Consider the following 143088-nt stretch of genomic DNA (forward strand, 5'->3'; position numbering starts at 1 on the left):
CCCCCTTACCTCCCCTGAGCCCACTCCCAGTCCACTCCTTGATGGTAGGGCTCCCACGAGGAGTCAACAAAGTCTGACACAATAGATTGGGGCAGGGCCAAGCCCCTCTCCCATGCATTAAGGCTGAGCATGGCATGGGCTCCAATAAGCTAGCTCATGTACTAGGTTTGTATTGTGGTCCTGCTGCCAGGGGTCCCTTTGATAGTTCAAGCTTCAGAACTGTCTCCCACATACGGAGGGCTTAGTTTGGTCCCCTGGAATCTCCACAGTTGTAGGTCTAGAGTTCATAGTTCCCACGAGCTTGGTTCATCTGTCTCTTTAGATTTCTCCATCATGATCTTGACCTCCCTTGCTCATATGTTCCCTCCTCCCTCTCATCTCCTGGATTCCCAGAGCTCGGCCTGGTTCTTGGTTGTGGATCTCTGCGTCTGGTTCCATCAGTTACTGGATGAAGGCTCTCAGTCCTCTCTGTGCAGTAGATGTCTGTGTCTCAGGGAGCCCCTCGACAGCAACAGCTCTCATAAAGAAAACATTTCACTGGGGCTGGCTTACAGATCCAGAGATTTAGTCCATTACCAACGTGGTGGGAAGCATGGTGGTGACAGGCAGACATGATGCTGGAGAAGGAGCTCTATATCTGGATTGGCAGGCTTCTGAAACCTCAAAGCCCACCCCCAGTGACATACCTCCTCCAACAAGGCCACTCCCTGTGAGCCTGTGGGGGCCATTTTCATGCAAACCATCACAGTGTTATCTGCTTGAGAGCTGTACAGTACATTTAAAAATTTTATCTTGGTCTAGAGCAATCTTCTCATCTATCTGAGGGCACCTTCACTTATGGATGCATACCCACACACAGATGCATACATATACATGCAATTAAAAATAAGAGCTGGGGGCTGGAGTGGTGGATCAGTGGTTGAGATCACTGTCTGCTCTTCCAGAGAACCTGAGTTCAATTCCCAGCACCCATATGGCATCTCATAACTATAATTCCAGGTCCAGGGGATCCAACACTCTCACACAAACATACATGCAGGCAAAACACTAATGTACATAAAATGAAAATAAAAAAAAATATAAGTACTATGCCTGGAGAAGACTCAGGTTAAGATCCAGAAGCTCCAAGTTTAGCTCCCAGTACCCATGTGGGACTCACCAACCATCTGTTAACTCCAGTTCCAGGCGATCTGATACCCTTTTTGGCCTCTGTGCATTGCATGCACATGGTACACAAACATACATGCAGGCAAAGTACTCATACACATAAAATAAATACTTTTTCAAACAAAAGTTAGGGGCTGATCTTGCAAAGGACCCATGTTCAGTTCCTGGCACACACATGGTTGCTCACAACTTTCTAAAACTTGAGTTCCAGGGGATCCAATGCCCTCTTCTGGCCTCCATGGGTACTGCACATGTCAACTTAAAGCTTTTTTTTTTGAGACAGAGTCTCTACATAGCCATGGCTTGCCTTGTTGCCTTGAACTCACTGCATAGACCAGGGTATCCTCAAAGTCACAGAGATTTATTTGCCTCCTGAGTGCTGGGATTAAAGCTGTGTACTATCATGCCCAGCTAATAAAAGCAGATATAGGCCGGGCTGTGGTGGCACACGCCTTTAATCCCAGCGTTCAGGAGGCAGAGATGAGCAGATCTCTGAATTTGAGGCCAGCCTGGTCTACAGAGTTAGTTCCAGGACAACCAAGGCTACACAGAGGAAAAACAAAACAAAAATTAAAAAAAAAATAAAATCTTTTTTTTTTGAGACAGGGTCTCATGTATCCCAGGCTGCCTCAAATTTGATGATTGGCTGAGGAAAACCTTGATGAACTATTGATCCTCCCTTGTCTGCCCACTCAGTGCTGGAACTAGAGACATGCACCACCAGACCTGGTTCGGGCAGAGCAGGAGACTGAACCTAGTCTTTTGTGCATGCTAGGCAAGTCAACTGAGCCACCATACATATCTCCAGGGAAAGCCTCACACTTTTATGTTTACAGTTGGATGTGCTGGGAAGGGGGAAGTACTGTAACCCTGGAGTTAACTGCAGGCTCCAGGGACCCCAGCGGCCGGTGGGGGCGGCATCCTAGATAGATAGGTGAGGAGTTTGGGGTTTGTTTTTAGTTTGGAGCCTGAGAATCATGGGGTGAGCTAAGTGGGTAGACAGCTTGCTTGGGAGGCTGGAGCTGTATTTGGCACAAGGATGGGGACTGGTGGGAAGTAGCCCAATCAGGTGTCGATGTGACTGATGACATGATGTCTCAGAGGAAGGAAGATGGGAGAGGGAAAGCAAGCTTGCAGGAAGACTCCCAGTTCTTGGCTAGCATATTTTGACTGCTTCTGGTGGGGAAGCGAAGAGGGGAGTGCTACTGGGTACCATAGACCTTCTAAAGAGTGGGAGGAGGGATTGTGCTCCTGGTCTGGCACTGGCTGAGGTGGTCAGGGAGCAGTTGGTATAGAGATAGGATATAGTCAGCAGACTCTTGCCTGAGGAGAGGAAGGGCAGGAAACCCTGGTTGTGGAGCTCTGGCCTTCCCCTTTACTTCCCTGCAATGAATTACTGGGGGTGGGTGCATGGGGAATGGAAACAGAGGTAAGAGGGGCCCTGGACATAATCTCACAACTCAGAGGTCTTCCTCTATCAGGTGAGTCTCTAGCTCACCCTCCTCAGGAAGGAGGGATATACAGTGGGGCAGTGTGTATTCCATTCCACTCTGAACCCCACAGCCTGCCGTTCTTTAGGACAGAAGAGCCTTGGAGCAGGTGAGATTGTAGGTCCTGGGGAGGTTTTGGAAGGTGGGCCATGCTGCTCTCTGCATGCTAAAAAGGGCGTAGGAGGTAGTACATAGGTGATGGAGAACAGAGTAGAGCTGGAGGAGTCAACCCTTGAGGCCAAAAGCAGCCTTCCCCAGACAGCCAGAGGGTACTTGTCCTGCCCTACAAGAGGGTGCCAACTGGTGGAGTGTACCAGGATTATCTGAGCAAGGAATGGTGAGGCAGGATCATATGTTGCCCTAGGGCTGAAGGTGGGAGGGGAAGGGTTCTTGGGAGCAGTAGGAGCATTGAGAACAGGAGCAGATGGGAGGCAAAGTCTTGGGGGTGGGTGAGAGAATTCACACTGCCAGCCCATGCTTGGATTTTGTTTGTTTGTTTTTCAAGACAGGGTCTCTCTCTGGCTTTGGAGGCTGTCCTGAAACTCTTGTAGACCAGGCTGGTCTTGAACTCACAGAGATCCTCCTGCCTCTGCCTCTGCCTCCCGAGTGCTGGCCGGCCCATGTTTTATCCATGAAGGATGACTGTGCTATACTGTGTCTAAGGAAGCTCTCAATGGATGGGCATGTCTCTGCCCACCATCCTGAACCAAATGGACCTTGAAAACAAACTGAACTTAGCAGCTTGTGTTTGAAAGTCTGTGTGTCGGCCTGGTTGCTTCATAAGGTAGGAGAAAAGAGCCCTTTCCTAGGAGAGGGCTCTGCAGGGTAACAAAGCTGATGACTTGGGGCCCCTAACATAGGTTGTGTGTTAGGACTTCTCTGTGTAACCTTAACTCTCCTGGAACTAGCTTTGTAGACCAGGTTGGCCTCAAAACTCCCAGAGATCCTCTTGCTTCTACCTCCCAAGTGCTGGGATTAAAAGTGTGACCAATGTGTTTTTCTTGAATCCACCTAACATCAAGCACTTTCATAAAGATATTCCAGGGGTATGGAGATGAGACTGTTTCCTGCTTTCAGGAAACTTACAAGTGGGGGAAACCCATGGTGCACCAGCCATGGAAGAAGGCGGTTAGTTGTACAGGCAGCTGGGCTTCAGTTGTACAGGCTGTCTCAGAAGGCTGATGAGCAGCCAGGGAGCTGAGTCCTGAACAAGGAGCACAGACCATGGGCATCAGGTGGAGCCCATGACAGCAGAGGTATGTGGGTGGCAGGAGACACCTGTGAGGGTGAGTGGTGATGGCTTGGGAACACCCATAGCACTGTGCCACTTTGACTCAACACAAGAACATTTAGTTGTCTCCACAATGCGTGCACTTACTGTTTCTGGTAGGCAATCTACAGGAGAGCAGGGCATTGACCACAGAGCCTAGTACACAGCAGTCCCTGCTCAGTATAAACCAGTGGTTCACAGGGGAGCTGCTGGCCACCTCTCAGGGTATGGAAGACCATATGAGGGATCTGTGTAGGGAGTAGGGAAGCTCCTGGCATCTGGATGGGTGCTGGCCTGGAAGCTGTTGTCAGTTAGTGCCTTGGCACAAATACACTGAGCAGGCCAGGGAGGCCTGGGCTGCTGAGAAATGAGAGAAGATTAGGTAGTAAAGAAGAGGGAAGGGTTCCCGGAACCTGGGCCCCATCACTCTTGTCTTCAAGGAAAAACAATAGACGGTGAGGAAAGACACTTGAACTCAGCCAGGGTGTTGAGTTTGAGAAGCTGCCTGCAGCTTGTTGGACCTGGCCTGTGAGAGGTCCTCAGCAGGGAAGGGGGAGCCAGGCTGCAGGGTCCCAGGCCCCTTGCCCTCTCCTCTCCTCTGAGTTCTAGCCACACTGGCAGCTCTGTTCCTCACATTCTCACCTACTGATTGATTTGACCTTTTACCTCATTGGGGACCCCTCACTTGATTGGAAGGCCTCATGTGGCCTTCTAAACCAGGCTGCCTCTCTAAGCACCAGGCACACTGAGCTGTGGAGGCTGTGCTTAACTGTCCCAGCAGAAGCTCTACCAGCTTTCTGAGCAAGGCCATCTGCTCGACTTGGGCTGGAGGGCGCTTGGCTCTACATATGCAGCTTTCCTTTGGGGCTGATGGACAACGTCCTTCACTGCTCCTGGGAGCAGGGGCCTCTTGTTGTTTCCTCCTGTCCCTAGAAGTAGGCCTTACCCTGTAGGCGTGTGGGTTAGATTTAGGAATGACCAGATTAGAGTCAGACAGGACCCTTGCTTTGCAGGAAGGATGGAAGGTACAGGGAAGGGAGGTTGAGTCAGTGGCTAGAGCTGGAGAGTCCTGAAGTAGACTATAGGCCTGAGTTCCTTCCCTCACTCAGTGTGGGTGGAGCCCTCTGCTCCCAGCTCTTTGCAGAAGCTGGGATGCTGCAGTGAAGCAACCAGACAAGGCCTGCCCTCTACTCTCATGACTTATCCTCAGAAAACCCTGGAAATACCTCAATGTTCAACTGTTGGGGACTGTTAGGGGCTGACGAGCAGTCACAGCGACTGCCAGGTGACATGCTTCTATGTTCCTTTTGGTAAGAGGCTTATGACTTGTTAAGAAGGGCAAGCAGCAAAGGAGACCCAAGAAAAGCACATCCCTTTTTGGAAGTGAAGCAGGTCTGTGTCCTTTGCCTCTCTGTCCCTGTCCACCTTTGTGGAGAGGTAGGTGGTATTCCACTAGTGGGACTGAGAGCGTTGGGAAAACTATTGCTTTTCCTGCTGTCAAGTCTGTGAAGAGGTGAAACACCACTGACCCAGCAAAGAAAAGGGGATTGCAGATGTTCTAGTTGGCTTTCCCTTTTATTTGAAACAAAATCTCACTACCCTAGCTGGCCCAGAACTTTATATGTGGGCTAGGCTGGCTTCAAACTCACAGTAATTCACCTGCCTCTGCCTTCGGAATGCTGGGACTAAAGGTGTGCTGCTTTTCATTTTGTATTTTGAATTTTTAAGTCTGTTTACACTGCTTACATACTACTTTGGTACTCAGACAGATGGATTGGAAACCTAAAGAATCTGAGGTTGGGCGGTGGTGGTGCACACCTATAATCCCAGCACTTAGGAGGCAGAGACAGGTAGATCTCTGTGAGTTCTAGGCCAGCCTAGTCTACAAAGTGAGTTCCACGATAGTCAGGGCTACACAGAGAAACCCCTGTCTGAAGAACCAAAAAAGAAGAGAAAATCACCCAAGCCAAAAGGCAGAGTATGTGTGTCTTGCTGTCTAGACCCAGGTGGGATGTCCCAGGATGCAGACCCTAACAGGCCCCCTGGTTGTCTCTTCTGGCTGGGCTTACAAGATGTGTCAACCCTTCTAGAGCCAGCCTTAATATAAACAAGGGAGCTTTGGACCCTGACTTGGCTTGTATACTTACCAGTGTGTGACCTGGAGCCAACATTAACCCCTCAGAGCCTTGGTTTCCTCATATATAAGTGGGTAAGTATGGTGTTAACCAGTGTCTGAACCATGAAGGTACAGGGCTTGGTTTGGCTTCATGCCCCCAGACCTGAGGTGAACATGTGGGGACCCGTGCAGAGGGTAAGACCTGAGTGCTTGTCCTTCCTTGTCCTTGTGAAGCTTTAAGGGAGTGCTTAGATCAAGGGAAGGGGCCTTCTGGGGACATGTAAGGGGTTTGAGAGCTGTGGACACTACAGGACTGGATGGAAGGCCTCTCTTGACAGGGTCTCCAGAGAGGATCCTATGAAAGGCTCTTGCTGAGTGGATTACAGGCCTGCCATCCAGGCTGGGCTAGGCTGTCTGGTGGCCCTTCCCTGAGGAGCCAGCTGTCTGAAGCAGCAAATGCCCTGGCCCAGGAAGCTGTCCTCTTCTGTCTCTGGGAGCTTCTTTTGGTTGTCTGGGGTTTTGGAGACAGGTTCTCTGTAGTCCAGTCCTACCTAGAACTCGGGAAGTCTTCCTACCTCAGCCTTGATAATGCTGGGATTGTAATAATGAGCCCAGTACCTCTGGGTACTTCTGCAGAAACTGGTGGCTCCTGAGCTGAGCTGTGCCTGTATATCAAACGTGGAGCTAAGTGCTCAAAAGTGTGTCACCTCATCCTCTGGCCAGAATGTCCTCGTGTCTCAGAAGAAAACCAAGACAGCTGGCTCAGGGCACTGACTGATGCGGGGCTTCTGACTCCTTCATACCAAGACATGAGACCTCAGGGTGGCCACAGCTGCTGAGTGCTGGCCTGCCCTGGTGGCCAACAGCCCCTCTCCTCTGCTTCAGAAGCCATCTTTTCAGGACTGGTCCTGGCCAAGAGGCACCAGGGAGAGATGAGCCTCTCCAGGAGGTGGGTGCTGAGCTACACAGACAACAGAGACAAGATAGTGGACATGGTTGTAGAATATCTTCCTGACAGTGAGATGTGCTTTGTCTTCTCATGGGACCCCACAATAAGCAATGAAAGTGTCACCACATCTGTTTTAGAGGTGGTGAAGGTGACATTGGGAGGATTTCTGTGGCTGTCCAGGGCCTCCAGCTGCTCCTGGTGTGTTAGATTACACTGCCTGCTAGTAGGAGAGACTTCTCTGCAGTAAGGGGGCTGTTAGCAAGACTGAATCCAGGTAATTACCCACCCCCATTCCTTTTACCCCAGGAATCCAGCCCTTGAACAGGTCTGACTCTCTTTCCCTCCAAATTATAAACCAGATCTGTTTGCCTCTCTTTTACTTGCACCATGGCCCGCTCAGCCCCCACTGTCAGCTATCACTTGCCATTCTAAGTTCTGACTTCCATTCCCTGAACCTTAAGTTTCATTCCAGACCCCTTAAGTCTCCATTGCATCATGTGAGGGAGTCAAGCATAGACTGTGGGTTTGTGGCTCTGCAGTTCCTCCTTTCTGGGCACAGACACCTCTTTCCTAGAGAGCCCATTAGTAGGGGCTAAGATAGGCTCATCAGCCTCCTAGCCTTAGGCTGGTCATACGCTCAGACCTGCCAGCCAGGGACCTTGCCTCCCTACCTACTGTATGGTTGGTGCAGTATCTAAGCTGTACCAGTAAGTGCCATTGGGGATGCTAGGGCCAGGGCCAGGGGAATATTGTGTGGAGCCCAATGTAAAGGAAAATGAAAAGCCTGTTGCTCTGAAAGCAGGAAAATGTCACATGATTTCCTTTAAAGCTTGTCATGGTGTTTTTTTGTTAAGGGTGTTTATTGGGGGTGAGGAAACACATGCAGCAGACACACACAAAAAAGCGTCTGCAAAGCAGAGGGGAGACTCTGGAAGCCAAAAAATTCTTGTCTTTGGTGTTTTAAATGTTCTAATGTCATTTTTAAGTAAGGAAAAAATGTCTCAGGTGAGTACTATGAAGTTTACCACCTTATCTGTTTGTGCAACATCAGCTTCATATGTGTATCAGGGCACCCAGTTCTTCACACAAGTGTTCAAATTGAATCACAGAAACAACTCGATTCTTATTTTGTGGCCTTCCCTAAAGGGTACCTTTAGCCTGTCAAAAACACCAGCCAAGTTACAGAAAGAGGAGAGCACTCCCGGGCTGATGCCCTAAGCCCTGGCATATATATATATACACACACATACATACTACCAGCTTACCACAGGGAAGTGCTGCTGAGGACTGAGGGGGAGGGGAGGGGATTGGGGAGGCTCATCTCACATTTAGACACAGGCCTGGCTGACTACCAGATGGGCTCTGTGTAGCTGCATCAGGGCAGTGACCAGTGCCAAAGACACACACACATACGGATATGAGTTAGGGCCTTTTTGTTGGTTTTGAGACTTCTCTGTGTAGCTCTAGCTGTCCTGGGACTTGCTCTGTAGACCAGGCTGGTCTCAAACTCACAGAGATCCTCCTGCCTCTGCTGGCTTGAGGTAGTCTTATGTAGCCCAAGCTGGACCTCAAACTTACAATGTAGTTTGAACTCCACACCTTCCTGTCTTAACCTCCTGAGTGCTGGGATCACAGGTATGCCCACCAAACCTATTTTTATGTGGTATTGGGGAACAGACCTAGGGCTTCATGCTCTCTAGGTAAGCACTATACTGGCTAAGCAACCTCTCCAACCCATTCTAGACTTCATTAACAAAATACAAGTTCAGAACTTGGATTAATGGTTTGTAGACAGTAACCACAGAGCTTGACCTTTGAAGTGGTTTTGCAAATGTCTTGTTTCTGGCAGAAAAACCAAGAAAAGGCTGAAGAGAGGTGCCAAGAGAGCCATGAGCCTGGTGACCTCATGTGCCCAAGGTACGCTCAGCTGAAACACCTGTGGACCTTCTTATTTCCCTACCAAGAGGCTGGCTTTCCATGCCTGGCCAGCACCAGACCAAAATGGGTCACAGAGGAAGTGCCCAGCCTGACTCAGCCACCCCATACATTTCTTTTTTCTTTTTTTCTTAGAGACTTGTCTGCACATCCAGCCTAAGCTAGCCAGAAACTCATGATCCTCCTGCCTCAGCCTCCTGATTGCTGGGGTTTATATGCCTGACTGTGGGTTCTTTCTTGACTTGAGGAATTTTAGAGCTGTCCATCACCTCTGTCAGATGTCACTGAGAGTCCACTTGCACAGCTCTGCTTGTCCTCAGGTCATGTGCATCACATCTTAGGCCAGGTTTATTTCTAGAACAAAGGAAAGTTCGTTCCCTTCTCATTCAGGTTCTACCCAGGCTGACTGATGTGTTAGTTGAAGGGAAATGTGTGTATCTGTGTGTATCTCTGTGTAACCCTGAAGGGTACTTGGAACTTAAGGGCAAGAGCAGGGCAGTGAGTATTCAAGAAACATCAGCTAGTGATCTTGCAGCACGGAACTGTGATCCTTGCTACCTGAGAGGCAGAGGCAGGCAGAGTACTGGGAATCAAGGTCAGCCTGGGATATGTAACAAAGCCTCATGTCAATTTTACTAGCCGGGCGTTGGTGGCGCAAGCCTTTAATCCCAGCACTTGGGAGGCAGAGGCAGGCGGAGTTTGAGGCCAGCCTGGTCTCCAGAGCAAGTTCCAGGACAGCCTCCAGAGCCACAGAGAAATCCTATCCCGAAAAAAACCAAATAATTTTATAGGCTGGGAAGACAGCTGAGTGGTATGCAGACTGTTCTTCCAGAGGACCAGGTTCAATTAGCATAACAGTTCAAAACTACAATTCCAGAGGGTCTGATATCCTCTTCTGACTGAAGCCCACACTGTATACACATTGCATGAACATATGCTGGCAAAACACACATACACATAAAATAAAAAATTTAAAGTATTAAAAAAAAAATCGTGGCTATGGAGAAGTCCAGAAAATGCTTGCCTATCATGCTCAAGCTCTGAGCTCCTCCTTCAGCTCGAGCACTCATCAGGAAATGCAGGGTTGGGATGGGAAGCTAGACCCATGGGAAAGGGAGTGGGAGGGTCTGCACAGGGAGCACAATGAGAGCGAGCCCTTGCCGTCCTGGAACTCACTATGTAGACCAGGCTGGCCTCAAACTCACAGAAATCCTCCTGCTTCTGACACTTGAGTGCTGGGCTACACAGAGAACCTCTGTCTCAAAAAACCAAAGGAGAGAGGGAGGAGACCAAGAAAATCTCTAAAAACAGAAACCAGTGTCAGGCATTGATGGCACACGCCTTTAATCCCAGCATTTGGGTGGCAGAGGCTGGCGGATCTCTGAGTTTGAGGCCAGCCTCGTCTACAGAATGAGTTCCAGGACAGACTCCAAAGCTATACAGAGAAACCCTGTCGTGGGTGGGTGGGTGGTGGGGAGCAAACAAAACAATTTAAGACAAAAAGGTCTACAAAAATACAATTGAGGTCATTTTGTATTGGCCACCTATACCCGGGCATGGGGCATTCCCTGAAGTATGGCTGATACACTCAGTGAGCCTCATCATCCACAAGTGTTCTTTCTTTTACAAGCTGGTGTCCATTGCAACTGTTTTTTTGCTTAGGGATGGGGCCCCATCTGGCTTGAACTTGTGGGCCTGTGAATTCACATATACATCAGTCCTGTACTGTCTGGAGGACACTATTTGTGTCATCCACTCCCTCTGGCTCTTAGAATCTTTCTGCCTCCTCTTCTACGTACCTCCCTAACCCGCCAGAGGGCAGGGAGGGTTTGATGAAGACAGCCCATTTAGGACCAGGACCCCCAAAATCTTTGCATGTTGACCATTTGTGGGTCTCTGTTCCTATCTACTTCGAGAAGATTCTCTGGTGATGACTGAGAGAGATACTGATCTATGGATATAGCAGAATGTCATTAGGAGTCATTTTATTGCTTTGTTCTTTTGTTTTATTGCTTTGTTCTTCTCTTAGTATTTGGTTTTCCCCTAAACCCATGGCCTATCCAGTCTCAGGTTCTTGGCCACCCAAGCCAATAGCTTCCTCTCTAAGACACACTCTGGAATGGACAAATATTTTGTCAGTCAAGCCACAAATATCTTTTTTTGTTCTTGTTTTTTGAAACAGTTTCTTTGTAGCTTTGGAGGTTGTCCTGTAACTCACTCAGTAGACCAGGCTGGCCTCGGACTTAGAGATCCGCCTGCTTCTGCTTCCCTTGCTAGGATTAAAGGCATGCACATTTTTTTTTTTTAAATTTTATTATGTATACAACATTCTGCTTCCATGTATATCTGCACACCAGAAGAGGGCACCAGATCTCATAACAGATGGTTGTTAGCCACCATGTGGTTGCTGGGAATTAACTCAGGACCTCTGGAAGAGCAGTCTTAGCCTCTGAGCCATCTCGCCAGCCCATAAAGGCATGCACATCTTGACTGAAATTTCTTTTAAAGATTTATTTGTGTGTGTTTGTGTGCACTTACATGCCTGCACATGTATGTGCCTGAGGTAGCCAAAGGCATTGAATTTCCTTAGATCTGAAGGAAATAGCCCTTAGCCTATGCCTGGCACTGGTGCTGGGAACTAAACTCAGGCTCTCTGCAAGAACTGTACATGCTTTTACCCTCTGAGTCATCTTCTTAGCTCCCTTTAAAATTTTTTTATACATTAGGAATTTTTTACTTGGTGTGTGTTTGTGAGCAAGTGCCTTCCAAGGCCTGCATGGAAGTCAGAGAAAATTTGCAGAGTCTTTAGGACCTGTAAATTGAACTCAGGTTATCATGTTGGTGGCAAAGCACCTTTGAGCCTTCTTCCTGCTGGCCTGGAACTCACTTTGTAGACCTGACTGGCCTGAGACTCATAGATACCCACCTACCTCTGCCTCCCAAGTGCTGGGATTAAAGGTGTGTGCCATCATCACATGGCTGAGATTCCTTTTTAAACGAGAATAACCAGAGAGTTGCTGTGTTGCTTCAGAGTCTGTGCTGCTCTTCCGGAGGACCCAGATTCAGTTCCCAAGCATCCGCATTGGGGCCTCACAACTGCCAGCTCCAGGGGCTCTGATGCACTCTCTTCTGGCCTCTGTGGGCACTGCACTTATGTGCAGGATCCATCCCCCCACAAACATACACACAGATAAAACAACAAAAACAGCTTCTCAAGTAAAACTTGCTATGCAGCTGGTGATAACCTTGAACTTCTGACCCTCCTGTCTCCAGCTCCCAAATTCTGGGATTACAGGTGTGCATCACCACACCCAGTTTGTGCAGTACTAGGGATCCAAACCCAGGGCCTTGTGCATGCTAGGCAAGCACCCTAACTAACCACTGAGCTACATCTCCATTCCCTGAGACAATGCTGTTAGCACAGACATGCCCAAGAGATCCCTAGATGTCTTGCTGGGTGTTAGCCTTTTCGTCTTTATATTCTGAAAATGAGTTTATTTGTGGTTTTGGGGTTACAGGGCTTTTTACTTGAATACCCCAGTTAACTTATTTTAAACACGAGTGCCAGGCCAGGTGTGGTGGTGCATTTCTGCAGTCCTAGGACTTGGAAGCAGAGGCAGAAAGATCATGGGTTTGAGGCTAGCCTGGGTTACTTGGTGACTGCCCCCACAGCAAAAGAACAAAACCCCAAAAACAGCCAGGCAAACTGACAGTAAAAAGATGACTGGCAGCCTAGGAAAGACAATCCACTGTGTCTCCAGGTCGAGAGGGCAGGGTTGGGCCCTCGAGAAAAGATCCCTGCTTCTTAGGCTGGGTTTTTAACAGGGCAGCCTTAGGGGGAAAGTCTTGGCTTTTCAGGAGAGTTACAAACTGGGAAGAGCTAGCCATCCAAATGGTAGTCTCCCTGACTGGTCACCCAGTTGTGCAAGGCACTGCCTCGGGGCTCACTGCACATGTGCAACCCAATTTTGTGGATGAAGAACTGGAGTTTGGGAAGGTGAATCACTTATGTGCAGCAGAACTTGGCGGGTACCCAGTGTGGCTCTGGGCTGACCTGGAACTACCAGCCTAGATTCGCCATCCCGCCCCACACCCTGCACTCCAGAGGGCGTGGCTGGTAATCCACAGTCAACTATACGGCTTGGTTGGCTTTCTGTAGCAGGAGGAACCTAGTGCACAGCCAGACTCCCCCCCCCCCCCCACACACACACAGGAAAGGCAACAGACAAGATTGCTGGAGCCACAGCCTGCCAGGTACAACCAGGAAAACTGGTTGGGTCAGCTGCCCAGACTGCTGGCTCCTCACCCAACCCCAGCCCCTCCCTTCCACTGGCCTAGGGGAAGGAAAGAGGCTCCTGCAACACCAAGAACTGTGGATATTTCTGAGTGCTAGCTAGATGCCAGGCTTTGCTGAGTCCCTACAGTCAGTTGGTTCTCTCTAAGGAGACCAAACTCAGAAGTGTCAGACCACTGGTTCTTGGCTCCCTCCCCCAGGGTAGAGGCAGAGCTGAGACATGAGTCTAAGCATGTTGAGTGTCGTCCCCCTCCCCTGCAAACTGAGCTTCCATGGTTTGATAGTTGACACCTCCATCTAGACCCATCATTGACATCCAGGCTCCATCTGCCACTATCTCCTGCCCTCTGTCTTGGCCAGCCCTGCCCACAGCCAGTGCAGCTCTCGGGTCATCTTTCCACTTGCTGTTAGTCCTTCATCCTTGCATGCCCTTCCTCTTGGGGTTAGACAGAGACCTAAGACTAATTCTGACCAATGACCGGGAGTATAGATGAGGTATACAGAGGTGTACAGAGCAGAGCCTTCACAGGATGGTAGCTTTTGATGTCTGTCACTGTGGCAGCATAGGGTTGAGACAAAAGCAGTTGAAACAGTCACTAAGAGAGATGCAGCCACGGAATGTCTGATGTGGCAGGACTTTTGCAGTAAACAAATAAACCTTGGGCCCATCCAGATGACTCAAAAGTAGAGGCTTCTGTCGCCTGCCTGCCTGCCCAGTCTGACTGACTGATCTCCAGGATGCATGTGGTGGAAGGAGAGTCTCTACTCCCCCAAGTTGTCCTCTGACCTCTGCATGTGTGCCACGGCGTGTGCACCCATGTGTATACAGACACAACACGGAAGTAAATAAAGACAACGATTAAAACAACCCTCTTGTCAGATCTTTCAGGTTGGGGCTTAATTTGTTATGGCAGCATAGCCTATCCAATTCTGACTAGTATGCTGGCCTGCTCAGGTTTCGAACATCATCCCAGACCACCAGACCTCAAGTGGTTCACCCCCTCCAAACAGCCAAAAGCTCAGATTTCACTTTCCTGTAATACTTGCTTAACGGTTTCTTTGTTTGTTCTTGTCCAGTCTCCCCCACTAGACTTCAGGTTCTCTGAGGCAGAGCCCACCACTGTCTGCCTTGTGCCTGCTTCCTAGCAGTGTCTGGCAGATTTAGGTGCCCAAGCAGCTCTTGAATGAATGAGTGTTCATTGATTGTGTGAGTGCAACAGTCAGGGGGCATATACCCCCCCCCTTGCATCTTTGTGATTTACATTGCTGCCTATGCATCTCTAAACTCCGAGTGGGCAGTAGCCTGAAGTTATCAGTAGATTGGAAGCTGTGGTTATTTTTTTTTGACATCTGGAGTATTCAAGTCAAAGCTGGCTGGGACCTTTCTCCTCTCCCCATAGCTTTAGAGATGAGGCGACATGGACCTGTTAGGAGAAGGAAGTGCCTCCTCAGGGCCAAGGTGGATAGATGCTCAGCTTTGCCAGAAACTGCACCAAGCTCTCCAGACCAAGGTCCATTGCTCTTCCTACTCAGCTTAGTGGCTTCCTCTGTAGCTTCTGACATCATCCTAAAAAATGCCCCTCCCCAACATCTGCCTCATTGCACCAGGATAGGTCTCAGAGATAGGGAGTGAACTTGGGGCTGGGAGATGGTTCCATTAGGGAAGCACCTGCTGTGAACACAAGAACCTGACTTTGGATCCCAGCACCCGTATAAACTTTGGGCACTGAGCCTGTCACCCCACCACTGGGGGTGGGGTGGGTTAAACAGGTGAATTTCTTTTTTTCTGAGACAGGATTTCCCTGTGGCTTTGGAGGCTGTCCTGGAACTCACTCTTGTAGACCAGGCTGGTCTCAAACTCCCAGAGATCCACCTGCCTCTGCCTCCTGAGTGCTGGGATTAAAGGCGTGCGCAACCACGACCCAGCTGACAGGTAGATTTCTATAACTCACTAGCAATTCAACCTAATCTGTGGGTGAGGCTCCCTCCAGTGATGAATACTCTGTCTCTAAAAATAACTTGGAGAATAATGACACTTAGTGTCAACCTTAGACTGCCACATGCACAGGTACACACATATGTCACCCAGAGACACACAAGAGGCCCTCTTCAAAGGGTGCCATAATGCCTACAAGATGAGCATGTAGGTTTGTTTTGTTTATTTAAAAAACTTTTTGGGGCGGGGGCTGTACAATACCTTCTTCTGGCCTCCATGGGTACCAGGCACATATTTGGTACACAGACATAATGCAGACAAAATACTTACGAATAAAAGCATGTTTTATGTGTTTGTGTGTGTATGTGTATCTGCTTGAGTGTATGTATGTATACCATGTGTGTGCAGTGCCAGTGGAGGTCAGGAGAACATCAGATTCTCTGGAACTGGAGTTAGAGTTGTGAGTCACCAAGTGGGTGCTCTTAACTGTGGAGCCATTTCTCCAGCCCCAAGAAATATATTTTTTAAACTTTTTCTTTTTCCTTTCTCTCTCTCTCTCTCTCTCTCTCTCTCTCTCTCTCTCTCTCTCTCTCTCTCTTTCTTTCTTTTTTGAGAAAGGGTCTCACTGTGTAGCCCTGACTGGCCTGAGAACTTTCTAGGTAGACCATGGTGGCCTCAAGCACACAAAGATACTATGCCTCCCTGCCTCTGCCTCCCAAGTCCAAGTCCAGGGATTAAAGGTTTCTATGCCTGGCTAGAAATAAGTACCTTTTAAAAGTCGGGTTATTTTTTTGTTTGTTTTTTTCTTTTCTCCTGGGATGGGGTCTCAGATGGTCTGGCCTGGAGCTTGCTATGTAGACCAAGCTGGTCTAAAAGCTGTCTTAGCCTCCTGAGTGCTCAATTTGTTTATTTTTATTTTATTTGTGTGATTGTGTGAAAGCATGTATGTGTGTGCACTATGTACATGCCTCGTACCCACAGAAGCCAGGAGTAGACATCAGATCTCCTGGAACTGGAGTTAAAAGACAGTTTTGAGTCATTGTGATCGGAACGAAACCCAGGTCCTCTGCAAGAGTAGCAAATAAATACTCTTAACTGAGTGGCCACCTCCAGCCATTTATTATTTATTTATTTGTTTGTTTGTTTATTTATTTTCAGAGCTGGGGATCAAACCCAGGGCCTGTTCTGTCACCAACTACACCCCTGACCTAAACGTGTGTTCTTCTCTCATATTTCATTTAACAACAGAGGGCTGGGCAGGGATGGAGAGGAGAGCTTGGTGCTGGAGTCTGGCCTAGCACCTGGGAGGCCCTGGGTTCCATCCCCAGGACCAGAAGACCGAAAGAGAAAGCACCGCTCAGAGTTGGAGCTCTGCTTGGTCAGGTGTTTCTGGGTGGTGCTTGCCCCAGAGGGGCTGGGTGGGCTGCTGCCTCCTCTTTGCTGGGCAGCTCATTTACATTAACGGCAGTGCTTGCCACCCCACAGGGTTCACTTTTTTCCTTCTAAATATAAAACATGCTCATTGTAGAAATTCGGGAATTACAGAGTTGTGTTCAGGAAGATGCAAAGAGCCAAGGTCATCTGTGACTTCCCTGCCTACTGTGACCTGTAACCAGCTCAACTCTTTCCTTAAGAGCCTATTCAACCTTGTTTATCTGAACAGGTGACTAGACTAGATCACACTGTCTGGATTTCAGCTGTCCCCAGGTCCCTCAGGTGGCATGCTGACCTCACAGCGTTCCTCTTCCTTTTGGTTTGCTGGCTGACATCCTTGGCTACCTGTTGAAGCCCTTTTCAGTTCTCCCCTGGACTTTGGTCCAGGAGGACCCACCCAAGTTCCCACTATGGTCTCCTTGCAAGCTATGTCCTTGCAGCTTCCCTGCCTTTGGTCATTCCTGAATGGCAAATCAGGGAAGTACCAGATGGTCCCATACTGAGAGAAGACACCTTCTCTGGAGCTATGCTGAGTGTTGCTTAGGTCCCCAAGTGGCCCTGCCAGGCCCCATCAGAAAATTTCTCCTCAGTCCAGAGTACAGCCCCTCTGGAGGCACTCTGTACTTCACTCACCAGGCAACACCCTTTTCTGAGAAAAGATTTCTCTGCTCATGAGCTTCCAGTGACAGCCACCAACTCCTCCCGGGATTGGCCATAGCTTTGGGAACCCAACAGTTTTTCCCTGGAATTTTTTAAGTTAGCAAAAGAGGTGGTTCCTTTCTGGTGGCAAAGCTATGAGCTGGGAGGCCATAGCTCTGTAGTAAGAGAGAGTGAGGAGCTCCAGACACTGAGATTATTTGGGAAATCTCCAACTGTATCCAGCTGTGCCTGAAGCCAGTGGTACCCCTGCCTGATGAACAGTTTAATGCCTCCATTCCAGAGGTCCCACCTTTTGCTCAAGTCACTCCATTGTCCTTTACCAAAAGTCTTAAAGGACACAGGAATAGGATAGTCCTAGATGGGTGGAATACAGACCCTCTTCTGTGTCTTCTCTGCCTTTGTCCTGGACCCTGCATAACGATGCACTGAAGGATGAATGTTGCTTCCAGCCTGCCAGCTCCCACCAGACCGTAAGCTCTAACAGGTGCCTGCTACCAAGTGGGGTGACCTTGGATGTGAGTTCTTATTTCCAAAAGGCTGGATCCACCTTTGAGGATGGCTGGGAGACTGAAATCAGTAATCCACAGAGACACTTGCTGTTCGGGCTATTTATTGCTTTGGTGGTGTTGAGTGAAGAGAGCTTTCCAGGGTCTAAGCACACAGTGCAGACAGAGACCTTAAGAGGAAGCTCTTGATGTGCATTCTCTTTCTTAGCTCAGTGGTCCTCACGGATTTTGCAGCATCCCCAGCCCCAGTCTTCTCTGGACGGTAGCTCAAAGCTCCGGGAGGCTCCATAGCTGTCATTCTGGCATCTAGCTCCAAACACAGTTAGAGCCTGGCTCAGCCCTTCCCCAGCATCACAGGCAGCCTTGGGATGTGTGTTTTATGTTGGGGGAGAGTCGATTAGCTGCGGAGGACCAAGGGCCGAGCTTCGGTTCTCTGGATACTGCCTTTTGCCACCACAAGGAGCCCTCAGTCTTCCTATTTCCCTTCAACCTTGCTCTTGCTGGAGGGAGAGGGTCTATGAACCTGACTGCTCCCCCACCCCCATTCCCCGTGCGGAGAACTCCTTCCCCAGTGTTTCTGTGGTGCTATGCCCGTGAGGGGCATCGGTCTCAGAGAGTTCTGGGCTGCCACGTTGTGGGCTGCGCAGGAGGCTCCAGGGGCTGTGAATGGACTGAGAGGATGCTTGGAGATTCACGTGTTGGAGGCAGTAGTAGGGTGGCTGTGGCCCTCAGCAGGGTGCTCTGTGACCGCTGTTTCTAGGGGAGTATCTGTGTAGAGCAGGGCATTAACTCTTTATTTTATTGCTCGAGGTGCTTGGGCCCTGCAAAGATAAGTGGGGCTGAGGGTCCTCTCTGTTGCAGCTCGCTCCTTGAGCTCTTCCCCCAACCGCCAATTTCACTAGATGCCAATGTGTCCAATATGTCCTGAGTTTAAGCTCAGAAAACCTGCTCGGGTGGGGAGAGGAGACCCTTAGTCTGTGGTCTTGCTGATCCCAGGGCCTTAATTTCGCACCCAAACACCCACACGTCTTCACCACACGGGTCCTGGGATGAATGCAAAGCTCCCAAGCCCCTCAGAGGGAGTCTTGCTGTGCCCAGCTCCACAATCCCAACAAAGGCGCCCGACCACGTGCCCTCCTCCACGCGGACTCGGAGTGGGGAAGCTCCACGCTCACCGTCCCTGCTCAGGCCAGGGCTGGGTGGGGATGCAATGCTGGGCCGCGGGTGCGTGCGGAGCCTCCCCCAGCAGCCCGGCCGCCCCCCGCTGCGCCTCGCCCACTCCCATCCCTACACGCTGCAGCGCCCTCCAATTGGCGCTAGGTGGAGCCGTGGCAACTGGCTTGAACTGACAAAATTGTGCCTCCAACAGCTATTTCCTTGGACTTGCAGGGGGAAATGGAAGAGGGGTTTTAAGATGTGCTCCCCCTCCTCAGGCAGCTCTAGGCTCTTCCCTTGGGAGGCCGAGAACACAGGGGTGGTGAGGGGTGAAGGTGTCTTTCCTTTTGGTAACTCACACCTCCAGAGCATTCCTCTTCCCCAACTCGGATCGCGGACCTTCGCAGCCCCCCCCCCCATTTTGGAGTGTCCCCAAGAACTTCGCCACGCGCGACAGCGAGATCCAGAGCCGTGCAGCGCCCCCTGAGAATGGATAGCATCCGCCTCTCGGAGTCTGGGCTGGGGACCCCGGGCGACAGCGCCTCCTGTCGCCCAGTGAGGCGTGTGGGGTGGGGCAGAGTGAGTCGTCCAGCTAGTGACTGGGAGATTTTACGCAGGGAAGGGGAATGCGGGGGCGAGCCAGTGAAAGCGAAAGATCTTTGGGGAGACAGCCTGAGACAGAGACATCGCCAGAGATGCTACCCCCAAACAGCAAGAGGCTGCCGTTTTATCTCTCACACATACACCCCCTTCCCCACGCCACCCCGGCTCGTTCTTTCCTATCCCCCTAGCAAGACTGGAACCACCCGCGTGCCCTGGGGCCGGAGTCCCGGGCTCCAGATGTGAATTTGGTTCCAGTGGGAAGAACGCGAGCTTCCTCCGGGCCTTGGCACATTCTCCCACTCTGAGGTCATTCCGTAGGTGGTCAGAGGGGAGCGCGCGCCTGGAGCCTTCCTGCCTCCATCCATTGGAGAGGGAGGAGAGGCGGGCGGGAGGGAGCAGAAAGGGAGAGGGGAGGAGCGCGAGGGAGGGAGACGCCGCCAGCACACCACCAAGTGGCACCGAGCAGTGATAACAAACTCAACTTAAAAAAAAAAAAAAGAAAGAAAGAAAAGAAAAAGAAAAGGAAAAAACTTCCCCAAGTTGCTGCCTGAGATGTGCGGACGTGCGGTCTGAGGCGCGGGGTAGGGAGTGTGGGTGGCCCAGAAGTCTTCAGGCTGCGGAGAGCTCAGACCAGGAGCCAAGTAGGCCCTTGCAACCTTGGTTGCATAGGGAGATGTGTTGGAGGCTGGCTCAGCTTCCTGCTGGAGACCCCGGGGTAGCCGGTTCCCATGGGGGCAGGACCCGCTGGTGAGGGCGGTGGGGGGAGGGGAACTGGAAGACGAGTAGTACCGCGTTCTATCCCTGGAACCCGCATCACACACACACCCGGGACTCCCAACCTCCCTGCGACTTGGGCAGATCCGGCCCGCAGGTCTGGAGAGCTGGTGTGTGTGTGTCTGTGTGTGTGTGTGTGTGTGTGTGTGTGTGTGTGTGTGTGTATTTAGGTTCTCCCACCTCTAGGCCCATGTGAAAGCAAAGCACTACCATAGGCTCTACAGTCGACTTTTTATTAAGATTATAAATTTAAACAATCTGAACAGTTTTACCCGGTGAGATTCAATTCAGTATGCACAAAAATACAGGAGGAAGAAGGGCCAGGAAGGTAAGGTTGGCAACTTGTTTTGGAGTCCCTGGGGTGGTGACAGTAGAGACTCAGAGGGGGTCTAGGCGAACCTCACCTTCTCACAACAAAAGGCTTTTAAATTAAACAAAATCTATTGAGCTGAGGACGCAGACAGGGTTCTCACAGGCTGGAACAATGCTGGTTTCATGAGATGGAACCGAAGACTGAAGCAAGACAAGGTAACTTAGAAGCGCGCACACAAACACCACAACTGACCAGGAGCTAAGTGAAGCTAAGCGAAAAGTCTCCAGAGCAGTCCGCGGTCCGGGCCCCTCCCTCCCCCGGGGCCGCCGGGGATCCAGGTGAAGGAATCGACTTCCTTTTTTGTTTAGTGAGGACCGCAGTACTGGGCATGATGGGAAATGTAGTTCGCCCTGCTCGCCCCCCACCCCTTCCCCAACAGAGCTGAGTGTCGGGGTGTCGGGCGCCACCTTCCCCCTGGTCCGGGAGGCGGTGGAGGAGGGGAGGAGGACCGAGCCAGAGGGGCGGAGAGAGGAGGGGTTCTAGACGCCCGCCCCGGCAAGAAAAGAAAAAAAAAAGTTGAAGTGTTTTCATTTCTGCCTTCTCATTTTGAGAACTTTGGAGGCCGCCCCCAGAGAGGAAATGTGACCGAAACGTCCCTTTTGGAGATAGAGTTTGCCTTTGTTTTTTTGCTCAGAATTTCACAAGACCCATTCCTCACCCCAGAGAGGAACTCAGGAGAGCGGAACGTCGGGCTTCCAGGCTCTGACAACTGATTGGAGTCGGCGTCCCGAGCCCCGCGCCCTCCTGCGTTGGCCCCCTGCGCGCCCCGGCACCCAGCCTCGCCCCCGGCTACCCCGCACCTCCTCCGGGCAGCAGCCCTGCCTCACGTGGCAGGCTCCTCGCTAAACACCACTGCAATCAGTACAATAAAAAGAAAAAAAGAGTAAGAGAAACACAAAGCATACTTAAATAGGCGCTTTTTCTCTCTGCAAAAATAAAGTCCAAGATTTTTTAGATTTTTTTTTATTTTACAATTTATAAAACAGCCTCTGCTCGCCCCCAGCTTGCCCCGAGTGGCCAGGACCCGCTCGCTCCCTACCGTCCCTTGGCCGAGTCTTTGTCTGGCCCCAGCCCCGCGGGGCCCAGGGTCCCCATGCCCTCGGGGGTCCCTAGAAGGCGACAATGGCTCGAGTCCAGGCGCCGAGGCTGGCGAGCGCCTGCTTGGCGCACAGCTGCCCGTTGAGCGGCGGCGGCTGCTCCGAGGAGTCCGGCTGTCGGCTCACCAGCCCCGAGAAGCCCGAGCCAAAGATGGAGATCAAGTTTGAGATGTTGGACGCGTCCGGGGACGAGTCCGGGCAGAAGTCCTCAAAGCGGGCGCGTTTACAGGGGGCGAACGGGGCGCCCCCGGGGGGCTCGGCTCCCAGGTCACCCGCGTCCTCCTCGTCGTCGTCCTCTTCCTCCTGGTCAGGGTAATACTTGCGCTTGCAACCAGCGGCGGACGCCAGGCCAGGTCCCGGAGCGCCCTGGCCACAGCAGGGGCAGTGGGCGGAGGCGCAGCAGTCCTGGTGCAAGTAGCCGTTTTCCACCGTGGTCACCACGTGAGTGTCCAAGTCCAGCACGGTGGTCTGGCTGCTGCAGTGCACACCGAAGTCCGAGGGGGCCGGGTACGCGCCCCGGTAGAAGCCAGGGGACGAGGAAGGGGCTGGAGAGGCGGGCGGAGAGGAAGCGGCGACGGTCGGTGGGGCAGCCCCCGGGGGCGCCGAGGGCACAGAGCAGGCAGCCGGAACGCGAGGGTCCCGCGGGCAGAGCGCGGCGGCGCGGGCGGCGGCAGCGGCAGCGGCGCAGGACCCGGCTGCAGCGGCTCCAAGTGCTGCCCGCGGTGGGGCGCGCCGTGCGGCGGCTGGAGCGCGGCGCACCCGGCAGCTCGAGAGCGCCCCCGCAGCCCGCGGGCGCTCCGGCCACCACCGCCGCCGCCGCCGCGCAGCTCCTGGCGCCGGGTGCTGGTGCTGGTGCAGCTGCTGCTGGAGGTGCAGCTGGTGGAGCTGGTGAAGCTGGTGCAGCTGGTGCCGGGCGACCGGCTCGCGCGCCTCCGCGTCCCCGCCGCCAAGTTGGAGCGGGCCGAAGTCGGCCGCGTTGGCCGGCATTCCCGGTGCCGCGTACGCGAGGTGCTGGTGCTGGTGCTGGTGCTGGTGGTGGGGCGGCTGCTGTTGCTGCTGCTGCTGCTGCTGCTGGCGCCGGTAGAGCTCGGCGTAGCGCTCGCTCAGGTAGAGCTGGCGCGCGTTGCGGAGCACGTAGGACACTAGGAGGTTCTTGTGCAGCTTGATGCCACCGCGCTGGGTCCGGGAGCTGTGGATCTTGCGCAGGGAGATGCTGATCAGGCTCTGGGCGTCCAGGGCGCACTCCATGCTCCCGTGGAGAGGCGAGCGGCGGAGCAGCCGCCTTTGCTGCTGCTAATGTTGCTGCTGCGTGTACCTCCAGCTGGTCTCCGGAGCGCACTGTGCACAGGGAACCAAGCCCGGGTCAGCGGGTCGGCGGCGCTCTGAGAGAAGCCGCCACCATGCGCTGCACCGCACCCGCAGGCTCACGCTCCCCAGACGGCGCCAAAGCAATGAGCCTCGGCCGGCCCCGGCCCCAGCTATTTAGCTGAGCAGCAGCGCCCCGCCCCACTGCAAATTAGCCAATAGAAGCTTTCTGAGCTTCCCGAATGACAGCCGCTTCCCGCCCCGGGGCCACTTAGCTGACCAATCAGACCAAGGCGGTTCCTTTGTGCTATTCAAATACCGAACGGACCCCGGGCCTCCAACGCCGCTGCTGCCTCGAATGTTCTCCTGGGGCCGCGGCACCGCGTGGGACTCGGAGCTTCCTAGGTAGCCGCCCACAGCGTCGGTCGTCTCTCGGGAACCACGTTGAGGACTGCGGCTACCCTGGACCTGGCTCCCGCGAGCTGGGGGTCGGCTCACCTGAGCGCCGCGGAGATGGCTCCGCCCCCTTCCGCACCGTTGGGCCTCACCTGCAGCAGGTGCGCGCGGTTCCCCGCTCCGGGCCACGCGGCGCCTCCTCTTTCTCACCTGCTAAGGCCAGGGGAATCTGGGAGAGGTGAGCCTTCTCCCGAGAAAGCTGGTGTGTGTTTGGGGGGCTGGGAAGCGCAGCTGGGCACTAGTGAACCCGCATGGAAGAGTTTGGGACCAGATTCCCTGATGTTTTAGACCAGGGGCCTCTGGGAATGGTCGGGGAAGGTTCCTCTGACTGCAAACCCCAGTGAATTTGGATCTCTAGAAGAGAAGCTTCGTCGTCCTAAGCCAGCCGGGGTGGGGGTGGGGTGGAGGTAGGGGAACGCACCCCAGCTTCCTCCTCACCTTTGGGTAACCACTTCTTTCCTGCCTCACTAATATCAATGACAATAGAAGCACTTACTGTGTGCCTAGCTAGGGCCCCTTATCAGAAAGGTTTGAATCTCTCTCTCTAAGGTTCTCTGGGCCCGGTCCTGAGACCCACTTGAGTGGGACAACCTGTAAAGATTTGGTCAGAGTCCTGAGCCCCAGGAGTACCCAGGTCAAAAACTCTTCGTCATATATGTCCTTGTTCTGAGTTATCCACCGACCAGTGGGGACAGGATAAGGATTCCTGGTAGTCTCTGCCGAGAAGCTTACTGAGGAAGAGGGTTGCTGCGGCGGGGGTTGGGAGGTGGGTGAGGGGTTGGGGCTGGGGCTGGGGCTGGGGCTGGATTCACAATGCTCAAGGCTTCTTGAAGTGCTTCAGTCAGGAAACTGGCCCAGGAAGGGTCCAGGGCTGGATCCCTGAAGGACAAGCAGTGTCCACAGAGACAACCGATGACCGATGGGATGGATCTTGTAGGGCTGGTGTGGAGGCTCTTCTGACACTCGCTGTCTTTGGACCCTCTCAGTACCTCTGTCTCTTGGCTGGAGTCAAAGACACCCCACCCTGCTGTCCTGGTTGCTCTTTATAGGCGAGGACACAGTGATAGTTGTCTTTAAGGTTGTTTTTAAGGTTTTGCATCTTCTTAAAGGTAAATTGTCAAAAAGTAGGGGACAGTTTGCTCAGGTTTTCCGATGAGGAAGTTGAGGCACTAGCGATGACGAGGCTTGGCCCAAGACCACAGGGCTCCCCAGGCACAGGCTCTGCTTCTTCCACCAGAAGGTGCCCCTGGGCAGTCACCTCTCCCACCCCTGCTTCAAAGGGTCAGGATTACATTTGGGGAGTGGGGTGGTGCACTCTTGACTGGCATCCTACTGGCCATGTGGCGATCCACACACACCCCCCCCCCCACCTCCTGAACACCTGTCTCAAAGGTGTACAGGCTACAGTGGCAGAGTGGAATGCTTTATCCCACTCCATAGCTGGGGATGGGGGAGGATAAGCTGGAATCATGGGACTTTGGCCCACAGTGTGTGCTGTCCTTTCCCAGTATTTACTGAAGAAACTTGAGACTTGAGGTCACAGAGTCAGAAAGGGATGGTGGCAGGATTTGAACCCTGTTCTGTAGGTGCTTGAAAATATGCCAGTAGAGCCAGGTCCAGTTCTTTGGGTCTAACTCCTGATGAATGATTTGATGCCCTCAAAGTGTGTGTGTGTGTGTTTGCCAAGCTCCAGGACCAGTACTCTTCACAGCCCCTGGGCTGCAAACCTCTGCTTGGGCACAAAATGGTTCCGCAGAGTGCGATAGAGACCATTCAGGACTCTGTGTGTGTGTGTGTGTGTGCGCGTGCGCACGCGCATACACACACACACACACACACACACACACACACACACACACACACACACACGCTTGCAGGACCCTAAGCAGTCACCTTGTGGAGATCACCTGAGCGAGGTTGGGGCGATCGCTTTTCCTCCCTGAGTTGGAGTGATTACATCTGGTCTGAGTCACCATTCCCTAGAGGAAGTTAATTAATACCTCAATATTTACCAAGTGTCTGCTGGGATGGAGGCTCTGAGCAGGGCATGGATCACTGGGGACCTGGTAATACCAGCCTCACATTGGAGCCCTTAGGCCTTGTAAGCACAGAAAGCTGCATACTCAGACTTAGGGGCATCTAGAGAAGCACCTGGCCAGTGATGAGATTCACCCTTGGGGGCTCTTGGGGTGGTTGGGTGGGAGAAGAGTGCCCAGGCAAAAAGCACCTTGGAGGCATTGTGCTAGGAGTAGAGGGAAGAAGATTTGGACCTCTTAAGTTTGTTTATATGCTCAATCTCCTGGGAGAAGTTTTCGGAGGCATTATCTGGAGGCTGTGGAAGTGTATGAAAGAACAAGACATAGTTTTGCCCTGCAGGTAAGGTAGATGGTATCTCACAGAGCAGACATGGGGGAGGCCCAGGATGCTTCCTATGACAAAACCAAGACCTTAAGGCCAAAGAGGAAGAAGGACTTCCAGTATAGAATAAGAAGGAGGTCCAGGGAAGACCTGGTAAACAGTTGGTGCTCAATAAACATCTGTAGGAAAAGCAAATCAGTGAATGTAATGTGCAGAAGGTATCATAATGATGAAGGGAAAGCACCCATTTCCACGTGGGTAAACTGAGGTCCAGCGAGGGGGGTGGGGTATGCTCTGGGAATTGGCTCAGATGCCCCTTCAATGCCTGCCTCTTTCCCTGTGCTCCAGCCTCTAGGGAGCAGGGAAGGGGAGGAAGATCTTATCCTCAGCAGCCTCCTGTAGTTTGATATGTGGCTTGCTCCATGGGGTCAGAGACCCCAGGCCTCATATGGCAGCAGGGCACGGCAGTGTAGGAGTCATTGCTGAGGCCTGTCTGAATCCAAGAAGCAGGTGAATCTTAGATGCAGGAATCATAGCTGTGCCCAGGAAGGTTACTGTGTAGCCCCTGTGCTGGGGAGTAAGGCTGGGGTTCTGAAACCATGACAGCAGCCATTCCCAGCCCTAAATGACCATACATTGCCAGTAACCCTGGTGGAGTTAAGAACTCAACAGTGTCTCTTTGCCTCACATGGTCCTATCAAGAGGCACAGTACCTACGAAGACATTGGGTCCTCAAGGCCCTTCTGTGTGGTAAGGAAGACTGGCATTGCCTCGGCTGTGAAGAACTTGTGCTCTCATTAGCCAGGTCAGGGCTGAACCCAGCACTGTCTTTAAGGCAGGGGCCTCTTATAATCCACATCCACTGAGGAAGCAGAGGCACAGAGAGTAGGTGCCCTTCCTGATGTCACACAGTGAGGAGGAGAGGTGACAGGGATCTGGAGGAGATGGACACCATTCCAGGGTGGGTGAAGGGGACATAGTCCCCACCACTGTCATTCACAGGTCCTCCAAGTAACTGTACTTGTGGGGAGAATGTGCTGGGTGCTGCTGTTAGCTCTTGTATCTTAGGTTTCAGAGCACTTGGGCTGGCTGGGTGTGCATTTGTTCATTCATTCACTCATTCACTCAGGTTGTAGGGTGGGTAAAGTGCAGGCACTGAGCTAGGTTGTAGGAAGAACACACAGCAGGTCAGTCTTGCTTCCTGAAGTCGGATTTGAAATATCCTTTTCATCCCCTGGGCCATCTGATTGATTAGTAATGTCTGCCTGGAGCTCTGGGTGAAAAGAGATTTGGTATGTGCCCCAGTTGATTAGTGATGTCTGCCAAGGACTCAGCTGGAGCCTTCAAGACCAGTGCGCTAGGTAATTTGGATACCTGGTGTCCCAACAGATTGAGTGTGGGTTGTGGGTCCAGCATCAAATGACAGGAAAGTGCTTTGGGAAGCTGGGGGAAGGGGGAACAGACTTTGGGAGGAGTTACATACGGTTTTCTTCTCTTCTTTCCCACAGTCCTACTGGACACTACCCTGGGTAGCCAGGGTTAATCTTTGTTGGCCTGGGCTGGGAGAGTGGATGGGTGAGTGGCGACAGCTACACCTTCCTGACTGGGAGTTATTTTTAGAATTCAGTACAGACCTTGGGAGTTTCTAAGGCTCTTAGAACAGAATCTGGGACTTTATTTTTATTTGGGTGGTGGAGGCTGCCCCTGCCCAACATACAAGTAACAACCCCAGACCCCATTGTGTCAGGGCTGTGCTACTTTTCAGTAATTCTCAAAACATCTGAATGATGTGGGCAGTGCTGCAAGGCCCATTTGAGAGCCAAGTGGACCGAGGCCCGGGAAGTAGAGCTGCAAGCCTGGTGGTGGTGGCACAAACCTGTCATCCTAGCACTTGAGAGGTAAAGACAAGAGGATCCTGAGTTCAACAACAGCCTGAGCTACAGGGTGACTTCAAGGCCAGCAGCAGTAAACAAAAACCAAATCAAACAAACAGACACAGAGTGACACTGGATATGATGGCTCCTGCCTGTAATCCTGGTACCTTGGGAGGCTGAGAGGAAGGATCTTGAGCCTGAGGCCAGCCTGTGCTACATAATGAGTAGCAGGACCTTGGTTTAAAAATCAGGAATGGGCTGGGAGGTGGTGGCGCACGCCTTGAATCCCAGCATTCAGGAGGCAGAGGCAGGTGGATCTCTCTGAGTTCGAGGCCAGTCTGGTCTACATAGCAAGTTCCAGGACAGCAGACAGCAGAAACCCTGTCTCAAAAAACAAAAACCAAACCAACCAAACAAAAACAAACCAGCAGGAATGGGGTTGTGGAAACCGATGGGTGGACAGACCCTACCCTGATGTAGCTTTTTGAGTAAAGGGCTTGACAACCCAAGTTCAATTCAGAGCTCACATAGAGTGGAAGGAGAGGAGTCCACAAAGCTGTCCTCTGACCTCCACATGAGCACTGTGGCTTATGTACCCAACCAACTTCTGCCTGAGCTGGGGAGAGGTGGCCTTCTCCCACCCCTAACCTGCCTGCCACCCTTCTGCCTTAGTCTTGCTCATACCTTGTTGGTTCTTTCCTATACATTAAGTGCCTACTGTTTACTTGGCTCTTGCTCAGCTCCCAGGACCATAGGATTCCTGCTGTCGGGAACCTTCCTTACATTTCAGATGAGACAAACAAGGAGTCAGTGAACAGAGAAAGAAGTGGGAAGCCCTGAGTGTGGTGGCCAATGCCCATGAATTGGGCTTGGGGAGGTGGGGATGGGCAAGAGGCTAGGGAGTTAGAGGCCAGCCTGGGTTATACAGGCTGTCACAGCAAGCAAGATAGCCTTGAACAATACAGGAAGCAAGGGCGGGGGGGCTGGAGGGAAGGGACAGTGCGAATCCTCCCAGGCCATTGGGCAGAGGGTCAGGTCTCCTTCATTGATGGGTATACCCTCCCGCTCACTTTTCAGGGCCTGAAGCTGAGGCTGCTGCTCTGTCCCTCCTGCTCCCCCAAACTAGCGAATTTTTAATGCTGGCTCCATGGAATAAAGAAGAGTTTTCATTTTGAGAGCATTTCTTAAGAACCTATTTCTTGTGTGTGTTCACACTTAAGTGTGTATGAGGAAAGTGAGTGCAAGGGAGCACAATGACACCCGGCTACTCTAGAGGCTGAGGCAGGAGGATAGTAAATTCAAGGCCAGCCTCAGCTGCAGAAAGAGTTTAAGGCAAGTGTGGGCAACTTGGTAAGACCCTGTTTTAAAATAAGTTTAAAAAAATAAGGTGGGGGGGGGACATAGCTCTGTAATAATGTTTACCTAGCCAAGCCCTGAGTTCAATCCACACTACCACAAAAACAACAAAGCAAAACCAGAACGGAACCGGAGATGTGGCTCCATTGATAGAATGCTTGCTTGACACCTCAGACCGGTGGCACACGCATGTAATCCCAGCACTTTGGAGACAGAGACAAGAAGATCAGGAGTTCAAGGTCATCCTTGGCTACATAACAATTTTGAGTTCCAAGTCAGCATGGGCTACTTGATCTTCTGTCTCAAAATAAATTAAAACAGAAAATCCAAACAAAACCAAGAAACCAAAACGGAGCAGGACCCTCTGTTTAGAGTTCTGGTCCTGGTTCTGGGAGAGGTATGAAGAGCCCCCAAACTCATGACCTCATCATCGAGCCTACCTGGCTCTGTGGGATTCAGGTACTATTGCCGTGCAGATGGGCAACAGAGGCACCGAGACAGGAATTGGTTTGGGCTGTTCACCCTCCCTCTAGCCAGTGCAGGAGTAGGGGTGAGAACTCAGGCTCTGCTGCCTCAAGCTGCACCTGCTGCCTCTTTGTTTCTGTCCCTGATCCCTCCTCTCAGGTGTGTTTTTCAAAGCTGCAGCTTTGCTCAAGAAGAATGTAAGAGGGACCTCACCTGTGGCCCCAGAGGGCCTGAGAAGTGGGGAAGAGAAAGGGGGATGCAGAGTCCAGGGCTCCTTTCCCCAGACCTTGTGCCTCTGTGGTGGCTCTGTGTCTTTGTCTTAGCTTATTTGCTGAGGGTTCACTGTGTGTCACCAAGTTCTACATGTGAGTAGTTCATGGAACCCTTCAGGGACCTGGCTGAGTGTTTTTGCTGTCATACCCATTTCACAGGCAGGTCAGGTTGGTTTGACTCCAGAAGAGACCCTTCTTAGTCCGGATCCCTAGGGAGGCACTTGTCGAGTGTAGGTGACCTTTGGGACCCCGAGAGCTGGGGCTTATGAGTGTGGTGTGAACTGGTTCTGTTTCATCTTCTCAGCCTGATCTAAGGCCCTGCCTTGTGACAGTGCCTGGAGCCTCGGCCCCTCCCGTGCTTCTGTGCTAGGTGGGGGTCTGCCTTCAGCTCCCCGTTTTCCAGTCCCCTCTCCTTCATAATAAGATGGGGGTGATTTTAAAAAGGGCACTTGTGAGCCGGGTTATGCTCTGCAGCAGCAACGATAACCTGGATGGCAGAGGCTTCTGAAACATGTATTTTCATCTCAGCCGTATCTAATGTAGGCCAGACCAATGTCCTCCAGGCCCTGAGTTCTTCAGGCCTGGCAATCCTGTACAGCAGTGTGCACGCGTGCATGCATGTGTACGTGTGTGTGTGTGTGTGTGTGTGTGTGTGTGTGTGTGTGTGTGGTGTGTATAGTAGAGTCAGGATGGTTTTCTGTTTTCTGTTAAGATTTATTTTATTATTTATTTATGTGTCTGTGTGAGTAGCTGCCACATGCGTTTAGGTTCCTGTAGAAGCCAGAAGAGGGTGTTGGATCCCCTGGAGTTATAGGTAATTGTGAATGCTGAAAACTGAACATGAGTGCTGAGAACTGAACTTGGGTCTTCTGCCAGAGCAGCAAGTGCCCTTTCCCTGAGTCATCTCTGCAGCTGTTTTTTTTTTTGTTTGTTTGTTTAAATACACTTTTTAAAAAAAGGCTCTATTTTATTTTATTTTATTTTATTTTTTTTAAGATTTTATTTATTATGTATACAACATTCTGCTTCCATGTATATCTGCACACCAGAAGAGGGCACCAGATCTCATAATGGATGGTTGTGAGCCACCATGTGGTTGCTGGGAATTGAACTCAGGACCTCTGGAAGAGCAGAACTCAGGACCTCTGGAAGAGCAGTCGGTGCTCTTAACCTCTGAGCCATCTTTCCAGCCCTAAATACACTTTTTATTAATTGTTTGAGAATTTCGTACATGTACACATGTATTTTTTGTCATATTCACCCTCACCCAACTATATGTCTGCTTCTAAAAAATAATGAATATAGCCCACTGAGTCCAATATGGGCTGTCCATATACTCATTGATACTGGACAATTCACCAGGATATGACTGAACTATCAGAAGCCACACCCTTAAAGAAACCTCTCACCAGGGCAGTGGTAGCACATGTGTGTAATCCCAGCACTCGGGAGACAGAGGCAGGCGGATCTCTGTGAGTTCGAGACCTGCCTGGTCTCCAGAGCAAGTGCCAGGACAGCCTCTAAAGCTACACAAAGAAACCCTGTCTTGAAAAACCAAAAAAAAAAAAAAAAAAAAAGAAGAAGAAGAAGAAGTATGGTCTGTCCGTCCGTCTGTCCGTCCATCTGTCCGTGTGTGTGTGTGCGTGTGTGTGTGTGTGTGTGTGTGTGTGTGTGTGTTTGTGTGCACCCTCATGTGTGTGCCCAAGTGTGTATGTAGGGTGTAGAGGTCAGAGGGCAGCTTCAGATATCATCCTCAGGACCATTGTCTACCCCCCTTTAAGACAGAGTTCTCATTGGCCTAGAGATCATTAATTGGGCTAGACTGGCTGGCCAGTGAGCCCCCGGGATCTTCCTCCCTAGTGCTTGGATTATAAGCAGTCTACCATAACTGGCGTTTTAACATGAGTTCTGGGAATTAAACTCAGGGCTTTGTGTTTGTAAGGCAAGCACATTATCGATCGTCTCCCTAGTTCTTTGAGACAGTTCTCTCAGGCTGGCTTCAAACTCACTATGTAGTTGATGTAGCTCAGGATGACCTTGAACTCCTGATCCTCCTTCCTCCACCTTCCAAGTGCTGGATATTATAGGCATGGGTCACCATGGTTGGCTTTTGTGGGGGTGGAGCCAGCATTTTACTGAGTGAGCTATATCTCTAGCCCATATATAAATATCACGGTCTGACTATGTAGTCTTAACTGGTCTAGAACTCACTGCGTACACCTGGTTGGTTTCTCTGTCTCCCAAGTTCTAGGATTTCAGCTATGCACCATGTCTGGATACTTTTGATTGTTCAAAGCAGGGTCTCCATGTGTAGCTCAGGCTGGATTCTAACATGCGGCAATCCTCTTGCCTTCCAAGTGTTGGGATTATAGGCATGTGCTACCCTACTTGACTTGCAGTTTCTCTCTGTTTTGGTTTTTTGAGACAGGGTTTCTCTGTATGGCCTTGTCTATCCTAGGACTTCCTCTGCAGACCAGGCTGTACTTGAACTCAGAGATCTACCTGCCTCTGCCTCAGAGTTCTGGGATTAAAGGTGTGCATTGTCTGGCCTAGAACATAGTTTTTAATCAACAGGGACCATTATGGGTGATTTATTTATTGATTCTTCATTGAATGGAGGGTTGGGTGAGCCACTGGTTTACAGATATTTGTTGAGTAATCTTCTCTATTCCAAACTCCCCAAGACACATGTCCCTTCTTGGACAGTTAGCATTAACAAAGCAGGTACATCCTTTAGAAGTAAGCTCTGTTCCAGGCTCTTAAGGAAGCCCACTCAAATTAGGGATGGGGTAGATCTCTGCTGAGATCTGAATAGACACTGGACAGGGCACCCATGCTCACTCTCAAACCAAGAATCGATGTCATCATTCATACCCATTTTAAAGACAAGGAGATAAGTCTCAATAAGTCCCTCATGGGAGGGGCTTGCATTCCAATTCAGGGTTACCCTGCCCCATAACTCATACCCTACCTGCCTCTCCCTACATATGTGGCCATCGTCTCATTTCCCAGATGAGTCTGAAGTGCATGAAGCACCCCTGATCTGTTAGATTGACAACATCACAAAGTGCCAGGGCTGGGGTTAGAACCCAATGCCAAGGACTCCACTCTCTTGTGGAGTCTGGCTGCCTCACAGATGGCTGGCAGGCCCAGCCTCCTTGGGTTCTTGTTGAGCACACTCCCCTGTAAGTTTTGGGCCAGATAGGTTCTGATGCTCATAGAGCTAAGTGACAAATTAACATCAAACTCACTGTACCAGCCTTGCATGCAGTACCAGTGGGCGGGGCTAGCAAGGGGGTATGATCTTTGTTGCAAATATTTTGGTAGCTAAATAGATGGATTATCCAATAAAGTGCTTGCTGCACCAGCATCAGGGCCCTGGCACAAGTTCAGAACCCCGGCACTCATGTGAAGGGCAGGTGTGGTCACATGTGTAACCCCAGTGCAGGAAGGGCACAGACAGGGCTCCCTAGGGCTCCCGGCCAGTCAAGCTTAATTGATGAGCTCCAGATTCAAGGAGAGACTCTGTCTTGATATATAAGGTAGACAGTGACTGAGAAAGATTCCTTACACTGTTTTTGCCTTCAGCACTCATGTGCACACACACAGTCACAGACTTGCACACATATATGCACAGGGCACCTTGTGCAGCTCCTGTTAGGTAACCATAGCTATGAGTTCATGAGGGCAGCAGCCATGCCATGTCCAGACAACAGCAACTCACAGCTCACAGCTGTCCCCATACTCCGGCTCTTATGATCTGCTGTTCTTTCTTCTGCAATGTTCCCTGAGTCTTGGAAGGGATGAAATAGATGTCCCATTTCTTAAATCTTGGAGAGGGTAATTTAGCCATCCTGTTTAGAGCTGAGTACTTGAAATCACTTTATGCTCAGCACTTTGACCAGTTCTGAGCCTCTGCATTAATCACTACCCTCTGCAAACACGATGTATGCATGCAAACATTAATATTCAGAAGGTGGCTTGATACTGTGTCCATTTAGCAAAACAACAGTCATAGGTTTCCCCTGGGGCATCTGAGTGCCCCCGTCATGGGCTTTTGACCACATTTATAGTACAGTACCAGGCGTGGAGTCCCTCCTATGTATAAGTGTCAAATCCTTATCAGAAAGCAGTTGGTTACCCCCACAACACTCAGGCCACTATTTTCCCACTATTTTCATCTTGCTGGCAGGTTGGTGTTGTGGTTCTCAGGGTTCAAGGCCATGCTAAAACTGCTGATTTTTCTCCCCCAGAAGCATACATGAACACCTTTGGGTGTTGACCTTGAGCCTCTGCCTCAACAGGCTGAGTAGTTGGGATTAGAAGCTAATGCTACCCGGCTGGGCAAGATGTTGATAACTTCAAGTAGCTGCAAGCACATTCATTCAAAGTCAGTGTAACTACTTCAGTTTGGTTCCTCTTACTGTTTCTGTATCACATACTGTGATGGTCTGAATAAAAACGGCCCCCATAGGCCCATAGAGAATGGCAGCATTAGGAGGTGTGACCTTGTTGGAGGACTTCACTGAGGGTGGGCTTTGATGTCTCAGAGGCTCATGCCTGGCCAATGTGTCTCAGTCTCTTCCTGCTGCCTGCTGATCCAGACGCAGAGCTCTCAGCTCCTTCTCCAGCTCCGTGTCTGTCTGCACACTGCCATGCTTCCTACCATGATGGTAATGGACTACACCTCTAAACTGTAAGTCAGCCCTAATAAAATGTTTTCCTTTATAAGAGTTGCTATGGTCAAGGTATCTTCACAACAATAAAACCCTAAGACACATACAGTACAAAGGACTGAAAATTGGGGTGCATTTATTTGAAGAGAAACACCCCAAGGTCTAACTCTTCCTGGGTCTGTTTCCACTGGTGACTTTGAGCTCTTGTGAAGAGCTAGCCCCCTCTTTTTGTTTGTTTGTTTGTTTTTCGAGACAGGGTTTCTCTTTGTAGCTTTGGAGCCTGTCCTGTCACTCACTCTGGAGACCAGGCAGGCCTTGAACTCACAGAGATCCACCCGCCTCTGCCTCCCGAGTGCTGGGATTAAAGACGTGCGCCATCAACACCTGGCTAGCCCCCTTTATAACAAACATACATGGGCTCCAAAAGGAGAAAGCGGTTCATTGACTCCAGCTGAACCTTTTTGGGGGGTGGGTGAGTGAGTGAATGAGTGAGTGAGGATGAATTTGGGGTTTATTTACTTTTTGCCCTCTCTTCTTTGTGGAGAAGATGTGCATTTATTTCTCATTTTTATGTTTATAGGTGTTTTGTCTACATGTCTGTCTGTCTGTCTGTGCATCATTTGCATGCCTGTGGAAACCAGAAAAGGGTATCGGATCCCTTGGGACTGGAGTTCAGATAGTTGTGGGTGCTGGGAATAAAACCCAGGTATCTGGGTTCTTAACCACTGAGCCGTCTTCCCAGCCTGAAATTTTTCATTTTAGAATTAATTCAGGGAATACCGAGCCTTTTTGGTCAAAAGGAATGAAGCCATTCCCTGACTCCTGTGCATCGAGACCTTTCCACAGTGGAGATCAAATCCACAGTCACAGTTTGGTGGTTAGGGACTCCTGACTGAATCCCAGTCCTGCCAGCATTGGTGGGATAAATAGTCCACACCTAAACGAACACAAAAGTTCCCCTTCCCTCTCCATAGCCACAGCTAGGAGTGAAGCTTACACTCTCCCATTTCCCACAAAATGAAACAGATTGCAGAGGTGTGTGTGTGTGTATGTGTGTGTGTGTGTGTGTGTGTGTGTGTGTGCTGGAGGAATCTAGGAAGGGACCTAACAGGAGAAGAGACACACAGGCTAGAGAAAGAGGGAGGAAGAAATAGGGTGAGGGAGGGAATGCTCTGCCCTCAGCTGCTTCTAGCCCTTACCTCCTCCTGTTTCTTGGCTTCTCAGCATCTCTGTCACATCCAGAGTCACAGCTAGTGTATCCTGGGCACCCCAGCCCCCTCTCTTCTTGGCATGTGCCAAGCACAGAAGACTCCAGAGGAGTGCAGCATCTGATGGGGGAGGCAGTTAAGGGCACGCTGCCTTGTTATCCCCCATCCAGGAGGATACAGCCTTCCTGTGGGCGTCAGGAAGTCAGCCCTTCTCTTCCCACTACTTCATAATGTCTCCTGCCAATGCCAACTCCTCCAAGAAGCCTTCCCAATGTCCCAACTAGAACCATTTCCTGCTGTGTTCCAGTGGCTCTGCACAGCACCATCTTCCCAAATGTCCTCCAGGGCTGGCCCCACCCTGGGACTGCCTTTGTGTTTTCTTTAGGACTTGGAGGCAATGGCTCCACCTCCATGGGTCTCTCTATAACTGGAAAGACAGCAAAGCCTGTTCTTAGTATTCCAGATCTATAGTTCTGCATGGGCACAGCCTATACATTAGGCTAAGCTGTTTCACTCTCCAAACCCCTTGTTGATTACACAATGACATGCTATTTCATTTCATCTTTTATTCTGTGTGCATGTGAGTTTGGGTGACATGCCATGGCATACATGTGAAGGGCTGAGAGCAATGTTCAGAATTTGGCCTTCTTCCACCACTGGGACTTGAACTCAGATTGTTAGGCTAGCTCATGTGACAGGTCTTTATCTACTATACCATCTTGCTGGCCCTTCCTACTGTGTGTGTGTGTGTGTGTGTGTGTGTGTGTGTGTGTGTGTGTGTGATGGGTATGCATCACGTTGGAATGTGTGTGGGTGCACACATGTGTGCATATGTGAGCATGTGGAGGCCCAAGGTTGACATCAGACATTTTCCTTGATCACTGTCTACCGTATTCATTGCAGAAGGGTCTCATGCACACCCACTGCTCAAGGACTGGCTCATCTAGCTGGCCAGCTTGCTCTAGGGATCCTTGTCTCTATCACACCCACCTGGCATTTACATGGGCAGGAAGGATCTGAACGCCAGGCTTCAGGCTTGCCCTTGCTGAAATTTCTTTTGGCATGTAAGCTGAACCAATGCCAGCCCTTCCTAGACCCTCCCTGTCAAACAGATACTTCCTCACTGAAAACAAAGGTAAAAGGAATACCCATTTTCCCGCCAGACTCTCCCCAAAGCCACCAAGTCTCACACTGTAAAGGAAACAGGCCAAGAGAGGGAAAGGAACTTGCTTGGAACCACACAGTGTGGCTCTGCAGGGACCCCAGGCACCCTAAGTCTCAAAGAAACACCCAGCATGTTCCTCTCAGACTCAGACTTCTGCTCAGGTCCCAGAGCTCAGGACTGACTCATGCAGCTGTCCCTCCCTTGCCCAGTGTTTAGAAGACAGCTGCCCTGCTGATGTGTGCTAAGCACTCTGAAGGTCCCCAAGCTGGCTTGGTGATGAGTCAGGATTTGCAGTTAGCTGCAAGCCATAGAAACCCAACCATGATGGCTTAAACAGGAAGTACAGAGCCTTGCAGGAGGCAGGCAGAGCTAGGCAGCCTCTCCAGATGCCCTTCTGGCGTCTCCAGCATGTGGTTCTCGTTCTTAAGGCACAAAGTGGCTGCTTCACCTCCACTAGACAGAAAAACCGGGGGATGTGGGCGACCTTCCAGGCAAATTGGGTTTTGTTGTTGTTTTGTTTTTGGTGGTTTTTGTTGTTGTTGTTTGGTTGGTTTGTTTTTGTTTTTGAAGACATGGTTTCACTGTCTAGCCCTGACTGTCTTGGTACTCCCTTTGTAGACCAGGCTGGCCTCAAACTTACAGAATTCCTGAGTGCAGGGATTAAAGGCATGTGCCACCACCATCCAGTGAAGCAAGTCTTTTTTTTTTTTTTTTTTTTCCCCCCGAGACAGGGTTTCTCTGTGGCTTTGGAGGCTGTCCTGGAACTAGCTCTTGTAGACCAGGCTGGTCTTGATCTCACAGAGATCCACCTGCCTCTGCCTCCCAAGTGCTGAGATTAAAGGCGTGCACCATCACGGCCTGGCGCAAGTCTCTCTCTCTCTCTCTCTCTCTCTCTCTCTCTCTCTCTCTCTCTCTCTTTCAAATTAGGAAAACATTTGATGTCTGAACATTCACAACAGTGATTTCATCTCATGGTCAGAATTTCACCAAGAGGTCTGGCTAGCTGCAAAGGAGTCTGGGAGGTGAATGTTTTATCTGGGCACATTATCTGGGGAAGGAAGTTGGGGATGGAATGAAAGCTCAGTGACAGACAGAGCAGTGTTTTTACCCCTGTGTCATTGGTCTTAGTTACTTGCCTTGGGGTCTTCTAGCTGGGATATAAAATGGGAAGTCCCTGGTCAGTGCCTGGCTGGTTTGCAATGGCTTAGAGTCAGCAGTGTCTGTACACTGAACAGGGTCTGGGATACATAGGATGCTTAGTATCTGTGGAGACTTGGGTACTTACCAGAAACCCCTGGGGCTTCTGGTGGCTTACACAGGACTCTCAGCAGTAGCTGGGTTTGGGTGGCTGTGCTTACTAGTTTCTCCTTAGGGGTTACAAGCCTCTTTCTGTCTTGTAGAGGTTCATAGAAGCACATAGCTCAGTCCCTTCTTGCATTTCCAGTCCCTTGCCGCCCCTCTGCAGAGATGTTGATGCTGCCTTGCTGAGGACCTGGCTGCTCTCCAGTGCCCTGTGCATGCTGTCCATGTCCTGGCTGCTAATAGACTGCCTGGCAGCCCCAGGGATAGTTAGTTGGTCCAACCCATAGTCGACAAACAGTCTGCATCATTTGCTTAAGGACCCAGAGATTTCAAGTGGCAAATCCGGGACTTGAACTCTTGCTTGCCCATTTCCATAATAATGACCACTTCACACAGGCCAGTGGATACCACTTGTCTTTTATAGGTTAGTGGTTGATCAGTTACTGGGCTTCTGGCTGTGCTGAAATCCAGAGAACTCAGTGGCACAGAAGCAGAGTGGCTGGGGAGAGGACAGGAATTGGTAGCAGGTGTCAGGTGGCACCCAGTATCTTCATCAGGCAGAAGACGCAGCCTAGCTCAGACCTGGGGACACTGGTGAGTCTGCCTGGACCCCGCAGGGACCCTGACTCCTCTGGTGCTTTAAGCCTGCCTGGCCCAGTATAGGGCCTGTAGAGCAGGCTTGTTCTCCTCCTCCTCCTCCTCCTCCTCCTCCTCCTTTTTGTGAAACAGAGAGCTCAGCCAACACTCTCTGTGTGTCAGCTCTGTTACAGTGACTCAAGACACCTTGGGGAGTGACTCCTGGGGTCAGTTGCCTGCCCTGGCAAGGAGCCCATGTTTGTGAAGTGCTATGAAGAAAAGAACCTCCATGGGCTGGGGGCTGCAGTAGATGCAGGGAGAGGGTGAGAGGATAGGGTTGGGGGAGGAGGCAAGTGACTGACAGGTGGGCAATGGGGACATCCGAGCTGGGGGAAGATTCCACTGAGGGGACACTCTTCTCCGACTGATAGGATTTTGTAGCAAGGGGCTGGGGACAGGATGGGAGTGGGAATGTTCTTCCCTTTTAGATTGAATTTATTTTTTGTTTTGTTTTGAGACATAGTTTCACGAAATAATTTTTCCTGGCCTAGAAGTCACTGTGTAGACCAGGCTGTTCTCAAACTTGCAAAGACCTGCCTTCCTTTACCTCCAGAGTTCTGGGAATTAAGAGTGCACCACATGCGTGTGTGTGTGTGTGTGTGTGTGTGTGTGTGTGTGTGTGTGTGTGTGTGTGCTGCATGTGCATATGTGTTCATGTATGTCCATATATGTATTGTAGAGGCACTTACACACTTGTGCATGTGAGGGCCAGATATCCGTGTCAGGGGTATTTATTCCTCAGTTGCTCACCACCTTATTCTTTAATTTGTTTTTGGTTTTTTGAGACAAAGCTTCTTTGTGTAATGCCTCTGGGTGTCCTAGAACTCACCCTGTAGATCAAGCTGGCCTCGAACTCATAGAGATCTGCCTGCTTCTGCCTCTCAAGTGCTGGGATTAAAGGCATGTGCCACCACCACCCAGCTTACTTTTTAATTTAAAAAGCCTGTATTCTTATTTCTATTAGTATGTATAAATGATGTATGTGTGAGCATGGACACACATGTGCCATGGTACATGCACTGTGGTCAGCAGACAACTTTCAGGGGACTGTTCTCACCTTCCACCGTAGGTTCTGGAAATCAAAGCCATTTTTCCTGCTGAGCTATCTTTCTGCCCAAGCTTATGCTTTGAGACAATAACTCACTAAACTCAGAGTTCATCCATTTACTTTGGCAGGCTGTCCAAGGAGCCCCAGGGAGCCACCTATTTCCACACTGCCAGTGCTGGGGTTTACAGATTCACGCCAGCATGCTCAGCTTGTTATGTGGGTGCTGCAAATCCATCTCAGGCCCTCATGCTTGCAGGGCATGTGCTTTCCCAAATCCAAACCAAGATCTTCTAGGTTGGTGAAGTAGACCGATCATTGTAGTAACTCCATCATACATACATTCCTCAGGCATATGGATGGAGCCAGGTGCTGTCTGTGGAACAAGGAACAGGAAGACAGTGCTTGCTCTCAAAGTCTGTCCTGTAGGAAACCCTCAGCCACCCAGCAAGTAGGAGTGGCACGTGAAGGACAGGCTCCTAGAATCCAGGGTGCTGCCCATAGCTGTCCCTGCCTGGGCATCAGAGTGTAGAATGTGAGGGCCATTCTCTTGAAAGGGCCTCCAGCTCCCAAGCAGGGGGAGGGTGACAGCATGATCCCAAGAGAATGATATTGACCAGTCCACAAACTAACAAACTCAGCAAACCTCTATTGGGTACCTACTATGTGCCCTGGGCCAGGGCTACAGAGATGGAATCCAGGTGAAGGTTTTCAACCTCCATGCAGCCCACATCTGGTGCAACTAAAAAAAAAATGAAGGGAGCATGGAGGAGGTGTCAGGGAGTCATCAGGGGGGCAATGAAAAACAGGAGTGTGGGGTACTGGGAGGGCTCTCTACACTGTACACCAGGACAGCAGGTCTTTCTGAAGCTGTGGTATTTGAGATCCCCCAAAAGAAGGGTCTACAGACAGTGCAGAGACCCCGGGGCAGGAATGAGTTCAGAGAGTGACCCGCAGGACAGCAATAGGATCTGAGTTAGTAGCAACCACTCAGGAAGGGCTGTGGATTGCTAGCATTGTTCGTTGCTACTATAGAATAAACTCCTACAGTGCCTTAAAGAAATGGAGGTCTTGATTAGTCAACGGTGGGCCTGGAGTGGGTGGCTGCTCAGGCTCTGGATGGTTTGTTGGTGTTGCCAGGAATCTTGGCTCTGTCTTCGTTTCTCAGGATCTTCAAGTGTGGAGGCCTCACCCCTTCACATCGGCTGTCTCCTGGTCTCAACATAGCTGGTGCTCCTTCGGGTCTCACATTCAGGCAAAATCAAAAGGTGAGAGAAATCAAAGGTTTCATGGCCTTTTCTTTGCCAGATAACATATCTTTATTCAAAACTGCTTCCCAGAGGCTGTTGGCTTATCTCACTGGCTGGAAGTGGGTTCCAGGGCTACCACAGTCTACAGAAGATCCTGAAGAGCCAGCCTCTAGAGAATAGGAAGGAAGGAAAGAAAGGCTTGGGATAGCTTTGTTGTCCATAGTGTCATGGGCTGCTTGCAAGGCCTCTTGGAGAGAAGGCTTTGGTGAAGTCAAGGGTCAGAAAGATAAGGAGTTGGAAGGCTTTGCCTATAAAAGTGGGCTTCCTTGACAAGGGGGAGCATAGGAACATGTGGATGGCTTTTACAGGAATGTGACAGGGTCAGGTACAGATCTGTCAATTCCTTTTCTGTTTTATAATGCTAAAGATTCAACCAACCCAGAGCTTCATACGTTCTGAGTAGTCATTTACCACTGAGATGTGTGTTCGTGTGTGTGTGTGTGTGTGTGTGTGTGTGTGTGTGTGTGTGTGTGTGTGTGTGTGATCTTCTTGTAAGTCTGTAACGTGTTCAGGAGCAGACCATAGGAAGGTGTCCTTTCCTCAGCCACTCTCTACTTTTGCTTATTATTTTTAAAGTATTTGTTAATTTTTTAAAAATGTGGAGTCTATAAATTTATGTGCATCAGGTGACTGCAGGAGTTGATGGAGTTGAGATGAGGGTGTTAGATCCCCTGGAGCTGGAGTTATAGGCTGCGATGAACCACTATGTGGGAACCAAACCTCCATACCCTGGGGAGCCGTGTGTGCTTGTAACTGCTGAGCCATCTCTCTGGCCCCTTTCTGCCTTTAAGTTTTGAGGCAGAGTCTCTCACAGGATCTGAAGCTCATCTATTCAGAGAGACTGTTGGCTAATGAGCTTCGGGGATCCTGTCTCCACCTTTCCCCACCGGAGTGACAAACATCAATGTGATAGCACTTTTATAATTATGTTTTTACATGTGCATGCCATGGAACATGTGTGGAGGTCAGAGGACACGTATGGGAATCAGTTCATTCCTTCTACTATGTGGATCCCAGGGGTTAAACTCAGGTCTTGGCGACAGGTGCTTTTACTTGCTGCATCGTCTTGCTTTGAGATCCACACAAGGAAGTACATGGCTTTTTACATGAATTCTGGGGATCTAAACTTAGATCCTCATGGTTGCTTGGCAGGTACTTTACTGACTCATAATCTTCTCAGCCCTGGTTGGGATTCTGTGTAGCAGGCTTTTTTGAACCATCAGCCCCCAAACCACAACACAGAGACTTATTATTAATCATGAATGCTCGGCCTTAGCTTAGGCTTGTTTTTAGCTAGCTTTTTAAAATTAATTTTTATTTAAATTAAAAACAATCTTACTTTACATAATAATCCCAGTTCCCTCTCCCTTCTGTCTTCCTATTCCCCTCACCAATACCCCATCCAACCCCTCATCCACTCCTCAGGGAGGGTGAGGCCTCCCATGGGGGACCATCAAGGTTTTTCACATCATTTGGGGCAGGACCTAGGTCCTCCCCATGTATCTGGGCTGAGAGAGTATCCCTCCATAGGGAATGGGCTCCCAAAGCCCATTCTTGCACTAGGGATAAAGACTGGTTCCACTGCCAGAGGCCCCATAGACTGACCAGGCCCCCCCACCTGACACTCACATTCAGGGGGCCTGGATCTATCTTATGCTGGTTCCCCAGCTGTCAGACTGGGGTCCGTGAGCTCCCACTTGCTCAGGTCAGCTGCTTCCGTGGGGTTTTTGCTCATCTTTTTAAACTTAAATTAACCCATTCTTATTAATTTGTGCATTGTCCCAAGGCTTGTTCACCTCACCTGTATACTGTCCATCCTGTTTTGCTGCTTTCTTCATGTCTGTCTGTCTGGCCCCTGTTGGCTGGCTGGTTCCCTTATCTCTGCCTATCCCTCCCCTGCCTAGCTATTGGTTGTTCAGCTTTTTATTAGACTAATCAGGTGCCTTCAGCAGGCAAGGTGAAACAGCAACACATCTTTACAGTTAAACTAATATTCTGCAAAATAAACAAATGTAATACATCTTTACATAGTTAAACTAATATTCTGCAACAATTCCCAGTGTCTCAAAGTTCCACATGTCCCTGGCACTATTGGGAGGTTCTGGGACCTTTAGGAGGTAGACTTAATGGAAGGGAGTCAAGGTCCCTGGGGGGTGTGTCTGTGATGGGGATTATGGGGGCTCTTCTTCTTCCTTTTTCTTTGCTTCCTACCTGGTACAAGGTGTATAGTATGACCTTCATGTAGAGCCAAAGAACCTTGGACCAAAACCTCTAAAACTTTGTGGGAAGGCCAACAAAATTTATTAAGGGCCAGAGTTCCATCTCTGGAGCCCACAGAAAGGCAGAAGGAGAGAACCAATTCTGGAAAGTGTCTTCCAACCTTCACATATAGTAGTACCATGGCATGTGTGCCCACACACCATACATACACACCACACAATATACTGTATATTACACCATACACACGCATCCTACACCCCCACACTATACATTACAACACACACACACACACACACACACACACACACACACACACACACACACACACACTCTTAGGGCTGGCAAGATGGCCCAACAGGTAAAGTCAATTGCTTTGCTGTGGAGCCTGACTCCCTGGGTTCCATCTCAGGAACCCACATGGTGGAAGAAGAGAACTCCAGTGAGTTGTCTTCTGACCTTCCTGAGTTCCAGGCCTTCTGCCTAAGCCAGGTCTGTCTCGGCTAGCAGAAAAGACCACCTTTACCTTCTGTGTAACCTCGCTAATTCCCATTGCATCCATACAGTAAGGAAGTGTGGCAGGATAGCTGTCCCTGGTAGCTGTGGGTAGCAAAGACAGGGTGGTGGCTTTCCTCCTCTTTCCAGAGAGCAGGTCCTGGCCTGACACAGCAGGTGCTCGGTAAACCTGAGTGCTGCTTTTCTTTTCACTGTCCCTGGGGAGTGATGCTGGGAGAGCCTGCCCAGTGAAACAGCCCCAGAGCCTGGGCTGCCCTGCCCCGTCCCGTCCCTGGAACTACAGTCCCCAGAAGTCCCTGAGGGTGCAGAGCACAGCGACTTGGGAATTGTAGTTCTACTGGGGATGGGCGTGGTGGGGGACGCGCTAGGCCGTGAGCACAAGTGGGGCTGGGATGGGGGCAGAGCAGCCGGGTCCCAAGGAGTCGGTCTTCTGGGGATGCTCACCGCTGCGGTCCCTATGAATTAACCTTGGTGACTTGGGGATCCTGGGCAACTCCACTAGCACTCCGGGTTTGGGGCTGCGGTCCCTTTAAGGGGCGAGGCCCGGAATGTCCCAACCTTTCACTGTTCCACCTCAGGGCGTGTCCCACGTGGCGTTTTGAATCCCCTGTCACTCTGAGACCTTTCTTGTTTAGGACCCACTCCTCCCCCAGTACTGGTTGTCCCCTGTGCATCTGGTCCTTTGGGGCACAGGGTTTGAAATGGGGCTGGCAGGAGGGGACCACAGGGTCTAGCTGACCCCAATAGAACAGAGTGGTGGTGGCCGGGCCCTCCTGAGGCTGAGTGTATATCAGGCTACCAGAGGATTGGCATCCAGACTGGGCTGGGTAGGCGAGGTCAGGAGCAGGAGAAGGAAGTGTGGGAGGCTCACATGGATGGGTGCTCGGGGCTTTGAGGGAAACAGAAGAATCTTGCCAGGTTGGAGATGACTGGGAAGGGCCACTGAGCTGTGACATGGGGGGGGGGGGGGCTCTTTGACAAGGAATCATAGGCATCAGAATCTAGCCTGGCATCGTGCTTCAGTCTGGCTTGTCACTGGGGCAGGCACTTCCCAGGGCAAGGCTGCTTGGAGGGCTGCCCCCTGCCACCGTGGGGTTGTCTACGGAACCAGGCAGCAAGAAGTAGGGGATGAGGAGTGGGATCAGCATTCCTACCCCTTGCCAGGGAAACTGAGACCCTTATGAATTTCTCTCATGAAAGACTCTCCCAGACAAGACCCCAGCTGTCAGGAACTTGACATGAAAAGAAAGTGGGGGAGGATCGTTCTCCATCCTGCCTCACCCCAGATGTGGGAGCTGTTAGGTTGAAAGTTGGGCTCTGGTGGGTTGGCTGTGTTGGGTGTTCCTACTCTGGCCCTGCAGGCTGCATATCCACAAAGACATGCTGCCTGGTTCTGGTCACCCCCAGAGAGGCAAGAAGCTGGGGCCTGAAGGCTATAGCCTTGGCAAATCTTCCACATGTCTCCTGACTCTGCCTGGGACCTAAGGTCTCTGTCTTCTCATGTCTCGGGTTTTCATGTTCTGGCTTCTTGGTTTTTGTTTAAGACAGATTTTTTTTCTATGTAGTCCTGGCTGTCCTGGAACTCACTCTGTATTCCAGGCTGGTCTCAAACTCACAGAGATCCACCTGCCTCTGCCTCCGAAGTGCCATTTTTTAAAAGATTTATTTTTATTGAGAGAGAGAGAGAGAGAGAGAGAGAGAGAGAGAGAGAGAGAGAGAGAGTCGGTCAGAGAGTCAGAGTTTGTGTACATGTGAGTTCAGGTTCCTACAGAGTCCAGAAATGGGAGTCAGATCCTCTGGAGCTAGAGTTACAGGCAGTTATGAGCTGCCCAATGTGGGTGCTGGGAACCAAACTGGGGTGCCCTGCAAGAACTGCAAATGCTCTTAACCCCCGAGCCATCTTTTTGGCTCCCACTTTCCAGACTCTTTGGGAAAGCCCAGCAGAAAGGAAGTTCTTCCACATTGGTGTGATGTCATTCCCTGGATGGTAGACCTGGCCCCCATGATGATTTGTCTTTGAAGCAATGAACATATCAAAGAAATCAAATGCGCTTTCATTAAAGTTCAGGTCACACTGTGGCAAGCCGGGGTGTCACTTCTGCATGGAAATGATGAATCATATAGAAGGTGGATGCTGGAGATGCCCCTGTCCCATGGGTGGCTATGGCACACTTGACAGGGACAGGGACAGGGACAGAAGAGAGGGGTGGGTGGCCCAGGGGAAGGTGGGAACAATGCTGGTGTTTGTTGAAATTTCTTCCCCACAGGTGCCAGCTCCTGAGGACGTGGCACCACCTCTACTGTCTCCCACTTGGCTTGGGTTTCAGAACCAACGTTCTAGAAACCAAATTGCCCAGGTGCTGGCTGCTCAGTTGTGGAAGGCTGGTGAGATGCAGGCTCCTGTCCCAGGTCCCAGCCCAACCCTAAGTGGGACATTGGCAGAGTCCTTTCTCTGATCCCAGACCCTTGTTGGTTAAGTAGGGCTGAAGCACCCTCTGCTATTATGGGCTGTGTGGCATGCACAGGGCACACATGTATAGGGACAGCTGCTATGACTGGCTGTAATGGTCATGAGCTGTACTGCCCTTCCATGCAGAGCCAGGGTCTGTGGTGTGGCTTGGGTTGCAGAACAAATGGTAGGCTTTCTCCTCAGGTCAGGGGTGTATGGCCTTGGTACTGCCCAGGCCCTACTTCTCCTGGAACTCTCCACCCTGGGGCTGCCAGAGGCTGAGTGCCCTGCAGGCCTGGCTCAATAGGGATGTGTGCCTGCCCGTTTCCTCTCAGAATGGATTCCTAGAAGAGGTCTATGTCTAGTTTTCCCCTCTGGCCAAAGCAGTGGGAGTGCTGTCCTCCAGACCTGCCAGGCCAGCACCCTCCTGTGCCCCCAGGCTCTGGTTCTTGAGATTCTGTCTTCCTTTAGGAATGAACAGGACATCCTGGTCTGGCCACTGTGACCAAAGAGGCTTAGGAGCCAGTGCTCTACCCCCAGGCAGGCCAATTACATGGACCCTCTTTCATGTATCTCCTCCTGGGTCCAGCCTTGCCTAAGGCAGTCTGACCCTTTTGGCTTGGGACAGTTTAGATTTGGGTTTCTATATTTCTGACTAACATAGAAATAATATTTCTGCCAGGTGGTGGTGGTGAACGCCTTTAATCCCAGCACTCGGGAGGCAGAGGCAGACGGATCTCTGTGAGTTTGAGACCAGCCTGGTCTACAAGAGCTAATTTCAGGACAGCCTCCAAAGCCACATAGAAACCCTGTCTCTAACCACCACCCCCCAAAAAAAGAAATCATATTTCCCCTCTTTGTCCATCTGTCCTCACTAACCATGGCTCTGTGGCAGCTGCCATATGCAGATTGGCCCCAGTCCTTACTCAAATGTTTTAGAGCGGGGATGGGAGCAGCTGAGGTGAGCCTGGTGACTGGGACTTAGCTGGCTGTTTGGAGACAAAGAATACAGGTAGCCTTTTCAGAGAAGGTGACCTTTGAGGGGGTCGGTTGAGGCATAGATAGGATTTTTGGATTTGATAATCAGGGAAAGGACCCTTGAGAGCAAAGAGAGTAAGCAAGATAGGTGGGAAACTGGGAGCATTTGTGTCTTGGGGCCAGTGGAGCCGGAACTGGGCTTGGTGGACTTTTGAGTAAATGGTAATCATAGTCCTTAGTGTGAATAAGTCACACACACTGGAAGCCTGCATTGTTTGCCTGAGATTATTATTTTGTCACAATTGTCCTCTCTTTGCAGGACAAGCGTGGGTATCACCTCCCTTTGTAGAAGATGAAAACTGAGGCCCAGAGAGGAGATGTCTTTGTTGAGGCTTTATTGATTTACACATTTATGTTTGTCTACGTGTATGTGTATGGGCAGGCACAGTGTGTGGACAACAGAGGACAACTGTGCGAGTTGCTCTCTTTTTACTGTGTGGATTTTAGGAACTAAACTCAGGTTGTCATGCTTGACAGCAAGTACCTTTATCTTGCTGGCGCACCTGTCAAGGTTTTGCTGATGCTGAGTAGCCCAACTTGTCCTTCTGACCACCACTCAGATGTCAGCCTCTTAGGCACATGTAGGTTCCAGGGCAACCCTGTATCTTCACCTTGGGAGTAGTAGGGGGTTGCTAAAGGAGCCCTGGATGTGTCTGGCATGCCAAGGCTGGGAGTGTACAGAAGAGGTTGCAGGCAGGCTGTCTGGATCTGGAGTGACACAGCCCCTAAGGCAGCTTCTATCTTTCTGCTCTTCTCCTATCTGCTGTCTCCTACCTTCTGCCTTTGCTACAGCTTCCAGAACCATGGGATTTTGGAGGGTTATGTCGGCCTAGGTGCCTCTGTGGCTGAACAGTCTTCAGTGGCTCCATCTTGCTCTTAGTCTGAACACTTCCTGTGGGCCCGCACCTTCCTGTTCTCTGGGTCTCTGGAAGCAGAGCCTGCTTTCATGGGTGCTTCTTTATTGTCCAGCAGTCTGTCTAGCCATGCTCCCTTGAAGGCCCATCCTGCACCTGGCCATCTCACAACACTTTCCCCACTGCACTTTCTTGGGGATATGCCTAGATGTCTTCCTGACCTTGAGCCCCTTGGAGTCCCTTCAGGCCAGCTTGGACTTCGTTTGAAGGGCTCCCATGGTGTGGGTGGGACACCCTCCCTAGTTTGTCTGGTTTCTGAGGAGGTATCCTCCCCACTGCAGACACAGCCTCCTTCTTTTCCTGGGCACTGGTTAGAAAAAAAAAAAACAAAAAACAAAAAAAACAAAAACAAAAACAAAGAGAAAGAGACATCCCAGGAATTTGCCTGTGGCTCCCATTCTTATCAAGACAGAGATGACTCTCCAGGTCCTGGTGGGCTACCTAGGGCTGTCAGGGAAGGTTGCAGGACTCAGAGGAAACTGCAGGGAAGGAGGAAGAGGGGGCAGATGCTGGCTTCCTGGTGGGGGCTGGGCTGACATTGAGGGATTGCCTGGAAAACTTGGTATTATTGGGCAAATACCTTTGCCTTCTACCAGGCCAGAGCACCTGATACCCAGCATCCTGCCCCCAGGTGGTCTGGGGGGTCATCGGGTGTTATTTCAGATGCCGGGTGAATAAGCACAGGGATTCCCAGCTCAGGTTCTCACTTGGAAAAAATGGCCGCTGCAGCAGCTTGTAGAGATTGCTCACCCACCGGTTCTGGCAGCCTGTTCATCCACTGGCCCTGGCAGGTTGTTCATTGGAGTACAGACATGAAAGTATTCAGGCACCCACTGTCACAAAACTGTCCATGTGTCACATTGGGATTGGAAGCGTCCCCCCCAAAGAACAGCTCCTGTGTTGGAGGCTTAGTTCCCAATGCAGCAGTGCACAGAGATGGAGGCCTTGAGTGGTGATTGGATCATGGGGGCTGTGACCTCAATAAAGGGTTAATCCATCCATGTGATCCTTAGCTCTGTGGGTTACTGGAAATGGGGAAACATGAGGAAGGGGGTCATTGGGGGTATGCTGGTTAATTTATGTTAGCTTAGCACACACAAGTCATTTGGGAAAGGGGCTCTCAATTGAGAAAATGCCTCCATAAGCCGTACCTGTAGGCAAGTCTGCTGACCATTTTCATGACTAATGACTGATGTGGGATTGATGTGGCTCAGTCCACTGTGGGCCGTGCCATTTCTGAACTAGTGGTTCTGGGTTCTATAAGAAAGCAGGCTGAACAAGTCAGGAGCAAACCTGCAAGCAGCTCCCCTCCCTGGCCTCTGCTTCAGTCTCTGCCTCCAGGTTCCTGCCCTGACTTCCTTCAGTGATGGACTGTAATGTAGAACTGTAAGCCAAAATAAACCCTTTCCTCCTCAAGTTGCTTTTGGTCATGGTGTTTTATCATAGCAATAGACACCTAAGACAATTGGGGTGGTCCATGGGTGTGTCTGTGGGGAATTTTTTTCCTTTAGGGTTTTTTTTTTTTCTTTGTTCTTTTCTTGAGACAGCATCTCTCTACACAGCCCTATCTGTTTTGGAACTCTACATAGACCAGACTGATCTTGAACTCACAGAGATCTGCCTGATTCTACCTTCCAAGTACTGGAGTTAAAGGCATGTGCCACTACTCCCAGCCTGGACTGTCCACTGTGGGTGGCATCATTCCCTAGACAGAGGGTCCTGAACTATATGAAAGTAGAGAAATCCAGCTGAACAGAGCAAGTAGCGTCTATGCATTTTTCTCTGCTCTCCACTGTGAATGTGATGTAACCACAGTTGGAAGCTGGCTTTTCATCAGGGTAACAGAAATGAAGCTACAACACCCTACTGTGGGCTTCTCTTTTCAGGGAGTCCAGGGGTCGAGTGACTCCTCACCTGGACCCACTGATACCTGAGTGGCTGCAGCATGGAGATACTCCAGTGCTATTGCCCCTCCATCTACTGCTGGAACACTCCAGAAAGGAGTCACCTGTCCAGGCCACATGGCTGGGAGATCTTTCCTGATCATCTTGCTGCTTTTCCAGCAGGGGAGGAAGTGAGTTCTCAGGTAATGTGTGACTTGAGTTCTGGGTTACAAAGCTGAGGCTCAGAAAGGTCCTTGCTGGAAGGAGCTACAATCATGATGCTTACAGGGTGCCTCCTGCAGTCTGGGGGGCAAAGGACAGGTAACAGACTGGAGCTGATACTGAGTGGCAGACTTGACCTTCTCTTCTTCATCCTGCAGACTGCCTTACCCTGGGCACAAGTTTGCTTTTGTCTCTATCTTGGCTCAGGTGGGGACTTCATGCAGGACTCAGGCACAGACACATCATCCCACAAAGGGCATTCTCTCCTCATTCCAGCTGTTTCTTTCCCAGACTGGCTTGTTGGGAAAGTCAGATTCTTCCTTGGCTTTGCCTCCAGTGGCAGCATCCTTGGAGGACCAGGCACCTTCTCCAGGCCAGCCCTGTGTTCTTGGTTGTGGACTCGGCTGAAGTCCTCTGCTGCTCCGCTTGTGTCCTTCAGAAGCAAGGTCTTGGGGTGGTGACATGGCTCAGTGGGTAAAGGACTGATGGAAGGAGAGAACCAACCCTGGCAACTTGACTTTCACCTCCACAAGTGCACTATGGCTGGTGTGTGCCCACCAAGACAAATTAACTAACTAACTGCACTGTTATGATAAGTCTTTCCACCAGTAAGGCGTCCGATAAGATAAGTCTTATAAAATATATAGATTTTTGATAATTAAGACTAAGCTAACAGATGAGAAATCCTAGTCATTGGCCAAGCAGCTTTGAACCTAATACAAGTTTCTATGTATTTATTTGGGCCTAACACAGGTAGGCGGCTGGTGTAAAGATCACACTTGGCGGTGGGGCTCAGGCGGCTTTTGGCAGAAAGATTTATTGTAACACTGCACCCTGCTTTTTTTTTTAAGATTTTATTTATTTATTATATATACAACATTCTGCTTCCATGTATATCTGCACACCAGAAGAGGGCATCAGCTCTCATAACGGATGGTTGTGAACCACCATGTGGTTGCTGGGAATTGAACTCAGGACCTCTGGAAGAAGAGTCGGTGCTCTTAACCTCTGAGCCATCTCTGCAGCCCTTTTTTTTTTTTTTTTTTTGCACCCTGCTTTTTATGTGTGTGCTGGGAACCCAAACTCTGGTCCTCATGCTTTTGTGACAGGCTGTTTACTGACAGTGCAGTCCCCCAGCCCAGGTGTTACTTATTTCTTCAACACATTGGTTTTTTATTTGCTTGTTTTGTTTTTTGTTTTTGTTTTTTTTCTCTCTGAAGTTCTTTTCTGGACATAAGTTTCCTTGTGGTATAGTTGACAAACAGCGGATTCCAACGTGCATTTAATGAACTTTTTTTTTTTTTTTTTTTTCTTTTTTCCAGGCTGGTCTGGAACTCACAGAGATCCTCCTGCTTCTGCCTCCGGAGTGCTGGGATTAAACGCGTGCGCCACCAAGGCCCAGTAATGAACTGATTACTTATGGGGTACCTATGACATGTCTGCTGTCACCTGGTGACTCTGGGAAAAGCTGCTTTGTGTCAAGTGACTGGGTGAGAACCTCAATAACAGTCACCCTGAGCAACTATTTGACTTTGAGTCACCTGTGTCCCTGTGCGGGGCCCCAGATTCTCAACTGTGACTGCTTGTGGATGTTATTAATGAGCCCTCCCTTCCCCTCCCTCATACTTAAACAGTCTTGCTATGGCCCACCAGCTGGTTTTGACTCTACATACCCTCTCTTCAGCCTCATTCCTGAGTGTGGGAATGACAGATGTGAGCCAGTGTCCTGTTGGAGCAGGTAGACCCTGTCCTTGCTTCACTGCATTGTGGGTAGGTGTCATCACAATTCAGAACACTCCTGGCTGGGATAAAGAATAGGCTGTTTGAGCTTCTGTCACATGCTCCCAGATAGCTGATGGGCCCCAAAGGAGAGGCTCCTGGGGCTGGCCTCCACCCTCTCAAGGGATCTGAAGTTAGTAGAGCCCCTCACAGAATAGAGCAGTGTCATGCCAGGTAGCTGCAGACTTCTGGGAAGAGGAGAGTTCAGTGAGCCCCTGGATTGGTGGGGCTGTTTCTTCCACAGCATTGGCATAGCAGCTTAGACCTGACTAAGCCACATAGAGACAAGCAGTGCTCATCACACAAGCTTATCTGTGTAAAGGAGATCACATGTTTTTGTTTTGTTTTGTTTTTGAGACAGGGTTTCTCTGTGGCTTTGGAGGCTGTCCTGGGTCTCCGCTCTGTAGACCAGGCTGGTCTAGAACTCACAGAGATCCCCCTGCCTCTGCCTCCCAAGTGCTGGGATTAAAGGCGTGCGCCACCAACACCTGGCGAGCTCACATGTTTTACACAGCCCAGCCTGGAGTATGAATTACAGGATCCTGGGGATTGCCATCCTGGGCTTCCTCTGATCCTGGGGGCTCTTTGCTGCACATGCCAGCTTGTTTAGCTCTACTGTCTTCCCCATGGTGAGGAAGGTTCTCTTTGGCCCAGTGCAGGATGGGTCTCTTAAGTGGGGCTATAGTTTCTTTTTTAAATTTTCATTTTAACGTGTTTGCATGTGTGAGGCCGAAGGTTGATGTTAGGAATCTTTTGTGATGGCTTTCGTAGTTTATTTATTGAGGGAGGGTCTCTCAATCAAACCCAGAGCTCTGGGAATCCTGTTTCCATCTTTGGACATTGGAATAACAGGCAGGCAGCTAGGCCTACCCAGCATCTACATGGATTTTGGGAATCCGAACTTTGATCTTGCATGGTAAGTGCTTTAAGCACTGAGTCATTTGCCTAGGGCCTAGGAGTTCTTAACAACAGGGTACAGACTGGAGTCAGATTTGGGTCAGAATTCTGGATCCTACACTCACTCACTCACTGCTGTGTAGCCTTGGACACGTGTATTTACCTCTCTGAGCCTCCGTATCATCTATGCTGAGATGGGGAGATAGTTTAAAAAAAATCCTGCTCCTAGGATGTTCCAAAGATTAGAGACACGCAGGGGGTCCTGCAGGGGAGGCACATAGAGGTGAATGCTAGTACCAGGGTAATCCAGGGTGGCGAAAGTCTTGCTATGTGTCTACTTCCTGGTGGGCTTCCTACTGCTTTTCTCTAGATGGAAGATCATGCTCAGCTGAGGGTGAGTTCCCTGATTCCACACCCATGATGCACCACATGGGGGAGATGGACACTGGGGGTACTTGTGCTTAAATCACGGGGGTGTGGGGTGGGGTGGTGGTGGTGGTGGTAGGAGGTGTGGGAGGAGTGTGGCAACCTGTAGTGACACTAGAACAAGGAACACCCCCCATCTCTCCTACCCCCACTTCCCATGTCCCACCCCTCCTAACTGGTTCCCACGTCTTTGTGTTGGTCCTCTTAAGGAGTGACACAGGCAAAGGGACTCAGGTCCAGAGATGTAGCCTGGCTGGGGCAGGGGCGCCCCCTCCACCCCTGCTGCTTTTGCTGGAGCAAGAGCAAGGTGGCTCCAGTGCTGAGCATGTGCCTCCTGCAGCCCCGCCCACCCATCTTGGATTCCTGCTCTACAGAGCCGTGGTGGAGGCTCTGAGGTGGAAGAGGCAGGACTTGAACCCGGGTCTGAGAAGCTCCGCTAGAAGCTGGTGTATACCTCTGTTGCCGAGGAACGAGGACGTTGTGGTGTTACCCTCTGCGAGGGGAGCACACACGGATAACCGAGTTGTCACCACTCCCAGCATCAAAGGGGACTAAAGTGACAGGACCTGAGTCTGTGGGAGGGGGAGGGCAGCCACGAGGGCGAGGGCGGGCCGGCCAGAATGTCTGGCACCTGGGGTCCAGGCCCGTCCTGCAAAGGACCACAGTGCAGCCCCGCCTTGGGGACCCTGCATCAGTCTGCTGTGCGAGCGGGCCAGCTCGGCTGGAAGGTGGCCCAAGGGGATCTGCCCACGCCTGGTTAGAGTCCCAGCCCTGCCACTCACAAGCTGTGGCCGGGCAGGGTCGTCTGCCCCCTCGATCCCGACCTCGGTTTCCCCTCCACGGAGGAGCTCAGGCTCGCGCCTTCCCACCTCGCCTTTCCTCCCAGTGCAGCTATTTAAAGTGGCCGTGGTTTGCCTCGTTCTTTAAAAAAAAAAAAAAAAAAATCATTCCCGTACTCAGCCGAGTTCCACAAGGCCAGCTGTCACCACTAAAAATGTCTGTCGTGAGACAGCCACCAGTGAGGAGGTGGGAGGAGGCAGGAGGCCCGGATGGGAATGCTGGGCTCTGTGGATGGAATTAAAAAAATAAACACACAAACACACGCACATACGTGCACACAGACACACACAGGGACACTCAATGACATACACATGGACAAAGACACAGATACACACACATGAATGCACAAAGACATATACACACAGAAACACAGATACACATAGGAATGCAGAAAGACACACACACACACACACACACACACACACACACACAGATATACATGCACAGACATGCATACAGACACAGAGACACATAGAGATGAACAGACAGACACACACACACACACACACACACACACACACATGTGCACGCGCACATGACAGGACTACAAAGAAGAAGAACCTGGAGAAGGAGGGAGCTGCTTTCTTCCATTAACTGATGGCCTGCTGGGTGGACCCTGTGGTGACAGGTGGGCAGAACAACACCCAGTAACCCAGCTCACCTCTGACTCCCAACTCTATGTCCTTTTCCTGGGGGAACAGAGAAAGGGATTTGCCTAATCTCAGAACTAGGCTGCTTTCCCAACCAGGGTCTCCTGGGGAGGGAGGGATGATCACCTCACCTTACAGACAGGGAAACTGAGGCTGACAGTGGGGGCAGGGTGTCTAAACAGAAGGGGTGCCAAGCCTGATGGCACACACTCATTGACTGGTGGGCGCAGGTGATTTCAGCCTCCCCTTCCTTGGTTGGGAAATGGTCAGTCACAGGATGCCCTGATGAGCCAGCATGACTCAGCCTCGGGCACAGGAAGCGGAGGGCAAGGGAACTGGGAAAATGTGCTAGGGACAATTCAGCTTTCCAGGCTCCCAGGCTTCTCAGGGTGGCAGGGAGCAGGCTCTGGAGAACTCCGGGGAAGGGAGAGGAGGGGCCAGCTCTCCCTGCCCCCACCCCAGTCAAGCTGTTGATCAGTGGGACCTGGGGTGGGGGTAGGGCTGTGGGCTTCTCTGGCCCTGAACTATATGGAGGGCAGGCAAGAACACACACACATGGACAGTCTTCTGGAAATGAAGAAGGAAGTTACATAATCAATGCAGGAGTCACAAGGAGGAATTCAGTGTCTCTAGAATCATGTCCAGCCAGGTGTGGTGGCTCATGCCTGTCATCTAAGCATTTAAGAGGCAGAGGCAGGAGGATTGCTGCAAGGCAGAGGCTGATCTGGTCTATATAGTGAGCTCCAGATCAGACAGGGCTACAGAGTAAGAACAAAAACAAAACAAACAAAATAAAACAAAAAAACCCACAAAATTTGCTTCTCTTCTTGGGTCCCATTTCTTTGCATTTATAGAGAGAGGCCCAGAAAAGTCATCTACACTTAAGTAATAATATCCAGCACTTCCCACCTTACCTGGTTAGATTTGGTCTGAAAATACTAGGTGAAAAGTCCAGGAAACAATTTGTGAATTTGAACTTGCCAAGCCCTCTGCGGGATTTGATCTCCTCCTCCTATCTCCCAGGGCTTTAGTCACCCAGTGCCTAGTCTACCCAGGCTTTGTGTGGCACCTCTCTGTTGGCCCCTGGGTCTCTCCAAGAGTAGCTCCTCTGGTTCGGCACCCCAATACTTGAATTCAAGTGTCCCTCATTTGACTTCCTGATGCCCCACAGTACCGGGGCAGTGTTGTTGGCTGCTCAGACATGCCAGTGACTGCTGTAGGGTGCAAAGGTGGATTTCATCATATGTGTGGGTGTCTGATACAGTAAGCATGTAGCCTGGGGACACGGCTCAGTCCATAAACTGCTAGGACCTGTGGTCCGTCCCCAGCACCAGGTAAAAGCTGGGCACAGGAGGGCTGGAGAGGGCTCAGCGGTTACGAGTACCTGATGTTCTGGTGGAGGACACTGATTCAGTTTCCGGCACCCACACGGTGGCTAACAACTGTCTGTAACTCCAGTCCCAGGAGATCAGATTCCCTCTTTTGGCTTCTGAGGGCACCTGCCATATTTGTATGTGTGCTCATACATGTAAAGCAAAAACTAAATCTTTAAAACAAAGGCCAGGCATGGTGGCCCGTACCTGAAATTCTAGCACTGGTAAGGTTGAGGTAGGTACATCCCATGGGCTTGCTGAACCATGAGTCTTGAATTAAAAATGAGCTTCAGGTTTAGTGAGAGACCCTGTCTCAAACAGAAAAAAATGTGGAGAGAGACTGAGGAAGACACCTCTAGCCTTCACATGCATGCATGTGCGCGTGCGCGCGCGCGCGCGCGCGCACACACACACACACACACACACACACACACACACACACACACACACACACACACACACACACAGGTCCATGGGGTCTGCTTGACTGGCTACTGAGCATCTACTGTCTGCTGGTTGCTCCTGGCTGGGGGCTTTGGCTCCTCAGAGGAGCTCATCCATCTGGTCAAAGGTCTTGTTAACTTCTTTGTTCACCCGACAGACACTTACTGAGCCCCTGGGGCCTTCAGGTACTGCCCTGGTACAGCACTGGAGAGGCCAGGTGAGCAGAAGGCGCTGGGTTTCTCTCTTCCCTCAGGGTCCAGGCTCTCTGACTCAGTGGCAGGATTCAGTGCTCAGCACTGTCTTGTGGTGATGGTGGGAGCACACTCCACTCGGTTAAACTCACTTCCTGCGAGAGCAGTCGGGTGGGACTAGATGTAAAAACACTACACTTGGCACAGAGGGCTCCCCTTGGAGGTCGCTTCAAAAATGACACTGTTCCCCCTCCTTTTCCCTCCCCTCCCCTCTTCCTCTTCCTCTCCTTTCCTTTATTTTTCTTTTCTGTGTGTTCTCGTGTACACATGTGTTTGTGTGTGTACATGTATACATGTGTATGTGGAGGTCAGAGGTTGACCATGGGTGTCTTCAGTCACTCTTCACCATGTCACTTCAGACAGGGTGTCTCGATAAACCTGAAACTCATCTGGTTCCATTCATTTAGGTCCTCTGCTCAGTAACCTCCAGGGATCTTCCTGTCTCTGCCACCGCAGCCGTGGGGGGGGGGTGTGTGACACCACACCAGGCATTTTATTTGGTGCTGGGATTTGAACTCACATCCCCAGGCCTATGCAGCAGGTGGTTTATGAACTGAGCCATCTCTCCAGTTCCCCCTTTCCTTTGTTTTTGGAAGTAAGATCTCCACAGGTGGCCCAGGCTCCCCTGAAACTGAGAGCTGGGATTCCAGGTGTGCACTCCCATGTCCAGCTAGATTTAGTAATTGATGCATTTTTGGTGCAGTCATGTGATGCCACGCAGTGCCTCCTCTGCAGTCTCTCATGCAAGCCCTCCAACACTGTCATCACTGCGCTAGAAGCTTCTGGAACCTTTCTTGGTATGGACACACCAACTGTCAATGTTCCATTTATAAGAGGGTGGCCAGCACTAGCTGCCATCCTGTGCACCGAGGCCTGACAGGGGAGAGGGAAGCACACCAGGCAGTGAGAGCATGGGTGGGCCCAGCATGCAGGATGAGAGGGGCTGAGAGCTAGGCCAGCAGAGCAGGGGTCAGATGGACTGATGAGAGGAGACCAGACTGCCACAGGATCCCCTTGGTTGCTGAAGTGGGGCAGGATCAGGTGGCCACTGTGTCCTTGTAACATCATTGGGTGGCACCGTGTGCTGCAGGAACCAGCACATACGTTAAGCATGAAAATTCACACAGGCAGCAGCTGCAGAGGTGGGAGAGAATTTCAGAGGTCTGCCTGGGGGCTTTAGTTTGGGGCCTGTGCTGGCAAGTTTAATGTCAACTTGACATACGCTAGAGTCATTTGGGAAGAGGGAATCTCAACTGAGAAGATACCCTCACCAGACTGGTCTGGGGGCAGTCTTCAGTGCATTTTCTTGATTGAGGATAGATCGGGAGGGCCTGGCTCACTGTGGGCGGTGCCACCTGGGGCTGGTGGTCCTGGGTACTGTAAGAAAGCAGGCTGAAACTGGGCAGTGGTGGCGCACGCCTTTAATTTCAGCACTGGAGAGGCAGAGGAAGGCGGATCTCTATGAATTTGAGGCCAGCCTGGTCTACAGAGTGAGTTCAAGGACAGCCAGAGCTACACAGAGAGACTCCATTTCGAAAAACAAAAAACAAAACAAAAAAACAAAAGAAAAGGAAGGAAGGAAGGAAGGAAGGAAGGAAGGAAGGAAGGAAGGAAAGCATTTCCTAGGCCACACAGCAAGGAAGGTGTGGAGCAGAACCTGTCACTACAGCTGTATACTCCGAGATGGAGTCACCCACCCAGAAGCACCTCTCACACCAGTTGTGGGGTCATTTGAACAAATGCAGATTCCTGGATCCAGGCAGAGACTCTTTAGAAGGGGTCTGGGGACCCATATTTAAACCAAAATACCCACATACTAACCCTATTGCCTCTCACCCTGGGACATGAGATTTCAAGACGACAGGAATGAGAGGCCACCCACTCATGGTGTAATCTCCCTTGGTGCCTAGGCCCAGCTCTGCCTTAAGGTGTGAATTGTTTGGATGGGCTTTCTCTTCCCAGCACAGGGCCCTGGAGGGTGGGCCACTGTCCCCTGCAGGAGCCCAGCCTCCCTGGCCTCTGAGGAAGTACACTGCACAGCATGTCACCAGCAGCTATCTCTGCCACTGTCACCCACCACACCTCTTTCCTTTCAAGGAAAGTGTGTCCAGTAGGCACAGCAGGTGCCACAGGACACCCTGTCACCTCAGCCTAGCTTCTTGTTCCAGCTGTAAAAAGCACACACTCTTGGCACATTCTGGGGTCTCTGTCCTCTTTAGCTCTCCAAATCCACTCCTGTCTGCTGTCAGAGGCTGCTCTCCTGAGCCCTCCTCCTCCCAGCTCTGCAGGAATGTCACATATGGGGTGTGACTGGTCTCAGGCAGTCCTTGGAGCTGGAGTATCCCCAAGATTGGATCTTCCTGGTAGTTCAGGACACTCACACCCCAATGTTCCCTTCTTGAATTCACTAATTGAACGTGTCTCCTCTCTGCCCCTTTGTGTCAGGGGTGTAGGAAATAGAGGGAGGTCTCCTCTCCAGCCAACGGTTGCCCAGGCCCAGGTGGGGGTGGGGTCAGGGCGAGGTGGAGCCTTTGTCTTTTCAGGGATCTCCAAGTGAACCTGTGATTGTCTCAAGTGTCATTTACCACTCCTGCTGTTGTGTTTATGATGACAATTTTCCATCCAAATGTCTCCTGGCAGGGCCCTCACTGAGCATGAAAACACACGCTCTGGAGACAGCCCTGGTCTCAAAGCTAGTTAGGCAAAGCAGTGGCCAGTCAGGACAGGGTCACTGCCGGGTCGGGGACCCCTGTGTCCCTCACCTTTCTTTGTAGAGGAGGTGACATTGGACTCAAGCCTGGCAGGAAGGATGGGGTGGCTGGTGCCTGGCATTAGCTTCGTAAAGGTGCCTGGGCCTGGGTTGTGTTGGTCTGGGCGAGTGGAGTAAACTGAGGTTCAGGGATGTGTCTGAGAGCCCTAGGGAGTCATGGAAGCTGTGTGAGGAAGGAGGGATCAGGTAGGGCTGGAGGCTGATCAGATTGGCAGAGGCCAGGCATTGGTGAGGGCTATGGCCTACCTGGTGCTGGCTATGTCTCTGGTAGGGGACAGCGGGATAAGAGGGAATCAGGGGAGCCTTCTGCCTTAGGGCCAAGCACGCCTCTGTCTGCCTGGGACCTAGTCCCCCCGACCCCCCCAGCCTTGGAACTTGGGTAGAGGATGCAACACAGGAAAAGGTCAGGGGTACCTGGGGGCCAACAGCCCCTCTCCTGGTGCTCCCCTAAATCCCCCCAAAATGAGGCAAAATCCAAATCAGGTTCTCTTCATCAGGAGAAAGGGCTCATTCCAAATATTTGTAGCTGCTTAAACCAGAATGGATTGAGATGAGGACTTACAAGGTAATCGGGCTTTTTCTGAGCAGGGTTGGCTCAGCAATTCTGCCCCCAGCCTCTGCTTCCTTTGCAGTGGGCACCCCCCCCACCCCGTAAAGGCCACTTTACGTCCTTTACCTCAGCTTCCTTCTGAATTCCATTCATTAAATCTTCACATATTTGCTGGGAGCTTCATCCTGCCAGAATTCATGAGCTTGGTTTGGGGACACAGCAGTGAGATGTCCCAGTCAGGACCCCACCTATGCATTGGTCTGCCCCTGCTCCCTTGTTTACTCAGGTTTTGTATGTGTGTATGTAGAGTTGTGCATGTGTGAGTATATGTGTGTGCATGTGTGCGGCGTGTGTGTGCACATGTCTGCACTTGCAAAGAGGAAGCATGAGGTTGACATCAGGAATCAGTCCAGATAACTCTTCCACCTTAGTCACCTAGGCAGAGTCTCTCCTAGCCACTAACCAGGCCTGACCCTGTTTAGATCTGGCAGTTCAGGGTGCTATGGCCATACACCTGCAGGCTCTCTCAATCAAACCAGAGCTCACTGATATGGCTTGTCTGGCTAGCCAGCTTGCTCCTAGGAGACAGGGTGCCCCATGCCATCTTCTGAAGCTGGAATTAAGAGGTGGGCTGTTATGCTCACCTGACGTTTTCAGGGCCTTTGAGTATCCAACTCAGAACTTGGTCCTCATGTTCGAGTGGCAAGTATTTCACCCCAGAGAGATCTCCCCAACCCCTCTGGGTACACCTTCTTTGATTTATTTATATTTTGTATTTTTTTAGGTTTGGTATTTCACTATGTAGCCCTGGCTAGCCTGGAACTTGCTATGCAGACTAGGCTGGCCTTTAACTCACAGAGATTTGTATCTCAAGTGGGGGATTAAAGGTATGCACCACCAAACCCTTCTGGGTGTGACTTCTTAATATTTCATATTTGCAAAAAACCTTTCTACACTTTTTTCTTTCTTCCCCTTCCTTCCTTCCTTCCTTCCTTCCTTCCTTCCTTCCTTCCTTCCTTCCTTCCTTCCTTCCTTCCTTCCTTCTCTTCCTTTCTTCCTTCCTTCCTCTTGTGAGGCAGGTCTCACATAGCCCAGGTTGGTCTCAAATGCCCCTTCCTTCTGGTGCCGACCACTACTCCTGGACTCTTTCTCTGTTAAAAAGGGGGGTGGGGAGTCTTATGTAACATCTCCAGAGGACTTTCCATGGGGCAGGGGAGAACATCTGGAGAATTCCATCCTTCTGGCATCTTTTCCTCCTCCTCCTCCTCCTCCTCCTCCTCCTCCTCCTCCTCCTCCACAGCTTGTGGTCTCAGGCTGGGCAGTGTTTGATGAAAGCCAGGCTTGTCCACTCTCCTCATAGCCCTAGACCACTGCAGGAAGTCGCAGGCCTCTGGGATGTTCTCGGAAGAGGGATGTGGTGGTGGTTGGGACTCTGAGAAGGAAGCTTCTAGGCTGCTGTCTCTGCCAGTCGCAGGCTCTGCTCTGCCAGCCAGTGTGTGTGTGTGTGTGTGTGTGTGTGTGTGTGTGTGTGTGTGTGTGTGTCTGTGGTGTAGGTATATGTATGTGTGATGTGGTGTGTGTTTGTGTGGGGGTATGTGTGTGTACATGTGTATGGTGTGGTGTGTGTGTGAGGTGTGTGCATGTGTGTGTATATACGTGTGTGGGGGTATGGTGTATGTGTGTGTGTGTGCACACATGAGCACAGAACTCTGCTGGCCTCCTCTGGTGAGGAGTTTGTGTGACAGAGGAGAGATAAGAGGAAAGACCAAGGAGATGGAGCTCTGTCCAGAGTAGAAAGTGGGGCAAAGAGGTGTCAGCCAGCCTCCTGTGAGATGCTTACACAAGTGAGGAGTCTAGGGCTTGATGTCCCCACAGAAGCACCAGCTTTCGTGCCCCTGTGCCCCTGTGCCCCTGTGGATCTTATCTGAGAGTTTCACTTGCCTATCTTCCCCTCTCTACCTCAAGGGATTACATCCAGCCTCTGTAATAGATCAGGCTTATGATTGTCCCAGGGCCATTGCATATGCCATTCCTGTCTTGGAATAATCTTCCTTGGCTTGCTGCTTGTGGCCATGGGGTCTCAGGTAGGCTGTCATGGTGACCGAGGGGTTTGTGACATTTGACAGGCAGCTAGACCTATCCTGGTGGCAGGATGGGAGCTGGGGGTGGCTGTCTTGACTAGAGATAGGGTGTCTGCTTTGGATGGAGTGGCACTGTGTGTCATAGCCATAGCAGCCACCCCTGGACCCTGCTGAGTCAGTCAGGGAGGATCACATGGCTCCAGCTTGCAAGGCCTTGCTGGTTAGGCTATGATGGAGGTTGACTGGAGCCTCACTTAGGCTTCATGCTGGTAATTTCTCTTCTTCAGACCTGTTGAAAAGCAGACAGAACCTGGTGGTGATGGCACATGCCTTAAATCCCAGCACTCAGGAGGCAGAGGTGAGCAGATCTCTGTGAGTTCTAGGCCAGCCTGGTCTACAGAACTAGTTCCAGGATAACCAGGGCTATTACACAGAGAAACCCTGTCTTTAAAAAAACCAAACCAAAAGAGAAAGAGGGAGAGAGAGAGAGAGAGAGAGAGAGAGAAGAAAAAAGAAAGAAAAGCAGACAGAATATCACTCCCACAATGTGTACTGGTTGGGGTGGGGTGTCATTCCAGTAGGGCATGGGTGTAACAATAAGTCTTTCCGCCAAGCTGCCCAAGCCCTGTGGCCCTGGGCGCTTACTGCCAGGCCGCCTGAGTTCCTCCCACCACCACGTTAAGGTCTCAAGTAACACACAGAGTCTTATATTAGTTTACAATGCTGCTTGGCCAATGGACTAGGATTTCTCATATGCTAGCTAAGTCTTAATTATCATAAATCTATATATTTTATAAGACTTATCAAGGTCGCCTTCCGCTGGCATCCTCTTCCCGGGAGGCTCTGTAGAGAAGAAAAGCAGGAGGAAGAGCAAGAGAGTGATTTCCTGCTTATATTCTGAATCTGCCTGCTATGTCACTTCCTGCCTGGATCACAGACTTCTTTACTACATTTCCCAGAATCCTTCTCGACTCCTAGTCCCACCTATCTTGCTTTCCTATTGGCCAACAGTACTTTACCAACCAATAAGATAAACATATACAAAAGACATTCTCCATCACATGGGGGTCAGTGTGGGTTTTATAGGGAGAGTGGCTCTGGGGCACAGACAGATATTGTTGAAGTCTCTGTCCTGCAAGCCACTCTCCAGTAATCACATAGAGGTTTAGTATTAATTTTAAATGCTCAGCCAATAGCTCAGGCTTGTTACTAGCTAACTCTTACATTTAAATTAACCCATATTTCTTATTTATGCTTTGCCATGTGGCTTGGTACCTTTTCTCAGTACAGCATGCCCATCTTGGTTCTCTCTGTGTCTTCTGAGACTCCTCACTCTGCCCTTCTTCCCAGCATTCTCAGTTTGGTTCTCCCGCCTAACCTTATCCTGTCCAGCCTGGCCAGTCAGCTTCCATATTAAACCAACCACAGTGACATATGTTCACACGGTATGAAGGACTGTTCCACAGAGAGTGACTCTGGGGCACAGGCAGACTTTGGGAATAGTGTGTGTGTGGGGGGGTGAGCTGGAGGCTAACCTGGCTGGTTGGTCCCATGTGAAGAACTTCTGAGGGTCCTTGAGGATGCTTCTCTCCTTTCCTTAGGGCTTCTGGAATTTTTACCATTTCCCAGTGTAGCAAGAAGCCCCGGGAGCTAGGAACAGAGTGCTGCAGAGAGAGAAGTGATCCACTCAGGCAGATGAGGAGGCAGAAGCCAGAGGGCAAGGGAAGCCCATGAGGGAACAGCTGGCTAGGACACAGGGTGTCCAGTGAGGCACAGAGTGGGCAGGGAGGGGTGGATGGGCCCTGGCATCGTGTATGATGGTCTCTCTGTGGGAAGAGGTGTCAGGCTGTGGCCTGTCAGAGTAGGGCTGGACAAGGCTGTGAAGGCATCTTCACCCAAGCACAATGTCTGTAGCCACCCAAAGGCCTTGCGTTATGGTCTCCGTGTTGCTGGGTTAGCGGGCTAACTTCTGCAGAACCACAACTTCCCCTGGCATTCCCATTCTAGCAGTTTATTTAAGTATTTGTACTGTGTGTGGAGGTGTGGGGTGGGTTCACACGCCACAGTGCACATGGGGAGGTCAGAGGTCAGCCTGTGAGAGTGGATTTGTTCCTAGCACCATGTGAGCTCTGGGGATTGAACTCAGGCTCTGAGGATTGGAGTCATATCTTCTGATCCATTGTTCCCATTTAAAAAAATTACTTTTATTATTATAAGTGTATGTGTGTGTGTGGTGGGGGTAGGTACGTGCCAGTACAGATGTCTATGGAGGCCAGGAACATAGAATCACCTGGAGCTAGAGTTACATATGGCAGTGAGTTGTCTGCCATGGGTGCTGGGAACTGAACTTGGGTCCCCTGCAAGATCGGTACACACTCTTAACTGCTGAGCCATTTCCTCAGCCCTATCAACACTCCCATTTTAGTTGGTAAAACGGAGGTGTAGAGAGCTTAGCAGACCTGCTCATGCTTACAGCTGGAGAGTAGCAAAGCTGGGATTTCAACTCAGGGATCCGTCTCACAGAGCTTAAACTTCATGGAGAAGCAGTTGCTTCCTTCATCCCTGGTCCCACAGGGCAAGGATGCTCAGTTGCTGGCTCTCAAAAGGGAGTGTGTGCTGCAGTGTGTCACCTGAGCCTCCCGAGTGCTCTGGCACCTGTAAGGTGAGACAGGAATGAGCTAGAGTCTTGCTCACTTCTTCTCTCTACTAAATCAGCTGAGAAAGGTGCAGGTACCAGGAGCCCATCTCCTCCCCCAGTCCAAGTGAGAGGTTGAGGGCAGGAGAGGGAGTGATAGGGAAGGTTTGGAGGTTCCCTCTCAGAGTTGGCGGGTGAAGGTGGGAGCTTTCATCCTTTCTCCTACAGCACCACCACCAGCATCCTGGGTGTGCCTGGCCCGGTGATGCAGCCAAGTCAGACAGGCCAGGGTTTTGTGCCTGGGGGTCCACTGTCTTCTTCCTCCTCCTTGTGAATGGCCACTCTGTGCCAGGTAAGGCACTAGGCGCTGGTCTCTGAGAGCTGGGCATGATGAAGTCCTCACATGGAATTGACTTTCCCTCAATACCAGACCCCAGTCCATGGAGAAGGTGGCGTGAGAACATAGCTTCAAAGATATGTGTGAGGGAGGGTCACCTTGGAGTCTAAGCCAGGAAGTCTCCATCCACCTCTCTGCAGCACCGCATGTATGCCAGTCTGGCTTCAGATTCAATGTGTAGGCAAGGAATATCTTGAGCCTCCTGCCTCCACCTCCAAACTGTTGGATGCCTCTACACCCAGTTTTCAAGATAGTGGCCGTAGAACCCAGGACTTTGTGCAGGCTAAGCTAGTCCACCACCAACTGAGCCACACTCCTTTGAGGCAAGCCTTAAGCAAATGCAAGTGAGTGTGAATACAGGGACAGCAGAGTTCCACCTTAACATGTGGCTCAGCCTGCAGGCAGAGAGAGGTCTTTGCCCTTTGCCCTTTGCCCTTTGCCATTTGCCCTTTGTCATTTGTCCTGAGGTCTAGGATGCTGGGATGTTGAGAGCCAAGGGTGGGTCCCAGCAAACTCTTGGGCATGTTTGGTGCTCTATAGCTTGGTGACAGTCCAACTAGTAGCAGCCTGTAGATTTCGAGGTACTTTTGATCTAAAGTCAAAGGTTTCCCACTGGCAGAGAGGAGGGGGAAGGAGGAGGCAGAGACAACGGCCAGCAGGAAGGATGGCTCTGGGTAAAGGCATGAGCTGATAGAAGGAGAGAGCCAACCCTTGCAAATTATGCTCTGACTTCCACACATGCACTGTGCATGCGCCCCCACCCCTTAGCACACACACACACACACACACACACACACACACACACACACACACACACGTTTAGTTCCATATTGAAGCATGTGATGGGAATGGAGAGGTGTAGAGCAAGAGATCCCAGGAAAATCCAAGGGCAGCCACAGTCAGAGGTTCCAGCTCCCAGCACGGGCCTGACAGTGCTGGGTCCTGTTACTGCTGATGAGATGAACAAGGACCGGTGGCCTACCATGTCAGGGTCAACCCCCAAGCCACAGGACTTCTTGGAGCCCCTTACTTTCTGAGGAGCAGAGGGTCCAAGCTGGAAATTTCCTCTTCATGGCTCCCTATTGCCACCAGAACACAGCACTAGCCCCTCAGTGTGGTCTCATCCGTCTTCCTGAAGAGGGCCTAGAAGCAGAACCCACACCACGGAGTCCTAGGCTTTGGCTGTGGCACTGGGGAGCTATAGATGGATCTTACGGCAGGATATGACATAAGGAATTCCTTTTCTTGTAATGGGATTTGGCTTGCCACATAAAACACAAGACACACAGTTAAACTGAGGTCTCAGATAAACAGTGAATAAATGTTTTTAGCACATATGAAATATTTTAGTATTACACTAAAATTGGTTTGATGTTTATCCCAGTTTCAAATGTGACTAGGTGTCTGTTATAATTAATCTTAATTTTTTATATTTATTTATCATGTGTGTATAGTGTTTGATATGTATGGTTTGTGTATGTGTGGTGTGTGTATGTGCAGATATGCAGTAAGTGGTCTGTATGTGTGTGGTGTTTATGGTGTGTGGTGTTTGTGTGTCTATGTATATGTGGTATGGGGAGTGCATGGTGTGTGTAGTGTTCATATGTGTGGTGTGGTATATATGTGTCCTGTGTCTGTGTGTGCTGTGTGTTATGTATGTGTATGTGTGTGTGGTGTGTATGTGGTGTATGGGGATGTATGTGTGTGGTGTGGCTTGTGTGCTATGTATATATGGCATGGGTGTAATTATTATGCATGTGTGTGGTGTGTGGTGTGTGTGTGTGTATGTGTATGGTATGCATGTGTGTGGTGTGTGGTGTGTGTGTATATGTGTATGGTATGCATGTGTGTGGTGTGTGGTATATGCCTGTGGTATATTCACATAAGTGTGGAAATGTATATGTGTGCAAGGAGGCTAGAACATAAAGTCAGTACCCTGTTTGTTGCTCTCCTCCTTGAGACGTTTTGGCTGCTGGCCAGAGGGCTCTGGGGATCCACTCTCCTCCTCTGCCCAGTGCTGGCATTATGGACATGTCATGACAGTTTCCTAGTGGGTGCTTGGGATTCAAACTCAGGGCAAGTGCTCTTGCCACTGAGCATCTCCCAGACCCAACTCTCTGCAAACTCTAAATGATTGCTGAGCACCCAGTAATTCTCCAGCGCAGCTGTAGGGAAGGTCTCCTCACAGCATTTCTTCCCTGGCTTGGGGGCCTTTATCTCCCCATAGCCTGTAGCCTGTCCCCCAAAATGGGCTTCATGGAGGGAGAAATTGAGAAGGGCTCTCTGTAGGGATAGTTCTGCCTCCTTCCCAATCCTAACAGCTGGACACATGTCATCAAAGGCAGACTCTCCAAAGGCTATCAGCAGCAGGCAGGGATCCCTCTCTTTTGGAAGATACATTCATGGTGTAGTCCTGTGAATACCATGTGTGGGGCTAGTCTTGGATTAGTCAGGGTTCTCTAGAGTAACAGGGCTTATAGAAGGAATCTCTCTCTCTCTCTCTCTCTCTCTCTCTGTGTGTGTGTGTGTGTGTGTGAGAGAGAGAGAGACAGAGACAGAGACAGAGACAGAGAGAGAAAGAGACAGACAGAGAGAGAGAGAGAGAGAGAGAGAGAGAGAGAGAGAGAGAGATTAGAATGACTTACAGGCTGTGGTCCAGCTAGTCCAACAATGGCTGCCCATGAATAGAAGGTCCAAGAACCCAGAAGTTGCTCAGTCAATGGGGCTGGATGCCTCAGCTGTTCCTCAGTAGACACTGGAACCCCAAAGAAGTAGGCTCTAGTACCAGTGAAGGAATGGACACACTAGCAAGGTGTAGAGTACAGCTTCCTTCTTCCATGTCCTTGTATAGGCTTCCAGCAGAGGGTGGGGTCCAGATTTGTAGCACAAGTTCTAATAGGTCTTAATAATAAGAGCCCTGAGTCAGATATAGGGGAAAACATTGAGAGATCAGAGAGACGAAGGAGCAAAACAGACACCTTACTTACTCAACTTCCCAGCCAAAAAGAGACTGAGCTCCTGTTTCCTCCCACCTTATCACTCACTTCCTGCTTGTCTGTACAGACCTCCAGACCTCTATGGTTAGCTTGTGACTATCTCCACCCTCTGATCTTCAGGCAAACTTTGTTAGAGTATAAACAAGATTAAAGGTTGTCTTCCTGCCTCAAGATCTGGATTAGAGCAGATTTCTTACTTCAAAAGCAAAGGTCCCTCAGAGCCGTGTCCTCCATTTTTGGACTTTAGTTAATTCCAGAGGTAGTCAAGTTGACAACCAAGAGCAGCCATCACGAGTCAGAACTTCATCTTGTGACTTGCTGTATTCCTACCCTGACTTTGTTATATGGCAAGGCTCTCATACTTTACAGACATCAAAACCCAGGGTTAAGATACAGGGACACCTGGTTGGCCCCAGCATGTGAGGGCAGAGCCTGTCCGAGGTCCTGGTGGTCCTGTCTTGTGGGGGATTTTTAGGCCTGGCCTCCTTCCTTCATGTAGCCCTTCTCTGGCAGAGGCAGCCTTGGCTGGCAGAAGATCCATTGACTCACTTACCTATTGATCTTTTTACCCACTCTGATCAGATATCCATCTATTCTGGTTCTCATCTGTTCATCCGTCCAAGCATCTGTACACCCATGCATACACGCACACTTTCATGCAAACACAATCCATCTCTCCATCTCTTTGCCCACACACTTATCTATGCATCCATCCAATGTGTCTGACATTCACCCATTTATCCATCCAACAGTGCATCAGTCTACTCCTGTACCCATCACAGCAACTTATGGAAGAAAAATTTATCTTAGCTTATGGTTCCAGAATAAGAGTCCATGGCAGTGAACAGCAGACATGGTGGCAGGAGCAGGAAACCACAAACATGAGTCAGAGGGCAGACTAGAAGTGAGACAGGGTTATGAACTCTCAACCCCCTCAGTGATGTACTTCCTCCAATAAGACTGCATTATCTCTGCAAACAGCACCACCAACTGGGGACCAAGTATTAAAATACCTGGGCCTATGGAGGACATTTCTCATTCAAATCCCATATCCATCCACTCACCTATCTCTCCATCTATTTATGCATGCATGCATGCATGCACGCATCCATCTATTCCCCTATTCTACCCAATTATCTATCTACCTATCTAACCATGCATACCGATCATTATACTTCGCTATCTTAACTATTTATATAGCTGCCCATTTATTCATGCACCCACTTGTCTATTCATTCATCTATCCACTTATCCATCTACACATCCTTCCCTCCATCCATGTGTCATCCATATACCCATGCATGTATCTATTTACCTGTCTATAAATCCATGCATCCATCTACTCCCATTTCTATCACTCACCTATACAGCCATCTATCCGTCTACCCATCAATCCACCTGTCCATCCATCCATCCATCCCATCCATCCATCCACCCATCCATCCATCTACCCATCCATCCATCCATCCATCCATCTGTTCACCCATCCATCCATCCATCCATCCATCTGTTCACCCATCCATCCATCCATCCATCCGTTCGTTCACCCACCCATCCTTCCATCTGTTCATCTGTCATTTTTTCTTTAACTAAGAGTTGTTGAGGTCGTCTCTATGCTGAGTCACAAACTGGAAGTGGGGTACACAACTATGAGCCAATCCCGATCCCTCTTTAGCAACTCTGGTCTAGTGGAAGAGTCACCTGTGGAAGCATTGATGGGGACCAGGCTCATGGTATCCCTCAGTGGACACAGCCAGTGTCTCCTGCATTTTTAATGCTGTTGTCTCACTTTACTGTTCCCAACCCAGTTGTCCAGTGCCACATCCAGGAGGGTCTAATGCCATGCCCCTGCTACAGCCTGTGATGGCCACTCTTGGTCCTATTGCATCAAGGAACTCCATGGGCCCTATCACCGCAGTTCCATCTCTTTCTTCTTCATCCTTCGTGTGTGTGTGTGTGTGTGTGTGTGTGTGTGTGTGTACACACTTGTGCATACATGCACATGGAAGCCAGGGTCACTTCTCCACCCTCACCCTCACCCTCTCTCTCATGTGCATGCATGTGGAAGTCAGAAGACAACCTTGAGTGTTGGCATTTATCTTTCCCCTTGTCTGAGTCAGGATCTCTTTGTTTCTCCTGTCTTCCCCATAGGAGCACTGATAAATTACAGACAGGTACAGCTTTTACATGGGTGCTGGAGATTTGAACTGGGGTCCTCATGCTTGTGTGGTAAACATCTTCCCAACTGAGAAATCTCCAAGCTCTTTCATTTTTCCATTCTTCTCCCCCCCATTCCTTCTGTGAGTTTATTTTTAGTATAGGATCTCCTGTAGCACCATCTGGCTTTGAACTTGCTATGTAGCCAAGGTTGACCTCGAACTTGGCCCTTCTGCCTCCTCCTCCAAAGTGCTGGAATTACAGGTGAACACTAACACACCTAGTCATTTGTTTCCTGTGGTGCTTTGGTCATGTGTGGGTGTATCAGTTACTTGTCCTGTTGCCATGACTAAATCTCTAACAAAGGCAACTCAAGGAAGGGTTTATTTGATACAGTCTGTCATGGAAGGGAAGGCTCAGCCTCGGGAGCTCTCCACGGGAAGTGGAGAGATGAACGCTTCAGCTCAGCTCACTTCTTTTTATTCAGATGAGGACCTCTGCCCGGGGAATGGTACCTCCCATGTTAAGTGTGAGGCTTCCTGTCTCAGCTCAGCCTAAACTTACTCACTGAGCTGTCCAGATATTTGTCTCCCAGGTGACTCTGGATCCTGCCTAGCTCACAATCAATGCTAACACTCACACCACGCAGACACTCTCCCACCTCAGCTGCTGCAGCAGCCCTGCCTCTTCCTTATTTGACGAGTAAGAGGAAAGCTGTACATGGTCTGGCTAGTTCCCCTGACAACAGCGGTGCAGCCAAGGACCAAAGAGGCAGAGGAAGCTCAAAAGGCCAGCTGCTGCAGGGCCTACAAGGCAGGAAGCGCTTTCCCAATTCTTCCCTTATTGAGATTCCAAGAGGTTAAATCCCTTGGCCAAGGCTACCAGGTCTGGGGATACCTCATGTTTCTGTTGGACTTATGTTCACCAAAGGGGCCATCAGAACCTTCTCTGACCCTGGGCTGGAGACCTGAGAGGTGTGTCCTCTTGGCTGAAGCAGAGATGAGCCAGTGACAGCTTTCCCTGAAATGCCCTTTGCCTGTGACTTGTCTAAGAAGTCCATCTGCCCCAATGAGGACCTGCAATCTTCCCTGGCTTGGGTCCCAAGTAGCTGTGTGGCATGGAGCAATGGCCACACAGCTTTAGTGAGTGACTCACTTCTGCTGTGCTGGGCTCCCAAAGTTGGGGCTCTCTAGCCCCACAGCAGGGGCCAGCCTAACAGCTAACCCCACTCTTTTCCATTGTCAGGACTCCACCCTTGCATGGAAAGCTGGGTGAGCAATAACAACCCCCACCCTGTCCTGTGGGGAGCCCCTGGCTCTGTTGCTTCCTTCTGAAATGGCTTGAGCTATGTATGCATGCTGAGCTGCATAGCTGCAGGGAACATGGTGCCTCAGAGACGGCATTTCTTGTCCAAGCCTGGTCTTTGGCTGCACCTGAGCTCTGGGCTGATGTGGGACAGCCCACATCTCTGTGGAGTTTTTCTAAACCTGGCAGAGTCACATGGAGCCTGGGCACAGCTGAGGTCCTCCAAGTGAGCACCCTCTGGAGCCACTCACAGCCACAGAAGCCCAGCTGCTGCTGGCAGGGTGGAGGGACATCTGTGACTCTCTCAGGTGTTTCTGCCAGCTCAGAGGCCAGGTGACACCCTTGGGCCAAGCAAGGCCTGGCTAGCTGCAGCTTGGTATGTGGGGACTCATGGCTCTGGGCCTCCCAGCCCATGCTTGTCCTCTCCCACCAGATTTCATTCTGTCTCCAGCTGGAATGCCTTCCTGCCTACCTACCCAGTGACTGTCTTCCTCACGCCTACCACATCCTCACTGCCCGGCCGGCAGGGGCTTGAAGTATGTCTTCACTCACCCTCTTCCTTTTTCCTATTGGATTCTGTCACTTTGCTCTCTCTCTCTCTCTCTCTCTCTCTCTCTCTCTCTCTCTCTCTCTCTGTGTGTGTGTGTGTGTGTGTTTAGCATTCTGTTTTTGAAGCAGCTGGGCAATCCTTCAAGCATTGGGAATTCAGGTGTGAACCATCGTGCCTGGTTTAGGGTCTCCTCTTCTACCCCCTCCTCTGTCTCTCTCCTACTCCCTTCCTTTCTTTCTTAACACTGCTGGGGACCGGACCTCACACATGCTAGATGTTTCAGTTACGTCTTGTTTCTGTGACAAAGTGCCTGACAAAAGTTGCTGTGGGGAGGGAGGATTTGTTTTGGCGCACAGTTTTAGGGTACAGTCCACCATGGTGAGAAAGACTTGATGGCAGGACCTGGAGGCAGCTGGTCACATGGCATTCACGGTGAGGAAGCAGAGAGAGTTAGATGCTGGGTTTAGCTCACTGGCTCCTTTTCATCCAGTTTGGGTCCCAGCCCATGGAACGGTGCTATTCACTTTGTGGGGGGGTCTTTCCACCTCAGTTAACCAATCTAGAAGCTCCCCCACTGGTCCAGAAGTTTGTCTCCTAGGTGACTTAGGGTGCTGTCCAACTGACAATTAATAGTAACTGCCACACTGGGAAAACACGCTACACCTGTGTTATAGCCCTGCACACTCTGCCACCTTAGCATGACCCTGGTCACTTGCTTGTGTATCCCATGGTTGATTTGCCCTATAAAAGTGTGACCTTCATGGATAAGGATGGTGCCAGGACCTGGCTTGGCACAAGAGGGCTGTTTTGTGGTTGGTGCATGGGCTCAGCAGTGCCTACTTTGAGGAAACTGTCTGTCTGCTCCCCCTCTGTCCTGGGCCTGTCACACACCTGCTATTCTCAGGCTCTTCTGAGGCCACCCTGAGCTCAGGTGGCCATCATACACACTTAGGAAACTACTGTACAGCTACTCCTGACTTGGCCAGTGTTGCCCTGAAAACAGAGCTGGAAATGAGGTCTGGGGAGTTGCATGTATGTGTGTGGGGGGGGTGTTGAGGGAGCAAGGAAAAGGGAAAGAAACCTTGGCAAGGCAAGAGGTTGGCAGTGGGTGGCTGGGGCTCCATCCACGCTAGGAGCTCTTCAAGGGCATCCTGAGACCGTTCCAGCCCCATCCCTTCTATCATCCCAACCACTGCGGTGGCCAGGAGAAAGTTCACTGGGAAAGCCAGCCACTAGGAAAGGTTCCTGCTGGACCCTCCTTGATGTTTGGAGCCACGCACGAGGAGGAACCAGCTTGGCTATGTCCCTGCCCTACTTTGCTTTCCTCTGTGTTAAAGACCATGACCAAAACAGCTTGGGGAGGAAAAGTTTATTTGGTTTCCATGTGCCAATCATAGTCCATCATCAGGGAAGTCATGGCAAGACCTCAAACAGGGCCGAACCCGGAGGCAGGAACTGAAGCAGAGGCCATGGAGGGGTGCCACTGACTAGCCTTTTCCTCATGGCTTGCTTAGCCTGCTTTCTTATACAACCTGCCCAGGGGTGCGCCCCCCCCCCCAGGGCTGGGCTCTCCCACAACATTCATTAACCAAGAAAATGTACCACACACTTGCCTACAGGACGGTCTGATAGAGGCATTCTCAGTTAAGGTTCTCTTCCCAGATGACCCTAGCTTGTGTCAAGTTGACAAAACATTAACCAGCACAGTCCCCTTCCTGGAGGCAACTAGGGAAGTATCCAGCAGGCTCCCATTTGACAAAGAAGTAAGCTGAAGGCCTAAGGCCAGAGAGGTCAGTCAACAGCTGGGGATGGAGCTGAGGGGGAGAATGCTTTCCCAGCATGTGCACAGTCCTCCTGGGCTCAGTACTGGGGCGGACAGAGAGACAGAGATGACAGAGAGAGATAGAGACAGGGACAGAGACACACAGATAAACAGAGAGAGAGAGAAACACACACACATTCACACACACACACACACACACAGAGAGAGAGAGAGAGAGAGAGAGAGAAAGAGAGAGAGAGAGAGAGAGAGAGAGAGAGAGAGACAGAATATGATAGGTTTGATAGTTTGCTTTGCAGGTATTCTCAAGACTGGGAATGAATGCTTTCTTCCTTTCAAAATCTTGTCCCTACCACAGTGGTCTGTTGAATGCTCACAACACCAAGGCTATAGTTCTGAATCAAAGGGTCAGGCAGGACCAGGTCACATCCTGGCATGGGGTAGCCCACTGTAGGAGCCTTTTGTCTTGCTGAGTCAGGTCACTTTCATAAAGGGGGAGTCATGGTCCTCACCACCCAGAACTGTCAGAGATGGTCCCAGGAGCCAGGGCACAGATTCCTCAAGTTGAGAAAGGGCCTTCCCAGCAGTTGTGCCAGTGGGGTCATTTGCCTGTAGGTAAATATCCCGTTGCTGAGGCTCAAGACTGGCAATGGCAAGGGCAAACCACCCCAGGGCTCCTGTATCTTCTCTCATCCTATACATTTGTGTCTGACCAGGCACATTAGCGGCTGTCCCATTACAGACAAACTGTAGAGTCAGCCACTTGTTCACATAGATAGCTGAAGTCCTACCGGGGTGACAGTCAGATCTACCTACTCTTGACTGTCAATGGCAGGCAGAACTATGAATCTCACCTCATGGTGAGTACCCTGTCCCCAGCTTGGTTCCTGGTGAACAGAGCAGTCCCTCACAGGGGTCAGGGACTTGCCTAGCACCCCTGTGCATACCATGAGTCATTTAAGTGGTGGCTGGATCTTGAGTCTCACGGGGAAGGTGCCTCTGATTTCCTGGCTTCTGCCTGTCCTGACTCACCTCCAGTCCTTCATTGCCCCATCATGGACCCCCATCCCTGTGCACCAGCTTCATACCTGCAGGTTCCCATAGATAGCTTGACCTGGGCCCAGGCTGGGGGGCCTTGAATGTGTACACACACACACACACACACACACACACACACACACACACACACCCTTCCCAAAGCAAGGGCAGTGCTGCTCTTGCCTGCCTGGGGAGTGGATTTGAAGCAGGGATGCAGTTGCCTGGTTTTCATTAATTGGGTCTATGAGGGTTTCTATTTTCTCCCAGAATACCGATTGATCTAGGCGAGGTAAACAGCACCGCCAAAATTGGGGGGGGGTGCTGAGGGAGGTGGGGGTAACTGACGCGACTTGACATTTACTCAGAGAGGGGGGAGGGAGGAGGTGAGTCACAGAGCGGAGCCTCAGCCCACAGGTTCTGCGGAAGGAGCTGAGCAGTGGAGGGAGGCAGGGAGACGAGGGAGGCAGGGAGGCGGGCAGGAGGAGCCAGCAAACCTCTGATCCTGTTTAGAAGACCCCAGGGAGTCCTGGGGGCACTCCACACCAGGGGGGGGGGTCACTGGGTTTTTTTTTTAATGGCTATGCGCATAACTTTGGAGGTGGGAGCCCTGAGTGAGGGTGGGACAGAGCTGCTGGCATTCAGTGTAGGACTGAGTCTTCCTCTCCCATTCTCTCTCCCTCTGTCCTCTCCTTCCTTCCCTTTCCTTCCTCTCTCTCTCCCTCCCCTTCTCTCTAATTTTTCTTTTTTAATCTCCGATCACCTTGTAAGTGAGAGGAAGTGAGCTGAAGAGGAGACAGGCAGGTGGGGTGGGGCGCTTCCTTTCTCCTCCATAAACCCCTGCTCAACAATTTCTGCTCTTGGATGACTCAGTTTCCCTGCTTAGTGCTGCTTGCATTAGCATCTGCAGTAGGCATGGTGTCAACTGGGAAACTGCAGACCCAGGTGAAGGCCACAGTTAGTAGGCCTTGTTCTCTGAAAACTGCCGCCCCTTGCTACCCTTAACTTTGGTCACCTGCCACAGCCGAGGAAGTCCTCTCCATCCACTCGTCAAGAGTGTCCACCAAGCCTGCTGGTGGCTCAGCCCCAAGGGAACTTCCTGTCCAGCCTGGCTTCTCCTCTGGCTTTTGTCCCTTCCTGCCTGGGGTGCATTGCTCTCCTGGCCTGCCACACTGTAGCTTACCCCTTTCTTAGGATTTGGCTGTCCTGACTCCCCTAGGGAGACTTTCTTCTGGGTCGTTTTTGTTTGTTTGTTTATTTCAGTTTTCACAATCCAATACCAAACACATCCACTCCCCAAAACCTTCATCTGGCCTCATAGTCTCTGTGCTGCCAATCTCAGAGCCTTTCCCAGCCCCTCCCCCACCACAACCTCTCCAAGAGCAGTCCACAGTGAGTGTGCCTGGCTGTGCCTCTTCAGCAAGCATCTTACACCCCAACCCTGTTCTCTCCTGGGGCCCCTGCCCAGCACCAGGCTCCTGTCACTGTATCCAGGCTGTGTTCTTGGCCTCTATAGCTTCTGCTCTCTGCTCAGAGGCCAGAGGACCTTCTTGGTGATGGCCATCCAGGTGAAAGGATGGTTCTTTCCGTGGCTCTAGGCTTCTGGATTTCTGTGACGTCTACTGTCCATTCAACTTGTTTCCTTTGGAGCTGGCATGGTTACTGTCTGTTTTCAGGGCCTGTCTCTGCTTACCCATGGTGCTCTGCACAGAGTCTCTGTGTGTGACAAACAGGTCTGGATTATTTTCATTTCTCTTAGGCCCACAGTTTGTTGTTCTAGAGTCTCTGTCTTTTTGTGGGGCAGGGGCTAGAACCCAGGACCTCATACATGATAAGCAAGTGTTCTCCCTGAGAGTTACACCCACAGCCACAGAATCATCTCTTAAACGTTCCTGTCTGCTTCCCTTCTCTCTGAGGTCCAATTAAACTCTATTTTTTCTAGCCTGTCTCTCATATGCAACCTCTCCATTTTATGCTTCTCTAAGATGCATTTTGGATATTTTGTTTTTAGTTTTATTTTTTCCCCAGCTTAATAATTTTTAAATTTTTTTTTTTGGGAATTACAGGCAATGCATCCTGATCTGACTCGCTTCCCATTCTTCCCAGGTCCATCCTCCCACCTTTGTGCCCTCCCAAACAAAACTCCACCAAGTCCAATTTGTGTTGCCCATATACTCACTGGAGCATGGTCAAACTCCTAGTGGCCAGCCCCTTAGAGAAAACAGTCCTTACCCCGCCCCCAGAAGCCCTCAACTGTGAAGAGCTACAATTGAGCATCTTTATCACAGTTTTAAGGACTCCTTTGGATGGTTTCCTGTGTGGACTGTTTATTTTCTTACTGTTTTTTAGAGGGGGTTGTCACAGCAGCCTTCAGTGTCTCACTCTCAGTCTGCAGTCATCGATACCACTGCAAAAGAAGCTTCCAGTGGCAGCACGGATCATGGACTTCCACATGGTTTCCAGTGGCAGCACAGACCACAGACGTCAATGCAGTCTGTTGGTCGCAAGGGCCATGGACATCAACACGGTCTCCATTGTCAGCATGGACCGTGGAAGCCTTTGGGAGGAGACTAATCCAGAAAATGGACCACTCTTCCTCTTGAATATCCTGTTACTGCCAGAGTCAGGATGATTGTGAGGTTGGGCATTGGTTGGGCATTGTGTTTGGGGTGGCGGTGACGGGCAGGACTGATGCAAGCTGAAGGCTGCTGAGACTACCCTGCCCTCTTCACTGGCTGCCCTGCTAGTATCCGGGGTATGAGCTTGCAGCCCAGCAACGCAAGCTCCTTTGTCTCTAGTCTGCTTCTCTCCACCATGCGTGCCCTCCATCCCACCACCTTGCCCATGTCTCTGTCACACATTCGTTTATTAAGGTGGTACTTCAATGGCTTGTGTGTCACATAGTATATTATTTTTCCCCAACAGCTTTACATGCAAATACTTACTGCAACAAATCACTGACCTGGTTCAAGGTTTCTGAAGCAACATAAATACTGGAATATTGCTGAAACTCATCTCGGATATCCTGTTGTTGCCCAGAGTCACAGTGAGCAGTGTGTCCAGGGCCAGGACCTGTGTGTGGTGACCTATGCTTTCCTCCCCGAGGTGGTAGCAGCAGTGGCAGTGGCTCCATGTCACAGGCCTTACATTTTATTTTGAAAGATTTATGTATATGAGTGTTTTGTCTGAATGTATTATGTGTGTCTACCATATGTGTGCCTGGTGCCCACAGAGATCAGAAGAGGGCATCAGATCACTTAGAGCTGGACTTATATATAGATGGTTGTGAGCTGCCATGTGGGTGCTGGGAACTGAACCTGGGTCTTCTGCAAGAGCAGCAAGTGCTCTTAACAGATGAGACATCTCTCCGGCTCATAAAAAATTTAAAACATCTTAGGGCGTCATGCCTACTGTGCACGTGGAAGTCAGAGGACAATTGTGGGGGTCAGTTCTCTCCTCTCACTGTGTGAGTTTCAGGGATTGAACTCAGGTCTCCAAGCTTGGTGGCAAGCGCCTTTATTGTATGAGCCGTTTCACTGGACCTGCCTATTTCCTTTCCACCTGTCTTCTTTTAACCTAATTCTTTCTTCAACCATCCCTAGAATATCTTTCCATTTCATGTTTTTAATCTCTCATTACTCAGAGAGAGAGGAGGGAGGGAAGATGAGTCACTTGGAGCATCGGCCCACAGATGCCGCAGGCATGAGCTGCACTGATGCAGCTGAGCAAGTGGTCCCCAAAGCTTTAGTTCTCCAGTTTCACAGACTTCAGGGAGCCCTGGGGGCTCTCCATCCTGAAAGGAGGTCCCTGAGTACTAAAGTGACCATGTGTGTGGCTCTAGATGTGGGATCCTGGAAGGCAGGTGGGACTCAGGCCCATGAATCCCAAAGAATCTACAAAGAATGAATATTGTAAGCATATTGCTCTGGCATTTAATGACTAGTCACCAAAATCCAAATGTGTATGGCACCATCACCAATGGGTCAAAAATAAGATCTCAGGGTGTTTATTTATTTACATTTAATGTATTCTGGGGGTCAAGGCAGCCACTCAGATAGTCTAGACTAGTGCTCTACCATTGAGCTGCATCCTTGGCCTCTGAATCTCTTCAATTTTTGTTTTGTTTTGTTTGTTTTTTGGTTTTTCTCTGTGTAACCCTGACAGTCCTAGAACTCACTTTGTAGACCTGTAGACCTGGGTCTTCTGCAAGAGCAGCAAGTGCTCTTAACAGATGAGACATCTCTCCGGCTCATAAAAAATTTAAAACATCTTAGGGCGTCGAACTCACAGAGATCTGCCTGCCTCTGCCTCCAGGGTGCTGGGATTAAAGGCGTTTGCCATCACCACCTGGCCAACATTTCAATTTGTAAGGCACTCTTCAGCTTTAGGGGTGGCCAGACTAACCCAGCATTGTAATAAGAACTTGCAGTGACCCAAACAGGAAATATGGCTGCTCCTCATCTGTGTGAGTCTAGGTAGGCCATCTTCACAGTGTCTTCCCAGGTCCAGGCAGGTCTGGCCTGGCTGCTTCTCTACAAACCTGACACTGTTCCTTCATACTCAACCATCTTGCCCCTGAGGTGCTCTTGTTTCTGGGTGTAAGCAGGTGCTGAGACGATGGTTTGCCTGAGGTCTGTTTGCCTCCTTGGCTTGGCAGCCACCTCCTCCAGGAAGCTCCCCTGGAAGAAGTTATCATTACAAAAGTCAGGGGAGTGCAGAAGAGTGCCCAGCCTGGAGGAGCAGTGGGGCCTGTCCTCGGCAGAGGCTCATGAAGAAGAGGTGGAGCCTGGAGAGAGGAGATTCTGGAGAGCTGGTATGGTTCACACAGTGGTGAGGCTGGGCCCAGGTGGAGGCTGTAGACACAGAAACAGGGGAAGATTTTGGAGGGAGTCTGAAGCTGATGGACAGATTGGCTATGGCTTACCTCTGGGGCTGAGAGCAGGGCGGAGCTGAGTGTCTGCTGACACCTCAGGGGGTGAAAGGGCATCCTTGTAGACGGAGGAGGTCTGGAGGGGAAACCAGCCTGGTGGAGTGCTGGAGGGCTTGGCATCCAGAGTTCCAGTTTGGGCCAAGGTCTGTGGGTCAACCCAAGTGGATATATTCAGCTTCCGTGAGGGTGGCTGAGATTTAGAGGCCAGGGATGATGCAGTAGCCACTTACACGACCCAGCCTCCAGTTTCAGTGAGCTTGGGGGACTCTTCTCTCGGAGGGACCTAGAGAGACACTGGCCACAGCCTCACCTGTTTATCTCCTTCACTTTCCACCATGAGGTGAACAAATAGTGGCTTGGCTATTGCCTGTCTGGTCATGAGCAGCACTTTCTCATGCTAACCCCTCAAGGAGGCAATCACTGCGGTGAGGGGCCAGGACCCGCCGTAGTCTCTCTGCCTGTCCTGCTTGATGAGATAATGGTGTATGCTTGTCTCACACAAAGAGTTAAATGTTCCCTAACTGACACTGCAGGACAGAAAGTACCTTCAACATTTTTCAGAGTTGATCAATATTTTTAATAGATTTAATTTTTAATTATATGCATATGTATGTGTGGGGGAGGGTGTGTATCTGCACATGTGAGTGCAGATTCCTGTCTCCACAGAAGAGGGCGTCAGATTCTCTTGGAGCTGGAGCTACAGGCAGTTGTGAGCCATCACTTCATCCTTCTGTGTTAGTTAATTCTCCTTCTTCTTCTTCCTTTTTTTTTTTTTTTTTTTTTTTTTGAAACAGGGTTTCTCTGTGTAGCTCTGGCTGTGGACCAGGCTGGCCTCAAACCTACAGAGATCTGCCTGCCTCTGGCTTCTGAGTGTGCCACCACACCCGGCCTGGTTAATTTTCTGTTGCTGTGATGAAACAAGTTAGTTACAGAAGGAAGCGTTTATTTGGGCTTATGGTTCTGAAGGGATGAAAGTCCACCAAGACGGAGAAGTGGCAGCAAGAACAGCTAAGAGCTTACATCTTGAACAAAAAGAAGGAAATGGAGAAAGTGAACTAAGAATGTTCACTAAGAGTATTTGATGTGTCAAAGCCAGTTCACAGTGACATACCTCCTCTAACAAGGCCACACCTCCTAGACATCCCAAACAGCACCAAGGAACCAAGTATTCAAACATCTGAGCCCATGGGGGATGTTCTCATTCAAACCACTACCAAAACATGCATGCTGGGAACAGAGCCCTGCTCCCCACCCCCGGCCTCCAGGAAGAGCAGTACATGCTCTTAGCTGCTGAGCTGTCTCTCTAGTCCCCATTGATCAACATTTTAAATTTATATTTATCAGTGCTGAGAACACTGCAAGTCAGTGTGTGAACACAGCACAGAATGGCAGAGGTGTCCTTAGAGCCATTTCAGAAACTGCTGGAAATTCTGTCTTAATCTCAAGTCAAAATTCATTTAACCATTTTGTAAAACGAAAGTCAAGTCAGCAACTTGGTGTTTTGTTTTGTTCTTAAAACCAGGCATTCTAACATAATACAATACACAGGTATGCTGATGCATGCTGAGAGATGACAGTAGGAAAAATACTATAAGTTTTTGTTTTCTGTAATTAACCATGTTCCTGTAAGAACAGTAAACACAGTAAGAATAGTAAAGTCTGAAGCTGACAACTTCAGAATTGGCTTGAACCTGGGTTTAGGTGTTTCAAGCGGTAATCACTGGCCCATTGTGGTGAGACATAGACCGTGTGCCTGTTGTGTGCCCAGAACTGAGCTGCAGTGAGGTCACACAATGCCCCAACACCTTGCCTAGAATTCATGACTTGTTAATTTTGTGCTTGTTTTTGGTCATTCTGCATCCAGAAACTTCTACTGTGGCCAAGGTGTGTGTGTGTGTGTGTGTGTGTGTGTGTGTGTGTGTGTGTGTGTGAGTGTGAGAGAGAGAGAGAGAGAGAGAGAGAGAGAGAGAGAGGAGAGAGAAGAGAGAATGTGTGAGTGTGTGTGTGTGAGGTATGTGTGAGTATGTGTGAGTGTGTGTAAGTGTGTGTGTGTAAGAGTGTGTGTGTAAGAGTGTGTGTGAGGTATGGGTGAGTGTGTGTGAGAGTGTGTGAGGTATGGGTGAGTGTGTGTGAAAGTGTGTGAGGTATGGGTGAGTGTGTGTGAGTGTGTGTGAGAGTGTGTGAGGTACGGGTGAGTGTGTGAGTCTGTGTGTGAGGTATGTATGAGTGTGTGAGGTATGTGTTAGTGTGTGTGAGGCATGCATAAGTGTGTGTGAGTATGTGTGAGTGTGTGTAAGTGTGTGTGTGTAAGAGTGTGTGTGAGGTATGGGTGAGTGTGTGTGAGAGTGTGTGAGGTATGGGTGAGTGTGTGTGAGAGTGTGTGAGGTATGGGTGAGTGTGTGTGAGTGTGTGTGAGGTATGCATAAGTGTGTGTGAGTGTGTGTGAGGTATGTATGAGTGTATGAGGTATGTGTGTGTGATTGTGTGAGGTGTGTGTGTGAGTGTGTGTGAGTGTGTGAGAGTGTATATGTATATGAGGTATGTGTGAGTGTGTGAGTGTGTGAGGTATGTATGAGTGTGTGAGGTATGTGTGAGTGTGTATGTGTGAGTGTGTGAGGTATGTGTGAGTGTGTGAGGTATGTGTGTGTGATTGTGTGAGGTATGTATGAGTGTATGAGGTATGTGTGTGTGATTGTGTGAGGTATGTGTGTGAGTGTGTGTGAGAGTGTGTGAGAGTGCATATGTATATGAGGTATGTGTCAGTGTGTGTGTGTGAGGTATGTATGAGTGTATGAGGTATGTGAGAGTGTGTGAGATATGTTTGTGAATGTATGTGAGTGTGGGTGAACGTGTGAGGTATGTGTCAGAGTGTGAGAGTGTGTGAGGTATGTGTGAGTGTGTGAGAGTGTGTGTGAGTGTGTGTGAGAGTGTGTGAGTGTGTGTGTGAGGTATGTGTGAGTGTTTGAGGTATGTGAGTGTGTGTGATTGTGTGAGGTATGTGTGAGTGTGTGTGAGTGTGTGTGAGAGTATGTGAGTATGTGTGTGAGGTATGTGTGAGTGTGTTTGTGAGGTATGTGTGAGTGTGTGAGGTATGAGTGTGTGATTGTGTGAGTGTGTGTGAGAGTGTGTGAGAGTGTGTGAGTAATATGTGTGAGGTATGTGTGAGTGTGTGTGTGTGTGTGTGACACCCCCACATTTAATTATAGAATCCTGAGTGGGGTCATGATGACTGTCCCAAACTGTGCTTTAGATGTTACCTCCTTAAAGAGGACAGGCCTGTTTGAGGTTGAGCCCTCTGTCCAGTATTTGTATCCTATGCCAAGCCCTCAAAAGCCCCTTTCTCTCTCCTCTTTCTGTTTTCCGTCTCTCTATGCAGGAGCATTTTCCAAAGAGCAGGGAGTGGGGAGGTGATGCCTGCCCTGGGGCTTCTCAGATGTTTGGGGTAAGTTTGGAGGCTGGATTGTTTGCTCATGGAGCCATTTGGGCTCTCTCCATGGAAGTGCCTGAGTCACCAGCACCAGCTCCCGCCACAAAGTAGAGAGAGGCAAGGAAAGGGCATCTTAGTCCTCTTAGTTCCCACCAGAGGACCCAGGACCCAGGTTTGTGTTGTGCTGGGTACCATTTGGCAGTACACGGACTGTGGCTTTAACAAGTATTTGGAAGCTCAGAAATAGTTCACTGCTCTCCACAGCCCTGCCTCAGGTCCCTTGGAGCCCCTGTCCTCTGAGGCCACCGTGCTGGTCGTGCTGGTGGAGGGTCTGCAGGGCAGGCAGAGGCAGCAGGGACCAGGCCAGCCTCTCAGTGTTTGGGAACCCGGGTGGAGGAAGTCCAGGCTCCCCAGTTGGGTAGAATTAAGACAGTTTTCTCTGAGATTCACTGCTTTCATGAGTTCCCAGTAACAAGGTCTTAATTTCTACCGTTTGACCCCAAAGCCACAAAAAGCACAAAGAAACAGGACTTGAGAGCACCTAGCAGTTTCCAGGGCTTCAGGTTAGCCACAGCATAGGAGGCAGCTATGAGGCCCCTCAGGTAGCCCTCAGTCACGGAGGGCTGTGCAAAGCAGGGGTCTCAGGATGTTTATGAGTCTGTACCATAGACCCTGAGAGTCCAGTATGGTAAGTCAGTCACTCCTGGTCCTGCCATCCTGGTGACCACATCCTGGTGACCCATCCCAGGGGCCCAAGTAGTAGAAGGAAAGAACCTTAAGCTGTCCTCCGAAGTCCACACACACCATTGCATGCCTGTTCCCTCTCCAAGTTACAAAAAATAATATAATTCAAAAAACAAGGGGCTGGCAAGATGTTTCAGCAGTTCGGAGATTTCAGTTTCTGTCGAGGACCTGAATTCAGTTCCCAGCACCCAAGTTAAGTGGCTCACAACCCACAGCCAGACGCTGTCACTCCAGCTCTTCGGGACCCAAAGCCTATGAACTCTGAGTAACTGCATTCACTTGCACCAATTCTCTCTCTCTCTCTCTGTCTCTGTCTCTCTCTCCTTTATCCTCTTCTCTCTCTCTCTCTCTCTCTCTCTCTCTCTCTCTCTCTCTCTCTGACACACACACACACACACACACACACACACACACACACACACACACGCATTTATTTTATTTATTTTTTTTGTTTTTTGAGACAGAGTTTCCATGTGCAGCTTCAGAAGACCAGGCTGTAGACCAGGCTGTAGACCAGGCTGTAGACCAGGCTGTAGACCAGGCTGTAGACCAGGCTGTAGACCAGGCTGGCCTCGAAATCACAGAAATTCACATGCTTCTGCCTTCCAAGTGCTGGCACACACACACATTATTATTATTATTATTATTATTATTATTATTATTATTATTTGGTTTTTTGAGACAGGGTTTCTCTGTGTAGCTTTGGAGCCTATCCTGGCACTCGCTCTGGAGACCAGGCTGGCCTTGAACTCACAGAGATCCGCCTGCCTCTGCCTCCCGAGTGCTGGGATTAAATGCATGCGCCACCAATGCCCGGCGGCACACACATTCTTTTGAAAAAGTAATTTTAAAAATTTAAAGGAGGGTGAGGGGTGTGTCAGAGTGCCTGTAGTGCTCAGAACCCTGGGTTCAAACCTTAGGATGCTGTCCAGTGGGATTTTTGTCGACCTGACACCAACTAGGGTCATCTGGGAAGAGGAAACCTCAACTGAGAAAATGCTTCCCCGCCCCCAGGTTGGTCTGCCCATAAGGCAGCCTATGGTGCATTTTCTTGATTAATACTTGATGTGGGTGAGCCCAGCTCCCTCAGTGTGGCACCACCCCTGGGCAGGTGGTCCTGGGTGTTTTACCAAAGCAGGCGGAGCAAGCCAGGCGGAGCAAGCCAGTAAGCAGCACCCCTCCATGGCTTCTGCATCAGCTCCTGCCTCCAGGTTCCTGCCCTGACTTCCCTTCAGTAGACTGTAGTGGGGATGTGTAAGATGAAATAAGCCCTTTCCTCCCCAAGTTGCTTTTGGTCATGGTGTTTATCACAGCAAAGAAACCAAATTACAACACTCAGGGGGAAAAAAGAAAGAGAAAAACTATGCTAATTCTATTCCACTAACATCAACAGGAATAAAACCCTGAGAAATTCTTTTAACACAGAAATGTAAGCGGGACATATGATACATTCTGTAAGTTCTCTGTTAAGTGGGCTTGATAGCTATTTTCTTTAGTTTGCAGGCTGGAGTGGCCGGTATGGCTCCTGCTCCTGAGTCCTCATTGGGAGAAGGCTCTGGCCTTGGCAGAGGTGGCTCTCCTCCCAGCAAGCCAGGGTAAGTATGCAGCCAACATCAGGTCTCAGATGTCACCAGGCACAGGTTAAAGATTCAGAGAGGTTGGCTGGGCGTGGTGGCACATACTTTAATACCAGTACTCTGGAGGCAGAGACAGGCAGATCTTCTGAGTTCAAGGTCAGCCTGGTCTAAAGAATGAGTTTCAGGACAGCCAGAGTTACACAGTAAGACACCACCCCTAGAGATAGAGGAAGGAGGGGATTGGATACTATGTCACACTAAATACTTCACACAGACACACCCTGTCATCCTTAACAGGTCCTAGGGGTGACCCTGTGCCATCTCTGTTTCACAGGTGGGGAAGCTCCTAGCAGGGAGGTGAAGTGACCTGCGTAAGGTCACCCTGTGGTTCTTGGTAGGGGAGTGACAGACTGTGCCCCACCTCCTGCTTCCTTTTTGTCCTCATTCTCTCCTGAGCATGGAGTGGAGGCCCTTATGTTCCTTCTGCCTTTAAAAAGCTTTCTATGGCTTCGGGGTGGTAGGGACCGCTAGCATCCTCGTTCTGTAGCTCAGCTCAGCCACCTGACTCTTGCGGTCTGACTTGAGTGGCGAAGTTGTCACACATTTACTTTTGCATATAGACCATTACAGGTGAAATCAAGAGGGTCAACCAAGACTCTACACATGGGAGCTGAGGTGGTTTCTGGGCTTCAGAAAGACGTGGTAGCTTTTCCAGCAGTGGGAGATTTCTCTGTCTCTGTGAGATTGTTTCTCAAGTCTGACAAAATATTCCATAATAAAAAAGCATCCAAAGAGTCATTTACTGTTCTCTCTCTCAGGCTGTCCTCCAACTCACTACGTAGCCAAGGCTATCCTTGAACTGCTCATTCTCCTGCCTCTACTACCCAAGTGCTGGTGTTACAGTGTGCAGAACTACACCTGGCCGACCTTTTATTTAGGTGCCAAGGTGTTAGTCTGTGCTTGAAGGTGGGGCTGATTCCTCCAGAGCTGTCTCCTTTCTAGTCTGGCTTCTTGGCCCGTCTGGAGAGGCCCCCAGCATCTTCTCTTTCTTGGTAACCTTCAGTTGATCCATGTTATCCCTGATCTGTCACCCCTGATCTTCCTGACCACCCAGGACTCAGCCTTGGCAATCGTGCACGCACTGCGTGTGTGTGTGTGTGTGTGTGTGTGTGTGTGTGTGTGTGTGTGTGTGTGTGGTTACCCAAGTGTGTGGACATCAGAGGACAACCTCAAATAGTCCTCAGGCACTGTAGGTCTTTATTTATTTATTTATTTTTATTTTTTGAGACCAAGTCTCTCAATGGTTTGAAATTCACCAAGTAGACTAGGCCAGCTGGCCACTGAGTCCCAGGGACCTGCCTCTTTCCATTTACTCTTTCCATTTACCCAGTATTGACATTACAAGTGCATGCACTAGTTTCTGGTTGTTTTACATGGATTCAGTTGATCCCCAAATCTCCATGCTTGTGTGGCAAGCACTTTGCCAACTGAGATGTCTCTCAGCCCCCCACTGCATCAGTCTTTATCATTCTTATCCTTTAATTGCTGACAGATGTATGAAATTCTAGATTTTACTTTTTTTCCCCTCCAATTCTTTCCAGGGTTTTCCTTGTCAGGATGACATGAAGTCATCTAGTAGTGGAGGGATCTAGTGTATTCTTGGGAACAAAATAAAAGAATTCCATCAGCACGTACAGGCAAGGCACCTGATATGAACTGTGACACTACAGACTTTAGAGTGCCAAGATAGTGGCCATATCCATCCCTCCCCTAGATTGCCAGTGTGACACTTCTTTGTACCTTCTCCCTGCATATCCTTCTGACCAGGACACTGCCCTTGCTTCCCAGAGCTAGGAAAATAGGGTTTAAGTGCCTATTAGATTTGGGTTAAATCTCTGCCTGGGTACATTGACAAAATGATGGTGTTACTTTGAAAATATGAAATGAATCACAGTAGTAAACATAAGAGGCCATGACTATTGAACTCTTGGAAGAGGGGATGGTGAGATGGACAAGCTGGTCAAGGCACCTGGTGCCAAGCCTGAAGACCTGAGTTCATTTCTGGGACCCACATGGTGGACGAAGAGAATTGACTCCTGCCTGTGACTCTTGTCCTCTGACTGCTGCAAATGTCTATACATGACTGTGTCTCCTCTAAATAAAACGTAAAAATGTAGAAGATTTAAAAGATGGATAAGACAATGTAAAAATGGGCAAAGAATTTGATTGGAAATGTCTACAATAAATTTCTATGAATTTCCGGGTGTTGGTAGTACACGCCTTTAGTCCCAGCATTCAGGAGGCAGAGGCAGGTGGATCTCTGTGAGTTCGAGACCAGCCTGGTCTACAGAGCGAGTTCCAGGACAACCTCCTAAGCAATACAGAGAACCCTGTCTCAAAAACAATATTTTTCTATGAATTGCCCAGCCCCTTAGTCACTAGGGAAAGGTAAATAAACATCACTATGGGATAGCGCGTCTCTCTGCTGGGGTGACCAGCACAGAAGACTGTAAGATGTGTTTGTGAGACTCTGGAGAAGTGAGCCCTGGTGTCTCCAGGTGGGACTGTAAAAGGATGGTGTTGCTTTGAACAGCCTGGCAGTTCTCCAAAATGGTCCACAGGAAGTGAGCTATCACAGCTATCACTGCCAGGTGGATAGACCTGTCTCCACCACTTACCTCTCTGACGTGGGCAGTACTGACCAGAACCAACTTCACAGAGGTTTCAGTCCATCATGATGGGGAGGCATGTGAAAGAAACACAGGGCAGCTGGTCACATTGTGCCAGTCAGGAGGTGGATGGCAAGTTCTGCCAGGTTATAAATCTTACTGCTCCCTCAGAGGACCCAAGAAAACCACTACTGCCTGTTACTCAAGCTCCAGGGGATTTGACACCCTCTTCCGGCTTTCATGAGCATGTACACACATATACACACATGTACACACATGTACATACACACACACACACACACACATACACACACACACGCACACACATGCACAACTACAGATAAAATAAATCTTACAGAAACAAAACAAGGTGGATGGTGCCTGAGAAACAACAGCAGAGGTTGACCTCTGACCTCCACAATACACCCGCAACTGACATATGTGCACAGACAAAAGTGTGAGTTATGGTATGTGAACTATATCAGTGAGGCACCTGCTATGTAAGTGTGGGCTCGACTCTGGTCCTCAGGAAGCCTAGAGATGGAGGAACAAGGGAGGTGACACCATGCGGTCATGGGCACACAGGCCTAGCTGTGGCCGTTCCCCACAACAGCCCAATGGCTTTGTCAATAAACCCAAAGTGTGACCACAGAAACTTGAAGAGTAACAGGATATGTATCAGCCTGTGCATGCAGACTTTAGACCCTGCTTTGAGTGACGTCTTCAGAATGGCATGTAGTTGACTCCCTAGAAATTAGATTGTGTCTGAGCATTAGATGGTACGATGGGGACTCTGAGGCTGTGTTCTCCCATGCTTCCTGTGGTCATGGTGGCTGCTCATAGCAGTTGACAGCTCTGCTCCGTGTGTGTGTGTGTGTGTGTGTGTGTGTGTGTGTGTGTGTGTGTGCGAGAGAGAGAGAGAGAGAGAGAGAGAGAGAGAGAGAGAGAGAGAGAGAGAGAGAATACACGCATAATGCACGCACGGGGGTGAGCCTGCCTGCTCTCAGGCCTCCCCAGCATACCATCCCGAGGTGCAGTCTCTTTTCTGCCTTTCATGACCTCAGTGGACACTGGGCTGTCCTTGCACCATCAGCCACAGCCTCACACAGTCCACATTCAGTTCCCTACCTCTGCCCTAGGTCACCTTCTGCCCTCTCATTGGATATCCAGGCTGGGAGGCTGACAGTGGAACTCTTGGAGTCCAGGCTGGGGTCGGCTCAGTGGCAGGCTATGGTTGAGGCCACCACAGAAGGCTGCTTGTGCTGGGCCTGGCAGCAGCTAGAGCAAAGCCCTGCTCAGGTCAGCTCCTGAGGACCCCGCTCTGGACTCGGCCTGGGCCCAGTGTTTCTGTGGAGCTGTGAGGAGAGCTTTGGGAGGGTAGGCTTATTTTGAGGCCCAAGGAGACAGGGAAGAAAATGAATCCCAGCTTTTATCTTCCACCCTTAGTCTGTGCCTTTACCCAGCTCTTTTGATTTTTGTTTGTGTAGCCATGACTGTCCTAGACCTTGTTTTGTGGACCAGGTTGGTTTTGAAATCACAGAGAGCCACTTCTGCCTTCCAAGTCTTAAAAGTGTGTGTCCAACATATCTCACTCTTTACCCAGCTCTGCAGTCCCCATGCTAGCTGTGAGCCCAGGGGATCATGGGGCCAGGCAGCTGTGTCTGCTCATCTGTACAATGGGGACATATGGTCTGAGGGGACCAGGAGACAAAGCTCTCAGCACTAGATACACATATGGTGCCTGCTGTCTTCTCTTCCTCTCCTGCTAAAGGCTGGCCCTGTGACACACACACACACACACACACACACACACACACACACACACGCTCATCCCTCAGACTGCAGGGCCTGGAAGGCCATCTGTAGCCCACACAGGTCTCACCACCATCTGGGAAAGGAGACCTGGCAGAGCCCAGCAAGCTCCCTGCTTCTGGGCAACAGCTTCCCGCTCCAGCCCATGACCCCCTCCCTGGTCCCTGGGAGAGTTCCTCAGATGGCTCCGGACCCCAGCTTTGCACCAGGACCCTGCAGCAGTCTCAGAGCTTGTGCGGGTGGTGGGAGGAGTCTCTCCCAGGACTTCTGCATCTGCCTCCCTTTGCCTGGAGCAGGGATATGGGCTGCTGACTAAGTCTGTGGTTCTGCCTGCAGTCTACAGGGAGGTACAGACCTGGTTAAAGTCTGGAAACATACCAATGGTGGGGGGGGGAGGGAGAGATGGGAGCTAAGGGACCAGGTCTCCCCCTTCCTGTCCCCTGGATGTCCTTGAAGCTATTTTTATATGTTGCTGGGAACCAGAATTACAGCCAGAGCTGAGGCACTAGGAGGTTTCCCCGGAGCTCTGGGTCTTGCCTCGGGGAGCAAGGGCCTTTATGGGAAGATAGGTGGAGGTGGGCCAGGGATCTCAGTGCAGGTGGGGAAGGTGGGGCCCTGGCCAGTGGGGGAGGGCATTAGTGGCAGGCCCCTGATTGGCACACAGGTGAGAAAGTGATTGGGGGGCGGGGCATGGTACCTATGACATTCAGTCAGCCAGTCAATCACCTTTGGCCTCTCTCTCTCTCTCTCTCTCTCTCTCTCTCTCTCTCTCTCTCTCTCCCTTCCTATTTTTTTAGACAGCATCTCACTGTGTAGCTCTGGGAATTCTATGCAGAGCAGGCTGGCCTCAAATTTACAGAGATCAGCTTGTCTCCTGTTTCCAGAGTGCTTGGGTTAAAGGCCTCCTTTTAAAAATTACATTTATCTATCTATTTTGTGTGTGGGGTGACTTGACAGTGCACATGTGTGAAATTCAGGTGATAACTGGTAGGAACCAGTTCTTCCTCCCACCATGTGGCTCCTAAGAATTAAACTCAGGTTGCCAGGCTTGGTGGCAAGTGCCTTTACTGAGCAAGCCCTCTTGCAAGCCCTCTTGCCTAGCCTCCTTGGGCATTTAAGAAGGAACTCTCCCAAGGACCAGGAGGCAGGGGCTGGAGTGAGGAGTGTATTGCCCAGAAGCCCAGGGCTTGCTGGGCTCTTCCAGGTCTAGGTTCAGGATGAGGGTCACCTACAAAACAAGCCCTACAGCTGGGTAGTGGAGACACACACCTTTAATCCCAACACTCAGGAGACAGAGGCAGGAGGATCTCTGTGAGTTCAAGGCCAGCCTGGTTTACACAGCAAGTTCCAGGATTGTCTCCAAAGCTACAGAGAAACCCTGTCTCGAAAAACCAACAATAACAAAAAGCAAAACAAAACAGAGCCCTATGTTCCAGGCACACACACTCATGCTCTGCCTCAAAATTCCCCATGGTTCCCCACTGCCCAGTGAAGATGCACAGTCCCAGATTCTCTAAACAACCTTGCTGCCCAGCGCTGCCTTCTTGACCTGCTTGTTCTCAGTCTGGCCAGCACCTTCCGAGCTGCTGAGAGTAGATTCAAGGGAGGAAGGACCCCAGAGCAGGAGGGTGTGCACTGGGTGGGTTCTCCAGGTTCTGCTTTGCTGAGATCTCTGGGAAAACAAAGGAAGCAAAGAGCTAGAGTGGCAGAGGTTCTGGAACTGCATGTAGAAAGAGTGACCAGAAAGGTATGTGCAGAGGCAGCAAGCTGGTGTGTGTGTGTGTGTGTGTGTGTGTGTGTGTGTGTGTGTGTGTGTATGTGTGTGTGAGTGTGTGTGTGTGTGTGTGTGTGTGTGTGTATGTGTGAGTGTGTGTGAGTGTGTGTATGTGAGTGTGTGTGTGTGATCCAGGGGCAGAAGCCCTGGGTTGCAGATGACAGCCCAGGGTACAAAGCTCAGACTCCTCTTAATTCTGTTTGAGGGACACAAAGACAAAATGCTGGTAATTCCTATAGTGAGTTCTTGGCTGCTGCCCTGAACTTTAGAGACCATGCAGCAGCAGCTCGTGAATGGCAAGAATTACTGGGTTACAGTTCATGGTCAAGGGTGTTCATGATCTGAGATCTTCAGTTCTTCAGTTTGTATTTCCTTTCCCAGCTATTCTTCCAGGGCCTGCTTTTTCCATTTTCCTGTCCTGATGGTTGTTCCCAAAGTGCTTTGTTTCCTGAGCTCCCTGCTCCTTGTCCTTGTCATCTGGCTTGCTCCTGCTTGGTGTGTGTATGTGTGTGAGGTATGATGTGTATGTTGGTAGTGGTGTGTGTGTGTGTGTGTGGTGTGTCCAGTATGTCTGTATGTGGCGTGTGGTGTGTATGTGTATGGTATATGTGTACTGTGATGTGTGTCCGGTATGTGTGTGTATGGTATATGTGTGTGTTGTGTGTATGTGGGGTTGCATGTGTGTGTATGTGTGTGGTATGTATGTGGTGTTTGTATGTGTGTGGTGTGTGTGTTATGTTTGTATGTGGGATGTGTGTGTGGGATGTGTGTCCAGTATGTGTGTGTATGGTGTATGAGTGTGTTGAGTGTATGTGGGGTTGCATGTGTGTGTTGAGTGTATGTGTGGTATGTATGTGGGGGTTGTATGTGTGTGGTGTGTGTTATGTTTGTATGTGGTATGTGTGTGTGGTATATGTGATGTATTTGTATATGGTGTGTTTGTGTGTGGTGTGGTGTGTGTATTGTGTGTATAGTGTGTATGTGGGGGTTGTGCATGTGTGGTGTGTATGTATGATATGTTTGTATGTGTGTTGTGTATGGCGTATGTGCTGTGTGTATGTCTGTGTGTTTGTGGTGTGTGTGTGTGTGTGTGTGTGTGTGTGTGTGTGTGTGTGGTGTGTGTGGTATGTGTATGTGGTGTATATGTTTGGGGTGTGTGTGTGTATCTGCCTCCTAGTGTTTCAATCATAGGTGTATGGCCCTGTGCCTAATTATTTTATTTTTTTTATTTTTTTGTCGTCCCAGGTGCTGTGGCTCAAACTCAGGTACCTGTGCAGCAAGCACTTTGCCAACCAAAGCTGCCTGCCCATCTCCCCGGCCTCCAATTTCTGTTTCCTCCCTTGATTTTAGATTCATCTTAGAAGACTATAAAATGAGTGTGTGGAGATGTTTTTACCAGCTTGCTTATTCTGAAAACAAAATATAAGTAGTCACAAAAACCAGGGAATTGAGGTTACTGGCCACTTTGTCTTGTTGGGGACACAACAAGATAGTAATTCATTAATTAAAAAAGAAAAAAGAAAATCACCACGCCTTTAATCCCAGCACTCAGGAGGCAGAGGCAGGCGGATCTCCGTGAGTTCAAGTCCAGCCTGGTCTTCCAGGGCAGCCAGAGCTACACATAGAGAAACCCTGTCTTGAAAAATCAAACCAAACCAAACCAACCAACCAAACAAACAAACACAGCAAGCTGGGTTGACAGTACAGACATTTGTAACCATAGCACTTGGAACGAGGCAGGAGGATCCAAGAGTTTGAAGGCAACCTAGTCTGCATAGTAAGACCCTATATCAAAGCAGCAGGCAAAACCATCGGCACCTATTACATGTCCGATATTCTGTGGTGTCCCTTGGATACAAATGTATTCAATAGAATCCAAATGCACAGTTCTGACCCTGAAACCCAGTCACTAATCCACCCTCCCAAACCAACTCTAACTACAGACTCAACCCTACTTGTCTCCAACCCAGGCCGGCATCAGCCTGTAGTAGCACTGAATCAGTGGGCACGTCTTGGACCTTTCTCAGAGGAGATGACTAGAATTCATTGTGTGTTTGTGTGTGGAATACACACGTGTGTGTGCACATGTACATGAATGGAGATTAGAGGACAACCCTGAGTGTTATGCCTTAGACTTCATACACCTTTGTGGGGAGAGTATGTCTTTGTGTGTGTACACATGTTTAAGTGTGAGTGGATCCATGTGGAGACCAAGGGCCTTACTCAGGTGTTGTTCCTCCGGAGCTGTCTACTTTGGTTTTTGAGGCAGCTCTCACTGGCCCGGGCTTGCTGATTCAGCTAGGCAGGATGGCTAGTGAGCTCCAGGTTTCCTCCTGTCTGTGTCTTCCCAGGGCTGGGATTACGAGCCCGCACCATCACGGCTAGCTTTCTAACATATGGGCTCCGGAGAACCCACGTCCTCAAGCTTGCAAGGCAAGCACTTTACCAACCGAGACATCTCCCTGGCCCTGAGACTCATTTCTGATTCCAGGGCATTCTGTGTCTCTTCAAGGAAAGGGGTGGGAGATGGTAAGATCACTCCGAGTTACCTGCCCCAGCCAGGGGATGGCAGGGAGAAAATGGCCATGGGTGAGCATTTAACCCCAGCTCTCTGCAGGCAGATGTGGGGGCCATTTTCTGGACTCCAGATTGCTGGCTGTTGCCTGCTGACTCATGTCCTTGCTGGCCTTTGGGCTACAGAGTCTCCCCCAGCATGCACAGCCCTGGGGGATTCCAGGCTTTTCACCCTCTCCACTGCAGCCTCCTGCAGTTCGTACGCGCCTCTTCACGGGTGTCACCTCCCTGTCTCCCTCCCTGGCTTCCATCTTATTTGCTGACTGCTATAGCTGCTGTTCTTTCCTTCCAGGTGTCCATGGATGTTTGAGGCTGTGCATTTGTTTGCATGTTTATCTCGTTAAGGTCGGTCTCCCAGCCAGACAGTGGCCTCTTGCAGACAGCAATTTCTTTGCTCACCTCTGCAGCCCATTTCTTAGCAGTGAGTCCTGCATGCAGCTGACCTACAGAAAACTTGGCTGGCTGGATGATGGATGGGTGGGTGGACGGATGGATGGATGAGTGGATGGAACGTCCATCCACTTCTTCATGGAAGTGACAGCTTCCAGCTAACAGGAGCGCCTGCCTAGAGGATGTTTGTCCCTGGTCCTGTGCTGGACTCTGGGGACCTAGCTTACCAGACTCCAGCTCCCTATTGTGCAGTCTATTATCTGCTCCTGCTGCCACTGGACATTCTTGGGCTTCCTTAGAAGCCATGGTGGTAAAGAATATATTTTACCTTGTTTCAGATCCAGTGACATTTTTGACCCAGAGGCAAAAATGCTACCATAGATCCCTGACTGATGAGCAGTGATACCTACTCCTGTCTTGGCTCCCAGCTCTGAGCACTGGGACTTCCATTCCTAGCACTGTGAGATGCTCAGCTGAGCGTCTACCTCCAGGCCTCCAGTCCATTGAAACAGGAACAGATTAACTGGCAGGTTCTGCTCTCCCCACTTCGTTGACAGGCACACTGAGCCCAGCTCTGGATTCCTTCTTGGGCGATGGAGTCAGAAGTCAGAGTTCCGGGACCTTCCCCTCTCCAGAGGAGATAGGTTCCCTGACCCAGAATGAGCAGCTACTTCCTGGAGGGAAAGGGGACCTTGGTCATAAGAGCATCTGCCATGGGTCACCTCTAGTGCCAGGTTGGGGATCTTTGGAACCTCACACCAAGCCGGTTTACAGACAACCAAGATAAAGGGGGTCTGGTCGGTCACATGCCTGTGGCCCAGGGTGGCTGGTGGCATGGAACCTGGTTCTGAAGAATTCTTGAATCTTAACCTTAGAGTTTATAGGCAAAGCAATTCCCAATACCAAAAAAAGATGTCATCAAAACCACGTGGTACAGGACTCAGCCTGGTGGGCGTCCACCGCACTGCAGACTGTCACAGGCCCCGTCCTCTTTTGAATGACGCACAAACCACACCCAATCCCCGCCCTTTAGCTCCTAGACACGCCCCCACTCCACCCCCGCTATAGGCTCCGCCCCCGCGGGCAGCACGGGCCGCCCATTGGCCTCCGTTTCCATGGTTACACGGGGGCCTGCAGCGCTGCTGGCTTCCCAACACGTGTCCCACGGAGCCGCCCGGAATTTGACAGGGGACCATGTGCGCGGCAGCGCGGGAGCCAGACAAAGGCCGGGGAGACGGTGGGGGACGAAGCTCGGCAGAGAGACGAAGCCAGGTGGAGAGGCTGGGAGCCGCACACCTCCCGCCTGCTGGACTCTTCCCCTCTTCCCTCTTCTTATGTTGAAGAGGGGATTAAACAAACAAACAAACAAAAAGAGTTAATGAGAGAGTGAGGTGGGAAAGGATCAGAATCAGCTCCACCCACTGTTTCTCCTCCCGTAAAAACCCATAGGTGAGCATCTGGGAACACTCAGTATCACGACTTGCATCCCTGGCCCTGGGCATCTCATCCCACCTTGACTTCAACTCTTGAGGTTCAAATTCTGTTGTTTTTGCCTGGCTAGTTCTAGTAAGGAAAGCTTTACCGGTGTGGCTGTTTCGATACTTGAAAAATGAGATCTAAGCAATTGTGGGGAACCCCTCACCAAGACCTCCTTGTTCCATCCGCGCTCTTACTGCCATCATGCATCCTCTCCCACAGGCGCTCCAGGGCCCTGGCCCCAGCGCTGTGGGGCATGGACTTGTGTCCTCTTATGCTTAGTGGCATGTCTTTCCAGCCCCCAACTTAGAGACTCCCTTTCTTCGGCTAACTCCCACCACGTCCGTCACCTGTGGTATCGGTTCCTTATTGCTACCATAACAAATCACTCCAGATTTAGTGTCATAAAACAGAGTTCTACAGGTCAGGGGTCAAACCTGGCTGAATTCAAGTTCAGCAGCATTGGGTTCCTTCTTCAGGCTGTGTGTGTGTGTGTGTGTGTGTGTGTGTGTGTGAGAGAGAGAGAGAGAGAGAGAGAGAGAGAGAGAGAGAGAGAGAGAGAGAGAACACACTGGGTTCCTTCCGCAGAATTTGTGTGTATGTGTGAGCACTGGCAGACTCTGTGTGTGTGTGTTGTGTGTGTGTGTGAGTGAGCACTGGGTTCCTTCTGCAGACTCTCTCTGTGTGTGTGTGTGTGTGTGCGTGTGTGTGTGTGTGAGCACTGACAGACTGTGTGTGTGTGTTGTGTGTGTGCGTGAGAGAGAGAGAGAGAGAGAGAGAGAGAGAGAGAGAGAGAGCACACTGGGTTCCTTCCGCAGAATTTGTGTGTATGTGTGAGCACTGGCAGACTCTGTGTGTGTGTGTTGTGTGTGTGTGTGAGTGAGCACTGGGTTCCTTCTGCAGACTCTGTGTGTGTGTGTGTGTGTGCGTGTGTGTGTGTGTGAGCACTGACTGTGTGTGTGTGTGTGTGTGTTGTGTGTGTGCGTGCGAGAGAGAGAGAGAGAGAGAGAGAGAGAGAGAGAGAGAGAGAGAGAGAACACACTGGGTTCCTTCTGCAGAATTTGTGTGTATGTGTGAGCATTGGCAGACTCTGTGTGTGTGTGTGTGTGTGTGTGAGTGCGTGTGCGAGAGAGAGAGAGAGAGAGAGAGAGAGAGAGAGAGAGAGAGAAAGAGAAAGAGAGAGAACACACTGGGTTCCTTCTGCAGAATTTGTGTGTATGTGTGAGCACTGGCAGACTCTGTGTGTGTGTGTGTGTATGTTGTATGTGTGTGTGTGTGTGAGTGAACACTGGGTTCCTTCAGCAGACTGTGTGTGTGTGTGTGTGTGTGTGTGTGTGTGTGTGTGTGTGTGTGAGCACTGAGTTCCTTCTGCAGGCTCTCTTGCTCTCTCTGTGTATATGTGTGTATGTTGGAAGGATCAGCTTTCTTGCCTTTTTCTAAACAAAGAGCCCACCCACTGGCCCCTTGCAGTTTCAGCCCCCGAAGTAGCCTTACTCTGGTGTTGGCTCTTCTGTTGCCTGCTTCCACATTTTAGAGCCCTCCAATTACACTGGCTTACTCAGATAATCTCGAATGATCTCCACCTCATGGGTGATGAGCTGCCTCTGGAGTTCTCTGCCTTGACACAAGCCCTCTCTGTTCTCTGGGAGTTAGTTAGGTTGGGGACTTTGTTCTGCTGACCATTCACCTCTGCAACCCCCCTTCACCACTCCCCCAGCCTCTTCCTGCTCTGTGCCTTTCAATCAAGATGCCTGTGGTGGTGCCAGCCCATTTCATGTCTCCTCTGACCATAGACCCCAAGGCCAGCACTCGAAAGTATAGATTCAGCCTCTCCCACGGCTCTAGTCACCTGCAAGGAGAGTCAAAATGCCATTTGGACACACACAAACCTTGATCTGCCCCACCCATTTAGCTCGCCGAGACCCTTCCCTCTTCTACTTTGTACCCTTTGCCCCCTGAATTTGAAATCGCTTCCTGTTTTCTGTCTACCACAGGATGTTTGTCACCCCCTGGCCTTTGCCTGGCTGTTCCACCCTGGGCCTTTCTGTTTAACTCTCCTTCGTTCATCTCCCCTAGGAAGCCAGGAGCCTTCCCTGGCCCTGACCTTGCCCCTTTCATCATCCTTCCCCAACCTAAATGTGCTTATTATTTATTGACCTGGACAGAGGCCTTCCCTGTCTCCTCTTGTCCTTGAGAGTCCTGGGGACTGGGCAGTGTCTTGCTTCTTTGGCCTCAGCCCATCATGAGTTGGTCCCAGCTCCATTGGAAACCTGTGAACATGTACTGAAGCTTAAGGACTTGGCCTAAGGATGCTGAGGGGACACACCGGGCATGCAGGATGTAGGTGCAACAGCCTGCCCTTGACAGGACGCGATGTCAGAATGACAACAGTGACAGCACCAGCAGCTGCTGACACGGGAAGCAGCTCGGTGCCAAATGTTGGCAGAATGGCCTCAGAAGCCCAACTCTCACTCGCTTCCCCCTTGTGGATGAGGACCCTGGGCTCTTCAGGATGGTCAGATCTAGCTTTTGAATAAACTGAAGGCCAGGGAAGTTCCTCATGGTTCCTGGTTGGAGGAAGGGGTGGTAGGAGCTGGCTCTGGCTGTTGTTGAGGTGAGGCAAGGTGGCCCTTCCTGGAGGAGGCTGAGGCTGGTCAGCACTTGGGTGGGGCTGGGCAGGCCACTGGGAAGCCAGTTCCTGCATGCTCTTCCCTAGTACTGCTTCCTTCCTGACCCTTCCTGTTTCCTTTTCTTCATTGTTCAGCCGGGTGGTTGTCATCCTCACCCCTCCCTGGGCCTGCCCAGGCAGGATGTGCAGGCAGGAGGTTCAGTTTTCAAAGTCGAGTGTGGATTAAACACCTTGAACCGCAGGCTCAATGAGGCTACAACAGTAGCTTTTGGGTTATGTGTATTTTACCAAAATAAAAAGAATTGAAGGGCCGATGAGATGGTTCAGTGGCTAAAGGTGCTTGCTACCAAGGCTGGGGGCCTGAGTTCAGTCTCTGGAAGACCCATCACATGGTAGAAGGAGAGAAAACATTCGTTGGTGTGGTTCTCTGGCCTCCACACTGGGTCTGTGGTATGCACATGAGCTCCCCTCCAAATATATTAACGATTGTTAAATTTTAAAATGAAAATTATAAAAAGAAAGAAAAGTGATTCCTGCTCACTCAATGTGACGCTCCATCACCATGAAACATTCATTATTTTCCACACGCTCTCATCTCTTTTTATTCCAGGAACAGACAACATAGGAAGAGGTGAAAAGCTGGGGGCTTGCAGCCCCATAATGGGGCCTCTGGCTTTAGGGAGACATGGCAGGGAGATGTCATGAGTTTGGGTCCCAGATGGGCCCTCCCTCCTTGCTGCCTGCAGCCTTGAGAGTCATGGATTGCTTCCTATTGCCCACGTTTCTCCTAAAGCACCAGGGTTGGCAGTGATGTCCTCTTCGGTGGGTAGGGCCTTGTTGGTGCATTTCACTCTACTATGGTTTGAGCATCATGATAGATGATTTTGTTTCCATTCTATGGGTGTGTGCCTGCATCTCTGTCTGTACATCACACAGATGCCTGGTGCCCTCAGAGCACAGAGGAGGGTGTTAGATCCCCTGCAGTTACAGTGGAAGTTCCTCATGGTTCCTGATGTTATGAGTTGCCATGTGGGTACTGAGAACCAAACCCAGGTCCTCTGCAAAAGCAGCCAATGCTCTTCACCCCTGAGGCTCCAGCCTCCTGCATCCCGTTCCTACCTCCCCACAGTGCTCAGTGGACAAAGGGCTGGATGTGAGGCAGGGAGACTGCATAAGGGTGCAGCTACTGACTTTCCCTGTGTCCTAAGAGATGCTGGCTCTCCTTGCTGCACCCAGGCTCTTCCCTGTAAAGTTAGGCAGTGGGACAGTGTGAGGACACTGTCTGCTCACCTCTAGCCAAGGGGCTGTGTCTGTGTCTTGAGGTCCACCTTCACCTTCTCATCTCAAAATCATCCGGTGCCTACAGAAGAGGAAGAAGCAGAGGACGACGAAGCCAGTGGAGTTCTTGGCTCCCAGAGTCTAGACCTTTCCCAGTCCCTGGCAGGCCCCACTCTGGCTTCTTCTCACCCCTGCAGGTGGTTGGACTTATGGCACTCACCTCACCATGTAGATTGTAACATCTTTATTTTCTCATGTCTTCTGTGGTCTCCACAGCACTGGACCCAGACTTCCCAGGAACCCAGGGTCCTAGGTTGTGGTTTAGCTGCCACTGAAAGCAAGGAAAAAATGAAGGTAGAGACTCCAAGCTCTGGGTTCTGGAGGAAGAGCTCTCAGGAGGCTGTGTGAGACACTCAAATACTTCACAAGCAGAAACTGGGCGATGGTGTTGCCATTGTGACTGGTAAATAATAAATAATATTGCTATTCCTGATGGGCCTCCCATTAACTATGGGCTGTAGGAAGGGAGGCACTTTGAGCAACAATCTGCTTATACATGGCTACTGCTGGGCACAGAGGGTCAAATCTCATTTGCCAGTGAGGCAGTGGTGACCATTAGTTTCTTCACTACATAGAGGGGACAGTGAGAGTGGTTAGCCAGTGGTGGCTGGGATGAGGCAGGGACCTATGGAATGAGATGGGTACAGCCAGTGCTAGATCATCTGTGGCAGTTGGCATTGTCTACATGACAGTCTAGACTCACAAGGGAGGTGGGCCTGTGGCAGGGCTGACTGATGTGAGGAGACCCGTCTTGATTGCGGGTGGGACCACTCCCTAGGTCAGGAGATCCCCGACTATATAAAGCAGATAAAGCAAACAGCACTAGCATGCTTTTATCTCTGGTGTTTCTTGATTTCAGATTCCGCCGGCTGCTTCAAGCTCCCGCTGCCTTGCCCCTCCCTGCCATGATGGACTGTACCACAAACTGTGAGCCAAAATAAGCCTTTCATCCTTTGAGTTGCTTCTGTGACAGTTATTTGCTAGCTTGAGACAGGACCTCACTGTGTAGCCCAGGTTGGCCTGGAATTCACAGAGACCCACCTGCCTCTGCCTCTCCTGAATGCTGGGATTAAAGGCGTGCACCACCATGCTTAGTATGTCAGAGTGTTTTGTAACAACAACAGGAAAATAAATGAAGACACCAAGGAATGAATAAAATTTCCCCAGAGTGTAGTTCAGAGGCAGTGAGCACCGATTCATTGCTGCCATGGCCGTCATTTTCCCAAGACCTGTTGAACATGGTCTCCCCATTCTCCCCAGCTTCTTGGAAGCCCTCACTCTGCTTTTTGTCTGAATCTGATGGTCCTGTGAAGCATACAGTGACATCTGTCCTTCAGTGTGTCTAGCTTATTTTACTTGCATAATGTCCTTAAGGTTCATTCATGATGTCACGTGGAATGAAATGTCCTTTATAAAGGCTGAGTGTATTTCTTGTAAGGACATAATTCAGTGCCGAGCAAGGCCTGAGGATAAGTCATGGTGACTCCAGCATTAAGGTCATGGACGCTGGAAGGAACTGACAAAGGGGGTTACGGAAGAGGGGGTGAGGTTGGTGAAGGGGGTGAATGCTTATGGATTTGAGAAAGGGAGTTTGGCTTCTGCCAAGGGCTGCCCTGGGCCATGGAGGACGGAGTCTGAGTTTTGGGCCCCAACTAACAGGTCACTCCTGATCTGGGAGGAGGGCAGGGAGGAAGCCTGTGTGGATGGTGGGTCTGGACCCGGGACAGTCAGAGGAAAAGCTGCAGAGGCAGCAGGTAGATGACACGGCTGTGCAATAAAATGGATGGAGCAGAGAGAGCGCTTGGAAGATGGTGACACGGGGGCAGCTGTGACACTCCCATCGGTGATGATGCTCAGTTAAAGGAGAACACTGGCTCTGGCTGATGGGAGGAGGCTGGGAGTACCTCTGAGGAAGTGGCTAGATTCTATCTGAGAGGCAGGAAGGGCCCATGAGCAACGGGATGGGAGGCAGTTCTCTTTATTGTCTTGTCTCTGTGAACCAGGAAGCAGGAACCTGAAGAGAGTGAGTCTGAGGAGCTGGGAGGAAGCACAGAAGGGCCACCCAGGGAGAGCACGGTACTGAGTGGATCAGGACAGGAAGAGTGTGGGGTGGCGAAGGCTGCTGTGTGCCGCACTGCAGGCTCTCTCTGAGCCAGGTGCCAGGAGTGAGCACTTACTCTTCCTTAATTCTCCGAAGGTTCTGTGATGTCTGTCTTTTTTGTTTATTCTCTCTCTCTCTCTCTCTCTCTCTCTCTCTCTCTCTCTCTCTCTCTCTCTCTGTGTGTGTGTGTGTGTGTATACATGCATGTGTGAGCAGCATTTGTGTGGAGGCCGGAAGATAACTTGGGGAAGCTGGCTCTTTCCTTCTGCTGTGGGACAGAGGACTCAAACTCAGGTCATTAGGTTTCTGTGGCAAGTGTTTTTATCCACTGAGTCGTCTTGCCATGCTCTGTTTTTATCTTTCATTTTATTTGCGTATTTATTTAATTTATTTTTGAGACAGTCTCATATGGCTTAGGCTGGCCTCAAACTTGCTATGTAGCTGAAGATGACCTGGAATTCCTGATCCTCTTGCCTCCACCTGAGCGCTGAGATCCCACACTTGGTTTCATACAACGCTGGGATGGAACTCTGGCCTTCACACACTCTGGTCAAACACTCTGCCAACTGTACAGCATCCTTAGCCCTGGCTTTCATCTTGATGATAAATGACAATGACAATAATCTGAAAGCTTGTGTGCCCCACCCTAATGCTGAAACCACTCCTTCTAGAGCAGTGGCTCTCAACATGTGGGTTAAGACCCCCTTTGGAGGTTAAATGGCCCTTTCATAGGGGTCACCTAAGACCATCAAAAAACATCAATATTTACATAATATTGGACTCATAACAGAAGCAAAATTACAATTATGAAGTAGCAATGAAACTAATTTTATGGTTGTGGTCACCACAACATGAGGAACTGTATTAAAGGGTCACAGCATTAGGAAGGTTGAGAACCCCTGTCCTAAAGGACGATGCTGATACGCAGAGCCTGTGGAACATGATGAAGGCAGAGGGTGGGGCCCCACAAATGGCCTTATTGTCCTTACTACTTTTGACGATGCTGGGGGTGGTACCCCGGGCCTTGCACATGCTAGGCAAGTGCTGTGCCCTGAGCTCCGCCCCAGCCTTATCTAAAGGCCTTCCAAAAGAGGCCTGTTCATCCATCACCACAAGGATGCAGTGAGAAGGCACTGTCTATGAGGCAGAGAAAACCACTTGCTAGCCATGGAACTCACCCCTTCTGCATGGAGTTGGGACAGCTGTGAGAAGCAAGCCACAGTGCCTTTTCTTTCCCTGTTTGTCTTGGTGCTAGGAATTGAACTTGGAACCTCCCATATGCTAAGCAAGCACTTTGCCACTGAGCTGTAGTCCCAGTCTTGCTCTGGCTGTTTATAAACCCAGTGATCTACGGCATTGGTTGAAGTCACCTGGGCAGACTGAGATGGCAGGAGCTTCTGCTGTCCATCATGTGACCTGCAGGTCTGACCCCAGAGCTAGGCTCTTAAGAAGCCTGTCCAGACTCTGGGGAGATGGCCCTGTTGCTGAAGGGCCTGCTGTGCAAGTATGAGGACCTAAATTTGGAATCTCAGCGGCCACATAAAAAGTAGGGTGTGATAGTGCAGGTCTGCAATCCCAAGGGTGTTGGACAGAGACAGATGGGCCTTGAGGGTCACTGGCCAGCCAGTCTCGCTGTTTGTGAGATCTAGGTTCAGTGAGAGCCAGTCTGGCTGTTTGTGAGATCTAGGTTCAGTGAGAGCCAGTCTCGCTGTTTGTGAGATCTAGGTTCAGTGAGAGCCAGTCTCGCTGTTTGTGAGATCTAGGTTCAGTGAGAGCCAGTCTCGCTGTTTGTGAGATCTAGGTTCAGTGAGAGCCAGTCTCGCTGTTTGTGAGATCTAGGTTCAGTGAGAGCCAGTCTTGCTGTTTGTGAGATCTAGGTTCAGTGAGAGCCAGTCTCGCTGTTTGTGAGATCTAGGTTCAGTGAGAGACCTTGTCTCAAAAAATAGGATGGAAGACAATAAACGAAGACACCCAACTTCAACCTCTGGCACGCGCGCGCGCGCACACACACACACACACACACACACACACACAAAGGTTATTTTGTTAACTTTTAAAATCCTGTTTCTTTTTTTCCTTGTAAAAGACTGGTGGTTATTTTACAACATTTGGAAAATTCAAAGAAATGAAATTATGAAAAGTCCTCAATGCTTAAAACTCCACTGCCCCAAAGGGAAATCCCTGCCAGCCTGCCTGTTATGGCAGGTGGAGCTGCCCATCTTCAGATCTCTCCGCTCCAGGAGTCTTGCAAACAGCTGGACTACATTTCCCAGCCTCCCCTGCGGAGAGAGCAGCACATGACTCAGCTCTCACCAATGGGATGTGGGAGAGAGTGAAGTCACCCTATTCTGGGACACAGCTCATAAGATTTATGAGGCTTTGAGGGATCCTAGGCCTGCTGACGCTTTGACCTCTGACCTCTGCCCTTTAGAACTGTGAGGAAGTGTGTTCTTACTCTATTAAAGACCAGTTGTTGTGGTGTCACGTGTGGGTCCCTCCCCTCCCGGATAGAAGTCACCACAGGACTCCCGCAGAGTGGACCCACCCCACTCCTTCCCTCCCACAGTGTCTGAAGGGAGCAATGATCTAGTTTGTCTATCCTTTGAACTCTTGAGTCGAGAGACCGTCCCTCTGCAATGTCCGCTTCTGCGATGGAGTCTCAGGCTGGCTTTTGTTGTTAGTCCTGCTTTGTCACACTCAGTCAGCTCGGAGGCGTAGCTCCAGCGGTTGCACTACAGCCACCAGAGCTACTTACTTACAGTTCTACACAGCCAGACTGTAGGTTGTCTTCACAATTTGCTTCTACCAACAGTGCCTCATGAGAAGGCAGACCGCTCTACCTCAGGAGGCTGTCCTAAAGACTGGGGCAAAGAGACGTGTCCCGTCTATCTCTGGTGTGGTCCGTGTCTGGCTTCACATCACTACGTAGCTGAAGATGGCTTTGAACTCCCAACCTTCCTGTCTTTATCTCCCGAGCACTGCGATAACTGGCGTGGCTCCTGCATGCTAGGTGGCTACTCTGCTTGGCGATAGATCCCTTTTCATGTGTTTTCTGATGTAGCGCTGGCCCTTGCTTTGCCCCAATGCCAGTGGCGCTTCTGATCAGCTCACCACCACTTGAAGTTATAGGAATGAGGTGCTGGACCAACTGGTCTTTTTTATTTTTTCTTCTTTTTTTTTTTTTTTTCTGAGACAGAGCTTCTCTGTGTGACAGCTCTGGCTATCCTGGAGCTCACTCTGTAGACCAGGCTGGCCTTGAACTCACAGAGATCTGCCTGATGCTGCCTCCCGAGAGCTGGTATTAAATGTGGACCACTGCCCTGTGGACAACTGGTCTTTAATACAATAAGAACATACTTCCTCACAGAGGTCAAAGGTCAAGGTGTCAACAGGCCTAGAAGTCCTCAAAACCACATAAAGATATCTACTTAAGTATATCCACAACATCCCCCAGTTTACTTATTTTTATGGGATTTTACTATGTAGCAAACTCCCATTTATTTATTTTTGTGGGGTTTCACCATGTAGCCTGTCTGGCCTGGAACCTGTCATGTAGACCAGGCTGGCCTGAAACTCACTGAGATCCATCTGCCTTTGCCTCCAGAGAGCAGGCAGTAAAGGTGTGTGCCACCACACCCAGAAAAGACCCCATTTCCAAATTAATAAGGTCATATTTATGGGTACTAGGGATAGCACTTCAACTGTATCTTTCCTGTGTGTGTGGTACATGTGTGAACAGGTGTGCACATGCATGCATTGTACACACAAGCAGGGGTCAGAGGGCAATCTTGGGTCTTACTCTTCAGCTCCTTCTACCCTTTGTTAGAGACGGGGTCTCTCACTGGCCTGGAACTCTACCAAATAAGTTAGACAAGCTGGCCTGCTAGCTCTGGGGCTCTGCTTGCCTGATTCCCACATGTCTTAGTAGGGTTTCTATTGCTGGAAAGAGACACCAAGGCCATGACAACTCTTATAAAGGAAAACATTTAATCGACTGGCTCACAGTTTCAGAGGTTCAGTCCATTATCATCATTGTGGGAAACATGGCGGCGTGCAGGCAGACACGGTGCTGGAGAGATAGCTGAGAGTTCTACATCTTGTGCAGGCAACAGGAAGTGAACTGAGACACTGGGCGTGGCTTGAGCACCTCCAGAGTGGCACACTCCCTCCAAGGAGGACATGCCTACTCCAACAAGGACACACCTCCTAACAGTGCGGCTCCCTGTGAGCTTCTGGGATCCAATCACATTCAAACTACCTCTCCATCCAGCACTCTGGATGGCAGGCATGTATCCTATGCCCAGATTTCTTTTCTACATGGGTTCTGGGTCCTGACATTTGTAAGGCAAGTGCTTTGCCAACCATACCATCTCCCTGGCTCCATGAGTTCAGTCTATAATCCCAGCCCTAGACCCCCAGGTCCCTCACATCTGACCTGCAGCTTCCTTCTCGCTCTCTTTCTGCCCTATGAGGGTCTTCTATGACTCCTTGCTGTCCCCAAAGGGCACCTTTTGTCCCTGCCTTTGACTTCCCTAACTGTGGCTCAGGGGTTATCGTCCCAGCTCTTCATGGGGCACAAAGCTTGTGGCTAAAGTTTCACTGATGGTGGTGGCGGGAGGTGGTGGGAGAGAGTTCCTGTGGCTCAACCAGCTGTCTCCACAATCTCCATGCCCTGGTGAGTGACCCTCATGCATCTTCCATCTTGTCTAGAGCAGCTTGGAGGTTGAGCACTCTTGCAGCAATGGAGAACAGCACTAAGCAACAGCTATGAAGTCACACTCACTCTGGGGATGGCGCGCGGGGGGGGGGGCACACAGTAGGTGCTCCATAAGTGCTCCTGGAATCAAGGAAAACAGGCAGGCTTTTGCAACTCAGCTCTGCCATTGCATGGCTTTGAGAGGAGTTCTACGCTCTGGGCTTTGGTTTCCTCATTTCTACACTGGGGTACGTGGGGTACCTGACGAGGTACAGTGAGGATCTGGAGACTGCTTAGCCTAGGACAGATAAGTGACAAGGTTTCACAGTAGCAGCAGGCAATGGACGGGAGCCTCTTTCCTTCCAGACTGTTCTGTGTTCCTCTTACCCAGCTCTCCAAACTCCCATTCTTCCTTCCCAGACACGGTGTCCCTGCAGTGATTAGCCCATGTCCTGCTGTGGTCCTTGTGCTCTGCTCTCAGCCCTGCAGACGCTCCTGTCACCTCTCGGGTTGTCTAGGGCCCTTCATGTCAGCCTCACCCAGCCTCATATCCAACTACTCCTGTGCCTGTTCCAGAGCTGCTTGCTCCCTCTGCCCCTGGCTCAGCAGCTTCCAGGCCTTTGTTCGATCAAGCTGCCCTTCCTATGTGGAATGTCTTTACTGTGCCTGCTGAGAGATCACAGGAACCCACATAAATCTGGGTGTGGAGCTGGGCATGGTGGTGTACCCAACACCCCTATGGCAAGATGGAAGGTAGGGACAGCCCCAGCAGAAGCACACAGGCCTGCTAGCCTGGAGTACACAGCACAGCAGAAACAAGAGAGACCCTGGTAGAAAAAAATCCCAGGGTGAAATCAACTCCTCTGACCACCACACATGTACGGTAGCATGTACACACACACACACACACACACACACACACACACACACACACACACACACACACTTTTTAAAAACAGAGGAGATGAGGAGATGGCACTGTTGATAAAGTCCTTACTACCGAAGGTGAGGACCCAATTTTAATCCTCAGTGCCCAGGTAAAAATCCAGGCATGGTGGGACATGCCTTTGCAATCCCAGTGCTGGGGAGACACAGACTCTGAGATGTACCTGTGTACATGATTCCAGACAGGATTAAGGGGCAAGAACCTTATTGCAAGCTGGGACCCCAGATGGAAAGCCAGCTGGCATAGTCTCTCTCTCTCTCTCTCTCCCTCTCTCTCTCTCTCTCTCCCTCCTCCCTCCCTCCCTCCTCCCCTCCCTTCCTCCCTGTCTCCTTCCCTCCCTCCCTCCCTCCTTCTCTCTCTCTCTCTCTCTCTCTCTCTCTCTCTCTCTCCCTCTCTCTCTCCATCTCCCCCTCCCTCCCCTCTTCTCTCCTCTTTCTGCTCCCTACCACCGTCATGAGCTGAACTTATGAAACCACAACCCAAATGAACCCTCCCTCCCTTAAGTCGTTTTGTCAGGCATTTGTCACAATAACACACAATTTCCCATACCTCCTTCTGGGCATATCCTTAAAGAAACTGAAATCTGGGTCGCAAAGACATCCTCATCCCTCCATGCTCATAGCCGCATGGTCCCTAAAGACCTAAAGTTAGACACATCCAAGTACCTGTCAACAGACAGATGGGAGACAGAGGGTACCCTCTCTCTGCAATGGGACCTGGCCCCTCCTCTGGGTCACTCACTACACACAGCAAACAGGCTAGAGCCTCATTCCTCGACCTCACAGCTACTTCCAGCTTCAGCCCACTTTCCTGGCCATCCCACCAGGAGAGCTCTCTGCCCACTCTCTCTCCACTCCTGCCCTGGCCATTCCATCCAAACAGCTCCTGCGGAGGGGGAGGCAGTAGCTACCAATTCACCAAGAACCCAAAGGCTAATCCTTACCTTTCCTCCTGCTCACCTGGCATGGCCACCGTGAGAGCCTCACCCTCTTTTGTCCTGCCTGCCTTGTCCCTGGCAGACTTCCTCAACCCCCGAGACTGAGTACCCCAACCTTGGCCACACAGCCCACAGACTCCCCAGCCCTTCACAAGATGGGACTCTGGCTGTCTAACTTGAGGCTCCAGACTGGATCCCCGCCATTGGCTGACCTCTGACCTGTTCTTTGCAGCGTAAGTGGAATCACGGTGGTCTTGTTTTCCTAGAGAGGCTCAGCTCTTCATCGTGTGGGTGTGGATGCAGCCTTAACATGGACGTTCACCCCTGCCTGGGCACAACTGCATTCTCACTGCCCTGTGGGAATGTAACCCACACACATCCCTGTCTTCTCTCCCCTCCAGCCCTTCCCCACACAAAACAATCCAAGGTGCTTGCTGCCAAAATGGGCCACCTGGTAGAAGGAAAGAACCGGCTCTGGAAGTTGTCCTCTGACCTCCACATATGCAGTGTGGCACAGGTACAAACATATACACATACAGTATATTACACACACACACACACACACACACACACACACACACACACACACACACTAAACATAAAGAATAGTTTTAAAAAGATGGCAGCTCTTGCCACTTGGGAACCCCCCAGCTTGTCACTGGTAGAGAGGAAGGTCCCTACTACAGCCCACCTCCCTGCTACCTGGCTGAGCCCATTTGCAGGGCTGTGCTGTGTCTGGTCTTGCCATCTCTCCTGGTGTGGTGACTGGCACTTAGGCCAGCCTATATTTCATGAGTATGTGATAGGTGAGTAACTGCATCCCTGACGTTCCCCACCCTGCTCTGGAGCCCAGCCCAGTCTCTGCCTGTCCCAGCCTCCTTTCCATGCACCTGGCTGCCCCCACCTTCCAGGTGTGCAGCCTCAGGGGCAGGTGGTTCCTGTTACAACTCTCCTAAGGTGTGTGTGTGTGTGTGTGTGTGTGTGTGTGTGTGTGTGTGTGTTGGTGGAGGTCAGGGGCTCCAGGGAATGGCAGGTTCTCTCTGTGTGTATGTGGTGTGTGTGTGTGTGTGTGTGTGTGTGTGTGTGTGTGTGTGTGGTGTGTGCATATGTGTGTGGTGTATGTATGTAGGGTGTATGTGCACTTGTGTGTTGGTGGAGGTCAGGTGCCCTGGAGACTGACAGATTCTATTCTTGCAGAATCTTCTCATGCTGCCCTGGTCCCTACGGCAGATTCCTCCTCCTCCTCCTCCTCCTCCTCCTCCTCCTCCTCCTCCTCCTCCTCCTCCTCTCTTCCTCTCCTCCTGACACTGGGGTCCAGAGACCCTGCCCTCAGCCTGACCATAGCCCTCTTCTAGTCAACTCAATCCCAGGAAACCCAGACTGGCAGAGCAGGTGACCTGGAGCAATGGCCCCAGACTCCTCACTCTGCTCGGGGACGGTGTGGTCACTTGTCCAAGTTGGGAGAAGTGCTGGATCAAACCCAGCTCCTGTAAGGAGTCCAGTCAGCCCCACTTGAGTCAACACTTCTAGTGAGGTTGTGTGGTGGGGGCAGGGCTAAGCCTAGACCCGGGTCCCTTTTCTGGCAACTTCCATGTTCTTTCTGTGAAAATGCTCGCAGCACCAAAAGCTTTCTTGGGTGAACCAGCTGCCAAGAGCCCATGGGCCTGGGACTGTTGCTCCTTCTTAAATGGCTTTGTTCTGTTCCCACCCCCAAGCACTGTGGTCTGCAGGTGCCCTCTGAATTGAAACCTTACCTCCTAGAGGAATGAGGAGGCTCCTTAGACTCAGAAAATGGAGTTTCTGAAGTATATAAGGTCCCTGTGGTTATATAAGCAGTGACAATAGCTGCAGACAGGCACTCCTGCACATGCTCCCTGCAAGACAAGCGGGAGCCATCACTCGTGGGTTTTCCAGCGATAGCGATGCTGGTCCACACATGCACCTCTACTGTTACACCAGTTGATGGGTGAAGACATTAGATCATGTCTGTTCACCTGGACAGCATCCATCAGCACCTGCACACGCCTCTGCAGCAGGGCCATGAGAGTGTGTGACACACCTTCATGGGGTGTATTGGGGGGATCCAGAGAGATGGTGGGTATTCTGTCAGGAGTGATCCTGACAGCTATGGCTTCCAGGTAGGCTCAGGGGATCAGTAGTGAGGTCCACAGGGCAGGGCGACTCTCGAGGAAGAACATGTAATCTACCAGGTATAGTTTCCTTCAGGGCTCAGAATATCCCTGATTGTCTTCTTTTGTTTTGAGACAGGGCCTCACTCTGTAGACCAAGCTGGCCTGGAACTCACAGATCTGCCTGCCTCTGCCTCCCTAAGTGCTGGGATTAGAAGTGTTCTAAATTGTCCTCTCTTACAAAAGGGAAAGGAGGCCCAGAGATGTCCAGACACTCAACCAGGGTTATAAAGGGGCCAGCCAGGGAGGCATGCACAAAACAAACAAATACATGTGAAACACTTAAGGAAAAAAAACCCAATTGTTTCGAGTTTTCTGTCTTAAAATACCTTAAAGTACACAGCCAGGCATGTGATACCTGCCTGTAATCCAGAACTCTAGAGATGAAGGCAAGAAGGTCAGGAGTTCAGGGCTATCTTCAGTTTAAGGCTATTCTGGATTTCATGAGACTCTTTTCTTCAAAAGAAAAAAAGAAGTGTGTGTGTGTGTGTGTGTGTGTGTGTGTGTGTGTGTGTGTGTGTGTACATGCACGTGGACATGTGATCCCTGGCACACTCATGTGCCCACAGTGTTCACTAGTGCCATGGCCAGCGCATATCCCAGGTTAGTTACCTGTATGCCTGGGCACTGGGTTCTGTCAGAAGGTTCACAAAAAAACTTATGCTTGGTGGCCGTTGGATCAGGCCCAGAGTGCACACAACAGAGCTGAAACTCAGGAAAAGAAAGAGCCCAACCTGACCCCAGTCTAGGCCATACACCTAGTTCCCTGCTCCCTCCTCCTGACCCCCAGAGCCTGGATGCCCTACACCAGTTCCCTCCCCCTGACCCCCCAGAGTCTGGATGCTCTATACCAGCTCCCTGCTCCCTACCCCTGGCTTCCAGAGCCTGGATGCTCTATACCCGCTCCCTCTCCTTGACCCCCAGAGCCTGGATGCCCTACACTAGCTCCCAGCTCCTTCCCCTGGCTCCTGCTAGTGCCAGGGCTTCTCACTGTGGAAAAAGTCCTGAGTCCATCTGTGTTTCCTGGTGGTTGCTTTGCATTTCAGGCACTGAAACCCTTTGGGAGCATGATGTGGGGTGTTGGGGTGGAGATAGGGGTTGGGGTGGTCCTGTTTCTTTTGCCTCTTTGTGGCCTGGGGCTCAGACTAAGGAATCAAGGAAGCCCTTGGGGTAGGGACCTGCCCCAGTCAACCACCTCTTCTCCCACTCCCTCACTCCAAGTCTCCTGGGGATGAGATCCTGGGACCTTGTGCAATGTGTGTGGTGAGGGGTCTGCATGCATACCTAAGGCTCGCTGGGTACTTTGCCAGACCCTGCTCTGGGTTATAGAGGGGTGGCCTTATCTCCTATTTCACCCTTCTAGTGAGATCCTGTGAGACTCTCTGCCAGGTTGATATGGGGGCCCCATCTGTAAGTCACCTTCTCCCCACCTAGGATTCATCACACTCTGGGTGTGGGGGACTGAGAACCCTGGGGCTGACCCGAATGCCCATGCTGCTTATGGGATCAATGGGTCATGGCCAAACTGGGGCCTGTGTAAACAGAGATCGCACTGCCCTGTGGGATGCAGAGAGCCTTGCAGCTAAGTGATAGACCTGTGACATATGCCATCAGCCTGTGTGTCTGTGTCCTTGGCATAGCCAGCTGGCCCAGGGTTCGAGGACCACTGTGAGGGGAATCAGCAGGGACTGGCAGGTCTTTGAGATGGGAATCTGCAGCTCACCCAGCTGGCCTGTCTGAGAGGGTCCTCAGGAGCCATGTGGACACCCAGCGAGCCTCTCTCTGTTTCATTTCACACATTCCTTTCTGAGTGAAATGAGCACATTTTAAAGAGAGAAATTGCCTAGCATGGGGCTGACTGGATCTGACCCAGCTGAAGGCATCTTACTTTATTTATTTATTGTGTGTGTAGAGTCTGACGACAACCTGTGGGAGTCAGTTCTCTCCTTCCACCATGTGGTTCCTGGAATCAAACTCAGGTCTTCAGTGGCAAGTGCTGGTAAACCCCACTCTGCCAGCCATCTCACCAGCCAGGAGGATGGGTTGGGGGACTGGGTGTGGTTCTCATCTCCTTCCTCCTCCTCCTCCTCCTCCTCCTCTTCCTCCTCCTCCTCCTCCTCCATCTCCTTCTCTTCCTGCTGCTGCTGCTGCTCCGGCTTTGGGCTACAGCAAGAGGAAGAATAGTGCTTGCTGAGCCCTGTGGGCAGAAGTGCCATCCCTGACCGGTGACACCACAGCCAGCAGTGAGGTCACTGCCGGCTGGTGGAGGTGGGCAGAATCAGGTGTGGTGTGGTGGGTGGGGAGCCCAGGAAGGAGTATGAGCGCTTACAGAGAACAGACAATGGTGCCGGAGCAGAACTGAAGGCTTCAGAGTCCACGGGCCTGGCTTTCTTCCCCAGGGCTTAAACAGCCTTGTCTGTCATGTTATCTCATGCCTGGGAGCTAACAAGGTCTGGGGGTATCCCTATCTGGTCAAAGGTCCCTCACTGTGACTAGGGACTCACACCCTCAGAAGAGTTGTCCTCTGGTTCCCTGAGGTATGGGGCTGTCCCTCCTCAGCTCATCCTATCAAAAACTGTTGTGGCAACAGCATACCAAGAGACTTGAATAACAGGTTTATTTTAACTGCAATGTATTTATTTCTTTTACCTTCCATTTATGGCCTGAGATTTAGTTTTCCTCTTACAGTGGCCACATAAAGCTCATGTCTGGATACATTTATTCAAGTAAAGATAGTTTATCAGGAAATTGTGAATCCTCTAACAGGAGGGGTAGGAGGCAGCAGAGGGTACCCTTTGTCACCCACCAGTCAGGCCAGGTGCTACAGCCTCATGTTGAAAGCGTGCATCCGTATACAGCATGGACCTCAGGGTGACCCCTGTGAGCCTGTGGCTGGGCTAAGTATGTCTTTCCACACAGAACTGCCCGTCCCCAGCTGTGCCACGAGAACTAATGTGACCCTACTGTTGTAGGCCAGGAAGCTGAGGCTCACAGAGCACAAGTGACCTACCAACCAAACTCACGTAGCCAGGAAGTTCAGGGGATGGCGGCTCTTGTCAGAAGGGATTCGTGTGGACAGACAGGAGTGTGCAGTGATGATGGTGGGAGGATGACCTTGAACTTGTGATCCCCTGAGCGCTGGGATGACCTTTACAGATCGTTTATGCTGAACTGGGATGGAGCACAAGAGCCTTGTGCAGGGTGGTCAAGCATTCTATCACATCAAACACATCCCAGCCGTGGTCCCTCTTCTGAGGAGTTTCCCTGGCCACTCCCTGGGGTTCTCTTACCGGGTGCTCTTTTCCACCTAACCAAACCAGTGGGGATGCATGACCCAGGAATCCCAAGGCCACCCACACATCTGCTGCGGGGACTTTCTTCAGAACCCTTTGTGAGCAAATGGATGCTGTTTACTGTTGACTGCAACCCACCTTCCCGTGTTAGATGAGGTCAGTCCGGCAGGGGTAAACTGCTTGTCCTGTGATGCACAGGAGGGGCACTGGGAACCCTCTTCAGGCCCCACTGCGCTAGGGTGTCAAGCTGATCACTCCTGCTGTTCTCACTCTGAAGGGGCAGGCAGCATGGGCACCCATGATCATGGGAGCTTTGGCCTTCCTTCTTGCTTTATGAAGCTCTCAGTGTGGAGCCAACAGTTTCTGGATGGACTCTTAATAGCCTCATCCACTCATTCATTAGTTCACTCATTAATTCAATACAGAAATAATGCAAGACTTTTTGTTTGTGTTTACTGTCATGGACTACCGGAGGTTTTGTAAAGAAAAGAGGCGGGTGCTTGTTTTGTTTGGGTCCTGGAGGAGCAAGGTCAGAAGGCTGCTTCAGGGGAGGAGTCCCAAGGCAGCTCAGTGTCCCTTGGCGAGAGGTAAAGAGTGTGAGTGTTCTCTTCTCTCTCCTTGTAAAGACATCAGGGACCTCCTTCCTTCTGGCTTGTTTAACCTTAATTGTCTCCCGGCCTCTAAACACCCTAGGTTTCACCCTCTCACAGCACCAGGAGACCGAACTGCCACAGGAGTTTGGGGGGCAGCAACCATTCAGAACAGGCATTTTCAAAGCAAGGGAGAATGCCTGCTTCTGTCGGGTCTGTCTGCAGATGTGAAAAGCAAGGCTGCATTTATCCTGCGTGTGTCGAGCTCCGGTTAAACGCACAGCCAAATGGTCTAGTTCAGTGGCCAGCATCATGGCCACTCTTGTCAGCCTGTTTTGCTCAGAAATGTGTGTCTCCTCATTAAAAAAAAACCTTGTCAGCGGAGAAGGGCACAGAGCTCTAGGCTGCCATCTTCTTCCCAATTGGGGTTCTCTGGTTCACCTCCTTTCTGCCAGCTGTCTAGCAGTGCTCAGAGCCAGGCTCAGATCAACCCCCTCTGTGAAGCCCTATTCTTTCCCCCACCGGCCAGTGCCCTCCCCTTCAGGGTCAGGGATGCTGCCCCCTGCCCCCTGCCCCCTGCCCCCTGCCCCTGCCCGGCCTGTCTCTGCCCCCTCCTCCTCCCTCACACAGTGTGACATATGTTTTCTTCCTTCCCATGCTTCAGATCTGAGCTCAAATAGCGTCTTGTTGGGACTGAGGAGATGACAAGCGTATGAAAAGTGAGGTTTGGCAGTGTCTTACTTAGGGTTTCTATTGCTGTGAAGAGACACTATGACCATGGAAACTCGTATAAAGAAAACATTTAATTGAGATGGCTGCTTACAGTTTCAGAGGTTTAGTCCGTTGTCTTCATAGTGGGACATAGTGGCAAGGAGGTAGACATGGTGCAGGAGCTGAGAGTCCTACATCTTGGTCAGCAGGCAACAGGAAGTGAACTGAGATACTGGGCATGGCTTGAGCATATATGAGACCTCAAAGCCCACCTAACTACACCTCCCAATAGTGCCGCTCCCTTGGGGAGCCATTTTGTTTCAAACCACCACAGGTAGTTTGCATAACTTCAGCTCTGTGAGGGCAGAGATAGGCAGGTCACTGGAGGGCACTGGTCGGCCAGCCCAGCAGAGCCCATGAGCTCTAGGTTCAGGGAGAAACTCTGTCTCAAAAAACAAGGTAGAACATGATGTGGAGGAGGGTGCCTGATCTTGACCTCTGGCCTGAACGTACATGTGCATATATCCACACAAACATGTATACACACACATGTGCACACTCATGATACACACACACAACACACACAACACACACAACACGCACACACATATACACACACACATGCACACACACACACACACACAACACACACACACACACACGCACACGCACACGCACACGCACACACACACAACACACACAACACACACACACACACACATGCACACACACACCACACACACCACACACACACACACACACAACACACACACACGCACACACAGATACACACACACACACACACACATGCACACACAGAAAGAGAGAGAAGAGAGAGAGAGAGAGAGAGAGAGAGAGAGAGAGAGAGATGAAAGAGACCTTCCCAAGGGTGATCATCCGATGGTCATGTGCCTCAGTTTACCCCTGAATCCAGAAGTCTGGTCATTCTAGAGAGGGACTCCTATAGAATAAACTAGGTACATACATTCAACTTACAGTACATACAGTTGCCAGACTACCAATAAAAACCACAATCCAAAGCCCAACATGGTGGCACAAGCCTGTAATCCCAACCTTAGGTGGCTGAGGCAGGAGAATTGAAGCCAAGTCAAACCAAATCAAACAAAAAACAAACATACCTTGGTGAAATATGAATTTCAGAGACAAAGCAAGTGACAGGTGTGTGTGTGTGGGGGGGGGTCAGGAAATATCATCTCAAGGTACAAACCTCTGGTTCAGCTCCAGCCTACAACTGTATTGCTAAAGCGAGCAAGTCTGCTATTGTGCAGCATAGCCTCGGTGGAGAATGCCTCCTAGTTTGCATCTCTACAGGACTAAGCATTTGAATAGGCCTGCACCTGGGCCGAGGGCGAGGTGTGTGAGTAGCAAGTGAGGACACAGAGTTAGGGATGAGCTGGCAGAGAGGAGTCAGCTGAAGGAGACAGAAATGGCCTTGTGGCATTGGAAGCATGGTTAGGAAACAGCCAGGAAGATGCTGAATAAACAAGTGACTCCAGTTTTGCAACTTGGAACTGAGAGCTCTCTAAAGATGCCAAGATGCCTGTGTTTGGTCTTTATCACCGTTGGGTTGCTAGGAGTTTCTAAGTCCACGCTCCCCGACTCAGGCCAAGCCTCATGGCTGCTGTGGCTTGGGGCTGAGACACGCCGGGCCACGACAGGTGTGGATGAATCTCACATGCTGAGTGGGTGTTGAGAGTCTCTGAGTCCAATGTAATTTACCTTGCAGCCTTGGCACCTCCTGTCCTTTTGGCTTCCTCATAGGATGGGCTCAACAGCAGCCTACAAGCTTCTGTGGGCCAGGACCTCATCTGGGCAAGCCACTGAGGTTTGCACACTAGACTCACAGTAGAAAACCGACAGCAGGCTGTCACTAGAAGTAAATGCCTGCTGGTAGGAGAAGTGAAGGAGTCCTGTCCCAGGTGGGATGTGATGTGGCAGCCCTTGTATCTGAAAAGCCAGGGTGTTCTGAGCTGGATGTCACTCTGAGTCACAGTGTCCTGTGAAGTGGCTCACTTACTGGCTGCCCTACTTAGCTTTAACCGTCAACCTGACAACTTCTGGGGTCTGAATGAAGAGCCTCAGCTGAGGAATTCCTCCACCAGACTGGCTTGTGATCATATATGTGGGAAGGCCCAGCCTACTATGTGCGGCAACTTCCCTAGGCAGATGGTCCTAAAGTAAGTATGAGGAAGGAGGCAAGCCAGGCTGAGAGCCAGCCAGCAGCATCCTCCGTGGTTTGTGCTGCACCTCTTTGTCTGTGGGCCTGCCTTCAAGTTCCTGCCTTTAGTTCCTGTTTGACTTTCTTCCTGTTTGTTTGGCTTTCTCAGCAAGGGACAGAGGTCTGGAATTGTAAGCTGAATAAACCTTTTCCTCTCCTCAGTTGATTTTGGTCAAAGTGTTTTTTCACAGCAACAGAAAGGAAACTAGGACACTGGCCTCACTCTGATTTCATACAGGTCGCCTCTCCAGCAACAGTGTGGGCAAGGCATTCTTCCATAGTCAATGGGGCTCAGAACAGGGCGCATCTGGTCACAGGCAGGGAGGGCGCACATAGGTCCTTCTTCCAGGCTGTGGCAGAGCCTCCTTCAGATGGAACAGGAACCTCCATTCTTTCAGTGGAGTGCTCAAGTTTGCAAGCAAGCTGCAGCTGCCGCTTCCTCAGCTCTGTGTCTCTAGCTCATCTCCCCAGTCAGCCCAGCTCCCTCTGCCTTTGGTGCAGGGAGAACCCCCCTCTCCCCCTTCCCATGCCCCGAGAATCCCAGAGGACAGGGAGCTCATGAGATTGCTAAGCCTGAACAGACAGAGCCGGTCAACACTGAGCTGGCCAGGGCTGGGAGGAAGGCTCAAATCTCATCCCCACCATTTTTTTACCTTTGTGACTTGGGGCAAGTGTCTTCATTTTCTAGGCCATGTTGGAGATGGAAGCCAGTGCCTGCATTTGTAAACCCCTCTCTCCAGCCCTCTTGGATTCTGTCTCTAAAGAGGGGCTATGTAAATGAAAGCACCCGATGCCTCAGGAAGTGTCAGTTGCTGGATTTCTGCATCTTGAGGGCTTATGACTCCTCCAAAGAGAGAAGGGGGGCCACTTCTCAGGCCTGGGTCTCCTCTGACCTTTCCCTCTTGTCTCCAGGCTATTGTTGGTGTGTGTGTGTGTGTGTGCACACGCTCGCGAGCGCGCTCAGGTGGTGTGCATGCATTGTGTGCACACGCATCAGTGCACATGAGTGTGTTGTGTGTGCACCTATGTATGCATGTGTGTGTCATACATGGGAGTCTGTGTGCTGTATGTATATGCATGTGTGTGCTGTGTGTGCACACGTGTGTTTGCATGTATGTGTGCATGTGTTACGTGTATGTGTTGGTGTGTCTTGTGTGGGGTGGATGCACTTGTACACAAGTGTGTCACAAGTGTGTCACATGCTGGTGTGTGATGAAGAGGTGGGGCCGCACTCTGTGGCTGGAATATTTCAAGGTCATCACCTGCCTGGGGAAGAGTGGTTGTCCTTGCTCAGAAAGGTGACATCCCTGTCCCTCACATGTGCTTGGAATAAAACTCCAAGTTCCTCAAGGCACTGGAGCCAAAGCTGTGTGCTGTCTATGGTCTCCTCCCCACCAGCTCAGGGCCTCCTTCCAACACCTCCGTTCTTCCCTGCCAGTGCTGTAGCCTCTAACTGACCTGTGCGCCCCCCCCAGCCCCCACCCTGGCTCCCTCCCCAGCTTCTGTCCCCAAGCAGCCATGTCTGTCTGACATCCTTCAGATAGCGCTGACCTCAAGAGCCCCTTCCTCTGGGTCCCTCAGCCCATGGGGACTGTCCTCAGGCTGAGCCCTTATCTCTCGCCGACTGATTCCTGGCATGGAGGCGGCAGCCCCCGCCCCCCCCTACTTCTTTGAGCTTGGGAAAGCCACATTTGTGCAGAGCGTCTGTTAAATCTCACAGCTCTTGAAGCAGAGGCCCTGGGAGGTTCAGGGTGCACCCAGGAGCAGCCCTGTTAACCTTTGCCAGTCCCCAGCCGCAGGTGTGTGGGAGCGGAGATGGGCCAGGCGGCCTCCACCACCACCTGCCTGTCTCTGGCCTCCTGGATTCCAGGCTGTTTCTCCCACACTCCTCTCCTTCTTAAGTTAAGAGATTAATATGCAAACACCCTTTTCCTATGGCAGTGTCAGCCTGAACCCTGTGGATTAACTTACTTGATTTAAATACGTATTTGTCTCCCCCTCCCAGCACATATACGAATAAATCCTAACTGCTAAATAAAATCCCCTTGCTCCCCACGTGCTGCGCAGTTTCTAATCCGGAGTCCGGCGGGCATCCAACAGTGAAGAGGCTCCCGGGCTGCGCTGCTGCTGCTTCGTGTGGAATATCAAGTACCCGGGAGCCCAGACTCCCGCGTGAGGTTTGCTAGGGCCAGCTGAAGGGGTCCAGGCCTGGCTGGAGATGCTTTGGGAGGGCTCTTAGGAGCGACGGAGACCCATTGACTAGCGACGAATGGAGTGTTGACATGATGGGGGGATTTATGCATTGAACAGTGCAAAGTCCTTGTGAGATTATGGCCCACCAGGAGCCACCAGGGAGCATTAGAATGCAGGTAACCAAGACAGCTCTTTCCAAAAACCCGGCAGGACTGGATGTCACTGACACTGGGTGAAGCTGAGGGGTCTTGGTGTGGGGCCAGGCTAAGGGCCGTGGGGAGGGAGGGGGAGGAGGATAGACACTCCTGACTAGCCATCACATTTACCATAAGTCTTGCCAAATTCTTGCCATCTGCTACTGCTTCCTTGTGCAGAGAGGGCCCAGTCTCTTGCATCTGGAGAATGAAGGACAGCCTACATCCTGCATTTAAGGTCCAGTAGCTTGCTCACTGTGGCCTCCCTGAGACTGGGCAGCCTGGGAACACTCCCCCTCCATGAAGCATCTAGAACCTTCCTGATCCTCTGCTCCCTTCTGTAAGCCTCAGTTAAAAGCACCTTGTGGAAATGTCCCCTTAAGTCACCTGCCAGCCCCCCACCCCACCCTCACTCCTCCATGACTTTGTTGCAAATGGCAGATCCCTCCCTGGAACTTTGTAATTTAACTTTGGCTTTCATGACTTTTTTTGTTTTTGTTTTTAACAGTCTTATGTAGCCCAGGCTGGCCTTAAACTCCCAATTTTCTTGTCTCCACCTCCCAGGTGCTAGGATAATAGGTGTGTGCCACTGTGCTTGATTGTAATTTATTTTTTATTTTATTTTTAGTTTTTTTGAGACAGGGTTTCTCTGTGTAACGGCTCTGGCTGTCCTGGAATTCACTCTGTAGATCAGGCTGGCCTTGAACTCACAGAGGTCCACCTGCCTCCCAAGGGCTGGGATTAAAGTTGTGCACCACCACACTCGGGCTGTAATTTATTTTTTTATGGTGGTCACTGTTTTCTGTCTTCTCCTTCTTCACCCATCTGAACTCTCAGCAGACAGGGTCAGGAGGGCCAATTTGGGGTGCTGCCTGATGCTTTAAGGCACCTAGTAGATGTTTGGATAGCACTTTATCATGTGGGTGAATTCAGTCAGTATCCCAGTCAGACTTCCATGAGGAGCTGGGACAGAAGCTGTCACAGCCCATGGACTGTGTAAGCTGATCTGGGACCAAAGCAGTTGGGCATATCTTAATTGAGCACCATCACATACATGATATAGTCGTGTATCCCTTAAAAAAGGTGAAGGAGACATACTTTACCTTTCCCACTTCTCCTCAGGGAGGTGAAACTAAGAGGAGATCCCTGAGGGATGTTGCTTTTTTTGTTGTTGTTTTTTTTTCCCCAGTGCTGTGAATTGAACCCAGGGCCTTGGGTACTCTAGGCAAGCACTTTGCCCCTATTCCCTTTCATTTATGTCTTTAGGTAGGCTCTCACTAAGCAGCCTAGTCTAAACTGGAATTCTTACCTCAGCCTTGCTGGGATTACAGGTGGAGGCCACTGCAGTCAGCTCTACTATTTCTGAAGCTGGGAAACTGAAGTTATTTTAAATGTAAAAGTCATAAAAGGAGAAGAGAAAGGAAAAATAATTCAGTCCAAGGATTTTATACCTAGCAAAAATATCCTGTAAGCACAAAGGATTTTATACCCAGCAAAAATATCCCATAAGAACAAAGGTAATGATCATGATCATTTTCAGAGATTTTTTAAAATAGAGAATCTTTTTATGAAAATATGTGTACCATAAGGGATGATCCAGTGTTCTGTTTCATCACTGAGGGGATACTCATGTTTAACTACTCACCCACTAAAGGACATTGCTGCCTGTTTAGGCTATTACAAATAAAGTTTGTGTACAGTAAAGTTGCTTTTTGTTTTGTCTGTTTTTAAACTGGGGATGTGGGTTTTTTTATTGGGGTGTGTGTGTGTGTGTGTGTGTGTGTGTGTGTGTGTGTGTGTGTGAGTGTGACTGTCAGAAGACAGTTTCAATTGTGAGTTTCTGCTTTCCACCCTGTGTGAGACAGGGACTCTTGTTGTTTGCCACAGGTACTGCAGGGTAACTGTCTTCTGAGCTTCCAGGGATTCTCTTGCCTCCACTTCCCACCTCAGAGGAGTACTGGGATTGTCAATACATGCTACTCTGTCCAGTTTTCCATGGATCCTCACGCTAGTGTAGTAAATGGTTTACCAATTGAGACAACACCTGAGCCTGGAGACAGATGTAGGATGGAGGTCTAGAGGCTGATCCCTGGGTCACATGGTGGGGATGTAGGGGAGTATCCAGGGCTGATCCCTGGGTCACATGGTGGGGATGTAGGGGAGTATCCAGGGCTGATCCCTGGGTCACATGGTGGTGATGTAGGGGAGTATCCAGGGCTGATCCCTGGGTCACATGGTGGGGATGTAGGGGAGTATCCAGGGCTGATCCCTGGGTCACATGGCTTTGCTTTCTCAGAACCTACCAAACAGTGTCCCAGCACACATGGACAGTTTCCCATTCCCTCTGCACACGTGACCGACTTTCCCTGCATCCTCGCCAGCAGTGAGTGTTGCTCCTGTTTCTTGTGCTGTTGCTGCTGCTGATTGGGTTTGTTTGAGCAGCTCCATAGGCAGGCAGCCTTGTCTCATGATGGCCTCTGCTTGAGTCCTCCCAGTGCATGACTGCACATGTTTCCTGTGCCATGCCGTGCATGCATCTTCACTGGTGAAACCATGTGCCACTCTCATCCTCTTGATTTTATGTGTGTGGGTGTTTTGCCTGCGCATGAGTCTGTGCACTACGTGCACCCAGTGCCCAAGGAGGCCAGAAGAGGACCTCGGACCCCCTGGGACTGGAGTAACAGATGCCTGTGAGCCACCACACTGTGCTACGGATCAAATTCAGGTCCTTGCAAGAACAGCCAGTGCTCTTAACCTCTGGGCCATCTCCCCAGTCCTGTTTTGGCCATTTTCTAATGGGACTGCTATGAATTATGATAATTGCTTCTGTCACCTGGATTCCAGCTCTTGGTTCAATGACATCTTCAGTGATTGACAAGAGCAGGTGACTCCCTATTTCTATTCCTCTAAGCAACATGGCACAACCACTACTCCCACATCCTGTGGGGTGTGGCAAGGCATCCAGAGGGGCCTTAGGCACAGAGGACATGTAGAAATTATACATACGCACCTGCCATGTTTTGCCAGGAATTTGGGCCTCCATGGATTGTTGCCATCTAAGGGGTTTTGCAGCTACTTCCCTTCATCCATGGAGGAACAATGACATCCAGTCCTCATGTGTGACATCTTTGCACCCCCTCTTAACTGGATTTTTAGCAGAGTGAATTTTCGTACAAAGGTTTACTTTTATTTATGTGTATGTGTGTTGGTGGAGGGGTGGCACAGGTGTGTGGGTAGCCATGGAGGCCAGAAGAGGGTATTGTGAACTGCCATGTGGGCGCTGGGAACTGAACTTAGGTCCTCTGTAACAGCAGCCAGTGCTCTTTACTATTGAGCCACCTCTCCACCCCGATTTTCAAATTTTGATGCTGTTCAATTATTTGGATTTTCTTCTATGTTGTTTGGATATCACTCTAAGAACTTTTTGCCTCAGGTAGACTCTGTCTCTCCTGAAAGATTTACAACTTTGCATTTTGTACTTATGTCTGCCATCCATTTGCAGATGTGGTGGTCCACGGCTCTCATCCCAGCACTTGGGAGGCAGGCAGGAGGGTCACTGCCAGCTGGAGGCTAGCTTGGGCTACCTAGGGAGAGCTTGTGCTTATTACTTTCCTTGTTGCTGCAGCCAAACACTTGGCAAGAAGCGACTTGCAAGGGAAGAGGGTTTTTATTTTATTTTCTGGCTCACAGTTTGAGAGGGCACAGTCCAACATGATAGAAAGGAGGGGGCGAGGGCGTCTCCATGGTCACAGGAAGCCAAGACTGGGACTCTATCTCCTTGAATCTCAAGAAGCAGAGGCAGCAGTCAGGAAGATAGACTTCAAAGCCTGCCCCCAGGGGCTACTTCCTTCTGAAAGTTGCCACCTCCTAAAGGTTATGGAACCTGCCCACATAGCGCCATGGGCTGTGGACCAAGTATGTATATACAGAGCCCGAGGGGCATGTCACCCCCAAAGGTCTGCTGTCCACGGGGAGTTAATGTCACAGGTGGAGGCCCCATTCAAGGTTGGATTTCTCTGGCTGGTAGATGCTCCCCCCAGCCCCACACCAACATCGTTGTCTGTGTTCCATGGCTGCTCCTCCTGTTGGTCCGAATTTGATCTTGGGCAACATCAGCGTGATGCACTTGTCTCTGGCTCTTTGTCACTGATCTTGTCACTCAGCCTTCATGGCTGACAGGGCGACTCTTTCCACTTCATTGTCAGTTTTCAGATTTAATTTTAAATATTTAGCTTCCTTTGATTGCTTCCATATCAATTTTGAAATAGTATTGTTTATGGTATTCAAACATCTTGCTTGGATTTCGACAGACACTATGTTAAAAGTTTGCGGAGCTAGGCAGGCAGTGGTGGCAAAAAAAAATGTTAGGGAGCCAGGTATTGAGGTAAGAGGTTGACCACAAGTTAAAAGCCAGCCTGGGCTACAAATGAGTTTTGGGTCAGCCTGGGTTGTGGAGTGAGGGGATAACTTTTTTAAAAAAGTTCAGGGAGAACTGAAGTTTATTCTATGACTTTTCAAGTTCTTGAGCATATTTGTTTTATAATTATTTTTATTTTTTTCTTATTGTTATATACATTTGGTTTTTTGAGAAAGGGATTCACTGTGTAGCCTTGGCTGTCCTGGAACTCGATTTGTAGACCAAGCTAGACTCAAACTCAGAGATCTGCCTGCCTCTGCCTTCTGAGTGCTGGGATTAAAGTCATGTGTCACCACTGCCTGGGGAAAACGTTTTAAAAAATGTGTATGAATGTTTGCCTGCATGACTAAATGTGCACTACATGTAAACATTGACCCCAGAGGCCAAAAGAGGGTGTTGGATCCCGCTAGGAAATTGGACCTGGGTCCTCTAATCCCCAAGCCATCTCTCCAGCCCCAGAAGGCAACTTTTGGGAATTGGTTCTTTCTTCTACCATGTGGGCCTTGTAAGGATGCAGGCGCTATGCAGGCCTGACCCTGTCACCTGGAGAAGGCACTCAGGCAGCATCTTGATCAGCCCAGGCACAAAGGACCCCTTTAAAAGAAAGATCTCCCACCACCTATGCTCTCTTTCCCCTCTTCTCTTTCCCACTCTTTCCTTGGGTCAGACAGGACTTTTCCTGTCTCCGTCTTCTCTCCTGTCCTCTCTCTGTCTCTGTGCCTTTTCATCTCTGTTCCCCCCATCCCCCCTTTCTAATAAAACTTCTCACTTGAGCTCTGTCTGCCTGGCATGTTTGTCCCTCTGCCTCAGTCACCCTCACCTGCCGTGGAACATGTCAAGGTTCCCCGCGAATTATTCTAACAATCCTGAGGATTGGACTCTAGTTGCCAGGCTTGGCAACAGGAACTCTTACCAAGCTGAGTCGTGCTGCTGGCCCAACACTACTCTTTATTAGTTTCCATGTGTTCATTGTTGGTAAATGGACATAAAATTGAGTTTTTGTGTGTTAATCTTGTGTCTTGTAAGCTTTCTGGGTTTGTTTATAAATCACAGGAGGTCTTGTTTTAATTTATTAATTGTGTGTGTGTGTACATACATGCCACAGTGTGTATATGAATCTCACAGGTGTGTGGAGCTGGTTCTCTCCGTCTGTCTTTATGAGGACTCCAGGAGTCAAACTCAGACTATAAGGCCGGTGCACCTTCACGCATTGAGCCATCACGTTGGCTCTGTTTCATTTTCTAGGGAGGTCTCTTTATGTAGTTGTACCTGGCTTGGGACTTAGTATGTAGCCCAGGCTGGCCTCAAGCCAGAGCCTCTTGCCTTGGCCTCCTCAGTTCTGGGGTAACAGATGTGCCACACCCATGGTGTGAGGGAGGGAGGCTTTTTATATCTGTTTTTCTTTCTTTTTTTCATGTGGAAAATTTATTGGGAGAAGGGAAGGGAGAAAGAGAGGAGAGAAAGAGCTGTATCTGTTTTTCTATAAAATTGTATCCCTTGCACAAGAAAAGTAACATTTTTGTCTCTTTCCTGAGCTGCATGGATTTTATTTACTTTTATTGCTGTGGCAAGGACTCCCAGCACTAGTTGTAATCTCAGCACGGGAAACAGAGGCAGGGGAATCTCTAATTTGAGAGCAAACTGGCCTGTAGAGTGAGTTGTGTGGACCGGTTAAAGACAACGTGTCTCAAAATAAAACAGAAGGGGCAAAGAATACAGCTCCGTGATAGAACACTCACCTAACAACGTCAAGGTCTAGATTCCATCTCTGGTGCCACTGGACATCAAACAGCTAAACACTGTGTGTTGGTAGCCGACTCCTTACCTTGCTTCTCATCCTCCGGGGAAGGCTTTCGGGCTTTCAACACTGAGAATAAATTACAGATTTTAAGTAGATATTCTTTATGTAACAGAGGAGGTCTCCTACCTTCCTAGTTGTCTTAAAGAAGTAAAAAGTTAAGTAAATAATTCACTCACTGAATGTGTGAGCCTGCGTGTGTGAGGGAGTCCAAGGAAGTCAGAGGTCCTCTGGGACTGGAGTACAAATGGCTCTGAGCTACCTACCATGGGGGTTCCGGGACACGAACTAAGGTCCTTTGCAAGAGCAGCCAGTCTTATCTGCCCGCCCATATCTCCAGCCCCTCCCAATTGATGCCCTTTTGAAGTCTTCAGGGTCCCTGGAGATGTTTGCTCTCTACCTGATGTGACCGTGTTTGCTTCCTCCTGGCCTCCAACAGTCTTTCTCAATGTTTCTCTCCTGCCCTCTACCAGTCTTTCTTGATGTTTCTTTCTATTACTTTTTTTTCAAAGAGCTAGCTTTGCATTTCATTGATTTTTTTTCTCATTTTGCAGTTTTAAACTTTTATCGATTGCTGTTTTTATATTGATCATATCCTTCTGTTTGTTTCACTTTATTTTGAACATTTTTTTCTTGTTTCATAAGAAGGACGATTAGGCTGACGGCTCAGATTTTGTGTTTCTGGAGTCAGATGTGCTGTGGTTTTACGATACGGTCCCAGCACTTCTGTTAGAAACTCCCCCACCACCCTCCAGTGCAGCATCACCCGGCTGTCTACGGTCTGTGCTGTTATTTTCTTTCCATGCTGTTTGTAGAACATCTTTTGAGGGGCCAACCAGTCAACTCAGCTGGTAGAGCACTTGCTGTGCAAGCCTGAGGACCTGGGTTCAATCCCTGCAACCTGCGTAAGTGTGGAAGCCGAGAGTTTGTACTGTGGCACACGTGCCCACCACACATACACGCTCTCTCACACACACTGATAATAATAATAATTAATGTTGTGGTGTCAAACAGCTTTGATCCTAGCACTTGGGAGTAGAGGCAGGCAGATCTCTGTGAGTTCAAGGCTAGCTTGGTCTACATAGTGAGTTCCAGAACAGCCAAAGCTACACAATGAGACCCTGCCTCAAAAAGAACTTTAAAAAAAAAAAAGAGTCAAAACAAAACAAAAATAGATTTTTTTGTTGTTTGTTTGTTTTGAGATTTCTCTGACCCACAGACTATTTAGAATCATGTTTAGTTTCTGAGTCTTGAGAGAACATCAGAGACAGGGAGATCTCTGAGTTAGAGGCCAGTCTGGCCTACATAATGAGTTCCGAGACAGCCAGGGCTACACAGAGAAACCCTGACTCTAAAAACCAAAGTAACAGCAACAACAAAAAACTATTTATTGATTTTTTTTCTTGGGAACCTGAGCCATTGCACATGTGGAGATTGTTGTTATTTGGCTTAAATTAGAAATAAAGAAGAAAAGAGGTGGATGAGACATAAGACTAAGAGACATATTAGACATATTAACCAGTTTATTATAGGCCCGGCAGAGTAGGGAGACTAAGAGAGAAGAGAAACAGGGTAACTGGCTGACCGCCATGGCTGGTTGCCAGAGAGAGTGAGAGAGAGAGAGAGAGAGAGAGAGAGAGAGAGAGAGAGAGAGAGAGAGAGAGAGGAGGAGTAGAAGCAGAGAGAGAAGAGAAGAGTAGAGAGATAGTAAAGAGAGAGTGTAAATGGGCAGGGTCTGTCTTTTAGAGGGGTTCTCTGCACCTGCTTGCAGACTTAGTTCCCATGGAACCCTGGGCTGCCTGTTCCACCAGGTAACAGGGCCAGGCCAGCATAATGCCTGAACCTTTCAGAGATCAGAAGGCAACTTGCAGGAGTCAGTTCTCTCCTACTGTGTGGGTCCCAGGGATCAAATTTAGGTTGTCAGGCTTTGCCACAGACACCTTTGCCAGCCCAGTGTAAGTCTGTCTTAATTACTGTTCTGTGAGCCCTTGAAAATAGTCTTGGTCCGAGACCGATAGAGCGTTTCCTAAATCACAGTAAGATTGCAGCTGGCGGAAGTCTTGTGTCCCTGGTCAGTTGTGTGTCATTGTCCTAGGAGTTGGGAGAGGGTTTTGCAACTGCACATTTATTCATTTCTCCTTTTTTTCCTCCTGCTGAGTTTTGCTGACGTGTCTCGGGATTGAGAGTTGCTGTCTTCTTGGTGGCTGAGCCCTGACATCTTAAGATGCTCTCCCTCTTTTGTCTCTGTAATCTCCTGTTCCTAAGCCTGTCTACTTCCTCCAGAGCTAACCATACCCAAGTCTTTTGATTGCATTTTGTACAGTGTTATAGTTTGGATGGCAAATGCCCCCCCAGGCATGTGTGTTTGAACACTTGATCCCCCGCTGGTGAGGCTATTTGGAGGGCCATGGACCCTTAGGAGGTGGAGGAAGTGGGTCACTGGGGGCAGGTCTCAAGGCTGTATAGTCTAACCTTGATTCCTGCTTCTTGTTTCCTGGCTGCGGGTGCAGTGTGAACAGCCAGCTTCCTGCTCCTGCCACCTTCTCTTCCTCACTATGGTAGAATGACCCCCTTAAACTGTGAGCCACAGTGACCCTTTTCCATCAGTCTGTGTTTGCTGGGGCATTATGTCAGCTTCGGGAAGTGAAACTATGACACTTGGTATGCATATTTTCAACCATGCTTTTATTTTCAGCCCATCTATTTTTCCTATACAGGCAGTTCCAAATTTGCAATGTTTTTGTTTTTGTTTTTTAATCTAATGGCATGAAAATATCCTGCATTTCATAGAGACCATACTGTAAAACCCACTGGTCAAGAATAAGACTACTACCACAGTTTAAAGCCAAATTTGAAGCAAGCTTTAATTAAATACCGGCCAGGTGACCAGGCTCTGGCCAGGTCCATCTCCGAGTTTCCAGAAAATGGCCCAGAGTCATGGTGTGCAGCACCTTAAGTATTTCCCATCAGTTCCAATCAGGGCAAGAGTACTTCCTGAAGTATTTCCTGCCTGTGAACCTCCCACCCACATGTAACCAACACATCTGTTACAGATGGGTCAAACAAACTTATTTAGGGAGTGAAAACATGTGACTTGTTATCTTCCATAAACAACAGCCTGCATCATTTCAGGAACTTTCTGTCCTTGGGCAAGGGGCTTGCAGATCACATACATTTTTGTTTGATGGATCTCTCAGGTATAGTATTTGAAACTTAAAATGTAACTTGGGCTCTCACACACACCTTGAACTTTGATCTTTTTCTGAGTTGGTGACATGCGGTATTACTAAGTATTACTCTCCCACAGTCAGCAGCACAAACACAGAGAGACAGTCTGGTCTCTGCAGTGTACCATGTTCAGTTTATGGTGGTTGTAAACTGAGGCATATCTGTATTTAAATAGGTTTCTCTCTTTCTTTCTTGTAATTCATCATCATAATCATCATCATCATCATCATTATTATTCTCTCATACATTACATCCCAAGCAGTTTCCCTTCCATCACTCTTCCCAGTTCCCCATCCACTCCTCCCCCAGATCCACAGAGATATCAATGAACATGGCATAACAAGTTACAATAAGACTAGGTATAATCCAAGAACACATCAGAGAAATCATTCTTCCGGATCAAGTAGGCTTCCTCCCAGGGATGCAAGGATGGTTCAACATACAAAAATCCATCAATGTAATCCACCATATAAACAGACTGAGGAAAAAAAATCACATGATCATCTCACCGAAAAAGCCTTTGACAAAATTCAAAATCCCTTCATGATAAAGATCCTGGAGAAATCAGGGATAACAGGAACATACCTCAACATAATAAAAGCAATATACAACAAGCCTACAGCCAACATCAAATTAAATGGAGAGAAACTCAATGGAATTCCTCTAAAATCAGGTACAAGACAAGGCTGTCCACTCTCTCCATACCTCTTCAATATTGTCCTTGAAGTTCTAGCTAGAGTAATAAGACAACAAAAGGAGATCAAGGGAATACAAATCGGAAAGGGAGAAGTCAAACTCTCACTATTTGCAGATGATATGATAGTCTACATAAGTGACAGGAAAAACTCAACCAGGGAACTCCTACAGCTGATAAACACCTTCAGCAAAGTGGCAGGATACAAGATTAACTAAAAAAAATCTGTAGCCCTACTATATACGGATGACACATTGGTGGAGAAAGAAATCAGAGAAGCATCACCCTTTACAATTGCCACAAACAACATAAAATACCTTGGAGTAACACTAACCAAAAAAGTGAAAGACCTGTACGGTAAGAATTTTGAGTCTCTAAAGAAAGAAATTAAAGAAGATACCAGAAAATGGAAAGATCTCCCATGCTCTTGGATAGATAGGATCAACATAAAAATGGCAATCTTGCCAAAAGCAATCTACAGATTCAATGCAATCCCCATCAAAATCCCAACACAATTCTTCACAGACCTTGAAAGAACAATTCTCAACTTTATATGGAGAAACAAAAGACCCAGGATAGCCAAATCATCCCTATACAATAAAGGAACTTCTGGAGGCATCACCATCCCTGACTTCAAGCTCTATTACAGAGCTATAGTCCTGAAAACAGCTTGGTATTGGCACAAAAATAGACTGGTAGACCAATGGAATAGAATTGAAAACCCTGATATTACCCCACACACCTATGAACACCTGATTTTTGACAAACAATCCAAATTTATACGATGGAGTCAAAATGGATCAAAGATCTCAACATAAATCCAGCTGCACTGAACCTATTAGAAGACAAAGTGGGAAATACCCTTGAATTAATTGGTCCAGGAGACCGCTTCCTGAACATTACACCAGCAGCACAGACACTGAAGTTAACAATTGATAAATGGGACCTCCTGAAACTGAGAAGTTTCTGTAAGGCAAAGGAAACAGTCAGCAAGACAAAACGGCAGCCCACAGACTGGGAAAAGATATTCACCAACCCCACATCTGACAGAGGGCTGATTTCCAAAATATACAAAGAACTCAAGAAGCTAGTCCCTCAAACACCAAACAACCCAATTAAAAAGTGGGTACAGAACTAAATAGACAATTCTCAATAGAAGAATCTAAATTGGCTGAAAGACACATGAGAAAGTGTTCAACATCCTTAGTCATCAGGTAAATGCAAATCAAAACAACTTTGAGATACCATCTTACTCCTGTCAGAATGGCTAAATTCAAAAACACCAATGACAGTTTATGCTGGAGAGGATTCGGAGAAAGAGGAACACTCCTCCACTGCTGGTGGGAGTGCCAACTTGTACAGCCACTTTGGAAATCAGTATGGCGACTCCTCAAGAAAATGGGAATCAGTCTACCACAAGATCCAGCAATTCCACTCCTAGGCATATACCCAAAAGAAGCACATTCATATAACAAGGACATATATTCAACATGTTTATAGCAGCATTATTTGTAATAGCCAGAAACTGGAAGCAGCTTAGATGCCCCTCAACCGAAGAATGGATAGAGAAATTGTGGTACATTTACACAATGGAGTACTACTCAGCAGAAAAAAACAATGGAATCTTGAAATTTGCAGGAAAATGGATGGAACTCGAAGAAACCATTCTGAGCGAGGTAACCCAATCACAAAAAGACAAACATGATATGTACTCACTCATATGTGGACCTGCTTTATGATACATAGTAGTGACCATGCTTTATCAGAGCTGTTTTTAATGATGTTGCTCAGAATGGTTTCCTTCCAGATGATGACTGAGAAACTAATTTTAAAAAAATGGTGCCAAATACCACAAGGGTAACAGAACTGTGCTGTTTTCTGGGATTCTGTTTTTTACTGTTGTTGTTGTTTGTTTTTGTTTGTTTTTTTTTAAATTCAGTGTGCTGGATGTCTCTACAATTTTGTTCAAAGTACTGCAGAACCTGGAAAAGCTGTAGCTGCTACTGATGTATAACATATTGCCATTATTGCTCTTTTTATATAAATATAAATATACATATATATATGCTAATTGAAACTCAAATATGTGATGAATCCAAGGTGTTTCAGTGAGTGCTCACCTGTGCATGCAAATTTGATTTCATCTTTAGTAAGTAGTAAAGTTATATGCTTGCCAAAAAAAAAAATAAGTGACACACTGGAAGATAAATGTCACACAATTTCAATTTTATGTGTAACCTAGAAATGATGAACTTAGGGGAACAGAGAGCAGAATTGTGGTTATTAGGCTTCAATGTGGGACTTTTAACAATGGGGAAACGATTGGTTTAAGGATATAAAACTGCAGTTGGACAAGAGGCACGGACTCTGTGAAGTCTTGAGGTCTACTGAGAGCATGATAAATATGGTTGATAACAATATGCTATATTCTAAAAGTTGTGAGATAGTATACTTTAAGTGTTCTCAAAACAAAAATGATGAATATGTGTGATATAACATGTTAATTGGTTTAATTTAGCCATGCCTTTGTGAACATACTGTATTCTGTATCATAATTGTGCATGACTTTATTTATGAACTAAATAAATGAATGGAAAAAAAAGACTAGGTATAAACCCTGATGTCAAGCCTGGATGAAGCAACCCAGTAGGAGGGAAAGTGTCCCAAGAGCAGGCAACAGAGTCAGAGGCATCCCACACTCCTACTGTTAGGAGTCTCACAAGAACAAGCTGCCACCAAGCTACACAACCGTAAGATAGATGTAGAGGACCTAGCACAGACCCATGCAGGCTCCCTGACTGTTCCTTCAGTCTCTGTGAGCCTGTAGTAAGTCCTGCTTAGTTCATTCTGTGGGCCGTGCTCTTGTGGTGTCCTCGACCCCTCTGGCTTCCCCCTTCTGCAGGATTTCCTGAGCTCAGTCTGATGTCTGGCTGTGGTCTCTGCATCTGCACCCATCAGTTGTTGGGTGAAGCCTCTCTGATGACCTTTAGACTAGGCACCAATCCATGAGTACAGCAGACTATCATTAGGAACCATATCATTGATTTTTTTTTTCTTGCTAGTCATGTTTGGTTCTATCCTAAGTCTCTAAGCTATCCAGTCTTCAGTTCTTGGTTGTAAACTGAGGCATGTCTGTATTTTTTCTTTTCTTTTCTTTTCTTCCTTCCTTTCTTTCTTCCTTCCTTTTTTTGGACAGGGTCTTTCTATGTGTTCTGGCTGTTGGGGAACCCATTATGTAGACAAGGCTGGCCTCAAGATCACAGAGATCTGCCTGCCTCTGCCTCCATAGTGCTAGGATTAAAGGCCACCATGTCCAGCCTTAAGTGAGTTTCTTGTTGTTACATTTGAGTCATTTAAAAAGTGTACTATGGGGATGGAGAGATGGCTCAGAGGTTAAGAACACCGCCTGCTATTCCAGAGGTCCTGAGTTCAATTCCCAGCAACCACATGGCAGCTCACAACCATCCGTTATGAGACCTGGTGCCCTCTTCTGGTGTGCAGATATACATGGAAGCAGAATGTTTTATACATAATAAATAAATAAAATCTTTTTAAAAAAGGTGTACTATGAAACCAGGTATGATTTAATAGTACATCTTTAATCCCAGAACTTGGGGGGCAGAGGCAAGTAGATCTCTGTGAGTTAAATGCCAGCTTGGTCTACACAATGAATTCCAGGACAGAGAGAGCTACATAGTGAGACCCCATCTAAAAAGGGGAGGGGCTGGGCAGTGGTGACACACACCTTTAATCTCAGTACTCAAGAGGTAGAGGCAGATGAATTTCTGAGTTTGAGACCAACCTAGTCAACAGAGCAATTTTCAGAACAGCCAGTGCTATATAGAGAAACCCTGCCTCAAAAAATAAAGAATAAATAAATAAAGGAAGGAAAGGAAAGGAAAAGGAAGGAAGAAAGCAGGAAGTCTATTCTGGAGACTGGGAGGTGGCTCAGTGGGTAAGGACACTTGCTGCCACATCAGATAGCCTGAAACTGACCTCTGGTCACATGGTGGAAGGAGAAAACTGACTTCTGTAACTTGTCCTCTGACTTACATACAAGTGCTATGTCAAGCACACATGTGAGATACACATGTATAACACACACGCACACACACAATGCATGTATAAAACAAATACGCATGATACACAAACACAGTAAATAAATAAGTAAATAAAATATTATAAAAATTTAAAATCCACTCTGCAGGGCTAGAGAAATGACTCAGCCACTAAGAGCACTGGCTGCTGTTGCAGGGGACCCAGGTTCAGTTCACAGCACCCACATCAGGCAGCCTATGACAGCCTACAACTCTAGTTTGGGAATCTGATGCCTTCTTCTGTCTTCCAAGGGCACATCCATGTATGTGGTGCATATGCATACTTTCAGGCATATCCATATACACATAAAATAGCTAACTTTTAAAGTCTGGGTGTGGTAGGACAGACAGAAATGCTAGTACTCAGAGGCAGAGGCAGGAGGATCTTTCTGAGTCTGAGGCCAGCCTGGTTTATGAAGTAAGTTTCAGATCAGTAAAGGCTACATAGAGAGACCTTGTCTCAAACAAATAAAAGTCTACTCTACACATCTCTGTGTTTTTACTTAGTAAATCTAGGCCATTTGTACTTAGTGTAATTGCTAATATGCTAGGGTTTAAGACCAGCATTGATTTTGGTTTTATGTTTGTTCTGTCTGTTTCTCTTTCTGTTTGGCAAGAAGAGGGTGTTGGCTCCCCTGGAGCTGGAATACCACTTGACATGTTGTTATGAACTATGAACTGAACTTGGGTCATATATTGGTCTTAACTAGTAAGCCATTTCTCCATCCCAAGTCTGTTGTTTCTATCCATTTTTCTTTGTTTGTGTGTAATAATTTTGGGGGGCTGCAGGACCTGTACTCCCTTTCACACATCTGTATTCAGACAGACACAGCTATACATAATTTAAAATAATAAAAGTAAATATTTAAAAATAAAAGAATTTTATCAATCCCTTGAGATTTTCATATAGCATATTTTGATCATATTTATCCCTACTCTCCCAGCTCCTCCCAGATCCACTCTATCCACCCTTACCTCCCTATCCACCTAACCTTAACAAGTATTTTCTTTTCTTCTTCTTCCTTCTGCTTTTTTTTGAAATCTACCGAGTCTAATTTGTGCTGCTCGACTACTCCAGAGAATGGACCCTGCCCTGGAGAGCAGCTGACCTTCCTGGGCCACTCGTTAAAGAAAACTGACTCTCCTCCCCGCAGTTGCTGAGTAGCAACAGCTCCTCAGCTAGCGATGCGATTTCGTGCCCACCTTCTCCTCACTGGGGTCCTGTTCATGCTGTCACAATTGCCGTTAGTTCATATGTGCACCCAACCCATTGAGTCTGCAAATCACTGTTTCCTTGGTGTCACCAACCACCTCTGGTCTGACAATCCACGCCCTCTTCATGGAAGATCTCTGAGATCTTTGGAAGGTGTGTGATGCAGACATCTCATTTAGGGCTGAACACTCTGGGGTCTCTTCTTCTCTCCACTCTCACCAGCCGCGGGTCTCTGTGTTAGTGGCCATGCTGACTGTCCAGCTGTGGGTCTCTGTGTTAGCTGCCATGCTGACTGTCCAGCTGTGGGTCTCTGTGTTAGCTGCCATGCTGATTGTCCAGCTGCGGGTCTCTGTGTTAGCGGCCATGCTGACTGTCCAGCTGCGGGTGTCTGTGTTAGTGGCCATGCTGACTGTCCAGCTGTGGGTCTCTGTGTTAGCGGCCATGCTGACTGTCCAGCTGCGGGTCTCTGTGTTAGTGGCCATGCTGACTGTCCAGCTGCGGGTCTCTGTGTTAGCGGCCATGCTGACTGTCCAGCTGTGGGTCTCTGTGTTAGCGGCCATGTTGACTGTCCAGCTGTGGGTCTCTGTGTTAGCGGCCATGCTGACTGTCCAGTTGTGGGTCTCTGTGTTAGCGGCCATGCTGACTGTCCAGCTGTGGGTCTCTGTGTTAGTGGCCATGCTGACTGTCCAGCTGTGGGTCTCTGTGTTAGCGGCCATGCTGACTGTCCAGCTGTGGGTCTCTGTGTTAGTGGCCATGCTGACTGTCCAGTTGTGGGTCTCTGTGTTAGCGGCCATGCTGACTGTCCAGCTGCGGGTCTCTGTGTTAGTGGCCATGCTGACTGTCCAGCTGTGGGTCTCTGTGTTAGCGGCCATGCTGACTGTCCAGCTGTGGGTCTCTGTGTTAGTGGCCATGCTGACTGTCCAGTTGTGGGTCTCTGTGTTAGTGGCCATGCTGACTGTCCAGTTGTGGGTCTCTGTGTTAGCGGCCATGCTGACTGTCCAGCTGTGGGTCTCTGTGTTAGTGGCCATGCTGACTGTCCAGTTGTGGGTCTCTGTGTTAGTGGCCATGCTAACTGTCCAGTTGTGGGTCTCTGTGTTAGTGGCCATGCTAACTGTCCAGTTGTGGGTCTCTGTGTTAGTGGCCATCCTATGCAAGAAGAAGCTTCTCAAATGAGAGTTGGCAGATGCTCTGTTCTGAAGTTCCCTGTCAGGCTCCACCTCTTTCTCTAAAACAGGGCCTCATTTCTAGCTCACATTGACCTTGAACTCAGACCAATCCTCCTGCCCCAGCCTCCTGAGAGCTAAGGTTGCCTCGGGTGAGGCACTGTATCTGGCAGACCATTTTTTTCTTTTTAATTTTTAATTATCTTTTCTTTCCTCCAATTATAAAATTTCTTCTCTAGGAGCAATTTTATTTTACATGTATTTATTTTGTGTGATACAGAGGGTCGTATGGGGAGCTGTGTGTGCATGCCACAGTGTCTATACATCAGTTAGAGGACAGCTTTTGGGAATTGGTGCTCACCCTGCAGGTACCAGGGATAGAATTCAGGTGGTCAGGCCTGGCAGCAAGCACCTTTACCCACTAAGCCATCTTGCTGGCCCGAGTCTCTTCTTATTTCCTTTCAGTTTCAAGAGCTTCCTTTGTCCATTTTCTTAGGGTCAGCCTGCTAGTGACAAATTATCAGGTTTTTTTTAAGATTCATTTATTTTTATTTTATATGCATTAGTCTTTTGTCTATGAGAGGGTGTCGGAATCCCTGGAACTGAAATTACAGACAGTTGTGAGCTGCCATATGGGTGCTGGAATTGAACCTGGGTCTTCTGGAAGAACAGCCAGTGCTCTTAACCATTGAGCCATCTCTCCAGCCCCAAATTATCAGTTTTTCTACAGCTAAGAGTATCTTACCGTCTCCTTCCCTCCTGTGGAGATCTTGCCTGGTGTGGCACCACCGGGCTGATGTGTTGACGTTCCTTCTCTTTCAGTGTTGGCAAATTTGTGTCACTGCCCCAACTACCGTGGTTTCTGATAAGAATTCCCAAAGAACTAAGAAAATAGGGGTGAATATGATTAAAATACAGTGTATAAAAGTCTCATAGAACTAATAGTTTTTTTTTTAAAAAAAGAAAGTTATGCCAAGTGGTGGTGGCCACAGTACACGCCTTTAGTCCCAGCACTCTGGAGGCAGAGGAGGTGGATCTCTGTGAGTTTGAGGCCAGCCTGGTCTACAGAGCGAATTCCAGGACAGCCAAGGCTACACAGAGAAACCCTGTCTCAAAAAAACAAAACAAACAAAAGACAAGACCCAGTGTCTAAACTCAGAAGCCCCAGGGCTGTGGTTTGAAGGTGGCCTTCCTCCCCGGCACGGTATTGAGAGGTGGGAACTTCAAGAGGTGCCTGTGATCCTCTGTTGTTGCTATGAGACAGTGCCATAAGTTGGCCTTGAACTCAGTCCTAATTCTCCTGCCTCAGCCTCTCGAGTACTGGGATAATGTGTATAAGCATCACACCAGGCTGGTCTAGCCCTCCTGAGTGGATACCGATAGCTTGGGAGTAGGTTAGCTACCTGGGAGTGGGCCCTTAGAGCAGGGTGAGCTGGGTTCTCTTCCTGCCCTCCGCCTCCCACTATGGGACAGCCAATGCAATAAAAATACCTTCACCACATACCCATGTTGAGCCCTTGGGTTTCACAGTCTCCAGAACCATGAGCCAACAAACTCCTGTTCTTTCTCAGTTACCCCAACTTAGAGGCTCTGTTACAGCAGAGAAAGCTACTCATATATATATATATAAAGAACCTACAAAAAAAAAAAAGTACCTACAAAACTGGCGCATTTCTTAACTGCCTTAGCTCAAGCCGTTTGACTAAAATAAAAACAAAAACAAAACACCAGGAACCGGAGCGATGTCTCAGTGGTGGTTAAGAGCACTGGCTGTTCTTCCAGAGGGTCCAGGTTTGATTCCCAGCACCCACCTGGTGGCTCACAACTGTAACTCCAGTTCCAGGGCATTCAATACCATTTTCAGGCCTCTGCAGAGAGAGAGACTGATGTGCTCAAGTCACCTGCCTCACGGCTGAATCAGAGTCCAGCTCTGCAGAGATCCCCAAGTTGGCTCCTTGGCTTGACTGTCCTGCATCTCCCTTTGCCACCCTGACCATATGCTTGCTTAACACTATCACAGGACAGAGTTCTCTTCATCCCAGAGACAGAAGGTCCTCTCGCAGGGCCACCCATTGCTTGGGTATCCAATAGCTAGTCAGTAGCTCCCCTAGCTCCTATGACAGTCACTTGGCTCTCTGCATGTCTCCTATAACTAATGTATCATCACAGGGCTGTCTTCAACTGAACCAAGAAAATTGTTCTGTCTTGGTTCCCCTCCCTGGGGACCTTCAGGCCCAGGCAGTGAGAAGCCTCAGGCTGCTCTCCTCACAGAGTACAGGCATCTGGCCCCAGGGCTCTTTTTGTTGTTTATTTTTGAGACAGGGTTTCTCTGTGTAGCCCTGGCCGTCCTGGAACTCCCTTGGTAGACCAGGCTGGCCTCAAACTCACAGAGATCCACCCGCCTCTGCCTCCTGAGTGCAGATTTCTTGAGGGAGACTATGAAATCAGGAACTCTTTTGTCCTCAACTTCATGAATCACTAAGAGTTTATGGAATCTCTACTGTGCACCAGACTCTGCCTGGGAAAATTCAGGCAGGCGGGAAACTGAAAACCTGCCTTTTCCCAAAGGTGTCCCTGTCTTAGTCCTTGGAGCCCATGAGTTTGTTAGCTTAGGTCTCAAAAGTTCTTGGCAGCTGAATGCAGATTACCCAAGGACTCTGAGATGGGGGATATCTTTAGGTCTCCTGGGTGAGCCCCATGTGACCTCACAGGTCCTTCTCAAAGGGAGACAAGGTCTGAGGTCCAGAAGCAGAGGTGAGGAAGATGTGTTTGTGGAAGAGATGTGAGTGACATTTGGGGCTGGGGAGGAAATGAATGTGCCAAGGAGCCTCAGAGTCTGTGGTCAGCTGTTAGAGTGCCTAACCCTAGACTGCCTAACCCACCCTTCGCTGTGGTGGTTTGAACAGGATGCCCCCAGAGGCTCATGTATTTCAATTCTTAGTCTCCAGGGAGTGGCACTGCTTGAGAAGGACTAGGAAGTGTGGCCTTGTTAGAGGTAGTGTGTCTCTAGGGTTGAATTTTGAGGTTTCAGACGCCCAAGCCAGACCCAGTGTCTCTCTCTTCCTGCTGCCTGCGAATCTGGATATAGGACTCTCAGCTACCCCTCCAGCACCATCTCTGCCTGCACGCCGCCATGTTTCCTGCCGTGATGATAATGGACTAAACTCTGAAACTGTAAGCCAGCTCCCATTAAACGCTTTCCTTACAAGAGTTTCTGTGATGTCTCTTCACACCAGTAGAACATTGACTAAGACACCTAAGCAGAAGCCCCTCAGTGTGTCAAAAGCAATAACTTCAGACTCTGAATCACTTCAGAGACAAGTGGCCACTGGAATGACTGCCCCTTGGGCATATCATAACTGGGCCTGGGTAATCTTAGGAGAATTGAGAGCTGGTGGATAGAAGCCAGGGACACAGCCAGGGGACTTCTTGCTTCTTGTATAGGCTCTCACTGGATTAAAATGGGCCAGTGTCTGTATGCAAGAAAATCCCATTTCCAAGAAGGAGAAACTGAGGCAGGAGAGCAAAGGCCCCTCAAAGGACCTGGTCTAGAGATCCAGAAGGGCATGTGACTGTCATCAGGCTGGCTGTCAGGGATGAGTGTCCACACATAGAGATGCGCCATGTCTGTTTACAGAGCTTCCCATAAAAAACTTTGTGTCCAAGATTCCCATTTGTACTTAAGAGGCAAAACAGCCAATGGGCCACAGTGCATTTCAGCTGCCTGCCTTCTCCTGCCTTCACGTTACCTCTGAAGGGTTGATCATCCTCTGAGAGCCTGGCTCCTCCTTCCTGCCTCTGAGAAGCTGGTAGAGGCTGGATGTGTGGCTGACACTGGCCTCATCACCAATAACAATAAACACCCACACCCGACACCACAGGGACAGCTGGGTATGGCACCACTCAGCTGCTTTAACAAAATGTCAATGGCAGCATCCTGAGCAAGATGACCAGTCCCAGTGAGCATGACAGAGTGTCAACAGCCTAGGAACATGATCTTTTATTTGGTGGCCAAGGACTCAGCAAAAAGAAAACATTTTTTAAAGATTTATTTGTGGGTATGTATGTGCATGGATGCATGTACTAGCAGAGAAGCCAGAGGCATCAGATCCCCTTGAAGCTGGAGTGTCAAGTGGCTGTGAGCCTCTTGACATGGTGCTGGGAATTGAACTTGGGGCTTTTGCAAGAGCAGTGTGCACTTTTAACTCCAGCCTCCAAAAATCTTTTTTTTTTTTTTTAGACCAAGCCTCATGCATTGTACGCTAGCCTCAAAGTTGCTTTGTATCCAAGGATGACCTTTAAAGTCTGATCCTCCTGCCTGCTCCTTCTGCATGCTGGGACTACAGGTGAGCAACCACACCCAGTTTATGTGGTACTGGGGATCAAATGCTAGGCAAGCACTCTGCCAACCGATCCATAACCTTAGCCCGGAAATTTCTGCACTGTCTGAGCTCCATGGAAACAACCCAGACCTAGCTACTCCACTTACCTAGTGTTGCAAGAATTTTCTCCCTGGAGGGGGAACTAGGCAATGTCTACCTCCTTCCTTCTACGGCCTGATGGCAATCTAGGCTCAGTTCTACCGAAGTTCCACCTGGGGAGCCAATGAGTTTATTAGGCTCAATTTACAGAACATGGGTGAGGGGTTGCTTGCTGGAGCTGGACCCCAAAGAAATCCCGTTGTAAAGTCTTCACCCAGCATGGATGATGGCTCCCTCACAGCTGCATAGGTAGACCTCCCCCCCAGTCCTACCTGGATTATGTACTCTAGTCCCTCCCAGAGACCCCAAGGTGACAGGAAACTAGGGCAGAATTTCCCACAACCTGGCTAAGCACTCAGGGAAGGGTCCTACAATCTACTCTGCCTCTGTGAAGGGTACCAGCAATCAACCACCCATCTGTGAACACCTGGTGGTTGCCTGGCCCAGAGGACAGCCCTGCACAGCAGACAGCTTTAAGCTGATGTGTGGAACTCTCTGACTAACCTCCAGCTCACCTCTGTGTCCTAGGTGACACCAGCCACTGTCCCCTGTACCCAGAGAATGCTGCTCCCTATTGGGCACGGCCACCAACTGACCAACAAAACACAGCAGGCCTGGAGCCCTGGACAGACCCCTGTCCACACCAGGCACCCCTGAGTCTCAGTTTGGTGGGATTGGCCAGTGGCTGGAGCAGAATGGGGAGGGGGTGCTTAGTCCGGCACGGCACATACTGGCATGTTTAAGGACAGCTGTGATGGACAGGATAGTGACAGTGCTGGGCTTATGACCCAAGCCAAGACCTGCAAAGCTTCAGTGGGTGAGGACACAGTCTCACCCTGCTCTGGGCTGTCCACTCTGTATGGGAGCAGATGTATGGGGGCCATATGCCTTCCAAACATCACATAATGCAGGGTGAGGGGTGTTTAAGGACCCTAAAGACATAACTGCCTGAGGAAATGAGCATAAGGCCCTTCAGAGAGGGCAATGTGGTGTTTGTCTGTGAGACCAGAGTAGGGCAGGATTGTTCCCAGGCCTTGGGGAGGATGACAGAAAAGTGGGGCTGAGTATTGGGCTGAATCAGAACAGGGGAAGGGTGGATGTGGTTGAAAAAAAAATCACTTGAGAGGGTGAGGCCAGAGAGCAAGAAAAATCTGCCTCCATGGGAAGCTGCTGGTTGTGTCCTGGGCTTCCCATATAGAGTTACACCCTCCTTACCTCAGTATGCA

The 143088-nt window shown here is 49.9% G+C and overlaps 1 protein-coding gene and 1 long non-coding RNA gene across 2 annotated transcripts; one reads left to right on the forward strand and one right to left on the reverse strand.

Annotated features, from left to right (window-relative positions):
* Positions 1–20506: 20506 nt before the first annotated feature.
* Ier5l (immediate early response 5 like) lies at positions 20507–23201 on the reverse strand. Its single transcript, XM_027423195.2, is given in 4 exon segments — positions 20507–22415; positions 22418–22519; positions 22522–22590; positions 22593–23201. Coding segments are annotated over 4 exon segments (1230 nt in total). The 5' UTR covers positions 23008–23201; the 3' UTR covers positions 20507–21771.
* On the forward strand, positions 23160–101770 carry LOC113836466. Its single transcript, XR_004770639.1, has 4 exons — positions 23160–23207; positions 23340–23698; positions 85940–86038; positions 101542–101770. It is a non-coding gene; the product is annotated as an uncharacterized LOC113836466 (long non-coding RNA).
* The last annotated feature ends 41318 nt before the right edge of the window (positions 101771–143088 follow it).

This window comes from Cricetulus griseus, chromosome 6, assembly GCF_003668045.3.
Source record: "Cricetulus griseus strain 17A/GY chromosome 6, alternate assembly CriGri-PICRH-1.0, whole genome shotgun sequence".
Taxonomy (NCBI): Eukaryota; Metazoa; Chordata; class Mammalia; order Rodentia; family Cricetidae; genus Cricetulus; species Cricetulus griseus.